Genomic DNA, 137,114 nt, shown 5'->3' with positions numbered 1-137,114 from the left:
GTATAAGCTTATTTTACGAAAAAAAGTGACTCACAATTTTTTTATGTTTGTTTTACAAAAATAATTTAATTAATGAAAATGATTTACTGTCAACAAAAATAAGTTTTTTCTTATAAAATGACTTATCATTTTAAAAGACGTAAATCATTCTATTCAAAAGAGCTCCGTAGTTTTATTTTTATATAAAATTAACTTAAATTTATTATTATATTGATAATAAATTTTATTTTATTTTTTAAAATATTTAAAATTATTAATATATTAATATAAAATATTATATTTTTTAATATTTTTTTGAACAATAATCTCATTATAGGTTTTTATCATATCTGCTCTTTTTGATATAATGCCTAACTACCCATAGCTCCTCCCCAGGATAATGAGCTTCAACGCACTCAAACTCATGTTTTTCTGCACTGGCAATAATATCTATGTCAATTAAGTAAGATTCAATCAGTTATTTTTCAATATTATTAAACATAAATATTTAATTATTTATATTTAATCATATAATAAATTATTTAATATTATAGTTTATTTTAATAATAGATTTTAAAAACAATAATTTTAAATAATATTCTTCACATATTATTGAAAATATCCAATATCAATATTTTAATAATAAATATTTATTACAGTTATAAAAGTATTAATAATAAATGTTTGTAGTATAAAGGTTAAAACATATCATAAGTCTATATACTCTTCACAAATTTAAAATTTAGTCTGTACATTTATTTTCAAAAATTTAGTTCCTCTACTTTTCATATTTGAAAATCAAATTCAATTATTAACATTGTTAGTTAATTTTGTTGATGTCACGTTTTAAATAAAAAATACTCACTTATTAGTCATATAACTAAAAAATGATGTTGTAATGTCACCTGACCTGGCCAAAAATCCACCCGAAAAATGGGAGAATTTGAGTAAAAACATAGGGTTGAAAAATGGGCTTGGGCACTACCTTAACATTATTTAAGTATAAAGATTTTTTAAAATTTATCTTCAATTTGTTAAGAAACATTTATTTAATATTTTTAGTGCAATTGATGTATTATATTTTTTTTATAAAAAAGTAAAATAAAAAATTAATACGAACAAGCGGAACCGAACCCAAATTTTAGCATTTTTATCCGAATCGGGTCAAACCTAAACCTATCAATCGGACCTAAAATTTTGTTAAAGCCGAACCCGACTCATGTACACCTCCAACATCAACCACTCCTCATTTCATAATTCATAATTTCAAATGTGTTTTATTCATTTATTTTAAATTATAAGTTTCAAATTCAAATTAAATAAACTTGTTCACAATCATAGTGTATTGCTCGTAAATAACTAAAATATATTATTCATCAAAAAGAAAATAATTGAATACAAATAATAATAATAATATTTACATTATAAATAAACTAAAATGTTAAACTAATTTTAAACAGATGAACTTATTTATGAACATTAATAACTGAACAAATTTTGTTCTTTTATTTAACTTCATAAAAGATAAAACATTGAACCATCCTTTCTACTCATTTACTGCACCACAAAAACGTAGAGATTTTCTAGCAAAAAAGTAGTTATATTTTCTAGCAAAGGCAATTAAGGCAAGGCTCCGGTTGAGTCATTTGAGAAAATTGGACAAAGGGATCAAAAAATGACTATGCCTAACTAGTCGAAAAGACATGATTTCAACATATAATAGTTTTCCATGAACTAACCACGTAAATTTTAAATGAAAAACAAAAGAGTAGCATACTTAAAGAAACACCGAGCAGTTGCAGAGAATCGCAACAACTTCGAAAGAAAATAATCTTTGTTTGTTCACAATCATGAACTCATTAAATGACAAAAAAAACTCAACACACATCTACAAAGGAAACCATCCTCTGATTTGCTTAATCCTTGCTGCTGAACAACTTCAACAGCCTCGTGTTGCTCACCATAATCATGCACCAACAAGATTATAAAACTCAGACAAACGTACTAACATACTATACATGGCTATATACACATATTGTTCAAGTAAAACAGAATGTACTTCCATCCATATGCTTCCATACCTTGACAACTACACAAGAACAGCCAACTACCTTCCTTGCCTTCCCCTCGAATCGATCGTTACACAACAGCATCCAGAGATGAAGCACAATTGGCATATAGAACGAATGTAATCTCATTTAATTTGGTGGCATAAGTTTGTAGTAATATTCAATGAACAAGATGAAAGTGGTCCCTTTGAGACCATAAAAGAGAGAAATAACTTGTGTTCAATAAATAAGGAATGAAATTTTACTTACACCAGCCCATTCGCCCAGAGTTTTTGCACTTGGTGCACGTGGCACTTTAACATTCTAATCAGCACAGGGTGCCTTGACCAGTTTAACATAATCTGGCTGGTCACAATCATCAGCTAAAACACAAAGATGTGCATTGTGCTGTTCAATTGCCTTGGCAGCTTCGTGTAAACCACGTGCAAGCCCACCATGAACTTTGGGCTTCCCAATCACAAGAGGCAAGGCTGTGTTGATGTCCATTGGCTCACCAATGGCAGCAGCAACCTCAGTTAGGGCAACTACAACTTCCTCTCTGTGAATACAACAGGCAAGAAAAGAGCATAAATACATGCAGAAAGAACAAAAAGAAAAGGAAAGAAAGAAAGAAACCTAATAGTGATAAAAATGAAACATTTCAAAGAAAAAAAAAAAGAAGACAGAAATCCTTTTCTTATCTTACTCGGACTTGAGCATCAGATGCAGGTATACATACGACATGGGTATGGTTAAATTTTCTATGTTTGGGTATGGTTAAATTTTCTATGTTTTTCTACGTATTTGGATGATCATTGGAGGTCATATCCTGATATCCATATGTCAAACAAAGGAGTCCAAGCAACACAAATCCTATTTAGACTTAAATACAACATGGGAAAAATTGGAAATACTGCATCCAACTCCTATGAATGCAGCCATAAATACCCAGTGCAACCTAAGATATCACTCAATTTTCAACAAAAAAGGAAGAACACAAGCAACAATTACACTCCTCAAAAAGGTTGGAAGCATAGTGGCAGTTTTTGAAAAATATTTGGTAGCAAACTGACAGGGTAGACAGCATAAGAATTTTCCGTCCAAAACCATCAATTTAAGGACTAAACACAAATATTTGACAACATTGTTCCATTAAAGAAAGAATTCATCTAACTTGATATACTAAACAAGAATAGTGAAAATTCATGTGAAGGCTGGTCCTGATTTTATCTCAAAACCTCTTCTCTTTTCCATGATTTGAAAAGCTACAGATGATTCAATTTTACTTCATCTATTTTGTAACTCAACTAAAAGATGTTATTTATTGGGACAACTTTAAATTCAGTAACAACACAATTTAAAGATAACACCAAAGCGAGTATTAGAACATATTAATAGCAATTCACTATTTAAATTAGATATTTATTGGTTTTCTAGGTTAAACAAGTACAATTCATGAACAAAGAAAAATACCAAACAGATCACCTTTAACAAGGTACAAATGACAACATCAGTATTGACCAGGCCAGACTTGATCCACCAACTTCGTCAAACTAAATATTGAAGCAGAAATCTCCTCCGCATCCTTAGCTGGGGTCACATGATCTGCAGCTCTAAACTTCTTCACCACAGTATTACTCAATCTCATCCGATCAATTTAAACCAAGTGGGAGTGATCTACATGTAAAAGTTTCCTTAAGATCCGACTTCTTTGAAGAAGTAAATATGGAAGCATAAACTTCTTTTGTTGCATTAGCCAGTGCCACATCCACGGCTCGAAACTTCTTCACCCCACCATTATTCGATTTCTTCCCATTCTCAAGCTTTTCATTCCCTTCCAATTTACCACAATCTTTTTTCCCGTCCACAACATCGGTTCCCCTCTTCTTCTCCTTCACCGTTTTCGATTTCTCTTCCTCCATCCTCTCCCTCAAGGCTGCCACCTCCTCCTCACTTCCATTAATCACCATCTTATCAGACTCCACAAACTCCTTATGACAAACCAAACAAGCAGATGATTTAACCTCTTTCAAAGCCTTAGCACTAACAACATGCCCACAATTCCTCAACGCAAAAAACTTATACTTCCCATTGAATTCGAGCCCGGTTAAGGGGCACTGAAACATAGCACCATCAGCAGCATCTGATTGCTTCCCGGGAATCATCAACAACTTAATATTAATCATATCTTTCAAACCCTTTATATGTCTAAACTCTTTGGGCAATTTCTTACCCAACAAAGCTTCAACAAGAGCTCCCTTATTGAAAATATTCCCTAATTTTTCAATCACGCAAGGTTCTCTTAAAGGTTCATAAGAGAAGGCACAATTGAGCCACTTACCGAGCCTTTTCTCTTTGGGGTCAACTTTATCAGGCTTTTTGACAGCATACATCTTGAGATAACAGTCGCGGGACTCAGCTCCAGTGGCGCCACCATCGCCTCCGCCACCGGAGATGCGGGGGAGGTGAGAAAGGGTGGAAAGATGGGAAATTTGGGGATTTGGGAGAAGGGTGGAATCAGAGAGGGGTTTTCCATTGAGGGTAAAGTAGAAGGAGGAGGACGATAGTGGGTCTGGAAGGAGGGAGGATTTAACGTGGCGAAGGGTGTTATTAGCTGAAAAACTAGTAGAAAGGAAGTTTGTGGAATTTCAAGAAAAACAGGGAGTTTTGGGGGGAGTTTTAAGTTTAATTGAAGCGGGGAGTTTTGGAGAGATTAGCTATACTATGCGTTTTAGTTACAACATATTTGACCGTGTCATTTTGTTAGTTTTTCCTTAAATTGCATGCACTGCATGAGGTAGCAGTTATCAAATGAAAAGTAAACATTTCAGTACTCTCTATTTCTCTCTATTTTTCTCTTTTTTTCTTTTTCAATTATCTTTTTTTCTTCTCTCAGATTTTTGGTTCGTATCAAAGGTATCAGAGCCGTCAAGATTCCTAAATGGCTGGCGATGGTGTGTCGACACGGTTGCAGAAGAAGGTCGAGAGTTTGCAACAGGACATTTCAAAAATCCAAGAAGAAATGACCCGTTTGGAGACTAAAATAGAGACTCGATTGCAAGAGTTTAAGACTGAGTTTCGGGAAGATCTACAAGCATTGCTGGGTCAATATTTCGGACCGCCACCGACGGGTTCATCTGCAAATGCTGTGGCAGATAAAGGTAAAGGGGTTTTGGGAGCTCCTCCTGGTTTCTTATCTAAGGAAACCAACTTACCCCATGGTCAAACAGAACTAATTGTTACGGAAAGGGTAGTGCACGCTTGAGGGATCACTCTTATGTGACGGGAGCTGCTGTTAATCGTAGCAGGTTGAACTGTCCGAAGTTTGATGGTACCGATTTTAAGGGGTGGTGGACCAAACTGAAGCAGTATTTTAAGGCAGAAGGTACAGTAGAGGCTAGTAAGGTCCGCCTTGTGATGCTGAACTTAGAGGGCCGAGCGCTAGAGTGGCACTATTTTTATTCTCAGAGGAATGGAAGCTTGCAAATGCTGTCCTAGCCAAAGTACATTAAGAGCCTTGAAGATCGTTTTGGGTGTAGGCAGTTTAGAAATCCGATGAGGGAATTAGTTAACCTGCAACAACAGGGTACTGTTGAACAGTATCAAGATTTATTTGTGGGGTTACTAAATCAGTTGCATCTACTGGAGTCCTATGCTCTCAGTATTTTTTTCAGCAACTTGAAGGCTGAAATAGGTCACTACTTGGATCTGTTTGAACCATCGACACTGTTGGAAGCTTTCCAGTTAGCTAGAAAGATCGAAGTACTCATTTCCTATTCAGGGAAGGGGCCTACAATATGGGGGTTAGCTCACCCCGACCTTTGTCCAACACGTCGGTCAATTCCAGGTATTCCTATTCTCCTACAAAGACGATAATGAGTTCTCAATCTGTTAATAATGCATCATCAAACAAGTCTGGGTCTAAATCTATATCCCCGGCATTGATGGCTGAAAGGAAACAAAAGGGCTTCTGTTTTTGGTGTGGGGCTAAATACCATGCGGGGCATAAGTGCATGAAGTCTCAATTATATCAGTTTTTGCTTGAACCTCTTTCGGATAGTGAGACTGAAGAATTTCAGGAGTGTTCAGAAAATTTAGAAGAAACTGGTATTGATGAAGGGGGCCTTAAGTCGCCTATAATTTCGTTGCATGCTCTTATTGGCCTATAGGGGGATAATACTATGAGGGTGGCCGCTCGAGTGGGAGCATTTTGGGCTATTATCCTAGTCGACTCAGGGAGTACGCATAATTTATTGACACAAGGTTGGTCAATCGGTTGTCTTTACCAGTGTGGCATCAAGAGCAACTAAGGGTCTCAGTAGCAAATGGCAGTTGTCTGTTTACTAGGGGGCTTTGTAAAGGGGTTACATGGGAGGTACAAGATCACAAATTTGAGATCGATTTCATGGTCTTGTCGTTGAAAGGCTGTGATATGGTGTTAGGAGTACATTGGTTATTAGCACTAGGAACATCATTTGGAATTTTAATTCTCTGATCATGCAGTTCAATTTAGCAGGGAAGTCATGCGTTATTCAAGGTATTACTCCTGGTTCACTAGCAGTTGAAAGTGGAGAGCTAAATCTGAAATTTTTTGTAGCAATAGGGCAGTCGATGAGACCTTTTACTGCAGTTTTAGCTTAATCGAGCAAGTGACGCTGTCATCCGAGAAAAATAAGGATTCTGGGGACCAACTTCAAGCACTGTTGATGGAGTTTGAGGACATTTTTCAGGTTCCAAAAGGATTACCACCTCGTAGGATGCATGATCATAGAATTCCACTAAGGGGTGAAGGGGCAGTGATCAAAATACGACCCTATCGATATCCGGTAATTCAAAAGAATGAAATGGAAAGGTTCATTCAAGAAATGCTTTAGGCTGGAATCATACACTACAACACAAGTTCGTTTGCTTCTCCTATTGTCATGGTTAAGAAGAAGGATGGAAGCTGGAGGTTATGTGTAGACTATAGGCAATTAAACCAATACACAATTAAGGATAAATTTCCTATTCCAGTAATTGAGGAGTTATTGGGTAAGCTTGGAGAAGCTAGAGTCTTTTCTAAATTGAATCTAAGGTCTGGATATCACCAAATTCGTATGTGGGAATCAGACGTGCACAAAACGGCACTTTAGACTCACGAGGGGCATTATGAATTTCTCGTAATGCCCTTTGGCCTCACTAATGCTCCCTCTAGTTTTCAGGCTCTCATGAACTCAATCTTCAATCCGCTGTTGCGTAAATTTGTGTTAGTCTTCTTCGACGACATACTCGTGTATTCAACCTCGTAGGAGGAGTATATGCACCATTTGAGATCTGTTCTTCTTATCTTAAGAGAACATCAGTTATATGCTAAAAAGTCAAAATGTTGTTTTGGTTCCTCTCGCATTCAATATTTGGGACATGTTTTACATGATGGCACAATTTCTATGGACACGACTAAGATTGATTGTGTATTATCATGGTCGATTCCTCAATCAGTAAGGGAGTTGAACAGCTTCCTTGGCCTCACAGGCTACTATAGGAGATTTATATAGAACTATGGTGTGATTGCTCGCCCTTTGACTAATTTGCTGAAAAAGAATGGGTGGGAATGGTCTGACCAGGCTACTGAGGCTTTTCAGGCATTGAAACAGGCCGTGTGCACAGCTCCTATATTTGAGCTTCCTAATTTTCAGCTAAAGTTTACAGTGGACACAAATGCTAGCGGGTTTGGCATTATGGTTGTTTTGCAGCAACAAGGTAGACCGGTGGCCTTCTATAGCAAGGCTATTGGAGTGCGCCATCAAGCCTTATCGATTTATGAGAAAGATATGCTAGCAGTTCTATTGGCGGTTCAAAAGTGGCATACCTACTTGGTGGGTCGACACTTCAAAATTCGAACAAATCATCAGAGTTTGCAGTTTTTATCGGATCAAGTGGCTGTTACCCCATTTCAGCAATGTTGGATAGCCAAAATGTTAGGCTATGATTTTGAAGTCTCTTATAGGAGAGGCATTAATAACAAGGTTGCTGATGCTCTCTCTCGTCAACCACAGTTGGAACAGTGTCTGTACTATCAGCTGTCAGCTAGTTCAGTGATTTCAGATCTCTTAGAACGAGTGAAAAACTCCTATATTTTAGACGGTTGACTACAGAAAATTATTCAAATATTTTGCAGTCACAAACTCATGATCAAAAGTATTTGTGGGATGGTCAATTTTTGTTTCGAAAAGGAAAGATCGTGGTGGGGAAGAATTCACAGCTGCGTCACGAATTGTTCCTTCATTTTCACGCGAGTGCCACTGGTGGTCATTCAGAGGTACATGTCACCAGGAAGCGACTGTCGAGCCTACTGTATTGGAAGGGACTTACTTCAGATGTTAAGACATGGGTCAGAGAATGTATAGTGGCTTCCCTTGGTCTTCTACAGCCTTTGCCGATACCTAACTGAGCATGGTCTGTAATCAGTATAGATTTCATTGAAGGGTTGCCATTTTCAGACAAGAAAAATTCAATTCTAGTAGTGGTAGACCACCTCACTAAATATGGTCATTTTTTGGCCCTGACTCATCCATACACAGCTAAAAAGGTGGCCCAGGAGTATTTGACTCATGTCTACAAACTTCATGGCATGCCGGACTCCATTATCTCGGACCGTGATAAAATCTTTGTTAGTGGTTTTTGGTATGAGCTATTCCAGAAATCAAGTACTAAGCTTCTTTTATCCACAGCTTACCACCCTCAAACGGATGGCCAGACTGAGGTCCTAAATAGGTGCCTTGAGAGTTATTTGAGGTGTATGACAGGGGAGACACCTACACACTGGTTTAAATGGTTACCCATTGCTGAATGGTGGTATAATTCTTCATTTCATTCCTCTATTCAACTTACCCCGTACGAGGCCTTGTATGGGCAGCCCCCACCCACGCATATGCCATATTTGGCTGGTGTTTCTTCTGTAGCAGTGGTGGACCGAAGCTTACGAGCTAGGGAGGTTGCCAGTAAGTTATTACAGTTCTGTCTTAAGAAAGCACAGAGTTGAATGAAGCAGTTAGTAGACAAGCACCGCTTAGAGAGTAGTTTTCAGGTTGGTGATCTGGTCTATTTGCGGTTGCAATCTTACAGGCAGCAATCAATTCGAAAACTTGCCAACCAGAAATCATCTCCAAAGTATTATGGGCATTTTCCGGTGATACAGAAAGTAGTACAAGTGGCTTACACTCTTCAACTACCATAACACTCCCGGATTCATCCCACATTCCATGTTTCCCAATTGAAAAGGCACATTGGGTCAGCTCCTACTCAGGCGCAATTACCATTGGTGGATGCTCATGGTGTTTTGCCAAATGAATCAATTCGCATTCTGGACAGAAGAATAGTTAAGAAAGGGAATCAAGCTTTGACTGAAGTTTTAATCGAATGGGCTGGTTCTTTCCCTGAAGATGCAACATGGGAGTCCCTCACTGCGATTCAATCTAAATTTCCTTATTTTCATCATTGAGGCCAATGATTTTTTTTCTGGAAGGGAGTATTGTTATGACCTGAAAAACTAGTAGAAAGGAAGTTTGTGGAATTTTAAGAAAAACGGAGAGTTTTGAGGGGAGTTTTAAGTTTAATTGAAATAGGGAGTTTTAGAGAGATTAGCTATACGATGCGTTTTAGTTGCAACAGATTTGACCACGTCATTTTGTTAGTTTTTCCTTAAATTTCATACAATGCATGAGGTAGCAGTTATCGAATGAAAATTAAACATTTCAGTACTCTCTATTTCTCTCTATTTTTCTCTTATTTCCTTCTCCGATTATCTTCTTTTCTTCTCTCAGATTTCTGGTTCGTATCAAAGGGTTAGAGATTGGGTGGATTCTAGGATTACAGTCAAGGTTTGGTGAGATGGAGATCGGACAAAATATTGAGGCAACTGCAACTTCCTCTCTGTGAATACATAGGCAAGAAAACAGCATAGATACATGCAGGAAAAAAAAAAGAAAAAGAAACCTAATAGTGATACAAATGAAACATTTCAAAGAAACAAAAAAAAATAACACATAAATCCTACTCTATCTTACTCAGACACAAGCATCAGATGCAAGTATACATCTGGCATGGGTATGGTTAAATTTTCTATGTTTTTCTATATATTTGGATGATCATTGGAGGTCATATCTTGATATCCATATGTCAAACACAAGAGTATGAGCAACACAAAACCTAATTAAACTTAATTACAAGATGGGAAAAATTGGAAATCCTGCATCCAACTCCTATGAATGCAACCATAAATACCTGGTGCAACCTAAGATATCACTCAATTTTCATCAAAGAAGGAAGAACACAAGCAACAATTGAAACATCTAGCCAGATCATCTAAAATAAAACACACTGCACCCTTTACAAACACATGATAAGTACCATAGCAAATTATTCCACACTAAAGCAAACTTGAAGTAGCATGGTGTATGGAGATATTAAAACAAACCCAACACATAGACTCACTCAAGAAAATAGATAATTCAACAGATATCACGCCGTTGTCGGGGAAAGAACCCGGGTCTCCCGGGTGACTGGCGGGAATACTCACCACTATACTACGACAAGTTGTTAACGATGTCATAAATTTAAGGGAATATACTTGATTGACTAACGTAAAGATACGTAGTAATAATATAATAAGAAAGTTGCCAGGATATTTTAACCTCTCTATCTATGAAACCAACATTTTTAAGGCTCGAAAAGATAAGATATAAATTGACACTTAGGGTCTATTTGATTGCCAGTAGAATGTTTTCCGTAAAATGATTTCTGGAAAATGTTTTACTTTTCTGTAAAATGATTCTTGGAAAATATTTTACGGTGTTTGATTGAATCTGTAAAATATTTTCTCATTGTTTGATGATTTCCTAAAATATTTTCCGGAAAAGTTGTTTTACATATATTAATATATATTAATAAATTTTATATTTTAAATTGTTTTTACATGTATTACAATGATTTATTTATAATAATACTAAATTATTAAACTACAATATTAATCGTTATGAATTGAAAAAATTGTTTTCTTATTAGTTGGAAAAAAGTGAAGAGAAATGGCAAAAAATACCTTTTTATTTTATTATTTATTAAATGGGAAGTAAACTTCATACAATACAGCATTCTTGAGCAATAATTAAATTCCCAATAAACTAAACTTGTGATTAATTTGGTCAAAATCAATCAAAGCTTAGGAGTTTGACACAATTAATTCAACCTTTCTCTATAAAATGAAGTATAAGCTTTATGGTAATCGAACATCTCTCTTAAGATCATCAAATGTTTTGTGAGAGTCAAAATTTCTAATGGTTAACCATTTACAAATGATGAAGTATTGTTGTCTAAGAGAGAGTAGTGATATATGTATACCATATAAACATACACTACTTTTCTAAATGTCTTTAGATATTAACAAACTTTAATACAACAATACAACTACATGTTGTTGTCTAAGAGAGAGAGTAGTGATATATGTATACCATATAAACATACACTACTTTTTCTAAATGTCTGTGCATATTAACAAACTTTTATACAACAATACAACTACATGCATGGTATTGATCCTTTACCTCCTTTTATGTATGTATATGTACTAGCTGATGTAGAATTTTAAGGGCAAGACTGGCTTGAAGATTCTTCTTAAGTCGGGTCCTTCCTTCATGGGGAAAAAAAATACAGAACGAAGCTTGAATGAAGAAGAAGTCTCAACAACTTCAAGCTGCGTCATGATGATTGAGAAATTCTATTATACAATGATACACTAGATCTACGGCCTGCATCAAAAGGAAGTGTAAATATTTAGGAGAAGCAATGTTCCAATTGGAATAACAGGAACATTTAGGACCTGTGCAGGGTCTGCCTACTCACCGAAGAGAAATAACATCAGATTATTGTCAATATATATACAAGCAGATAATAACACTTCACAGAGAAACAATGCTTAAGCAATTTCACTTCAATAACACTTGCCAGGGGTAAAAGCAGTTTGAGTGATGATCTAGAAGACATATGGTCCAATGATAATGCCAACGTAGTGACTGCCGCCAATCCAGAACATTTCCTTCATAACCTTATAAAAACAAGACATTTTAGCACTCCTATATATTGTTCAAGATACAAAGTCAAAGTAAGATGAAAAGTTTACTTATAAAACTATTCCATCAAGTAGCCTACCGAGACATATAGAGCTCTTTTGGACTTATACAACAACGATTTTGATTCCATCTAAGGGCCTTAAAGAGTTCAAAATTAATTGGCTCTACTCATAAAGGACTCAAAATCATCCTGGTTGACATGCTTTAGCTGTGATAATTAAAATGCAACAGTTTGAACTCTTAGATCAGCCTCAATAAGCAAAATAAAAGGTTCAAGCATCAGATAGTTGAACCAAGCGTAGCATTTTCTTTTGTGAGTTTAACCAATATTATCAGTACCTAGATCAACATAATTTGTGCACAAAGTTTTCCATTCTTTTATCTATAAATAAATTGCTGTTAAAATGTTTAACTGGTCTAAGAAGTGATTATAAACTGTTTACAAGTCTATTTTAGTCGGTGCTGTGTCCAAAGGAAATGAAACTCAAGTTGGTCACAGCTACAAAATGCTAAATAAATTCTAATCATAATAGAACAGAGAAATTAAACATGCAGTTATGTGCTAATATAACAAACTATTTTGCAATACCAAAAAGGTAATAGCCAAAAGGATATGCAGTAATAGGTTTTACATAGGTCATAAATGTAGATGAACAAGCAAGTTTTTACAGAATCTTACCACATTGTGATAACATCGCATATAGAAAGATACTGCCCATAGAATGACCAATTGCAAGTAACTTGCCATCCTTTGGTTCATTCTTATCCTTTATGTATTCCATCTAAGATAAAAATTTTAGTTTAACAATACTCAAGTTAGTTGTCATGGCTTACGAATTGTCAGCTGGTGTACGCATCGCATAAGGGAGGCACCTCACCGCAGCAGAGACATCTTCTTCTAGGTAGTTGTCAAAGTCCCAATCATACTTGGAAATAAGATCAAGTTGTTTCTGCATATCTTTTAGTGCTGTAGAAATGCTGTTTTGCATATCAAAAGCACGTACTGGAGATGATCTTTCAGCTTCTTCAATTATATTTACAAGCTTTTCAATTAAATCCGTAATTTGACTGGAAAAAGCATATCTTTTTTCTGTTTCTGAAAACCTCTTATAATCTGTACCCTTACTATAAAAATCCTTCCTCTGAGAAATAGAATCTAAAGGGTCTATATATTGTCCAAAATCCATTCCTTGTGTACTCAATCCAGCACCTCTAAGTTCAAGAATCCAGGTATCATATCCTTGACCGCACATGAAGCGTGCGAACGAGGACTGAACATGAATTTGCATCATCAATAGACTTAAAAACAAGAACCCCAAGAAAGCTAAAAGCCTAGAAATGACAATCCAATAGAAGAAACTCTATAAACAGAACAAGCGTAACCCCACAAAGCCATAAGCTACGAACCACAATCCAATGGAAGAAAAGTTAAGAACACCGAGAAATACAATTAAAAGCTAAAAAATTAATAACAAAAAGAAACCCATAAAAGCTATGAGGTTTAGAAAATTACAAACCCATCACGTAGAAGCCTGGAAATTGCATTAATTCACCAACAGAAATAATTCAATGAGAATGAAGAATGGATTGAAATTCGGGTACAGGGTTGGAGCGGGGAGGATTGAGGGAATCGAAATGAAGAATGGATTGGAATGGGAGAAGCCACAGAAAATGAGTAGAAATGAAAGTGGAAATAGAAAACATACCTTTCCAAAGAAAGTCTGCAAAGAAAATTTTGAAGCTGAGACGATGAGAGTGTAGAGAAGGGAATGGAAAATGTCATACGGAAGGAAAATCGGTAAGACGTTTTCCAAAACTAAGGAAGTGATTGTGGAATTCATTTTCCTCCAATCAAACACTGGAAAATAGGGAAAATCAATTCTAAAAAATATTTTTCCCTATCAAACAGACCTTAAACTAATTATATGAAAATATATAATAAATTAGTTGCCAAAAACAGATTAACTGGACTACTTTTTGAGCTTCTTGGATCATGCACACAACGTTCCATAGAAAAAAAAAAGTGCTTACAAGTTATCTAGTACATGTTAAAGCAGCTTCATCACATGGGATGGATGGGTTACCATTATAATATTACCACCAATTTAGCTGCCCCCACCAAAGCCGAAAGGCTCCTGCTGAAGGTGACCTGGGAACTAACTATTACACCGTCACTGCCATCCATCATCATCATCCTTGCTGAAAATAAAGCAATAATCTGATGATGAAACTAATACAAAAGCTCCCACAGTCCCACCCACCCGAATCGTACTCCACTTTTTTCTGCCTCTATTGCTTGTTAACTACTAAAGGCGCCTGCTTTGCTGTAGCCTATAGGCTATAGGTGAAGAAACCCAATCATAGATCCCCAAAACACAGAAAATAAAAGATACAGTTTTCCACTGCCAAATTCTAATTGAAACTTAAAAAAGAAAAGAAAACTAACTATAACCCCCTTTTCCCCATCTTTCTCTAACTTGACCACTCAGCTATTTCTTTGGGCCTCGGTGGCCTCCAATTTTTTTTTCTATTTTTTCTTTTTATTTCTCAAAACTAACCTCCCAAAAAGAATGGCACAACACCAAAAAGAAAGCCCTGCTCCTGCAATCATCAACCCTCTACGTCTCCAGGTAAAAAAAAAGGAAAAAAAGAATTTTTTTTTTCGTTATCTCAATCAGTATCATTGTTTTTCTAAATAAACCCAATGATGTAAGAAATTTTAAAAAATTTTCTTGTCTAAGATTTCCCTCAATCTTTTTTTTTTTTTTTGCATTCCCATTTTTTTGATAAGTTTTATATGCAAGAATTACAGGAAAAAGAGGAAGACAAAGAAGTGGACCTTAGATCTTACGAACCTGACACCCCATTGCCCTTAACTGTCACTTCCCGGGTAAAAACATGACAAGTCTTTTTTTTTTGGTTGTTAGAAAGCCTAAATATTTCTTCTTTTTTTGAGCAATGTGAAACTGGGGAGTCCAAGAAAAAAAACATGATAATAATAAAAATGAAATGCAGGTATTGTATATGTTGGGAGATATAACAGCTGGTCCGGCGTATCGGTTCAGCCAATGGTTGGAACTGGTTCGTAAACGGAGCGGGAAAAACCGATCCTCTGGCTTCCCTAACCGTCCCAACAGGCTCGTCAACATGCCTTCTTGGTACGTCATTTCATAGTTCAATTAGTTGTCACTAGAAATAATTTGGTACTAATTTTTGAATTTATGAACTTTGTTTTGTTTAGCATTAGCATTGCCCTCGTAATCATGGAGTAATAATGGAATATCACTTTTCTGTATCTTTAAATTTTATTTCTATTACATTACCATGTTTTGGCATATATTTTATCCTCCAGAGGTAATCAGAAGCCACTGGAGGACTATTTCATTGGTTATAACCAATGATTAACCATCCCACAATTGAATATCATTAGTTTGTATAATAAGGAAATTGATGCGTCAAATTATCATGGATGAGATTTTTTCCTTGTTACTTCTCACTGTTATTATTGTTCAGTGCAGAAGAATCATCCACTGATTCACAGTCCCTTCCCTCCGCTGAGCAACCTTCCGAAATAAGTTTGTGGGATAGACTAGGTAAAGCAGCCATTTTGGACATCGAGTCAATCTCTTTTTCCTGGGACATGCTATCTTCACTTCACCATACTGAGCATAGCAGTAGCGCTGAACAATCCGAGGATGAACAGAATAAAGCCCTTGAGGTGTGTGATACATCATAACCATTATAGCTGGAATGACAACTTTCTTCAACTTTGTGTTAGCATTTGAATATTTGGTGTCCTATTCTTTATTTGCTTATCAGGTCTTCTTTATACATGGGATTTGGATGCATCTCACTTTAAATGGATTCATTTATTCAGTAGTATAGATAGTTTTCAGATGCCAAAAAGGGTAAATATACATAAATAATGAAGGTTTTGAACTGCTAGAGTTTGTGTTATAATTTCCATATACATTTTATGTGCTCAAAACTCTGGAGTTCACATACCAAGGATGAAGACTTTGCTTGACTCATAGATAAATCACTTCCTAATTAGTTATATTCTCATCTTCCACTTCATTTTATCTTTGGTCGTCTGCTTTTAGGTTACTGTAAATTCTGGAGGAGTTGTTTTCTTTGCATTATTCAACCAGCCTATATTTGATGATAATTCTCCAAAGGAAGCAGCAGCTGTTATAAAGTTTTCATCTTCAAGGATGGCCACGCAATCAGAACGCCTAGGTTATGAGTTTGCAAAGTGGCTAGGGATTCGTACACCTCAGGTTGTACCTTTGTACTCAGGTGTTCTGCGGTTCTACCATTTTGGCTATGAGTCCAACCTTCACAGACTGTCAGCATTTTGTTTTATCCCCCCCCCCCCCTTTTCTTTCTTTCTTTCTTTAAATCTTCCGTTGATGTCTTGATGAATACTTGTTCTTTTGGAACAGGCTCGAGTAGTTCATAATTGTAGCCCAGAGTGGCTCCAGATAAAGGAAGCCGCACAAAAAGCAAGAGTTACAGCAACCCAAGAAGGAGATGAAGTAGGTGAAGTCACATGTTCAGAGCTTCTGGAGGCACTAGAACTTAGCCGATGCCTTTTGCTGATGAGGTGAGAACAAAACTTAGTTTTATTAGACTTCAATGATCATCAAATTAGCTGATTGTGGTTATGGCCATATGGTTCCACTGATTGGTGCAAAACCCAGAGCCTTGGAATTCTGAAGTTTGGGCTCTGAAAATCCTTATATCAAGCAGTAGATTGTAGGTTGTCTCCGTGAAAGTAGCAATTTATTCTTGATTGCTGCAAATGTATGATGTTACTATTGCACAAAGTGGTCATATAATTCTTTATGCACAACGTAATTTAGATAAAGTTTGAGAGCAATTAGGGAAGAAAGCTAGACATCCAAGGAAAATAGTTGCATTGTTTTTGCATCATTTTGAACATAAAGAACCATGTCTTTTGCAGTTATGTTCATGGATTGCCTTTGTTGGAAAGCTCAAGTGCATTTGATTCAAAGGAGGCTGCAGAAAGAACTGCAGCAGCTTTGGGTAGGGTCTTGATGTTGGACCTTGTCATTAGAAATGAAGATAGACTTCCCTGCCGTCAACTAAGATGGCGTGGTAATCCTGCAAATTTGTTGTTAACAGACAAAACAAGTTCTGCAAATATTGGCTCCTTTGATGAAGCCTTTGACACTGCAATCAAACGATTCCGTCCAAGGGTGATTAGAGCTATTCAAAAGGAACGAAGGGCATCTTCAGTTGACTGCAGATTAAGCACTCATAGTCCAGGATTGACATCACAGAGCTCTGATCTTTCTGATATTATAGAATCACCAAGATCTAGTGACATGAGCCTAGTCGGTTCTTCATTCAGTGAGTCGTTCCATTCTGATTCCTACATTGTGGCTATAGACTCTGGTGTACCGCGTCGACCACCTATAGGAAAACGTTCAAATGATCAAGTAATGTATCCTAAATTGGTTGAGTTACTTCTCAATAGTTCTAGTTACTCCTCCAACTTGTTACATGATATTACATGTGGGAAATTAGGATCTGCCCCGCCAGAAGATACTGAAACAACTGATGTACAGGGGATGGAAGCGACCTCAGTTATTCAGGAATTTCGTAGTGGATTCCGTGCAGCTTTAAGGGATCTGCAGGGATTCCATATATTCCTGCTGACACTTCATCAAAAACTAGATAGCTTGTTACGCCAATTTTTGAGTATTATAAATAAGACAACATCAGGGGACTTTGACAAGGAGGATTATACAGTTCCCGAATCACCATATACTCCTTGCCTTGGAGGAGCTTCGTTCCCATTTACTCCAACTAAGGAGCGAATGCTTAGTGATAACCAAGCAGACAGTAGTGATTCAGAGTCACAGAGATCAGCTCCCAAAACATCATCTTCAGGGCACAGAGAAAGCCTGGACTCTAGTTCTCCTGTGTCACGAGATGGCTGGCATGGAAAGTTCTACAAAGGTAATGGAGAGCCACATAGGAGCTTACGTTTGACGGCCAAGCTTCGAGACTTCAATAAGTTTGCCAAGGTTAGTTATAGATGTAAAGTCATTTTAAAAGGAAAATTAGATATGTTAACGACTTATAGAGATTATTGAAAGGTGCATCTTTTTACCTTTGAAGTCTCTCCTTGACAAGAGTAAATGATGCATAGGTTGAGTCTTAAATACCAACTAGTCTTGTAGAAAATTCTGTAATGCATAGAACAATATCTTTGTTTCCTGCCACTAAACACTGCTTGGACTGGCTTAATGCTGATTCTATGTGCTTACGCATTTAACGATGACACCATGCATGTAGGAAGTAAATTCTTTTATAGCAGTGTTTGCAAGTTGCCACTTTGGGACGGTGCCATGTTAAATGTATTAATATTAACCTTTGACCGAGGTCAATCTTTTCTCTGTAATGCTCCATTATGAAATACTATTTTGCATTTAGGTTGATGCGGAATCAAGCAAAGAGTTGGAGCAATGGAATGAAATGCTTAAAAATGATGCTGTTAAACTCTGCCAGGATAACAATTTCAACACAGGATTTTTCGAGGGTAGTGATAATAACAGTGTCGTAGATGCTTATGAATTGAAGGTAATACCTTTATTCAGCTTCTTGGCTTTCTTGCTATGCATCTATTACTTCATTTTTTGAGGTAGCATTCTGCAGATGCTAATTGTCTCCTTTTGGCTATTATAACATACAGGTTAGGCTTGAGCATATTCTTGACAGGATAGCATTGATATCCGAGGCCGCTAACACAGAGAAACCATCTTTAATTACGAGTTGCTTGTTCATTGGTGGAGCACTGGCTGCGAGATCTGCTTACACACTGCAGCATTTTGGAATTACTCATATATTGTGTTTGTGCTCCAATGAAATTGGACAGGCAGATTCTCAATACCATGACCTATTCAAGTACAAAAACTTTTCCGTAAGTACCTTTTCTTCCCTTCTCATTTTTTGTCAGTTCCTTTCTAGTGAAGAAAGTTGCCTTGTTTGATGCATCTAGATGAAATCCGATTTTAGTTTTTGCTTATTTTCTCTGCTATGGACATCAAAAACTGAACTAACCAGGCTCAACTTCAAGTAGACCTGAACCACGATAATATTTGTGGTGGATATAACCACAGTGGGAATAGAAAGTGGTAACAACCATTTTATTTTTGTACACAAATCTTAGACTCGGCACTACGGAAGTGTTGAATGCAGAACCCTCTGATTTTGTGTCTCGGTTTTCTGCTACCTGCATGGAAATTTCTTCTATAACATATGCGATGTGCCGTATTGAAACAGATATATGACAATGAAGATTCAAACATCAGCAGTATCTTTGAAGAAGTTTGTGATTTTATTGATCACGTCGAACATACAGGTGGAAGAGTCTTAGTTCATTGCTTTGAAGGGAAAAGTCGGAGTGCCACAGTAGTGATCGCATACCTGATGCTACGGAAGTAAGTAGTATTTCATGCTATATACTTTTTACAGAACTTATACGTAGAAGGCTACATTGCTGCTAAAGTACCTCAAGTATCAGTAAACCTTAGGTTTCACTGGAATCTTTTTTTTCCAATCAAATCAAATATTATTGCTATTATGGGCAGGAACTTAACTTTATTAGAAGCATGGAACTCCCTCAAGCGAGCTCACCGTCGAGCCCAACCAAATGATGGGTTTGCAAGGATACTATTGGATCTTGATCGGAAACTGCATGGAAAGGTTTCAATGGAATGGCATCAGCGAAAACCAATGATGAAAGTATGTCCAATTTGCGGGAAGAATGCTGGTTTGAGCAGCAGCTCACTCAAGCTTCATTTGCAGAAAGCACACAAGAAGCTATCTTCAGGGAGTGTGGACAGTGCAATGACGATGGAGATACAAAAAGCTTTGGATGCACTCAAAATAAACCGTGGTGGGAGTGTAAGCCCCACACAGAGACAATCTCACTCGGTTATGGACCAGTAACGGTCGGTCTATATTTGGTCATTTTACTTGGAACCAAATCTCTGCAGTTATTAGTAGTAGTAATCTTGTTTTGTGGGATCACCATCTCAAATGGTGAAAGGGAGACAAGTTGGTTTTTTACAGAGTTATTTGCCTTGTTACTGCAAAGCAGATCAAGACTGGGTTTTAAGTTAAATGTTTTTAGAGTGCATTTCTGTATCATTGGCCATTGTCTTCTTTCAGCCAAAATAAATGAAAAGCCTTTTCTTTTTTGGCAACTAAGCTATAAACGGATGGATCATTAAAGAACAACCTCACAGTTTTGAGAATAAGATATTAGAAAAAAGACCCTAATCATGCTTTGAATGCATTTCAAACAAAAATTTCCATACATTTAATGATCAAGTGACTGCCAACCTAACAATTACCAGCTGTCTTTATTTAGAAATGCATCAATACCTACTCTTCTCCTTTCTATTCTGCTTTTTGAATTGTAATGCAAGTAATAAACACGGCTGTCTTTTTAGTACTTGATATTTCACCTTATTGCTATCCACATGCCAGATGCGTTCCACAACCATATGATAAATTTTGGTTTGAAATTTTCTCATCAAATCTCTACATGTTTACATCTTTACTACTTAAAACTTTTTTCATTTTGTATTGGTACTTAAACTATCTTCTGTTACTTGGTTTATTTTCATTCTTTTGTAATGGTATTTAAAAAACCTGGTTGACATGTAACACTAATTAGAATGTGTCATGTGGTATTATTTTTATTAAAATTAAAAATATTCAAAGAATAGAAAAAGTTTTTAAAGATTAAATACTTTTAAAAACACTTTGACTTTGACATACAGTTTACCAATGTTGACTGTGTTTTTTATCTTTTAAATATTTTCAAATTTTCATAAAATTTAAAAATATATACATTTTGTAATATTAAAAAAATTAAAATTTTTTCTAAAATTTATATATTTTGATTTTTTTAATTTTTAAAATTTAAGTTAAAATTTTTCAAAATTTCAATTTTTAGATATTAAGTATTTTTTCAAGTTAAACTTTTTATTTTTTGAATTTTTATTCATTATTTTGAATTTTTAGAGTTTAGAATTTTAAAAAAATTAAAATTTATTACAAATTTTCTACAATATATATTTTGAAAATTTTAAATTTATTTTAATTTCTAAAATTTAAATACTTTTTTCATTTTATAAAAATTCCAATTTTTATATATGATTATGACCTTTTAAATTTTAAATTTATATATTTTCTAAATTTATAAAAAATATTTAAAAACAAAATTTTGATTTTTTTTAAATTTTTATATATTATATGATTTTTTTAATCAATATAATATAGCCTATATTTTTATGAAGCCCAACACCATGTGCCTCAAGCTACAGTGTCTGCGTTCCATGGGCCTACTTTTTCACTGCTCTTGTTTTCCCCCCTTATTTGATCCGCGCTTTTCATAGTTCACAGTTCACGGTTCATACACCAAACGGAACAGAACTTCAAATGTTATTCAGAAAACAACAGGTCTTTAATTTATTTTTAGCAAATTCATTTTTCCTTTGTTTCTTTTCTTGTTTGGTTTTCCAGAATGCCATTTTCCCTTTTCCTCTTGATATCTGTTGGTCATGGTGGATTTTTTTTTAAATTGTTATTCTTGTTTTGAATTTTAGGATTGATTGATTCTCATCCGTTATAATCTTATCTTTTGGTTTTACTCGAGGTGTAAGTCAATAAAAATAACTGATAGCAATCTTTTTTAGCCTGAACAGGTTGCATGTTTTGAATGTAAATTCTTTTAGTAGAAAGAAATTTCTTTTTATCTTACGTAGGTAAATTAAGAATATATATTTGTTTTTTTAATCTGAAATCAGTAACCGGGTTACCTAACTAAGAAGCTGTAGATTTTAATTTTATGAATTTGGAAAAGATCATTTTTTCTCAGGTGATATTGAGTGGAGTATAGATTCCACAAAAAGATGTGGGTATAAATAGAGCATTCCTTAGTTATGTTACCTGAACTTGGGTGAGTTTGGATATGAGTACACACTCACACACATATATATATGGAGGATCTTACCAGTAGTGATGTCTGAATATGTGCCTGTCTTGAGTACTTACTGGAAAACGAAGAGTCCGTGTAATGTAGCTTCTTGGGAAAGTTTTGCGAAACATAGATTGGTTGCAAGGATGTGGTGGTTAATCTGAATGGATTGTGAATTACGGATCCTGCTGTGAATGAGATCATATATATTGCTTATTGTAATCCCTTTGGTGTTTTAGGTTCATAGTTTTCTCCGTCTTCCTTAAGTTATCATTTTTGCCTTGCCCCCCTTCAATGCTCTTGTCTACTGAGTGTTGTTCTAATGATTGAGATCAACTAAATGGAATCAATTTATTCAATCTTGACAGCCCTGTCCCTGAATAGAGAAGAGGTGAAGAAGTTTGTGAATAAATGTCTACCGCATATTACAATGATATTGCCATGCAGGCAAAACAAAATGATAAGCGTGACCAAGAGCAGCTTTCAGGTTTTATATTTATGTGCAATGCAAGAACAAAAACACAGTGCTACATGTACCGTGTTTTTGGTCTTCCTGCTGGAAAATTGGATGTTGTAGAGAAAATCAAGCCAGGCATGAAGCTGTTTCTGTTTGATTTCGAAATGAAGCTTCTTTATGGTACATATGAGGCAACCTCTGTTGGAACATTGCACCTGGAACAATCTGCTTTCAACGGGAGGTTTCCTGCCCAGGCAAGTAACATTATGCACTTAACTTAAAGATTTAGACATTTAAGATTTAAGCCTAAGATACATAACTGTAGATCATCTTCGTAGTTGGTATTTGAAATCCATGCTTAGATACCTCTTTGAAAGGTTTCTGGTAGCATTTTGCAGTCCCCCTGTGGCTTCTTTCTATCTCATAACTTGTCTTGTTTTTCCTTAGATGAAGGGATGCTATATCTGTTGCTTGTATAAGTCTCCATAAAGTTTGGACCGACATGGCATGGAATCTCTGTTCTAACTTTCTTGCTAGTTTCTGCTTTCTGTTTGACATGTAGAGACATCTAGGAGAACAAGGCTATGAGATGCTTATAGTGCCTTTTGGCCGCATTCTTTTTCGGTAGAACCTTGTTCCAGATTCTTGATGTGCAGTACCCTTGAGAAATAAAGAAAAAAACAAATTTATTTTTTGGCTGCATGGACATCAGTACTCTGGAATGGCATTACACCCGTTACTCATTGGAAATAAGCTTGTAGATTTAGTTCAATAACTCGTAGGAATATAATTTGGTGATTAGGCATTGATAGGTATTAGCATTGACCTTGCACAATATGGCATAACACCCATGGCTTATGGGAAACAGGCTCATAGGACTTAAGTACAATAACTATGGGAATGTATTCTGGCAATGAACCATTGATAGCTATTAGCATTGACCTTGAATGGTATGGCATAACACCCATGACTCATTGGAAATGGGCTTATAGGACTTAGTTCAATGAGCTAGGGAATAAATGTTGGCAATGAACATTAGTGGGCATTAGTATTGACCTCGCACTATGTGGCTTAGCACCCATGGCTCATGGGAAATAGGCTTGTAGGACTTGGTTCAATGACTTACAAGAATGACATTTGGTGATGAGCCATTGTTAGGTATTAGCATCAACATTGCAAAATATGGGATAAAACCCATGACTCATGGGAAATAGGCTTGTAGGACCTAGTTCAATGACTTAAAGGAATATAATTCGGCGATCAACCATTTTTAGGTATTAGCATCGATATAGCAAAATGCGGCATAACACCCAAGACTCATCAAGTGTTGGATTTTGTTCATTGACTTATAAGGATATAATTTGGCAATGAGCCATTGAAGAATATTAGCATTGACTTTGCAAAATATGGCATAACACCCATTACTCATCGGACATAGACTTGTAGGACTTAGTTAACAGGAATAAAATTTGGCAACAAACTATTGGTAGGTAATAGCATTAACCTTGTTCATATAAGGTTTTTAAGGTTTTGCTATTTCTATCTAGGAGTCCATATACACAAATGAATTCCATTGTAATGATGCTGGCATTTCTTTCTAATTGACTTGAAGCATAAGGCCCTACTTCATTCTAGTTAGATGATTTTCCCATTCTTTATTCCGTTTTTCATGCACATTCTGCAATTTTCAGGTGAGGTTTAAGATCTATAGTGCTTGTTTACCTTTGCATGAGAGTTCCTTTAGACGTGCCATTGAAAATAACTACCAGAAGGGTTTCAAGTTCAAGCAAGAACTCAACAAGCAGCAGGTGAGACGGATTCATGCGACATTTTCTTTTGCCTCTAATAATTTTCTTCATTCTCCATTTTGACTGAATATTGTTATACTATGGTGCAGGTGGGGAGTCTATTGTCAATGTTTCGGCCTTTGACAACACCAGTGCCTGGTTCTATGCAGCCTATGCTACTTCAACCTGTGGAAAATCAATTGAGGCTAACTTTTCCAAAGGATTCATTTCCACAAATCTTAGAGTCTCAAAAGTTTCAGCAGACCAGGCTTCAGCAAGGCATATGCCATCCAATGGATCCAAATGTAACTGGGTTGCAACTCAGTTATGTCCAACCAGTTTCAGAACCTTCTAATATTCAACATCATGTTCCTTTTCCAGAGCAGCATTATTTTGGATCCACTGAAAACATGGGCCATTCTCATCCAACTATGGTAAAACAAGTTTATTTGACACAAAATCATCAATATTATATGGCAGATGTTAAGCAGCCATATGCAGTTGGAAACCCTACCCAAACTATGCCAGACCAGTATAACAGGTGCCTTCCCTTTTTCATGGATGAGTTAGGATTTAGGAGTTGAATCTTCAGACTTGGAGACATTTATTTCTGGTTGGTTACTGTTAATGCAAAACCGTTTTGGCTACTTAAAAACAAGTCTGGGGCTTCTGAATCCCCTCCCCTCCTCGTATTTTCACCTGAAATTCATGGCTTTAATAAGCAATTTTCTCTACTCTGGAAGATTTTTGTTTTCTACAAAAAAAACCTTTATACCTAATGTTTCTTCCAAGCGTATTGAACTTCCTCTTTAATCTAATGCTTCTTATTTCACTGCAAATATAGCTATGGCACAATGGGAATTAATCAACAGCTCAGCATGGGGAATATTTATCAGTATGCATTAAAGCGAGAGGGGGAAACTGTTCAGCAGCAGGACAGTGCTATCCAGTACTATAATCCCAACACGTCACATGTAGTCACTCATGCAACTCCGTCAGTGATGTCATATATGCCAACAATGGGAGTACCCGAAGTGGCAAACCAGACTCTTCCCCTTGGTTTTTTACATCCCTTTCCAACTCGTCATTGACTTTGAAAGTGAGGTGATGTTGCCTCGAATCTGCAGAATGTTAGCATATGAAAATATTAGTGATTGTGCCAGGTATATCTTTGTTTGGCATGGCTTTAATTGTTCTACAATGTCTGAATTAGCATTAGGAATGTTGATAGTCTGTCGGTTTATTATGTTATGTAGTAAATACCAATGATGTCTAACATTCGTGTTCGATACATATTGTAGACATGGATAAGAGAATATGGCTCTCCAAAGGCCTTCAAAAATTCTTGGAAAAGACTTACAAAAAATTGAGCATATCATTGTAGTTGAATGTAGGACCACCTAGTGCAGGTTGATGTGACTAAACAGTAAACCCACCATTTTGATATAGGATTTCCTTGACAGAAGTATGAAATCTTTTTCCCTCGCTCTCTTTACTGTTCTAGTTTTGATTGCCATGCCGTGAAAGTCAAATTAGATTTATCATGATGATATGCAATCAGAACATGAAGTTAACTGTATTTGATTGTTTTTTTAGCAAATTAGGTGTTTTAGCTGAAGGATAAAAAGCAGATACTAGACCTTGTGTTTAGACACCATATGCATATCTCAAAATCATTTTAATGCAACAAAATACATAAATGATCTATTTGCATGTCTGCATCTACATCCACTCTCCCCCACCCCACCGTCCACCATCTCTACTTCTAGTGGTTGACATCCAGACCTTATTGCTTTGTTGACTTAATGACATTTATTGTTTATGGAAAATCAAACATGAGATATAATCTGTTTGGAAATGGCCACCATGTAAGGCCTCTTTTAGACTAAATGAAGGTACTAGTACTTGATTTCCACTACTCTTGGCTTGGATCTCTATGATTCGCTAAGAAGACAGCTCTTCGATTCCATAATTGTGCACCATAAAACTCCATGATGGGGTTTCCTTAATCTGTCTCTCATTGTCTTCACTTTCACAATATCCAAGACCTCTTTACATATGAGAGATATTAAACAGTATCAGTAGGTATTAAAAATCTATTTATAATATGCTATATGTAAAGTCACTGGGGTCATAAAAAAAATCATTTGTTTTGTTGTCCATTATCAATGCCTAGTTAATTTATGATTTGATATACCGTCCTGATGAACAGAAAAGAAAAGAGGCCTTTGCCAATTACATGGGTATGGGGTGTGGTCTACTAATTATGCTTTGCTTTTAGGAGTTTAGCGGTGAACAAAGCCGTAGACAGGTGACTAATTCTGCCTCTGTGGGGTCCGGCCATTGTCGACAATTCTTTCTGTTTCACGACTTGCCTGCCATGTATGAATTGTCCTTCTTTTCAGCTGCTCTTCAATAAGCTCTTTTTTCTGATCAGGAAACCGAGTTGAGTGTCTGATTAAAGATCGAATTATTCATCTGATTTGATAGGTTGAAATTAGCTGGGACTAGCTTAGAGGCCCGATTCGAATCCAACTTTTAATAATAAAATTTATATTTTTATGTAAATTAAAACATTGATCTGTAAATATTTTTAAGAGTAGTAAAATAGGCTCGGCGTAAGGAATTTAAGAATTTTTTGGATCACTACTTGACCCCTCACCATATATGATTCAACCTCTTTATTTAAACGGAAGTTGAGTTATTCTTGTAGATTTGATTAATCCGTCTGATTTGTTTAAAAATAAAAATATATTATTATGCTACGATTTAATAATTAAATTTTTACAAATAATATTTTGAGCCGAAAAGGATTTTGCTCAAAATTCAAAGAGATTATGGAAAACTTTTGGGTGAAGTGTGAAGTTTTATTTGTTTAGTTGCTTATCATGGTAATGTCTCCATTTCTTTAAATAAATAATTATTATTTTTATAAAACAAGTGGGGACCATTAAATTAAAAGAAAGAAGACATTATTATAATATTATTTTAAACTTTAAAAAATACACGTCCATCAAGTCACTAAAGTTAATTTGATTGTTTGTGTTTGTAATTATTTAAAATTTAATTTATTAGTAATTTAGGATTAAGCTATAAGTTGTTGTGTTTAGTTTAATATTTGGTGAGTTTACATATAAAGTTTATAAAAAATTAAAAATTATTTTATTAAAATTTTAATTATAAAAAATTAAAAATTATTTTATTAAAAGTTTAATTATAACTGGCTTTTTAATCATATGGTTGTTGTTAACTAATTTAATTTTTATATAATGTAACTTTTATATAATTAAATTTTATTTAATTTTGTATTTATTTAACAGTATTTATTTATTTTTGAAACAAATTAACTGAATTCATTTTTTGATTACAAAATTACAAACACAAAAATTTATAACATAATCCTAAATTACTAACAAATTAATTATAAAATAATTACAATATTCATACAAAAATTACAATATTACAATATATCCCGACATTACAACATTCATACAAATTACAATATTACAATATTCATACAAAATTATAATATTACAATATTCATACAAAATTACAATATTCATATAAAAATTACAATATTCATACAAAATACTAATGCAAAACTATAAATACAAATTTAATTATAAAGTAATTACAATATTCATATAAAATTACAATCTTCATTGGCGTTTCTCTATGAGGCACATTCATTGGCGCCTACCTGATAGGCGCCACCCGACCCGACCCGTTGACCGTATTTTGACTTGTATTTTTTTTATAAAAATTATTAAAAAATATAAAAAATATTTTATTCAAAAAGAATTTTATTATTATTTTTTTATTCATTAGCACTTATCTAATATGCTCCAATAAAAAAAGTAACCAATTTTAATAAATACTTTTTCTACACTCTATTTCAGTAGATTTTTTTTTTCACCTATTTGTGTAAAAAAACCCCAAAACGCGCCTTTAGCTAGTAGTAGAAAAAAAAAAGTAGTCAACAACTTGAAAGTTTTTTTTTTTTGGCCTGAACAACTTGAGAGCTCGATTTTAGTCTCCACTATTTCCATTTTTTTAATAAATATCGAAGACTCTGTTCTCTCTCTTTCTTTACTTCAATTTCTTTATAATTAATTTTTCCTTATTTTTTGAGCTCATGCATATATATTGTTTATGATTGGTCGAACTTGAGAAAACAGCTCGTGAATACAGTTATAGATGGGAAATTGCTGCTCCGACGTCGGCGGCAGGATGGCAGCTGTTGGTGGCACCGCCGCCATCACTGGCAACCAAAGCGACGCTGTCGACATGTACTTAAAATCTCGTGGCATCCACGGCATCCTCTCTCAGATCGAGGTTTTTTTTTTAGTGATACTGAGCAAATTGCCTGGTTTTAGCTTGTAATGAACGTTCGAATTTGCTTTGTTACCAAGCAGAGTTGATGATTCACTAATCTGTTTAACGCTGCTTCTTTTACGGCTTAATTTGACCATTTTTTCAAATTTAGAGAATAGAAATTTCTAGGTTTAAATTACTATTTAGATTTGGAGTCTCTGGTTTTGATCAGTGTTGACTAGATAAGCTGGCGTCTATTACGCTTTATCTATATTTGTGAAAATCCTTCTTTTTTCTTTGTTCTTTTGTTGCAAACTATTTGCCGTGGCATTGGCTCTTAAGTGTGATTTTTTTTTTTGGCAGTTATCATTTTCTGCTACAAATTTGCGAGACCGGGATGTATTCTCCAAGGTATGTTCGTGTATGAATATGCTGGAAAGATAGACCCCAGCTTATTCGCTCTACAAGCGATGTAGTCATCAAATTCAATGTTGTAATTTTCCAATACCATACTTATACTTTGCTGTTCAAATTGAATTATCGTGAACAATTGATTCAAGCATATGGAAGTTCTGCTCTTAAGGGGTAGCCTTTGTTTGCATTAGTTTCATAGCTGGCATTAGAGTTTGTGGAGGGTTTTCTGGTGTGGGGTGACTTAATGATGCCTTTAAACAAGTGGAATTGGGAAGTTAAAATTAGGGAGTTCAAGTTCAGAAGGCACTCTGTATGGAGAAAGCCTTTGTAAACCACTTTCTTTGAATTGAAACTTAGATGCCATATAGATAAGTTAATATTTGCATTTAATACAATCAATAAAGAGATGCTAGCTGATATTTGTTGAGAAGAAGTTCGATGCGTTCTTGCGTGATTGGTCATTACAGTAGTAGTTTTACCAAAGTTATAATTAAAGCCATGCTTCAAGGAAGAAATATTTGAGGCACTCACATGATGCAAAGTACTTAAAGAACTCTTTAACTAATCCCATATCCAAATTGATCAAGAAATGTCTCTTAAAATCCTTGGGATATGATCTTAATGAATACAAAAATCATCTCACTAGCTCTAGGATTACTACCATCACTTTGATTGCCCCTTTTGTTCATATGATGATATTTCAAGAAAAATTTCTGAGATAGGGACTGATTTGAAAATCTATAATAAATGAAAAGTAAGCTTATGCTCAGCTTTAGATTGAACGCTCAGTCGGCTCTTACAACATTTCAATTGCAGTTGTTGTATCAGTTAATCATTTTAGGTACTTTGCTGCCATGCTTAACTTGTTAGTCTTAAGAACCGTCTTTTTGTTTCAGAAATCTTAGCCTGATACATAAGATTTGTTTGCTTTAGAGTGATCCGATGCTGGTGGTTTATATTAAAGAAAGAGATGGAGCAGTTATAGAAGTATTCCGTACTGAAGTAGTTCTCAATTCATTGAATCCTACATGGATCAAAAAGTACACAATTGCTTATCATTTTGAGGTTGTCCAAACCTTACTGTAAGTTCTATAGTTCCTATCCATTTTTTTTGGTCTGCGAAATGATGGTTTCATTTGTTTCATTGAAATTTACTTTGTTGGATCACACTTGATCACAGGTTTCATGTCTTTGATGTTGACACTCAGTTTCTCAATATTGAAGTAAAGGTATATTCGAGTAATGCTGCCTTTTCTTGTTCCTCCTCTCCAATCTTCCTCCCATTTTAAATAGTTAAGTTTACACACTGATAAACTCGGAGAAAATATGTATACTGTGTTTGTGATATACATTTTAAGTTTACACACTGAAAAACTTGGAGGAAATATGTATACTATTTTTGTGATATATATTAGTCTTTGTTTTAGTTGTTTAGGATTTGTTTTCTCAGAAGTCATATTTTATTAGCATGCTTGTTTCCACTTCTGTTATTGGAAATATACATAAGTTCTTCCTCAAATCATTCACGTGATATAACATATAAGCATGAAATATTTTATATGTACTCAATTCTGTGCAGATGCTTAAGCTGGAGGAGCAGCAATCTCTTGGTGAGGCAAGTTGTGCATTATCAGAGGTATAGCATTAGTATCTTCTAATTATATCTTTCCTTTTCTAGTTCCTGTCCTTGTTAACTATTTCAATGCAAGGATGTATTATATTGTAGTTGAGCTAGAATGCTTAGTTTAATTGCAAAACACATTGTTTTAAAATAAAACCTAGGGGTTGCCACTTGCTGTTTTGCTTTACTTCGTTTTGTTAAATTTCTAAGTTTTTACTCATCAAAAAATTGTTTTTATGTCTTCAGATTGTAACCAAACCAAACAGGTCTTTAACCTTGGATCTTGTACGTAGAGTTGAATCCGTCTCATCAACCCATTCCCAACACCATGGAAAACTTACTGTGCATGCTGAGGAATGCTTTAGCTCAAGGACTACAGCGGAGATGATGTTAAGTTGTTTAGATTTGGAATCTAAGGATCTCTTCTCAAAATGCGTATGCACCGCTGATTTCAAGTTTACTTTCTTTTTGTTATATTTTATCAGGAATATTAGTTATCATTTGGTGCACTTCTGGACTTATTTTGCAGGACCCCTTCTTGGTAATATCAAAACTTGTGGAGAGTGGGATTTCGATTCCTGTATGTAAAACTGAAGTCTTAAAGAATGATCATAACCCAACATGGAAGCCAGTATTTTTGAATATTCAACAAGTAGGAAGCAAGGTATGGAAAGTTTTTGTAGTACTTTTTGACAAAAACTACTATATCTGTACTTTGTTACATGCCGCTGCTAATATGGTCTAATCTTGGCCTTTTCAGGCCTTGTGAGAGATCAACGATTTTCCTTTCAATCAGTTTGTTCATTTAGTTCTTTTATAGTTGAATTTGGTTATTTCTACTGGGCTGTCTTTCAATTCAATCAGCTATATAAACATTCATGTGTCATGAGCAGATGTTTTCAAGTTTGATGTTGAGCATCTATTAATATGTTAGCCTATTTGTTGTTGTTTCTTGCTCGTCTTATGAATTTTGTTTTCTAATAAACATGCAGGATAGTCCATTAGTGATAGAGTGCTTTAACTTCAATAGCAATGGGAAGCATGATCTGATTGGGTAATTGTAGATCTTATTTTCCTTTTTCCTTATCCTGTTGGAAACTTGCTGATTTATCTTCCTTTCTTGGGTTTAATCAGAAAAGTCCAGAAGTCACTAGCAGATTTGGAAAAGATTCATTCTGGAAGGGAAGGAGAAAATTTATTTTTGCCAACTCTGGTTGGGCATGATTGCGAGAACAAGGTATAACTATATTAACTGGAATTAATTGAATAATGCAATTTTCATTTACTAGGCTTTATTTTGGTATTTGCCAACCTTTTTGCAGATATTAAAAAGCAAGCTTTTCGTGGAAAATTTCTCTGAGACTATCCAACATACCTTCCTGGATTACCTGGCTGGGGGAGTTGAACTTAACTTTATGGTGGCTATTGATTTTACGGGTACTATCCGGTTTACTTGTACCATAGACAAAATTTTCTTATGGACCTTGTTACTTTCTTTCAATTAACTTTTAGGAGGTCAAAGCATCAAGTCAGGTAGTCAGCTATGTCATATATGGTATTCTTTTTGTTTGTGCCGGTCTTATTTCTTATTTGCATTTGAGTTATATGTCAATATTTTATGCTAAAAGATTAAGTCTGCTTGGAGGCACAAAGCATAATCATTATTTCCCCTTTAGTCATCTTGGGTACATCAAGATGCCATGCACTTGGATACTCCCTTTTCATTTCATAGCATCTTGCAACATGGATATTTTCACCATATTTATATTCAGAATTTCAAAAGCTCTTATTTATGGCTTTTCCATTGTGTTTTGTGTATTTATTGCAAGTTTTTGTATTACTGTTCGGTTGGAAAAGTGACATGCGTGTTCTTACTTTAGAAATGTCCATTTAAATTTTTATTAGTGGTCTTTGTACCTTTAGCAAATGTGCAACCCAAAATCAGCATTATCATGATCAAAGGTCCCTATACACCATATATTGCTTGATTAGTCCCTTAACACCAAATTTACAATTGGGCTCGCAGTTAAACTCCTCTGATAATATTCTCTGCTTTGCTGGGAAGACAAATTGATTTCCTTAAAATTTTAACCAATATAGAACAGGTTATGAAAAATTGTGAACTTAAGGAAGATATTCAGTACAGCAAATAGTAACGCAAGTAAGCCAGTATGAATGTAAATCTGGCCTATGGTGAACTTTTTGGTTTAAAAATATAGTTGTGAATCAAACAAACAATTTTTAAGAGCACGAAGATCATTACTGCTATCATCTCTTCTTGTTTCTCGATGTTCCCTTTTCCCTGTACTTTTAAAAGATTTTTAGGATGAATACCTAAAATATGGCCATAGGATTTGGTTTTATAAATTTGAAACTGTTAGTTATATGGATATATGTTGAAGATATCATGCTGCACATGCTGCTTCCCAAAAGTGCCATAGGTTATGCACATTTCAACTTTTAATTCTGGTCTATCAGCTTCAAATGGAAATCCCCGTCTTCCTGATTCCTTGCATTACATTGATCCATCTGGACGGCAGAATGCATACCAGAAAGTAAGAATTGAAAGTTCTCCATAATTTTTTCCTTTTTCCTTTTTTGGGGACCCAACAATATGTGAGTGCATCTCTTCAACCAGGCAATCTATGAGGTTGGAGAAGTATTGCAGTTCTATGATACAGATAAGTGTTTTCCTGCATGGGGATTTGGAGCACGGCCCATTGATGGTCCAGTTTCTCATTGTTTCAACTTGAATGGAAGCAATAACTACTGTAAGGTAAGTAGTTGCAGTCACAAATATATTTTCAGTGCATTTTTTGCTCTTATCTTTTACTCTGTGTCCTAAATATTAACCAATTATTCATTCTATCTCAGGTTGAAGGAATCCGAGGCATTATGATGGCCTATACAAGCGCCCTTTTCAATGTTTCGCTTGCAGGACCAACACTATTTGGGCATGTGATTAACAAAGCTGCACTAATTGCCAGCCAATCTCTTGCCAATGAAGCTCAAAAATACTTTGTTTTGTTGATTATCACGGTAAGATGTAGGGAAGAAAGGGATTTCTTTTGGGAACTTGTATGAAAACGGTATCCGTAGCTGACATTCATTCTTTATTAGAAACTGGTTGCTAAATTTTCCACTGCGTCTCATACTTGTTAATGCTGTCTAGGATGGAGTTGTGACCGATCTCCAAGAAACCAAAGATGCACTGGTAAAAGCATCAGATCTCCCACTGTCGATCCTCATTGTTGGAGTTGGAGGAGCAGACTTCAAAGAAATGGAGGTACTTACTACTTAAAAGATTTTTATATCCATTTGAGTGAGAAGGATTGCTTCATTAATGGCGGGTACTTGACTAGAAGACTCAATTGAGTTATCAAATTACTAAACCTATTTTACAGATTTTAGATGCAGACAAAGGGGAAAGACTTGAAAGCTCGACCGGACGTGTTGCTTCACGTGATATTGTTCAATTTGTTCCATTTAGGGATGTACAAGGTTAGTCGTCTACTCATTCCAATGGTACTATGCAAAAAAAGAAAAAGAAAAAAAGAATTAAAATGCTTGGGAAATGATTTGTAGTTAGGTTATAACTATCGTTTTCCATTGCAGGTGGTGAAGTATCTATTGTTCAAGCGCTTTTGGCTGAATTACCGACACAATTTTTAACCTATATGCGAAGCAGAGATATTAAACCCAGGATTTGATTTTGTAAAAGCATTGTACATATCAGAATCCATTTTTTCTGTTTTCGTTTTCATACCTGAGTTTGTCTCTTATCAATTGTCATAATGTTTCAGTTTTTTGAGGCATGTTGTATCAAAGTCAAGCAATCATGCTTCTTGAGAGGCAACGAAAGATGAATAGATATATTCATTACCACGTTGCATTGAAGATTGATCAGGTCAACAAAAGCTTCACCTTGATTCCTAGTTATTGGAACTAAGGGTTCAACACTCTACCAACAGATCATACGGCTACTGAAAACACCTAGCTTTTGCTACTCGGCTGACAGGACATTCTTGTCTCACATCCTGTGTCCTTGATTGGTTGTAGGGAGAGATTTAATAGATTACGTAAGGTTTAAGAAATGTTTTTGTTGTTGAAAAGCTACCAATTATCTTAAAGGAAGAACTTTACTATTGAAATCTAGTAGAATTTTACCGTCTTTTATTTTGGCAAGATAATGAACAGATAAATAAAGTCAAATTTAAATTGGATTATACCGACAGCTCCAACCAACAACCACTCAAACTTCACTTAGGGTCTGTTTGATTGGCAGTAAAATGTTTTCCGTAAAATGATTTCTGGAAAATATTTTACTTTTCTGTAAAATGACTTATTGGAAAATATTTTCTGGTGTTTGATTGAATCTGTGTAAAATATTTTCTGCTGTTTGACAGATTTTTTGAAAATATTTTCCGGAAAAGTTGTTTTTTACATATATTAATCTATATTAATAAATTTTTATATTTTAAATTGTTTTTACATATATTGCAATGATTTATTTATAATAATACTAAAAATAAGCTACAATATTGATCGTTATAAATTGAAAAATATTATCCACAATGAGTACTAGTAAGAATATTGAATAATTATAAATTGCTTGAAACCATAATGAGTACTAGAAATAATATTATCCAAATACATAATTAGTAGTATACCACATAGTAACAACATTGTCCAAGTACATAATATTACACCACATAAAAGTATCAATATCTTCAACCCCGAGAAAATTTTTGAAGCCAAATTTTTCTATGCTTCTTACTTTTAACTAAAAACATTTTGGCCTCTGATTCATGACTCCCTAGATAATCACACACAGAACACAAGAAGTCATCATCAAATCCTTCTTCCTCCATCGACATCACTTGTTCGTAAAGCTGTGGTGTCTTGTCGGCAGTAAATTGTTTCAAAGCATTAGCAATTTCGCCAAGTTGCTCACCCACAAATTTAATTTGTTCATCAACGAGACTTTCTTGACCACTTTTTCTTTTACGTTTGGATGTGCCAGATGAAGATACATTTGTTCTTACCTCTTCAGCCTCTTCATTGTCGCAGTCTACAGGCATTGAATCTTCATTACCATCATCCAAATCTATGTCAGCAAATGTTCTGGCAAAACTCCCTGTTGCCATATCTTTGCCAACAACCACAGCCATTTCATCATAATGATCAATGCTTTTATTCAAAATGGTTCATACTTACGTATGCTGTTGGATATTATACACAATTAGAATAACAAGTAAAAAACAATTGAAATATACTTAACATATATATACATATATTACCATCACTGTTGCATCGTATGTCGCTCTATCACATGTGATCATTTTCATGTTATCATCCCATCCAAAACTACTTTCACCTCGAATTTTGCATATAATCTGCCACTGATTTTTTACTGTCCTCAAATGATTTTCCACGTGCTTCGTATCGCATTGGACTTGGAATCTAGAAGAAATGGTGTCGGCAACTCGATTAATAGAAACTGATTTGAAAGTATTAGAAGGCTTATTTCCTTTTCGAGCCTCCTCTGCTAGAATTTCAAGGAAAACATGTTCCATCGGTTTTGTCCACCTGAATTGCTTGGAGGTCCCTTCTTTGTTGCCCTTACCCATTCTACATGATAATACTCATTGTCAATAATTTCAATATCCAACAAGCTTAAAACATAATAATCAATTCAATATCCAACAATGTTAAAACATAATCAATATCTAACAAATTCAAGACATATATCAAAATCCAACAATCTAAAATTTGACAATGTTATTATCCAACCAACATTTACAAAAAAAAAAAAAACAACATCAGTCTAAAACATACATAACATAGAAATAATAACCCTAAGCCCTAAATACTATTAATATTTCTAGCCATATAATCAGTCCACATAGTTTCTGCAATCTCATCTCTCTTAGCAGACCATTCTCTTGCTTCTTGTCTTTCTTCTCGCTCCGTGAGAGTTTGTATTATCGAATCAAACTCAGACTCCTCGTATAATCCTTGATTAAGTAAATCACTAGGATCAACTCCAATTATATGATTATGAATGATACAACAAGCCAAAACTATATCTACTTGAGTTTGAAAATTCCAAAATGGTTCAGCATCTAATACACGAAACCGTTTCTTCAAAATCCCAAAAACACGTTCAACAGTGATCCGTAATGATGAATGTCGAAGATTAAAGAGTTCCTTTGCATTTTCAGGCCCTTCAGCACCAAACTCTTTTAAATGATATCGGACACCACGATATGGGGTAATACATCCAATTCGGATGCCATATCCAAGATCGAAGAAGATAATATTTACCTACAATTTTACAATACGTAATTAATCTTGATAAACTATGAGCTTATTGGAACTATTTGTGATAAATATTACCTTCTGGAATTCTTAATCCTCTTGGGCGTGAAAGTGCATCACTTAAAATACGAGAATCATGTGCACTACCTTCCTAACCACTAGAACATAGGCAAATTTCAAATCAAATGTAATGGCGACCAATACATTTTGTGTCGTCCCCATTTACTGCTACGAAATCTTCCTTGCATGCTAAGTGGAACGGATGCACGAATATGAGTTCCATCTAATGCTCCAATACAATCTTTAAAATAAGGATAAAACATTGGATTGTTTCTAATTTCACTAGGAGTTGACTCATCAGGTAATCTAATAACTAGTCTATACAATTTCAAAATAGCTCTCAATACAACCCTAAAGTAATGGTGAACTGTCTGAATTGATCTATAATATCTAGATCCAATCACTCGAAACCTTACATTATGACCAATTATATGTAAAAATATAACTACTTGCTCCCTAATATCGATGATTTAGACGATTGTAACAAATTATTCGTACTAAGAATATCACATAAATTAAAAAAGCGATCAGTCTCATCCTTATTATATCAATGCAATGCTGGTCACCACTATATAAAATACTATTAATATAGTTTTCTCTTTCATAATCTCGATTCACACGAGGCGAGAAGCAATTTCCTTCCTAGTTTCTAATTTTTAATCCAAAGAGCCCCAAAAGCTAAAACTGAAGCCACAACTCCAAAGAATTGCCATTTGATGTTGATTACGATCCATCTACACAAAATAATGCCACACAAATATATGATCACTACTACAAAAGATGCAAGATTTTCATAAGATCACATAAAGTTACCATGACTAGAAAAGTGCATACATACATATCAAGCTAATTATAATTGCCCAATAATAATTTTTTAAAGTAGCACTTAAATATTGATCATAGTTAATACAATACTTCAATTGGTGCAAGAGTTTGTTATATATTATTAGGTTATCTTTCATGTAAAAATATAAAATATTTTTATTATTTAAGTTACCAATACATACATATATTGATCATGTATTTATAAAGAGTTTTAAATTATAATATGTTTCATGTATTTAAAGAGTTTTAAATATATTGATCATGTATTAAAGTTACCATGACTTAAAATATCTTTCATGTATTTGTTATATATTGATCATAGTTAATAATATGTATTTGTTATATATTGATCATAGTTAATAATATGTTTTATAAAGTTACCATGACTTAAAATATATTGATCATGTTTTTATAAAGTTACCATGACTTAAAATATATTGCCCAAAAGCTATAAATGTTGATGCCTCTTTTTTAAAATATAAAAGAGTTTTAAATACTTCAATTGCTATCAAGTGTGTTTTCTTTTTTATTTCAATATAAACAAAAAATTTGACAATTTTATAAATTTTTTATTTCTATTTTTATAATTTTTAAATTATAAATTGATTACTTTTATAAAAATAAATAATGTTTAAGTGCATTTGCTACAATTGCTATATATACGATTAAAATTTCGGACATAATTAACAAAAATATCAGTCTTATCATAAATATAATGACTCATCACTACCATTTCCCAACAAATTACAGAAAAAATGTAAATCAATAATAAACCATACCCAAACACATCCAACAACCATTTAATTCACTTGAACCGAATTATAACAACCACAAATACATATTAGAAGGCTTATCATAAATCAAGCACACCACAAACCTCTTATGAAAATATCGACCAAGGCCACCAACACGCCTACGAATGCTGAGGTAGAGGCTAGGACAGCAAGAAATATACAGCTGGAGGTCAAGCATACAAAGAAATTAGAACCGTTAGGAGCAATAAAAAATAGAAGCTAAGACAATATCAGTCTTGCCATCATCAATAAACATAATCAAAATCCAAATCAATAAACATACAAAAATTGGGTCATCTTCAACAGTTTATTTTAACACAATTACATCCAACTTGTATAAATTAAGGACAACATCACATGTTTTTATCTTTTCAATTCTATAATAATTAAAAACTCCAACATTTCATCCATAATTCACGATATAATATTTAATCATCCTCAACAACTCTCATTACAATATTAACAATAATCAAGAATTATGAGCTAAAAACATGTGAACTTCGCTCGTGTGAATGGAAGTAAAAGAAAAATACTTATTCATAATTTATGATTAGTTTCTTTAAAAAGAATTAACTTATTTTTAAAGGCAATTATTATATAAAATATCCAAAAGCCGTAAGCAGTATCTACATATAATTCAAACATACTAACCCAATGGAGGAAAAATACATAAAAAATGAAACTCTAATATATTTATAATTTAGTTTTTCGAAAACAACCTTTATTCATTTATTTTTCTTTAATTCCCACCTTTATTTCATGTTTCTTTAACCAAAATTCGATGTTTTTAATTCAGTTGATTATGCAGAGGAGAAGAGTTCAAAGAAGCACCAAATTTACAGCAAGGAATTCCAGGCTATGTTAGATGCTTTAGATGAAGAAGACAGCTTAGAAGAAGGTGGTCAAGCAACAGAGAAGAAAAGGCGTTTATCTATGCATCAAGTTAAGGCTTTAGAGAAGAATTTCGATGTGGGAAACAAGTTAGAACCAGAGAGAAAAGTGAAGTTAGCTGAAGAATTGGGGTTACAGCCAAGGCAAGTGGCTATTTGGTTCCAAAACCGACGTGCTCGTTGGAAGACCAAGGTGTTGGAGAAAGATTATGCAATGCTTAAAGCTAATAGAGAGAAGGAACCTCCTAGAAATTGTTCAGATTGCTTGCATAGCCCCTCAGACAATAGACAATTAAGTGGCGATGACTGTCCCTTGGTACCACCAAAATCCTCACCTGAAATGACTGTAAATGGATCTTAAGTTATTTGGGAGAATCATCATGCGCAGAGTCACTTGTTAAATGTGTTTGTTGTATTCAACTGAAGCATGTGCTTGGTGACTGAAGGGTCTCAGTATGGGCTACCAAAGAACTGGATTCAGAGAAAAATCAAGAAGCTGATGAGAAGAAAATTCGGATTGTTTGTCGGAGGGAGGGGACGGATGATCACCATATAAATTGGAAGTGAAGGGTGGGAAAATTATCTTGAATTATATATGCAAAAGCCAAGTCTACTGTGCCTTTCGATGCATTGAGTGAGCTTTGGACTTTCGCTTTTAGCCTCACCACCAAACTGTTGCTTTTTAGAACATTACCTGTTTTTGTCAAAATTTTCACCTTTTCTTTTCTTTAAGAAAAAAATCAAATATTGTTCTAAATAGCTTTGTGAACCAAATTACGAATGGGCGAAAAATTGGGTATCGTTAGTGTCCCTTTGTTCGATTTTGTGGTGGGTGTGGTCATTATAGAGAGAAACAAGAGGGAGGGTTTAGGGGATGAAATATAATATTTGATTGTGGGTAGAAGGGGCCAAATTCTCTTTGATTGTAGGGTGAAGAGTGAGTGAAGACCTCATTTATAGACACTGTGAAACAACATACCGTTAAAACAACAATTATAAGGTGAGAAAATACTTGGAGCAGCAAGATTCACTAAGCATAACAGTATGAGAAATCCAGTCTAGTTGTACTAGCATTCTAAGCATTGAAAACTTCTATTCCACTAAAACCAACGGTTCAGAAAATAGAATCTAGCCTTTAACATGTAGAACTAGAGAAACTAGAAATGACTTTGGGAACAATTTCAGAGCAAAACATACAAATATATGGTTTTATCAGCACACAACAGAGAATCATAAAAACCATGCAGATTAATTTTTGTCTAGACAAAACCGTACACATGGCAACCTCATCCCCCAAACCCCAAAAGAAAGAGGGGAAAAAAAAAGGAAAAAAAGTTATCCTCTATTCAAATTTGCTTTGGTTAGCAACCATTTAACCAGCCACCTGATCATGTGGAGGCTAAAGATACATGCAGGAACCCATATGAAGAAAGAAAAAGGGGAAAACACACAAATCAAATAATGTCTTACCTGAAATTTGCCACAGATCTGACAGAAATGGTGGTTGGAGAGAACGTATTGTGGGGGAAAATCAGTCGACAGATCTTGTGGGGGTGTGGAAATGGAAGGAAATGAAGGAATGAAGGTAGGAGAGAAAACGGAAAATGTCTTACCGAAATGAAGGGCGTAAGACATTTTCCCCAATTTTGTAATAGGTTTTTCCGTGTCTTGGAATTAGTTTTACAAAAGGAAAATATTTTCCTGCTATCAAACACTAGAAAACATGTACCCCTATAAAACACAGCCTTAATTACAAATCTGAGAGACGAGGAGGATAATCAAAGAAGTAAAATTGAGAAGACTTTGGTCGGTTCTTCTAAGAAAAGACTAGAGGGACACGCGTCGCTAACCCAACATCCGCCATTCACTCTCTTCACTTCACCACTTTATTTCTCTCTCTCCACCGAAACTGCAGAGCCCAAAACTCCTCCTTTTTATCTGATAAAAACAAACCAATGGCGGATATACAGCCATCAGATGCCCAGTTAAATGGCGTCGTAGCACCCCTAGTCGTGGCTTCATCTGACACCGTTGGACCCAAACGCCAGAGACGTCCCAGCGTACGTTTAGGCGATATTGGCGGTGACCAACCCCACGATTCTCATCTCCGAAGGCCCTCCTCCTCTTCCGCCGTCACCAAGCCATGGAAACACCAACCCCACTCCGCCGCCGCTGTCACTTCTAAGTCATCCAAGACTCGCGCCCTAACCAATCTCACCACTGACGATGATGAAACTGAAGCTGACCACAATAACACCAATTTGGATGGTGCCGCAATTGCTAGCTGGAGGGTCAAAGATTTCAACAAACGGGGCTCCGCCACTAAACGGGTCCGCTCGAATTGGGTCCCCAAACTCGACGATTTCAGCGGCGGAAACGTCATAATCAACGGCAACAGTACCAACACTACTAACAACAACAATTTGGAAACAGATGATAGATATAGTGGTGATCAAGATAATGATGATTTCGACATGGAGAACTCGGAAAGTCCCATGAAAGAGCATAGTCCAGTTCATTCTTTGGATAACATGGCCAATGAAAGGGAACTTCTTTATCAAAGGAGGCCAATTCGTACAAGGGTTTCGGATCGGGCGGACTTATCCGATTCCGACATAAGGCCGACTGAGGAAGATGGGGTTAGGATATGGTTAAACAGTTTGGGTTTAGGAAGGTACGCCCCTGTTTTCGAGATCCATGAAGTGGATGATGAGGTTTTGCCATTGTTGACATTGGAAGATTTGAAAGATATGGGAATAAATGCAGTTGGTTCAAGAAGGAAAATATTTTGCGCAATCCAGAAGCTTGGTGAAGGTTTTCCCTAACATATTTGAAAAGGGTTTTTTGGAAGGAGAATTTGATCAGCCATGGCAATGTAAGAGCTTCAGCCTTATGTTCAACTTCCTTTTTTTTGTTGTAGAAAAATAGGTGAATCAAATCAGTAGGTAGTTTTTGTGCTTTTGTTAAGGTAGTACTAAGCTAACTGTTGTTGATTGAGAACTTAAATGGAAAACAGTGAAAGAATATAAGCTTTTGTTTTGGTTATAAGGAAAGTGATTAACAATATCAGACAATTTCAACCATTTTGCTTATGGTTTTCTCATTCTTCTTGATTAATGAAATGGAATGTGTTTTTACAATTAGATACTAGAATGCTCTTTCTATGTTGATTATCATCGCAGATTCTTATTCGAGCTCGAAATCAAACAAGGAAGCACTCGAGGGATGTTTGTCTGGATTTAAGTAGTTTTTTCCTGTTTTTATTATGAATTTACTATGGACTGGCTATAGACATCTTCGCACTTCATTTCTCCACTTCTGTGCTCCTTCGGCATTTCCTTACTACTTTATATGCATTTTATATCTCAAGTACACTTTAAATTACTCAGATTCGGGGGTGAATGTTCGGTACGGGTATGTATCCGACATGAGTATGCTCAATTTTCTTTTCTATGTTTTTCCATATAGTTGGAGAACCATACCTTCCATAACAATGTCCGAATATGTGCTCAATACAGGTGTCCACACGGAAAATGAGGAGTTGGAGCATATACCTAGTCCTCTAGAACTTTCCTCTTACCATGCAAATTGTGTTTTAGGATGAAAAAAAAAACCATGTTTGAATTTCTGTTTGCCTTAATTGCACTTTCTCATCATGGTTATGTAAATATTTAGTTGGCAAGTAAACAAATACTGCTACTCACCTGAAGCGCGGTTCCCATTGTTGAAAATTTCTTGTATGTTAAGCTGTTATCATTCAGTTCCTTGTGTTGAATATGCATAAGATATTAGAGTTTTCTATGGCCTAAAATCCCGTAAGCCATCCGCTTAAGGTGTCAGTAAGTTTCTGTGCCCTAATATCGACCCGCACTGATTGAATCAGAGGAGAGAGGCCACACATCAGTAAGTTTCTTATTGCAGATAGGGTTTTGCCATTCTATTTTAACCTAAAAAAGGTGCATGAGTGCTTTAAGTAGTTTGTGCACCTGAAACTCGATAGCTTTTTCAATGGTGGATAGGTACATTTAAGATCTTTTATGCAAGGAAGAGATGTTGGTCAAGTGTGAAAGATAAGAGGCAGTCAGGATAGCCAAAGGTGACTGCCCACTAAGCATTAGGACTATAATGACGTGCAAGTGAAGTGGGAGTCTCAAGAGAGATGAAACTGACCTTCCTTCTCCACAAAATCCTTGTTTGGATATAGGCAAGTCATCCTTGGCTACCCAACAAGACTCTCTAATCTCTATACAAGACCCCTCTTCCTCAAACTTACAAATAAGCATCGAGAAAGGCTAAATTTATAGCCATTGACAAAAAGAAAAAAAGATTCCAGGTGCCTGCAAAACTAGCAGTTTCACGCCTACAGTGATTATGGTTTTATAAGCAAGGCCAACTGTTCCACATGGGCATGGTGGTGACAGAATATATTCCAGTAGTGTATTTAAAAGGACCATACCCACGATTGTATCGGTCAATTTGCTATATCTGCTGTTTCCCTTGCAACAAATCAAACAAATATGGAATAAAACTAAAGGGAAAAGGTTAGCCATCTTGCAATGTCGAGGGACATGTTGGTTAAGCAACTTGCAATGAATCAAGTTGAAATGATGTTAATTAAGTAACGTTTTAACGTAGTAAACCAATCCAATTTGGCTTTTGTTTCTTTCTATTAAACTTAATATTACCTAAAATCTAAATATTCTTATAACCAGCTTTTATTCTCGAATGACAAGCCTCGCATAAAAACTAAAATTTTCTACTTTTGCTCTTGGTTAAAAAAGTACTTTTGTAAAATATTTTTTGTCCCAAAAACACTTTGAAAAACTTAAAAAGTATTTTGCTTAGCGATACTTTTTGTCGCAAAAGTGCGTTTTAGAAACAATGCTAAACTTGACACAAAATGCCTCTACATTGTTGCATCTTCCATTCATATTTTAACATTTGGCTCCATTCCCCTGCAAATTCTAAACTTGTCAAACAAATTTTAATAATTTTTTCTATCGGCTAACCATTGTAAGTAAGAAATTAAACAATTTTACTATTCTGAGCTCTCGATGTGTGCTTTAATATATAAATTGTTTTCTACAACTTACATACATAATCAAGATGACCTTGACTCTAGAAGCCCATCAACTGGTTTATGTAGATCTCGTGGTCCAACTCTTCAAGTAAAAATGCATTCTTCACATCCATTTGCAAGAGGTTGTAATCTTTGCTAGCGGTCAATGGTAGTAAGATTCACATTATGTGACCTCCAGGAGATGTATCTGACTTTGATATCGAAAACAAAATGTCACATTACTCTTAATCTCACAAGAAAATGTTGCAAAATAGATAAGAAAGGAAATATTACTAAAAAGCTCGGGAAGAAAGAAGAGTTGAAAATACCTTATTTGGCGAAAGTTACTACATTTTTACATGCATAAAAGGTTGAGTATTTAGATTTGAGTTTTATTATGTAGTATTTCATGTAAAAATTTTAGTTTGATGAGTTAATTTTAATTTTTATTGTTTTTAATATTTCTGTACTTTTATTTTATTTTACAATTACTTGAACATATATATATTTATAAGATCAGTATTATATTTATAGGAGTTCAGAGAGAAGAAGAAAAACAAAGTTTGAAATGGTGATGTATGGTTAAAAGATGTTTGTTAATAATTAAAAAAATTGTTGTTGTTTTTACTTATTAAGTTTGAAATATGATGAGTCCATCTAATATATATACATAGATGGTATATGCAAAATTGATTTGGGCTGCATGTTCTATCATTGCCTAATCATTGTAGCTCTGCATTGCCGACAAAATCTGACTGCTTATAATACTACTTTTTCAATTTCATATTTGGTTTGGTGACAAATGACAGCCAATGCCCTCACCCTACTTGTAAATATATTACATTTACACCAATGCCGCTTTTATTTTTTTAATTACTTTTTATCTCAGATGTTATTATTTATTTTATATGTTATATTAATAAATAATTTTAAAAATAAGATAAATAATATGAATTATATGTATATTGTGGTTATGTTTAAAATTTTTATGTTTTAACCGGGAATTTTTTAAGTAGTTGATAATTAAAATTAAAATTTGTAATTTAACTCTTTATAAAAGAAAAAAAGACTAAATTTAACAAAATGTAAATATTAAATACTAAATTTAGTCTGTTGTTAACGTTTACAGCTGAACTTCCATTTCTCTTACTCCTTTTCACATTCATGATAATTTCATAAATCTAAAATTCCTCCATCACATTTAATTATGTTCCATTAAATGTCAACTTAGTGGGATCTGCATTTAATTTCTTCTTTAAGGTTGTTTCAAATTTAATCAACATTGTCACCATCATGTTTAGTTTACAATGATGTCATAGTTTCATTTCATTTATGTATTCCTAATTGCTGAATCATTTCATAAAAAATTTATTGGTTTTGTAGTATAAGTATGCAAAAGTCTTTAAATTTTTATAAAAAATATTTAAATCCGTATTTAAAATTTTAAAATGCATCAAAAATCCTCAAACATTTTTAAAAAGGTAATTAAGCTCTGCTTTTGTTTTTCCAATCAAATGGGTGCTTGAACTTTCAAAATACATAAAACACCCTCAAATTTTTTCAAGAAAAACAATTAAACCCCTACTTTTATTAAAAATTAGATTAAAAATTATAACAATTACATAATAATTAATTTCACCTAAATTTGGATAGTTTTAGTAATGTTTGTTTTGTTTTATAACATGATATATTTTACTATTTTGTCCTAGTTCAATTCAAGCATAGTAATAACTCACATTTGTTCACCCTATTCTTCCCTTCAATAATTAAAATTTCATTCACAATAATTTTCGTTAACTTAAAAAGAAGTGGCATTAAAAAAATCTCACTATATATCTACTTTTACTATGCATGCTTAATTTAAAGTTGCATAAAAGTCAAGGATAGCAATAAATAGTAGAAATATAGAAATCACACATCTAGAACATAAAAGTATGTTTAAAACAATAAATAACGAAAAACGTATGGTTTGAAATAAATTAATCATAATAACAAACAAAGTATTTATGATATTAAAATAAAAGATGAGATTAAATTGCAAGTATAATAAATTTAAACATATAAATACATCAAATTAACAATACTAAATGTTATACAATTGTTTATCATGGTATTGTCATGAATTGTGAGTTAATTTCGAGTTGACTTGTAATAACAACTTATCGAGAACTTGAATAATAGTATAAATATACAACTGATGAAGATAATAAATTATACATATTAATATATATATATATATAGTAAAATAAAACTTTAATTAAATAATAAATTTAAAATTTTACTAATTCAATTAACATATTTACCAAAAATATTTAAAATCCAAATCAGATAAAAACATTTAAGTTATAAAATAGAAACCTTACAACCCTACATTTCGATTTTTTACTAACCATTCATATAATATCAGCCACATGAAGCCCCAAAATATAATTTAATAAAAAATTAAGCAAATTAGACCAAGATGGTATATTCTAGTAAAAAGAAATTAAAAAAAAAGAGTAAATATTATCCGGTTATTCCGAAATTGGAAAAGTCAAATGATCGTGAATTGCACGCTCCATAGTTGCGTGTGGTAGTCAAACAACACCAGCCTTCTCTCACAGTATATCTCGGCAATCCCAGCTAATACACACTGCTTGCTGGTGTGCTTGTTTTCGTCGTTTCCCAACACTCTTTCACTCTCTTTTACAGATTCATAAGATTCTAATTCTAAACCCTAAATTATTCTTAGTTTCCCCTTTCACCCCTTTTGGTTTTCTCTCTGTTCACTGCACAAGAAAACTTTGGGTAGCGAAGCAAATAATCTGTCCGCTCCCGCCATGAAAGTACTCGAAAACGACGACCCAATGTCTCTTTCGAATCGTCTTTTGGCTTCTCTTTTGGAGCAAATCCAAAGCATCAACAATTTCAAAGGCAAATGGGCTTTGATCAAATCCAAACTTTCTGGTCTCGGTGCTCAACTGGCCGAGTTTTCCGAGTTTCCCGCTTCTTTGTCTAACCCACTCGCCGTCGACCTTCTTCGTTCCATTTCTCAAACCTTGAATGAGGCTTCATCGCTTTCTCGGAAATGTCAAAGCGCCGATTTGGCCGAGGGAAAACTCAGGACCCAGAGCGATATCGATGCGGTATTGGCTAAATTAGATCGACATATCAAAGATAGCGAGATTTTGATTCGGAGTGGAGTCCTTCAAGACGGTGGGGTCACGGTTTCTTCAAAGAAAGAAGCTGTACGAGTTGAGTCGAGGAACTTGATAACTCGGTTGCAAATCGGAACCACCGAGTCAAAGAACTCAGCCATGGACTCGCTTCTAGGCTTACTCCAAGAGGACGATAAAAACGTGATGATAGCCGTGGCGCAGGGTGTGGTTCCCGTGTTAGTCCGTTTACTAGATTCGAGCTCATTAGAAATAAAAGAGAAAACAGTTGCCGTCATTTCACGGGTATCATCAGTGGAATCAAGTAAACATGTATTGATCGCTGAAGGCCTATTGCTTTTGAACCACCTGCTTCGAGTTCTTGAATCGGGAAGCTGTTTCGCCAAAGAAAAAGCCTGCATTGCTTTACAAGCTTTAAGTTTCTCAAAGGAAAACGCTAGAGCAATCGGTTCCAGGGGTGGGATTTCGTCACTTTTAGAGATTTGCCAAGCTGGTACTCCGGGTTCTCAAGCTTTTGCATCTGGGGTTTTGAAAATTTTAGCTTCTTTCGATGAAATTAAAGAGAATTTCATCGAAGAAAACGCGGTTTTTGTTTTAATCGGCCTTGCTGCTTCTGGGACTGCCCTGGCACAAGAAAATTCCATTGGTTGTTTATGTAATTTAGTTTCTGATGATGAAAATTTGAAGCTTTTGATTGTTAAGGAAGGTGGGATTGAATGTTTGAAGAATTTTTGGGATTCATCTCCCAATCCCAAAAGTCTTGAAGTCGCTGTGGATTTCGTTAGGCAATTAGCTTCTTCTCCACACATTGCAGATGCTCTAATTGCTGAAGATTTCATTCCCCGCCTCGAGTCTGCTCTAAACTGTCGGGTTTTAGCTGTAAGAATTGCAGCTGCTAGAGCTGTTTACGTGCTCGGGTTTAACTCGAAAACAAGGAAAGAAATGGGTGAATGTGGATGTACAATAGCATTGATCAAAATGCTAGATGGGAAAGCTGTTGAAGAAAAAGAAGCAGCTGCAATGGCCTTGTCGTCGCTCCTATTGTACACCGGAAACCGAAAGGTTTTCCGAAACGAAGAGAGAGGGATCGTAAACGCGGTGCAGTTATTGGATCCTTGGATTCAAAATTTGGATAAAAAATACCTTGTTTCCATCTTATCAGAGCTTGTAAGTTCAAAAAATTGCAGGAAGCAAATGGTTGCAGCTGGTGCTTGTGTTTACTTGCAGAAACTTGTGGAAATGAATGTTGAAGGAGCTAAAAAGCTATTGGAGAGCCTTGGTCGTGGTAAAATTTGGGGCGTTTTTGCCAGACCATAGCAATGGAAGATATCTGCAAAATTGGTACATTGAACTGTATGTACAAAACTCGTGTTTTACTTTAAAATTTCTTGTTCATGGTGAATGTTGATTTGCTTAGATTTAGAGTGTAACTGGTAATGAAAAGGAGTTTCTTCATAGGCCTCATAATCTTGGTTTGGTCACCTAATTCAATGAGTTTACATCTATACATGAATCAAGTTGTATGATATTGAATCTGCTGGTCTTATAATTTCTTGAGTTCTTATTGACTTTCAGAAAGGGGTTGTTGTTGATGACTAAGTCTTAACTATATTGAACCTGCTAGTCCTAGATAACTTCTCTTGGTTCTTGGAAATTTCACAAAGACTAAGTCCTTATATTGATTTCTTTTATAATAGCTTCATGTTTGCCTATCAATCTTTGTGGGTCACTTCCTGTATGTAACAAGGTGTGGATGTGAAGCATGTGAACATGTTCTTTCACCATGTGCTTTTCTTCTGTTGTTATTGCCCTCTCTTAACAATAGTTTCCACATTGACTTTGCTTTTTTTATTTTATAAAAACCAAAAAATGGGACCCGACTCCACAGCTTAGTCGGCACCTACACTCTCATAAATCTTATTGTTTAGGATTTAAATTTTGCTATTTGACCCTATATTTTGCGTAAATTATGAATTTAGTACTTATACTATAATTTGATCAATTTTAGTCTCTGTACTTTTTAAATTTTGAAATTTTAGTCCTGATGCAATGGTAACGGTTAAATTACGTTATTAGTCCTGCATTATGCGTAAAGTTATAAGTTTAGTCCACGTTCACCAATAGTCATTAAATCTATTAACTGATTTTTTTTATGCTAATATGTGAAAATAACAAGATTACACATGTGATAATATGTTTGATACTTTAAATTTAAAAATAAGAAAACCTAACTTAATGAATTTGGTTAGGATTAAAATTTTCAAATTCTAAAATATAGGGATTGAAAATGACCAAATTTAAGTATAAGTACTAAATTCACAATTTATACGAAGTATAAAGTTTTATGGCAGAATTTTACCTTTAAATTTCATCGGTATAATTTGGTTATTCCAAAAACAAAGGATTCGAAATTTAAAGCTCTTAAAATTTTACATTTAGCAAGTTTAGATTCTCTTATTTCGGATGCGGAAGGCGTGTTTGAAGGGATAGAAGTTGGTGATCCATGTCGTGTGTTTTCGCGGAGGATCCCATTCTGTTGAAAAAATGCGGCAGCAGCTGAATACCGACTTTGAGGAAAGGAAGAATAAACAAATGCACAACCGTGCTTAAGCTGTTCGTTCTATTAAACTTAGACACCAAGGATGGAGCAATTTATTATTATTATCGGATTATAGGCGTCCGATTGCAAAACGCTACACCATGTGCCTGTGTTGAAGGGAGCTTTTCTTACATTACATTTAGGATTTAGCTTTTCAACTAATTGAGAGCTCATAACAATGTTTTTCTTTTCTTCTATAAGTTAAAAGTTCTATTCAAAATAATTTTTTCTTACAAGTACTGAATTAAATAATTAATGCAGCTACTATAACTAGAATATATTTATTTAAGGTGGGTCTTGTTAATACTGAGTACAACAAGGGAGGATGACAAGAAGGAGATCACAGTTATATGATGGAAGTTGGTTCATCTAAAGAGGTCAAGAGCTAGAGCTGTGACAAGAGGACAGACTGATTGAAAATATGTTTGCACAGAGTAACTTTAGGGTATTTAGAGTTTGATACTTTCTCCATCTTTCTTCAAGGTATTTATAGGAGAGGTCCTCTTGCCAATTGGTATAACGTGTCAGGATATACATTTAGCTCCACAAAATGCGTAAAGAATAATCATGTTCGTATATAATGGGGCTCTATCAGTACGAGGTAGTTATGCCTAAATAGACTCATTATATTGGAAGTATATTCACACTAGGGTAGTGTTCACACTTGAACTAGGGTGGATGGCTCCTCTGAGATAGAATGAATGTCAAACTTAAAGGTATTGAGGTTGGGGTGGCTTGTTGGGATAAAAAAGTCAACACAGAAGTCAACAATGTGTTTGGTGTAGCACTTGTTTGAGTGGTGGAGGGATATAATAATAGCCTCCCCTCCCTCACCGAATCAAACAGGAGGTTATAAAGTGGCTTTTTGTGATATATGATATGAATTTAGATTAAGGTTTGTCCTTTAGGAGAAGATGAAAGAATATCATATTATAGAAGGATAAACATAAATGCGAAGCTTTGGGAAATAGTAACCATGAAGGAGTATTTGACATTGTATAGGTGGTCTAATGTTATTGATCATGGCTCTCGTAACCAAAACAGTGCATTTATGAAGGAAGGTTGAAAAAGCCTATAAATTTAAGTTCTCGTCTTCCTTAAACCATTTTGTTGTCTTTTAATTATTACACCTTTTTCGATTGCGATTTCTTCTCCGTAGTTATAGTTAGGGATTTTCTTTATTTATTTTTTGTTGCTTTCATGATTTTTTTGAAAAATTGTCAAACTCGCAAGGAAAGGTGGAAGAACTAGTTGGGCTTTGTCGCAAAGGGGTGGAGGTAGGTCTTCTACAGTCGATAATAGGGTGGCGATGGCTAATAAGGTGGCCATGGTCAATCCGAAAAGACCTTTGGCAATTGAGAACAAAAAGGGAAAAAAATCCTTAAACACTTAAGAGATTACAATAAACCAGTGTAATGCAACAGAACAGGAAATGCGAAAGGCGTTAAGATGAAAGGGTCTCTTCACAAAACATCTTAAGTATGAGTTTAGTATTTTAGAAGGGAATCATAGCTTGAGCTTTGGTTTGGGCCGCATTATGGTGGGGAAGACAAGATTTTACCTATCGTTATACTTGTTGAAAGTAGGGTTTCATTTGCCACCTTACCAATTAGTCGTGGATTTGTTAAATTCCTACTATTTGGCACCTGGACAACTAGTGGGGAGCTCATGGTGGTTGATAATTGAATTCATAATCAAATGTGGACAAAAGGGTACATGGCCTAACGTGGCATTGTTTTAGTAAATATGATCGGGAAGGAGGGAACAGAGCAGCTTATCTATGGAGGGTGGTGAGCTTGAAACCAGATCCCAAGAAGTATATCATTGCAGAGTTGAAGTTGGAGGAGTCCTTCGAATTCTCTATTGAGTGGAAAAGGCTTATGTTTTCCCGTTATTTGTATCGTCCGAAGCTAGAAGACGTTCATGAGGGAGAGAATGTTCACACCTTCTTTAATCGTAATGGCATCTCAATCATTCCTCATGACATCTCCCTTCTCAGGGGTGTTTCACTATTGTCTTCGTGACAAAGGAGCGAGCTCACTTGGCTCTCCTTCAAACACTTGGACTTGGAAAAGCATACCCGGGGAATGGGGTACACCCTTTCAGATTTGGGAGATGGTTTTAAGAATATTAGGCGGTGGAAGTGATGTGAGTAGTTTTAGCCATACGACTTGAGAGATGCTATTGCCAAATACCTATGGAATTTGTGTCTGGAACCTTTGAATTTTCTTTTAAATTATGCAAGTTTCCCGGTTCATAAATGATAAATTCCTCCCGAATCTTCACATGTAGCCTCAATTTTTTTTTTTTATATCTAGATGGGATTCAAATTTGGAACCTCAAAATCTCCCCCTACTAAATAATACTTCTAAATATTACACTTTAAATAAATAGTGGATTTAACTCTTAAGTAAAAATAAAAAATAAAATTAATCTGGACTCGATCCATAGAGAAGAGTGATAACAACTTACTATGGTTGGACTTGAAGCTAATAAAACCAACAGTGGACTGAAATCGACACTTTTGGACTTAAAATTTGCTTAATTTTGCTCCAGAAACCCAGCCCGCTTACATCCCATACCCACAAAATAGTCCTCAGAACCCGACTTTAATTGGTATGAACGACAATATCTGTCGCTCTTATTCTTGCACGCTTAAGGCTAATAGATACCAACCCACTAATGATGAAAGTTCAGTAATTTCATCATCACCCACCAAAACTATGAGTCATCATCCTCACCCCATCTTCTCCAAATTTATATCCCGTTTTAGATTTGTCTAGACTTGCCGGCCGACATGACGGTAAGCACCAGCAAGCAAACCACTGCAACATACGACAGTGCCATTGAAACGGTCACCTTGTCGCAGAATTTCTCGAAACGGTCGCAGATTTTAATCCAACCAGTGTGGCCGTTACCGTCACGTGCTACCATTCCGATCGCCGTCCCTGCCGCCAAACCGGAAAGAACCAGAGACATCATCATCTGCAATGTCCCAAACCCCGCCGGATTATCAAAAAAGAAAAAAGAAAAAAGCGTGACATATCACATATTTATATTAAAACCATCACTATATACCAAATCGTGTAGGAAGAAGAAGAAGTAGATAGTAGCAGTCAAGGCATGGCGGGCAAAGAACATAAAGAACAACGACATCAAACTGAAACCGAAAGCAATGGCATTTGCATAGGCAAAGAACCTGAAAAAAAAGAGAGCAAAAAATGGAGGATATTATTTAACACTATATGAGCTCTGGAATATATCACATAATAAAACAGCTCGAGTTGTTTTACTTGAAAGCAGGTGAATAGCTATATCGAGCATCAAAAGACATGCCGAGAACTTCAACAGTTTGGTTTGCAGTGAAAATCACCCATGCGGCGGCCATTGCTGTCGCAGTCGCCGCAATTCTCAAACAGATTTGTGTAGCTAAGACAAACTTGTCTGTTTTGTTAGGTGCCTTTGCTCGAACGTTGGCTTCCTTGATTTCCATCGTAAACAGTGAAGAGAAACTGCAGAATAGCTGAGGGGTTAAGTTCACGTGGAGGTTATTTATAGAAGAATAAACAAATCGTAAAAAATAATGACTCGAATTTCAAAAAAGAATGTACTCCACACTCCACTTAATTTCAAAAAAGTGTATCGTGATGTTAGGTAATGAGACAAAATTAATAATTTATTATTATTTAAGATTTGCACACCCAATCGAATCAAATGGGTTTTATATTATTTTATTTTGTAGAGGCCGATGAATGGGCATGAAAAGCAAAGCACAGATGAATTAAAGGATTTCCAACATGGTATTCGCAATAAAAACGTGAAGAAAAAAAAATGTTTGATTTTTTGCCAAAGAAGCAGAGATATGGTAAACCGTACGTAATGTAAATGTAAAGTTTAGTTTAGTTTTCCAAGTACCAAACAGACCTTTGCTCTACTCCTTGACGTAAGTGGTCTCCGATGCAACCTTTTCCCGTATGAGAAGGGCAAACCAATCCCAACCTACGATATGTGTTTTAATTAGATGCGTATGCTCAATTTTATATAAATTTATTTATATACAAAGGGTTGGGAATTAAAACTAAAAATTAAAACCAAAAGCTAAAAAGGTTGTATGTTTTAATTTTGTGAAGAGACTAAAAACCAAATTTCTCATTTAGTTAAAAAGGGGCAAAACTCTTATTTGCCCTTACTTACGACCCTATTCCATATCCGTATAGGATTTTTCTTTTCCTATAAAAGGAAGAGGAAACTTGGCTCGAAATTATGAAATTTTGACTTTCCAACGCCATAAATGGAACATGTTAGAACCTGCTATGTGTAGCTAGCTCTACATTCATCCTATGATATCATATGTAGGGAGTGTAATTGGTTTACTCTAAACATTTTTTTTAACAAAAAATTGATTGATTTTATTTAAAAAATTAATTAAACGATTTTGATTCGGTTTTTTATTAATTAATTTTGAGATATTGACTTGGGTTTATACAGTTAAATTTTTATTATTTATTATAAATATATAAATAATTTAAAAATAATTCAAAAACTGCTAACCAATTAAATTAATTGGTTTTTTCTTTTTCTTTTATAGTAAAGCGGATGTACTTCTAAACTTTGGTATAAGAGTTTGAAACATCCATCCTCCTAATTTGTGAGATGAAAACACTCAAAATATTTAATTGAAAATCTTATATCCAAACCTTTTCAAATTTGTAGTACCATCTTTCCACGTTTGGTGTATCAACAGTCATTATTGTGGATTAGGGTAGATGAAGCCGGATTTGAAATTCTTATTCAAAATTTGATGTGTATGAAGTATGAGTCAATGTCTTAAATGAATCAAGAACAGAAATTAATAAAATTTAAGCTATCAATTACCAAAAACAGGTAGGAGTAATCAACACTTTACAAATTTTGATATTTAACACTAGAATTTATAACGAAAATGTAAAACCTAACAAAATAAAGGAAACAGATCAACAAGAATGGCCAGCCTGCACCTAGCTTTAGCCTGTTAGCTGGTTGGTGTTTTGCATGTGTTTCATAGCTTCCTGTGTTCTTTCATCCGGAGACCTTGAGTGGTCTCATCTTTAACAGCAACTTTCACCATAGTCAAATCCATTTCCATCAACTTCAAAACCCCAAACAATCTTCCACTTTCCCTTCATCCCTCAACGTCTCTGCTTCTTCCCTTGCTCTTTCCCCGCTTTTGCCAACCCAAACTCTCTCCCCATCAACCCTACCAGCTTTTCCAAAAAATCCATTATCACCTACTCTCTCCAAGTTAATCTCCTTGGTCCTCCTCCATCACACCTCGAGATTCGGTGGTTCCGGTTTCGGACGATTTCCGATCCTCTTCGTTTCAGCTTTCGGTGCTTATGGAGATTGGAGATGCATGGGAAGTGCAGTTGATGGGGAAATGTAATGTTTTTGGTTGATAAAATAAATTTATAGTAACCAAAACAAGAACGTCTATATGAGTAGTAAAGGTGTACCATTTATACGTAATTTTCATGATAACTAGCCTTCTCTTCACCAAATATTATGATGATTTGATTTAACTCTGCTAATTTAATTTTAATATTAAATCATAATTCTTATTTTATTTAAAAATTTAATCAAATAGCACTCATATTTAAAAGGGATTTATTAACTTTAATCTTTTCATATTATAATCATTAGACTTTAAATCATATTGTCAAATTAATTAAAAAATCTTATTTTTTAACCGTGAATTTGCTATATTAGTATGCTTTCAAATTATACTATGGAATATTCAACTTATCTTTAGAATATACTATAATTAAAGAAAATATGGAATTATGATATTAAATTTTGGATTGCATTATAAGATGTTAATTTTAGAAAAGAAATATAAAGTATGAATCGGACATTAATTCTGGCATTAATTTAGCGACGTTTGACTTTGATTTATATTGACCGAAAATCAAAAGATTGGCATAAATCACGCATATGCCATATATTCTAATCTCTTAAAAATATTAAAATTAGAGTTTTCATTTATAATCAACCACAAACAATTAATTGATGTATTTTAAAAATAATTAAAGTTTATCAAATCTAGTTCAACCGCTACTTAAAAGTCTTAATCCAGCTTTCTTTTTGGCCATCATTTTCACAACTTAAAACATATTTTATAAAACAAGACATTCATTATCAAAGTTCAGATGGCAAGTAATTATTATGAAGGGAAATGTTACAAATATGTTTGCTGGTAACTACCCATTAACATCAACTTTTTTTTTAAAATTAAAATATTTGAAAATTTTAAAAGAGGACTATTTTTTTAGTGCAAAAGAAAATTAAAAGGGAAAAAGCATTATTATAATATATGTACGTTCGACACGAATCAACGGATCGTCGTCTACGCAATTTTCGTACGTGGCAATTCCGTAGTTTTGGTGGAGTCAGCGCCTACTTTTAAAAACCAAAAGTAAACAAATAAAACAGGACTCTCCCACTCAGTGTCTCTGTTAAGCTATGCTACCTTCGTCTCCTTCGCGGGGATTTCTCTTTTTATTTCTTTTTATTTTTCTCTTTTAGATTAGAACCTGCTTCAAGTTTGAGACCTCCATTGGTTTTCTAACTCCTTTGAAGCCCGCCGTTTAACCTTCAGTCTTTTTTCGTTTAACTCTTAATACTTTTTCCGTTTCATGCATTATTGGCCGCCATGCATTTGCCTTGATATTATGGGTTGCATCATCAGAAAGCAATCAAAATCACTTCCATCGGATCGCCCCACCTCAACTCCACGTCGTCTTCGTACTCGTCGTCGCCAGAGATCTAACGAGCCATCCACGGTAGTTTCAGTAACTGACGCCGTTGACGGCGTCGTCGATGTCAAACAGAAAGGGAGGCGGAGGCAACACCAGCAAAAAGAGAATCACACCGGAGATTTCCCGGTTATACTTCCGCCTCCGGAGAGACGGAGAACGCCACAGGACGCGAACCAACAAGAGTGGCCTTCTTGGCTAATAGACGTCATTGGGGAAGCCATCAATGACTGGACCCCGAGACACGCCAGCACCTTCGAGAAGCTTGACAAGGTATCAAACTTTTAGTTTCCTTTTTTCTATCATCATTTTAATCCTAACAACTTGGTTTTTTCTTTTTTTCTACTTTTAAAGATTGGACAAGGAACTTATAGCAATGTGTACAAAGCCAGGGATCTATTAACAGGGAAAATAGTGGCATTAAAGAAGGTTAGGTTTGACAATTTAGACCCACAAAGTGTGAAGTTTATGGCTAGAGAGATTCTTGTATTAAGAAAGCTGAACCATCCCAATGTAATCAAGCTTGAAGGTTTAGTTACTTCAAGAATGTCTTCTAGTCTTTATTTGGTTTTCGATTACATGGAGCACGATCTCGCCGGCCTCACTGCCTCGCCAGGGGTTAAGTTCACTGAGCCTCAGGTACTACCATTCTTTCTTCAAATGGCTCCATATCTTGCTCTTGCGTGTCTATATGAGATTTTGGGACCTATGGCGATATGATCCTCTCAGGACCCTCCAAATATATGAAAACGCTTAGAAGAATTGAACTTTCCTGTCTTAGAGAAACACCCCTCCGAGTGACAAAGTTTGGAACTACATGGTTCTTGTACTTTTTTGTGTTTTGCTTCTTGTGGACTTTTGAAGGTACTCAGGCATATCTGTAGCTACTTGGGTCCCATTTTATCTTTTGAGCTTGTTAAATATCTTTATATTTGTACTATTTTTGGGCATGCAACTTCATGGAAATTTCCTTCTTGTCAAATTCCGGAATTAGATTTCCATTTTCTTTTGAACTATAACTTTAATTGGATAGTTTCTAGATGGAGTGAATGAGAAATAACAAGATAAGAAAAGAGGCTACTTTTTAAAAATAATTGGCTAACAGCATGTAGCTGTTAATCTATCTTTTGGTTTCTGGGAACAGAACAAGCTGATAAATAGAACTGATGAACCATTAACAGCTTACTTATCTCATCACGGTGATTTCTCACCTTTCTTTTTTAAGTTAAATTCCTTTGAAACAATATTTATGTTTTGTGAAATTTTGAAGCATATAAACTTGTAACAATCAATTGCTTGCATCAGAATTTCGATTCATTTCCGAATTTTGATATTTGTTGCATGAATTGGAGAAGTGCTTCGAAATGGTGGTAGTTTGTACATATGTTGCTGTATATGAAGATATTTCCAGTAGTAAATTGGAAATGGTTAAGCCTACCTCAAATTAAATGCTTAATTTCAAGATAGAATCGGGTTTTATCAGCATCTTGCAGAAATATATATTGAAATTCCCCTGCAAGGCTCGTTATGGCTTCTGGAATTATGCACTTGAAATTTTCAGTTTTCGGGTGGTAAGTTTTATGTGGCTGAAGATGTCAAAATTAGATGATCGATTTCTTTTGATGAATCTTCCCTCTGGCAGGTTAAATGCTTTATGAAGCAGTTACTTTCAGGGCTAGAGCATTGCCACAAACAAGGCGTTTTGCATCGTGATATCAAATGTTCCAATCTGCTTATTAACAATGAAGGGATTTTAAAAATTGCTGATTTCGGACTCGCTACCTTTTACGAACAGAAGCAGCCCTTGACTAATCGAGTAATCACTCTCTGGTACCGTCCACCTGAACTACTTCTCGGTACAACTTATTATGGTGTTGGGGTTGACCTCTGGAGTGCAGGCTGTATTTTGGCAGAGCTCTTTTATGGTAAGCCAATAATGCCAGCAAGAACAGAGGTATTCATTTTCTGTTTTTTTTTTATCCCTATAGGATCTTTGATTTTTTGTGAATCTGATGGAATGTGAGTTAATGGTGGTGCAAGCCATCATGTAGTCATGCTTAGAAATATTTCTTCTTACATGTTGCTTACCATAATAGATTTCCATGTATGGTATACTATTGCATATAGTCAGCTCAGCCTTAGAATAGTTTTTGATACGGCCATTGGTAATTGAACATTGTAGCAGCTCTTAATAAGCTCGTTTCTGAATGTTCTGGGTTTGTGATTTCTTAACTAGTGCCGATTGACAACAAAAATAATGCTTTGTTAAACATTGTTGCAAACTGCTTGTCAAGTCAAATGAATATGTATATTTTATCATATACCAATGAACTGTGTGTTACTCTTGGAAAGTCTTGAAATCTAATTAGTTTGGTATTTGTGTTGTAACCACTAATGCTTCTGGTTTGTTTGATTTGGTACTGTATTGTTTTCTATATGTTGATAAAATTCTTCCCCTTTTCTCTTTTCGGCTAACACTGGATTTATATCGTGCTTAGGTTGAACAACTGCATAAGATATTCAAGTTGTGTGGATCCCCTTCTAAGGAATATTGGAAGAAATCCAAATTACCGAATGCTACACTCTTTAAGCTACAGCATCCATACAAACGCTGTATAGCGGAAACCTTCAAGGACTTCCCATCTTCTTCTTTACCTCTAATTGAAACTCTTCTTTCAATAGACCCCGAAGAACGAAGTACTGCTATTGCAGCTCTTAAAAGTGAAGTGAGTGATATTAGCTTATTAATGCATCTTTCAAGCAAGTCAATATTTGTGTTGTACTTGTATCTATATTCGCATATAGAAAGACAGTTCTATTGATTTACATTGCTAGAGCTAGATAACAAAAACAAGAGCATTTCATGCATTCCTGGGACTTGAATGATGTATATCCTTTGCTACAAACGATTTTGTGAACTATTTGCTTTTCTGTATGCAGTTCTTTACCACTGAACCATACGCTTGTGAGCCATCCAGTTTGCCAAAGTTTCCTCCCTGTAAAGACATGGATGTAAAATTGAGAGCTGAAGAAGCGAGAAGGTTAGCGGACTTACTTTTATCACCTTTCGTTTTCTTTGGTAAGTTCCGCTATATAGAGATAGCTGAGATATATCTTTCTTGTATATAGGTTAAGAGGTCTAGACAGCAAAGTTAATGCAGTAGATGGCACCAGGAGAATTAGAGTTGGTGAACGTGCTAGTCGGGCAATTCCAGCCCCCGAAGCAAATACAGAGATTCAAGCAAAATTAGATGTGAGTAGGAGACTTTGCTCACATTCTCATCTTTTAAGAAATTGAACACAGTCGTACAGGATGCATACTTGTACTCAACTTACACCCGTGTCCAAGTAACATAATTTAGGTTGAAGACCAAATACGAGCATACCTTCCTCTTATAATTTAGCATGTTTAATGTGTTTTTGTTCCCAAGGTTATCTTATGAGATTCAGCCACGTTCTTTGTTTGCTGGTTTCCAGAAAAGGAGAGTAATGACACAAACAAATGGGAAGAGCAGGAGTGAGAAATTCCCACCACCTCATCAAGATGGAGCTGTTGGGCATTCACTAGACGCAGATGCATCGCTTAAGGGCTCTATCACATCTTTTGGTGTGAACAACACTCCCTTCAGCTCATCGGTTTTGAACACGTCATCGGGATTTGCCACCGGCCCTCCCATACAAAGGAAAACCAACAAAGACCCTCGGCGAGCTACATCTAGGGAGTTTGTCCACAGTTACAAACCGACCTCAATAGGTCTATCCTTGGATTTAGGGTGTAAACCCGAGGTGTTGGGTTGCCAGAATTAGATTACAAGTTTGTATAAGTCATATTGGTTTTGGAACTTCAAAATAAAGACGGCCATTTCCTATTTATTTGTGATTTGGTGATTAATCTGCCTGTGCAGATCCTTTTTGTTTATAAACTCATAGTTGGGATACTTTGTCAAAAAAAGAAGGGTGTTTATTTAGCTCCCGGTTATGGAATTTTAAAAGTCATTTCTTTTTCTTTGTTAGGGACTTTAAAAAAATTGTTAGCTGAATATTTTTTTTTATATTTTTACTTGTAACTTCTCACTATCCTCAAGATTTTACTTAAGTATTTTGTTACTTTATTTATAAATTAAAAATGCAATATTTTTATCTCTTCAATCAATAAAATTAAATTGATTAAAATAGAATTTAAAAGACTCTTGAACGCAATAATTAATAAAAGTGTAAAGTAAAAAGATAAGTAAAATAAACTCAATGAATTTTTGATATTTTTGACAAATGTTGAATTGCAATGTATGAATTTTAATTAGACTTATTCTAATTATTAGTCCGCTCATATTTTATATGGTAAAAATTTTATAGAGAGTATTGTATTAGAAATTTAATTATATATGTTAAATTAAAGAGAAAATTATCATTTTTCTTATGTTAATGTAGGAGGACTAATTTTAATAGTAGAGGTAAATGAAATTTCTAATGAAAATATCAATTTACTCTTTAATTTAAGTATAATATTTTTTGGTAAATAGAATAAAATGTAATTCGACTCTTATTATGGGGGCTTCATGGTTATTTTACCATTTTATATTGGTTTGATTTTATTTATTTTATAAATGTTTTGTGGCGCTTGTTTTTATATGTTTATAAATTCTGCCGGAAAAGGCATTCTTGCTTCACTTCACTAGTTGTTTTTCAAAATAGTCGAGGGAATGGAACCCGATCCTTTTGCTTGGATACTCGAGGAATGCCGATACTCCTCCCCCTCTGACATAACCACCGTAGAATACGGTCCGTATTTTGGGCTCTCCGACTCCGACTCCGACTCCGACTGCGACATCAACTCCGATGCTGCCTTCCAAAATCCGGTCAACTCCACCGACGTCGTGATATTACCTGCTCTTGACATTTCTGAAGATGAAGAAGTCTTCCACACCCCTCCTGAGTCCAGGTCGACTAACGCCTCCTCTGATAACTGCAACAACAACGATGATCCAGTGATCGTTGATTGTGAAGCTGTGGCGAACAGCGGCAGGAAGAGTAAGAGGGTTACGGAAGAAGAAGAGAATGGAGTTTCGAAAAGATTGAAAGCAAAGGCTATTGAAGCTACGGCTATGAGCGACACCGACACCGAGGAATTGCTGGAGTGGTTCAAGAACTCTGATCCATCTCCTGAAGGTACGCCGGAAATAGAGATTCAAAATCTGCAAAATCATGGATCTAATTTTGAAGTTGGGGAAGGAAGCGTTAGGGTTAGGGTTAGCAGCCATGAAGGAAGGAATCTGGGGAAACGTGTACTCCCTTCATGGGCCAATCCGAGGGTGAAGGGTGATGAGGAAGCGGAGATTAAGGAAACCAATTTGCCTCCATCAGTGAAGGGGAGCGTTGGCGATGGTGAAAGAGTTGAGCAAGAACCGGTCCATCCTAGTACGGCTTCTGGTCCTTCAAGAGAGAATCATGATGGAGTTAATGATGTTGACGTGTTGCTCCAAGTGGGAAAGGATGGTGATGATGAGGAAGAAGAGAAGCTAATCTGTGTTAGTATTTTGGAAGTTGCAGAGAAGAAATGGGGTCCGTTTTGATGATTGATAGGGTTGCTGTTGCAGGCAGGATTTTATGGGTCTTTTTGAGTAAACTTTAGGAAACAAATGGAAGACAGCAGGCATTCTGTATGAAGGTGTTTTTTGTGGTACACATGGCCAGGTAAATCGGAACTAAGGAACTGGCCACAGGGTAGATATTTTGTAGTTGATGTTCATGCTTTAATATGGTATGTATAGCTGTCTATGAAATGTGGAAATACTTTTGGTTTCTGGCTTTGATGCCAATTTATGTTTATGATGCTTGTTGCTGCTCTAGATTTAGAATGTATAAACTATATTTTAAATATTTAAATATAATTATTAAATATTTGTAATTAGCATTTTAAAAAATATTTTTTATTTTTAATTAATGATTTTAATATATTTGTAATTAAGCATAAAGAAAGAAAAAGGAAAGTATTATGTTATTGGAGGGGTAAAAAAGTAATTAAGTATCAAAAGTATTTTTAGGAGAAGAAAAGTTAAAATTTTTAGCTTTTCTTTTTCAGAAGTGCTTTTGAAAAGCTCTTCTGAAAAGTTAAAAAATTAAGAAAGAATAATTTGTTCTTCACAGTTTTTCTTTTAAAAGTAGTTTTAGAATCAGAAGTAATTTTTTTAAGTACTGAAGAACTGGTCGTTACTGTTTGTGATAATATGCGTTGAATTGGTGGTGGTGTAGTAAAGTGTAGGATTTGAAGCATGCTTGAAGGTTTAAACCCAATATCATGGTGACTTGCACTTCAATTCATCGTATCCATATCCAATAGCCTCCAAAATGGCACCTCAAAGCTTCCTTTTTCCTCAAATATGATGATATAAGCAATTGAATAAAAAGAAATTAGTGCATGCTTACACTACTAGAAGCAACATCGGATGTTTTACAAGAGCTACCTTTGGATTCGAATTTCTTTGATTGAAATATATGAAAGGGCTTATTACTTTTCAATACTTAAAGCATCACTTGATTAATCCTTACCTTTACAAGAATCAATATGAATTTATGTTCATCTCTGAAAAGAATGGTTTTCATATAAGGCCAAAATCTTTTGGGATCACCACTAAAATGCTCTCATGACTCATATGGCATTGTAGAAGGCAGATGAAACCCACAACTGTTCAAAGATATTTCAGCAAAACCTAATTCAAAATGAATAACACTACACAATGGAACCATTCATTGCTATGCGCAGCTAAAATTTTATATCCAAAGATTTTCATGAAATTTTTTTTTTCAAGTCTAGCCCACAAGAAGTCCTCAGCTATGTTCTAAATTTTAAATTACTAGTTACTACCAAAAACTTTAAAAAGATTCTTCAAAAACTACTTTCATCAATCTATCCATTAAATTATATATTAATTTAAACTATCCATTATATTAGACATTAAAAGTTAGCTCAAACCTAATACGGACTATCACATAGATCAATGTACTCACAATTCAATCTAGAGTAATGGTAGGACTTGATTTATACATTTCGATTCATGTGTTTTAATACAACCAATAACTTCAACTGGTATTCGAATATTTTATCAAATTTGACTTCCAATATTATTTATAATATATTGATTATAATATACACAATAAGTGTATCTAATATAAATCTTTAAATTGAGTAAATTTCTTCTTTCTTGCATATCATTACCAACTCAAAAATAAAAAATTTCTAAATTAGTAACATGTAACTTTTCACATCAACTCAATTACCCTTATTATATAATAATACCAAAACAAATTTTTTGTACATTAGACATTTCAAAAAAATTAATGCAAAATATATCAAAAATTATATAAATATGAAAATCTCAAAATACACTTATCCAAATAAAAAAAAAGCAAAATACAATCATAAATATTTTTTAAAAAATTGCAAAATGTGGAAAGAGTCCCACGAGGCCCACAGTTTGTAACAGTGGCCCAAACATTGTTCATGTTCTTATATAGCCCCCCTAGTTGCTTTGTTCTTTGTAGGGTTTTCCTCCGCCGTTTAGATTTTTAATTACGGAAGCTTGGAAGAAGAAGGTTCAAAAAATGGTAATTCTAAAACCTCATTTCGGTTCTTCTCTTTCTTTTTGTTGTTCCCTTTTCAAATTGTCACCACAAATGTTCTTTTAGTTTCCTCTTTCTGATGAACTTCATTAAATTATTTCTGCTACTATGTTATGGGATTAACACTTTGTTTGGTTCATATTTTTTAAGTTTCTAGGAAAAAAAATGATATTTTTATCAGAAATGAGCAGATCCATGGAAGCTATTGTTGTAATGTAGTGATCAGTGATAACACTGAAAGATTCGCTTAATTATTAGTTTAGCTAAAAGATGTAATTTTTGTGTTGTGTTCTTTGCTGGAAATTGTCCTGGTAGATCTCAAGTTCCCTTAAATAGAACTAAAACAAGTGAATCTTATCTCTTGTTCATAAATTTAAATGGTCTAAAGTTAGTTATGGATTGATCGGCTTGTTTGAAAGGATTCATCATTGTGTTTTTTATATACTTTGTTGTTGAGTGGCAGGGCCCTAAGAGAGGTGGAAAGGTTGTGGCTCTTGCCAAGAAGAAACAGCCGGTACTTACTACCATTAAATTATTGCCTAAACTTCTCCGTTAATTTGAATGTGGTCTCACTATCTGTCTGTCATTTTGATTTTGAATATTAGGAGAAGGATGTTAATCCATTGTTCGAGAAGCGTCCCAAACAGTTCGGTATCGGAGGAGCTTTACCTCCGAAGAAGGATCTGCATCGATTTGTGAAGTGGCCGAAGGTTGTTCGAATCCAAAGGAAGAAGAGGATCCTTAAGCAGAGGTTGAAGGTCCCACCAGCGTTGAACCAGTTTACCAAGACTCTTGATAAGAACCTTGGTATGCATTAGAATTTGTTCATACTCTTTAGTTCCACAAATTTTAATTTGAGTGAATTATGAATTTCTAAATAGTTATTTTCATTGCCCTCTGATTACTTCTATGTTTTCGGGTTAGTTGTTATATTGGGGGAGAATGGATTTTATCAAAGCTTTTTTTTTCCCATTTTATTGTTTATTCTTTTTAAGAGCATGGTGTTTATATTAGTAACTTGTTAAACCTATCAATTGAGCCATAATTCAATTGGCAGCGTTGCTATTGCCACATTTAAAACTTGAGTTCAAATGTGCTTAAACCTTAATGGTTTAAAAGGTCATGGATAGTTATAATAATTGGTTGTGGAAGATGCTAATCTGAACCGATAATTTAAGATTGGTTTTCTTTAAAATACCTTTTTTTTATTACAATAATTGGGGGTTAAACATAGATTATATTTTTTCCTTTTTGCAGCAACAAGTTTGTTCAAGTTGCTTCTCAAGTACAGGCCAGAGGACAAGGCAGCCAAGAAGGAACGTCTGTTGAAAAAAGCACAGGCTGAAGCCGAAGGAAAATCTGCCGAGTCTAAGAAACCCATTGTCGTTAAATACGGTCTTAACCATGTTACCTACCTTATTGAGCAGGTTGCCCTCTAAATTCATCAGTTTATCCATTGTGTTATACACTTCAAAGTAAGAAAAGCAATGGTTTTCATTGTTCTGGCTTGTGCAGAACAAGGCTCAATTGGTAGTTATTGCTCATGATGTGGATCCCATAGAGTTGGTAGTGTGGCTCCCTGCATTATGCAGAAAGATGGAGGTCCCTTACTGCATTGTCAAGGGGAAATCTCGTTTGGGATCGGTATTGTTTTTCCTTTCAGTTTCTTTTTTGCAGATCATCGAGTTTGCCGAGTTGGTTTTACTTATTTGTGTTTAATGCCTAATACCGCAGACTGTTCACAAGAAAACTGCTGCCGTTTTGTGCTTGACCACAGTTAAGAATGAGGATAAGTTGGAGTTCAGCAGAGTCCTTGAGGCCATCAAGGTACGATTACACCTGCTGTATTTTCTAACTAAATTTTATAAATTATGGAAGATCTCATTGAGTATGATTGCATGTGTGATAGCGTCTACCACACTGTCAACTTGATTGCAATAGCTGAGGATACCCCTTGATTGCATCGAGTTTGAATTAATAGGATCAAAGAGTATTCCATGGAAATGAGTTTTGGTTTATTGCAAAATAAATGTTAGCATAGTATTGAAATGAAATGGTGGTTAACATGGTGTAAACATGAATGGGAACAGGCAAACTTCAATGACAAATATGAGGAGAATAGGAAGAAGTGGGGAGGTGGTGTTATGGGCTCCAAATCACAGGCCAAAACCAAGGCAAAGGAGAAGCTTCTTGCCAAGGAAGCTGCTCAGAGGATGACTTAGAAATGTTCATTTTTTTTCCTATCACCATTAATGGTGTTTTATTTTTCTTTTTTGATAATGCTCCTTTGCTGTCAGTTGCATTTGACTCTCTTTTTATGGTTTTTTTTTTTGGCAGAGGAATAATTATTATCATTCTAGTGAAAACTTTCAAAGCTACCTTAGTAAATTAAGTTTATAATTTAAGCTTTAATATGCTTTTCAAATGATAATCATTAATGAGGATTGCTTTTAATGAAACCCAAAACTCGAATGAAAAATTCGTGAGAAGTTGTGGTTGCAGCTTATGAATGGTACCTTCAGTATTGTATTGGCTGTGAGTAATTTTGATGCGGAAATTTCGGATCTAGACACAAGAGAAAAACAAATTAAAAATAAAATGAGAATAAATAAAATTAGTTAAATAATAATAATAATAATTAAAAAAAAGATAGATTTGTCTTATGGAACCCTTGGTTAACTTGTAATCAAAAACGCCAATGATTGAGCGGCTCCTTACGAAACGCCTAGAAGAACCTCTAGAAACACTGATGAACGGGAAAAAAATTGAATATTTGTAACTTCGAAATACCCTCGAAAGCAATAAACTCCAAATTAAATAGTAAGAGAAGAATCACTCTACTCTCAAAAATTTGCCTCACACAAATTTGGAAGAAAACAAAATACTTTCTTTTTTTTATTCCCTCCAATGTGTAGGAAGCAAGCCTATTTATAGGCAAATTATAAGAGTAATTGAATCTTAATAAAACTCTTTCAAAAGTAATTGAATCATAATAAAAACTCTTTAAAATTATTTAAGAAAATAAATAAATAATAACCTAACCAATAAAATTACTTAACTCATAAGTGATATGTCCCAACCAATGAGAATTAAGTAAATAATAATAATAATAAGATACATAAAATATTAATCCACCAATTTATGGGCATTCACTATCCAAGATTGATCCAGTGAATTGCATTCTCGTATTTGTCAACGTCACGAACATGATGACTTAAATTTGTAGCAACAAAGTCTTGGACAAAAGCATTCATCTTTGATTTTAATTGTCGTGCCTTGCTTCGAGTGATTGAACCACTAGGAAAAACAACTCCTTGAGTGTCACCTCCTTAGCTCGTATCAAATTTAAAGAGACAAAAATTGGGTTAGTCCATTAACAAAATGGGTTAACTTCTTGGTGGGTACTTCATTGTGGGAATTACAAGGCATTAATAGGAAGCCAATCCACCGATCCATGATGCCAAGGCAAAACACCTTCCACAGTTTGGTCCACTCGTATCAACGGCAGGCCCCCTTCTACTATTGCCTTCCCACACTCACAGGCTGATTCCAATGGCATTACACTGATTTCAACCTGCCACACCACCATTTTATTTATATCCTTTCTAAACTTTAATAGCATAAAATCACTTCCTAGGACACTTTATTCAAAAAGTAAATTAATTCATATAGAAAAAATGCATAAAAAAGAATAGCATACGGTATTTTGCAACTTCTTTGATGGCTTCAACACTATCGAGAAGAAGATGAAGTAAAAAAAACTTAGGCGCAAAAAAATAACATTAACTTACGTCACGCATTTTAGGATCAAGTTGGATATGAATTTTCCATCAGCCATCTCTGTCTGATCAGTCCGGAGTCACTATTCTGATTCCAATTTCACCCCAAATTCATACCTCAATGTCTCGTAAAAGCTTATCACTGCTGCTTTGCTTGCCTAATTAACCCCAAAATTGCTCAAATTTTAATCTACATGAAAAGAATACGCAAGTGGATGAGATTTCTTACACTGTAGAAGCTCAATCTTGGTGCAAACAACCATCCAGTGCTGGATGCTATGACTATGATCTTCCCTTTGCTCTTCTTTAAGTGCCCATATGCATAATATGTGTTGTATACTGATCCCCAAAAGCTTATTTCCTGCTGCAAAATAGGCAAACACCCACAGTAACTTTTTTCATTCATTTTTACTCTTACATAATCATCTAATTTCCATGTTTTCATTCCCCCCTTAATTTACTATCAATATATTTACTTTTCATTATAAAAAAATTGTGTAAAAATATAGTTGTTAAAAATGATGTAAAAACAAATACAGCTTAGATTGAAGACCATGTTAACTTTGTTTTAAAGCTCACCCACCATGCGAGGATATTTTTCTAAATTTATTCTGGTTTTCAATTGTTTTTTTTTTAATAATTTTTATAGATTTCAAATATCCAAAAGCAATATTTATAAAAATATAACAGGTACCTTAATTAAAAAACATCTAGTATAGATAGCCCCGCAGTGAATAAAAAACAAAATTGAAAATGGTGGAATACCATAGCAGGCAAAGCTTTGGTTATATCATCATAATCTTGAAACATGAAGGGAAGCTATGGCTATGCAATATGAATAAAACCATATGTGAATGGGTTCAGATGGGGCCTAGTAGTTAGGGGTAGGGGAAAATAAACACTAGCAGAAAAATAAAAAAAAGTTGATGCTCTCTCGGTGTTGCATTTCACATTTGAATTTCAGAGCAGAGAGACCCCTATCAAAACATTTTCAAAACTCTTTTCAGAAAGTAGTTATAAAAGAAATCAAATAAGCCCCCACAGTTAAATATCACTTGCTATAGTGAAATTTCTCCACGACTTAAAAGATAAAAGAAGGAAAGTTGAGATGCAAGTACTTAATAGTGGTTAAAAGATACGCCTAATTTGCAATTTAAGCAGTATAAGGAGTAGGGCCGATCCCTCAGAGGCTGAGTTTACTGCAAATTATTTTTCTTTCTTTACTAGATTTTTGTCGGGACAGTTGTCGTGCCCAAGAAATTTGGGGGAGGATAAAATTGAAAACCTGGAATCTGAAATAAACAGGAAAAATAAAACGTGAAAAGTAAAACCTGGAAATAAAATAATGAAAACTGTTAAATAAATCTGAAGAAAAATTAATTAAAATAAGCTCAGCTTTAGGCACGGGTTTTTCTCGTCTTTGAACCAATCCTCGAAATTAGATGAACTCCTCTTTTCCAATAAGCTAGTTATAGCTACCAAGGACGCCTCGGACACCAACTCTTCCTTGTGTAAATCAGTTATGGAACGTCCAATAACTAACCCTTACCGATCGAACAAATTGAATATAATAAATTTGCCCATTTATGTGTTTTTGGACTAAATTAAATGGAATAATATTTAAACTAGTTTATTTTGAATATATGTAGATCAAGAACAAAAGAAATCAGAGCCGGATCGAGAAAAAACCAAAATCGTCGATTAATCACCTTATTCCGATTATCACCGTCCGAGGTAAGTCTATTAGCAAATAAACTTTATAAAAATTAGTATTTACATATAAGTTTTATAAGTTGAATATAATTGAATGAGCTGTAGGTATATAAGAGCCGAATATAGATGTATTTGAATTCTATTAAGTTAAAACTAAAAGTATGAGTTATATATATATATATATATATATATATATGTGTGTGTTTAGCCAAGTTATGTTTTGAGTACTATAAGTTGAAATGAATTTTATAAACTATATATATATTCTTTAGCCGAATATATGTTTGAGATTTATATGTTGAATGTAATTATGTGAATTATATATATTTATGTTAGCCGAAAGTATATTTGCTACGAAGATTTGTGTATGAATTCGATTTTGTTGAGATACGATAAATGAGAAGTTTTATACGAAACTTAAAGAACATTTAGAAATTGCTTATAATGTATTATGTGAAAGATCAACTTTGTATCCAATATATTCAGGCTCTGTGTGCCTAGCAGGCTTAATGCCGGTGAAATATTTCAGACTTTATGTCTAGCAGGCTTTAAGCCTAGCAGGCTTTGTGCCGGTGTATCATTTCAAGATATGTGCTTGGTGAATTTTATGACAATGTGATATCAAATAGAATTGTAAAGTTACAATGACCAGGTATGTGTTATATCATATCTTAATCGATGACTAGGTAAGTACATTGATTAATTATATAAAATAAAAGATATTTATGTGTGTGTAAGTGTATAATAAGTAAATTCGGCCTTATGCTATTGACATGTATAAGTTTGAAAGATTATTAAATAATTATAACTAAAATGTCTTGAGATTATTGAATGTTTAGTAATTGTTGTATAATGTTCATTCGGCTTCGTAAAATTATCAAAGGAATTATATGATTCACATTTTTTTTTATATTATGCTAAAACTTACTAAGCTAACTTAGCTTACTTTGTATTTTTATTTATCTTTGTTTTATAGATTTTTGAAGGTTGTTACGAGCTCGAGGATTCGTCAGTAAAGCTCATCACACTATCAAATAACTATAGTATCTTATAAGTTGAAATTTATTTTGGGATTATGGCATGTATAGACTAACTTTGAAGTTTGCTTAAATTCGAATGTGTATATATTTAAGCCATGCAAAAATGGTTGAATTAGCTTGTTGTGTTCGATTTTGGGTGAATGATGGGTTATGCATATTTTGATTCGGGTTTGGCATTTGTTTGTGTATTGATTTGGATTTGTGGTTTGGATATGAAATTTGAAAATGGTATGTTTAAATGTGGGAGTTGGATTTAAATGGAAGTTTATATGAATATGTTGTTAAATTAATGGGTTTGCCGTTGGATATAAATTTGATATTTGTTTATATCATATAATATCATGGTATGTATTAAGTGATTTATATACATAAACGGAACATGAAATGCTTAGTTTGTATGGTAATGAAATGAAATATGAACTTGGAAGTGATTTAATTATGAGCATGTATGTGCATGCATAAAATGATTAATTCAATTATAATTAGTTTTAAACAGGTTCATGATAAGTTGTATATGCATTGGAATTTGATAGATAATTTGGTTAGTAAGGTTAGTTTTATTTCAAGTAGATAATGCAATTTGAATTGGTAATAGTTGGACCACATTGATTCGATTATTTAGTAGATTAAATTTGGCTATGCTTGGGTGAGCATTCGGTTATAAGAAGGATAAATTGGTTTGGTCATCTAATTTTATTATAAGCATATTTATATACGATTTATTTTACAAATGAAACCATTAAATATATGTCTATATATTATTATTGAATGTGAACGGATCATTTTTAAATTATAGTAAATTGTATCATTTCTTTTATGAAATAAGTTTGTTCATAATATGAAATGGTTAATGATGCATTCATCTAAAAATATCGAACCATGTTTAAACATGAATATATATATATATATACACAAGTATGTCTTGCTTGAACATTAAAATTTGCACTTATGCTTGGTAATACCTTTTGACCCCAATCCGGCAATGGACACAGGTTAGGGGTGTTACACTACAAATTCCTAAGATTCAAACGAGACTCGGTAATCGTCGGATATGCGATCGGTATTTATACATGGCAATTATACAAATCACATACATATAATTCAATTTAAAACATATAAATATACAATTTAATTACACAAACTTACCTCGACGAGTGTACGTAGATACGGAGACGACTAATCCAATATTTTCTCTTTATCTTGATCTAACTCTGTACGAGGTCTGATAGGATCTATACGAATAAATTTAACTCATTTCAATATAATTCTCATTCAATTTAATCCAACATGGAATTTTGGAAAAATTACCATTTTGCCCTATACTTTTAATTCCTTTGTAATTTAGTCCTTAAGTTCAAAAAAAATGAAATTCATGCAATTTAATCCTTACTCAAGCCTAGACAATTTTTATACATATTAAAATTTATCACCTTTTTCAATTTAGCCTCTAGTTGACAATTTTACCAAAAATCTCTTTACAAAAATTATATATCTAATAGCAACCATTCATTTTCTATCATCAAACTTCAAAATTCAAGCATGTTCATCAATGAAAAACTCTAATACTTTAATAGTTTTGCAAATTAATCCCCGAGCTAGCTAGATTAAGCTACTACGATCTCGAAAAATAAAAAATCATCAAAAACGGGACAAAAATTTACATCTAATTGAGCAAAATAAGCTTGCTGAAATTTCAAGCTTCCATGGCTAAGTTTTCTTTTTAATTTTTGGTGGAAGATGATGATAATGAATGATAATAGTTTATTTTATTTTATTTATCATTTAATACCTATTTACTAATTTAACCTTAAAAATAAATCAAAATTTCAATAATAACAACCCATACTTATCCACTAACAACTTTAATGGCTAATTACTATATAAGGAAATCCACTTTAAAATTCTATAGCTATTTAATACATTTAGCTATTAAAACATAACATTTGTACTTTACGCAATTTAGTTCTTTTTATCAAATTAAGCATGTAAACGGTAAAATTTCTTAACTAAATTTTTATATGGTATTTCTATCATACTGTAGACCATATAATAATAAAATAATTTTTTTACTTCGGATTTGTGGTCCCAAAATTACTGTTCTGATTTCACTGAAAACGGACTGTTACAAAATAAATATATCAAAATTATCCAAACTCAAGTGTCAAATTCAAATAAAAATCGGAAATGATTCGTATCAATATACTGAATGACCCAAACTTGAAAAGTTAATCCTACTTATACTAAACTATATTCGATTAATATAGTTTAATCATAAAATTAACCATTCAAGTCAGAAATAACAATAACACAAAATGATTAGAAAGTAGCTTTTGTAAATAAATTTCAAATTTTCAGTGAACTAGACTTTGAGCAAACATATGTGATACGACATGATTGACAATCATCTCTAAATAATATTTGATTTTAAATGGACTGTTTCCAAGTACCACAGAGTTGTGTGGATTATCCAGCTCCATTCATTTAAATAATTTTAAGAATATTTTGAAAAATTAATTAAAATGGTATAAATATCAAATATAATTTATATTTTAAACATTAAAATAAACTATTTAACTTTAACTTAAAATTTTTAAATTAACAAATAATTAGACGAAATAAAAGTAAATATTTTTTCCACAACATTTGAATTAAGTAGAGATCAACTCTCGTATTGTAAGATGGGTGAAAACACTTGATGATTTATACCAAAAAAATAATCACCCAATTCCATGGGTGGGCTGACATAGTTAAATAAACACACAATCGTATGTAGATTTTATATTATATTTAAATTATGTAAAAACTATCGGATCGAGTGCACGTCCACAAAGGATGAATAAAATGCAAAAATGGTAAGGGGAGAGGAATGGGATCACGTGGGCTCAGCCCCGTTAATACTATGGACCCATCACGTGGGACCCACGCACCAACCCAACTTGTTCAAGCTTTGGATGGATCAATTTTTTTTAAAAATTATTATATTGTCATAACTTTGTTTTTAGTATTTAATATTTAATTTATGTGATTAATTTTAAAATATATAATATTGGATATATTATTGTAAAAATATTTCATTTGTATTACATTATTAAGTATCACCAGTAAAAAAAAAAAGCAAAAAACAAAAATTGCATGAAAATGCGTAACAAAAGCTTTTTACATGCAACCACCACCACACCTCCACCGTTGCTGAGATTGTGCCCACTTTTTAATAAAAGGATTTCTTTTCTCGTCAGATGAATTTATTGGACCCTATATCAGTTTTAGAAAATCGCCAAAAAAATAAAATAAAATAAAATTAGTAATTTGCTTTTAAGAATTTTATTGATTCTTTAAAAAAAAACCTTTGTTTTATACTAAAAAACCAGCTAAACCATAAACCTAATAAAAATAACATTCCAAAAAGAAAACGCCCCTAGTTTTTGATAGAGAGGAGAATATTTATTTATTAATATAGAATTGTCACTAATTACTTAATCATATTTACACAGATTTATAAAACTGCTGTCACACAGTGTTCCAGCAGTAAGATTTTAATTAGCTTAATTGCATTTTGAATTAATTATTTTATTACAAGGAATAATTGGCCTTTGGGAACTGAGATTTTACTGCTTCAAAGGATTTAAACAATGTCGAGCCCCATCACCATGGCCTTTTTTTTCTTTACTCTTAATCTTGCTTAATTAATTATATTTGGATTCCAACAGCATTACATGACAACAACAGTTGCATCTTGTTTTGTTCGATATTTACAAGTGTTAAATATAAGGAATTTCAATGTTTAATAAAGCAATTTTATTTTGCTTTACTGCTAATAAAAAATAATAATCATAATTGTTGAATCTCAATAAATGCCAAAAAGAGAAGTTAGCTCTGTGCTTTAAGAAAAGCCAGTCAAAAATACTAATTAAAAAAAAGTTGAAGGAAAATCATCACTTTTTTCCCGTTCTTTTAAATTCACATGCTTAAGGCAAAAGAGTCAACTTAAGTCATAAGTGGACCTCCTTTATAATTCATGTATTTATATTTTCCTATCGTAATCGAAAATAGTGGAATGTCATGCAAAATGAGTGATCAAACGTTGTTGAAGAGGTTAGGAGAGACTCAAGGCATGGCAATGGCATGACAATTATTTAAATGGATAAAATAATGAACTTGCATTTTATTTTCATTTTTAATTTTCTAAAGCAATCACCTTAGTTAACCATTAAATTTGGGGTTGTTCTTTCCTTGAATTATTAACATACTTTTGTCTATCAAATCAATCAAGCTTTCTCTTTGTTTATATAAATAAACAGAAAAATAATGATTACATTGTAGAAATAGGATACCCGTTTGGTCGTTGGAATCCGTCTTCTCCACACCATACCTCTCACTTCCAATATATTAATGAACTTGTCGGACTTTATCATTAAAATAAATGAATTTTAAATATAATAAAAGAATTTATTTATATAAAATGCAGATTTAAATCTCCGGTGATACCATAAATAAAATAAGATTGCATGTTCAAAAATAATTTAAGTATTAGAAAAGAAGAGTTTTCCATCAAGATCTCAGATGCAAAATCCATAAATTCCATATTATATTATTATTTTTCCATTTATTACGATTTTGTACTTTATCTGAAATTATTCTAATGAAAACAATCATCTTCTCTTGTCTCGTAACGTAGAAAACAACATTTTCATGCAGAATAACTATTTAAAATAAAGTATAAATGTCTTGAAATTAATGCCTTATTATTTATATATATTTTTATAAATACTTCAAAAATAAAAATTTAAAAGTACAAAAAGCTTTGCAAAATTCTACAGTTTCATCTGGCAGATTATAGGTTCGGAGATTCTACAAGGGGGCACATGAATAGCAAGACCCAATACTTTCAATTCCAATAATGCCCCTAAACCTTGGAGTTTTTTACATTACAGTGCAAGCATTAGGGTTCTCATCGCTGAACATTTGTGGAGGGTATGCGTAAAACTCAGTGGCATACCTTGGCGGGTAATAATAATATTCATTTTTCTTCAGCTCCACCGCCACTTTGGTCTCTTCCGTAGCGTCTTCAGCCGCCGGAGCTGCGTCGGCGGCGGGGGCTTCTTTGTTGTCACCTTCTTGTTTCTTGTCTTTACCGTCGTCTTTTTCTTCTCCACCGGCTTCTTTCTTGTCTTTTTCGCCACTTTCTTCACTTTTTTTCTCGTCCTTGTTGGCATCTTTGGCTTTTTCTTCTTCCGTCTTCGGTGTCTCCGCCTCTTGTTTCACTATCACCGCAGTCTTCCCGGTTCTTCTGTAGACGTACTCCACCAGTTTTGGCGGTTCAAACACTCCTTTCACTGTCACCTCTGAGCTCTTTAGATCCGGTTCAGCTGATTCCACCCCTACAAAACATTGTTTTTGTTTAATTGAGTTCGGGTAAACGGTTGGTGAGATTTGATTCAAAATCATTAGTATTTTAATGAATAAATCAATAAATTATAAGAGGGGAAAAAAAGAAGAAGAAGAAGAACCTTTCATTCTTTGAATACGTTTCCTGATTTCCATTGCACAAGCTTCACAATGCATGTAAACCTTCAACACTACCGTGACAACCGCCGCCGGAGGCTGCAAAAAATTCAGTCCCAGATAGAAAAATCCAAACCTTATCAAACCAAGAAATGTTGAAAAAAAATGAAACTTTTAAGTGATTAAAGCAAGCAACCTCTTCTTTCTTGTCTTCAGGCTTAGACTTCTCTTTATCCTCTGTTTTCTCTTCCTCCGGTGCCGGAGGCTTAGGTATCGGCGAGAGAAGTTCAACTTTCCGGTGACTCTTCCTTTGAACCCTTTCAAGAACTTTCAAAGGATCCGCTTTCTCCCCTTTCACCACCACTTTGTGAGTCCTGCAATCCGTCATTACATCTTCAACCCCTACAAAATCCCATTAAAAGAAATCATCTCATTCATTCATTCCATTCCATTCCTTCAAAACAAAAAAAAGTTGGGTGTTTTTTAAAAACCTGGAAATCCACTGAGACATCTACGGACTTTACGAGCACAGCCTTCGCAATGCATGTAAACCTTCAAAACAATCTCTTGGGGAACAACAGGAGATTCTTCTTTCGTTTCTTCAGCTTTCTTTTCTTCTTTCTTCTCCTCTGTTGCTGCCTTTTCCTCCCCCTTCTTTTCGTCTTCAACCTTTTTCTCTTCCATTTCCTTCTTCTCTACTGTTTTCTTCTCTTCCTGCAAATCAAACAAAAAATAACCCCGATGAACAAATTATAAACAAATTAGGAAAAATAATAGTTTTTTAAGTAATTAAATGATAAAATCACCTCCCCCATTGGATTAGTGAAACTGGGTTTCAAAGAATGGAGATTTTTTTTTTTTTTGGATGCTTCGGTTTTTTGTTAGGAAAGCATTAAGATCTGAAGCTAATGAAGAAGAGGAAGCGGGGATTTTATCGCCATCATCATCATTCATTAGTCATGATAACATGACGTGGCATTTTGTAAGGGGGCACGTGCTTGGGAGAAGGGGGATGAGATTCAGACAAATAGTGGCTGACTGGTTCGTACAGGCTTGCTGATAGTGGCACTTTGGGGAAATCATTATTTACGACTTTCATGATAAATTTATTAAAATAAGGTTGTGCAGATTTAAGTTTGTTTTTTCTTTTTAATTATGAAAATACTTACTGTTTTTTTTTTTTGTTTTCTCGTATTTTAATTTTTATATTAAAAATAAAAACTCAATGTTATATTAATTATAACTTTTTTTAAATATCACTAATTAATTAAAATCTGATTGGTAGGTGAGTCAGATAGCAGTGTGGTCATTTTTTAAGTTTCTTGATCATTAATCATAAAATAATTCAAAACACAGATTAAACCAACTTTTTTGGTAGAAAATAGAACTCGAAATACTATTCCAAAGACAAGTTTATTGAACCTAGCTGTTAGCGTGCACCTTACCTTATAGGATTAGGATTATCTTATTGGTACTTGTTGTTTAACGCTACAATTAATTAGATTTTAAAGCCCATAAATGCAAGCCAACCCTATCCCTAACCTGGGATTAAGATTTACCAAACTGTAATTATCTATTTTCTCACAATAGCCGTTAGATTGAGCTGTCTTTGCATTCCGTGGCACCCATGCAATATGCCAGATCACTTATATTGGTCCAACACCAATAAACACACGCTACACTAACAAGAGGTTATTAATTCAGTTTTGACTTGAAAAAAATGGTCAAATCTTGTTGTAAATGGCCTTAAATTTTTAACTTGCATTCATGACCACAAAGCTATTTGCAACTTTGTGTTTCTGTCATTTTATTTAAAAAAAATCATAAATTTTTTTTTAAAATTTTCATTTAATTTATTGAATTATTTAAAATTTTAATTTAAATTACTGAAATGTTAAATCTTTACTTAGTTAATGAATTCTAAGCAATAATTTGACAACTGGAGAAGAATATTGTTTAAATTTAATTTGTAAATTCATAACATTTAAATTTATTTCATTAAAAAATTAAACTATATGAGAATTTTTAATTGGCATGGGCAATGTGAATAAATAAGTCATATTAAATCGAGTGACTTAAATGAAAATATTTAAATTGTTCAGTGACTATTTTATAACATATTAAAATTGAATACCTTTTATTTTGATTTATTTTTTACATTTAGATATATTTCAATTATTTGAAATGATTTAATTTTTGTTATAATTATTTAAATATTTCATCAAATATAGGAAAAAATTAATAAAATTTATGTCAACTCAGTCGGTAAAAGTACAACAAAATCAATAAAATAAGCATAAGTAGGTATTTTATTTTTTAAAATGTATTACTTTTAAAAACTTGAGATTTTTTATTTTTCCTTTTTCTTTCTAAAACAATTCTACTGTTCATTTTAATTCATGAATATACCTAATCATCATAAAGAGAATCCTTCAATAGACAATAAGCTTAATAATTTTGTAGAAAAACTTATAGAAAATATTTTAATATTTTATATTATTTTAAATAATATTATGATAAATATACAAATTGCTGAAGCCATTCGTTGGCAAAAAACAGTCAAATATTTGTATTGTTAATGAATTATATTATAGTGTAAACAAATAAATGTTAGGGTAGATTAGGAATCAGAATAATTTAGTGGACCGAATTCAAGGTTGATTTTTTCTAAATTTAAATCACCAGTCAACAACAAATTACTTATAAGATTAGTATATTATTTATAACTAAATTTTGGCATGTAATAAGTTACAGTTAGAAAATATTAATTAAAACCTATTTTCCTTTTTTTTTTTTTTTTTTTAAAGGGCTTAATAAAGTTAGTATAATTAGTGAGGGAAAATAATAAAAATGTTTGGTGAAAAAAAGATACCTTAAATTGTGGCCCTTACTTTCATGATTAGTAGACACATTTTACGTAGTATGTTTCTGTTTTCGGCTTTCCTAAGTTTCTAACCAACATCATTCAATTTATTTTTGATAAATTCCACCAACAGTTACTCAATTTTAATTAAAATGACAAAACAGTCACTTAACTTTTAAAAAACAACAAATCAATCCTATTAATCATTTTACATTACAGACGTAATGGGTAAAGTGGCTTGGCATTTAGCTGACCACCACATTGGAGTCCTTCCTGTCTTTTAACCATGGCTTCCTCATTGTCATTACCCCAAAATACCATTTTTGACATCCTCAATTAGACCTCAACTTTCGTCGTCAACTATCTCCGTCGTTCTTCTTCTAATCCATCTCTCATCTTTGCTACAATACCCAATCCAATTTTGACTTTGGGATCTTGCTAATCATTGACCCAACCCAAAATTTCACTTGTCGGCATTTGGTTGTCTCTTTAGAAGAACCGCTTCCTTTTTCCCGAAAATCATGGGTTCAATTGATTGTTTGGTTTGCTTGGATGTTCCCATTGTTTTGCTTTTGATTTTATTTTATGCAACTTCATATGTTGGCTATGGAGTTAGTGTTGTTTAGCTTAATCAATTACCCTTTTGTTTATATCGTCATATCCCATGAAGATCTCGACAAATCCGAGTCATTTTGGTTCTTGAATTACTTGAATGTTCCTTTGGAGGATTTTCTCCTCACAGGTTTGGTTGTGGGTACTGATAGTTTGACTCCAAATTGTCTTCAATCCCATTTCAATCTGGTTTTTTTAGAGTTAATGGCTTTGGGCAGTAACAAAAGACAGTTGGATCCCAATTGTGGTGGCTCCTTTATTGGGGGGTTGAAAAAGAAAAAAATGATAGGGTGGTGATTTGGAAGTCAACACTGGTGATGCCAAAGATGATTGTGGCGGAGGCGGGGACAACAAGATTGTTGGGATGGAGAAAAAGATGTAACACCCCTTACCCGAGACCGTTTCCGGAGTCGAGTACGAGGCATTACTTAGCTTATCTTACTAATTCGAAGCATAAAAACTTGTTTTGAAAATTAATTTCACTATTTACAGCAATCTATCTAATCGCGCAGCAGTTACTAAATTAATTATAAATCGAGTTACGGGACTCGAAATTTAATTCCGAAAATTTTCCCTGAAACTAGACTCATATATCTTCCTACTATAAAATTTTCAGAATTTTTGGTTTAGCCCATTAGTACAGTTTATTAGTTAAAGTCTCCCATATTTTACCACTTGACTGTCCTGACCTCTTGTCACTAAAAATAAATTTTCTCACTATAGGATTTTCATATGAAGTTATTACTCGTTTCTACAGAAAATATACTCAATAAGGAATCTATAGATATAAACTACAACTCATAACCATTTTTGTGCAATTTATAATGATTTTCTAAACTTAGAACAGAGGACTCCAAAAACAGTTTTGACTCTGTCTCACTAAAGTTCTCATATCTCAAAATATAAAATTTATTTTGTTAAACCGTTATTTTTCCGTGAAAATAGACTCAACAAGCTTTAATTCCATATATCATTCACCCTCTAATTAATTTTATACTATCCTAGGTGATTTTTCAAAGTCACATCACTGTAGCTGCTTGAAATCTGTTTCTTTACAAATTTTTACTCTTTCATGATTTCCATGCATGATTTATCATCTAAACATACATATTACCAAACATATTCATACTTAACCATTTTAAAAGCCAAACATTATCACATACTCACACATCTTCCTTTAGCAATATCATAGATACAAACATTCAAATTGACTAATCCCTATACATCACTTAGGTATAAACATTACTTAGGTACATGCCACGTTACCAAAAGAAAAATACATTGCTAAATTTCTCTGAGGTCGGGATTACTCTGGATGCTGGACCGAACACCGGTTTTCTACTAACTCATGCACGAAACAACAACAGACGCTGAGTATGGGAATACTCAGTGGTATTACCATAATTCAAATTAATAACTTTAATCGATAATTTATATACATTTAATTTATGTCTACAATTATTCGTTAATTGCCTCATACTTTAAATCAACTTGATCATTAATAACAATAAGCAATATTTCAATCTTATATTTAATTGTATTCATACCTTGTTTCACTATCTAAATTTTATTGGATTTTCAACATCTCATTCTAATAACTCATTCCAATCCATACAAACTCAATCATTTCATCAACTCATTCATTCTCATTTCTATTTATATTCAATTTTACACTTATAATCTTTTAACACTCAATTTACACATTAAATCCATAAATAAAATTCAATAACTTGTATTCAATTAAATTCACATATTATTTCACTATTTCAAATCATTTTATTTTCACTTGTCATTTTACATCATTTCATATTACCAAAACTATTTCATAAAATTTATCATTATTTGTTTCTTGAACCATAATTCTCACATTCCATTTTCACATCTGAATTCAATGTCTTATTTCAAATCAATTTACTTCAATTCAAATTGCTTTTAATTTCCAATCCATATACCTTCAAATATTCACATAATTCATAATTCAATATCATTTCTTACTTCAATTCTTTTATTTTCCCCCTATTAACATGACTCGGACTTTGGCGGATACACGGATCCAACCAAACACACTAGTACGGCACCCAGTGCCTCATCGGATAGTTCGAAGCCATAGTTGACACCCAGTGTCTCATCGGCAAAGCCGAAGTAAGTTGGTATCCAGTACCTCATCGAATCTATCCGAAGTAATAAGATGACACCCAGTGTCTCATCGACTCAAGGTCAAGTATCCTGAACACTTCCAATCCTATGGCATGCCAACTATATCCGACTCAGCCGACTAGTTAATAGGGTTTCGAATCACATTTCAATTCAATCACTTTCTCATACTTTCAATTCAAATCATTATACAATTTAATCACCATTTGATTCAATATATTTTCTATTTCAAATTCACTTCCCACTTTCAAATCAATATACAATTCAGACCAATACATATTTCACAAATCATACCTCGATTTGAATCAAACCACTTTTCAGTCAATACTCAATTCACGTATTCACACTTATTCATAATTTAATTCACTTTTATTCAATTCATATTTTTAATTCATTCAATTAAATATCGATATTCTCCTTATTTTATTTACTTAACATATTATTCAAAATTCAACAATTACTATCAATAAATTCAATATCAATATGTATATATATATATATATTTCATTCGATTCAATCATGATACTCACCTCAATTTTCTTATCATGTATATTAATTTAAATTTTAACAATTAATAATTAAATTGAATTATGGTAATACTAACCGTAAATTTTCTCGAGTCACTCCTTGATCACCTTCCCTTTCCTTTCTCGGCAATGACTCTTGCACGACATTAGCTACGTAATTAAACAATTAAAATTATTAAAACACAATTTCATCAAAATATTTCCATTTATACCTAAGCTTTACCTAAATTCTAATTTAATCCCTTATCAATACTAATTTTATTTTCCCAATCTAACTCCATATTCTCTCTTAATTCTTACTAAAACTCATTTTAACTCTTCATTTTCACCATAAATCCCTAATTTCGGGATTCTTTCAATTTAGTCCCTACTATTCAAAACTTACACTTTATTTTACAATTAAATCCTTTACTAACTTCTAACTTGAAATTCAATCAATTTAACCCTAATTCTTTCATTTATTCAACATAATCAATGTCTAGAAATATAACATCTTCCCAAATTTCAACATAAACCATGAAATATTTTGTTCTAGAACTCCAAAACTCAAAATTATAAGAAAATAACTTAATTTGACTTACCAATTGAGCTTGAAACCTTGAAACCCCAAATTTTCTTTCTTTCCTTCCCTTTTCTTTTCTTTCCTTTCTCCCTGTTTTCGTTTGCCTGTTCTGTTTCCATTTCTCTTTTCTATCTTTTATTTCTTTTATTAAATTAGTTTAATATAATAACAATAATATAATAATATAATATTTCTTACTTAAATAATAAGTAAATATGTAATCATTACTAATATATGTACTTCATTTTTCCACATGTCATCATATGCACCATACATTTGTCAACAATTTTGTTTATTTAAAATATAATAATATAATATAATAAATATAATTTACAATATAATAAAATAATAATATACTTTTAAAAAATCTCAGATTTTATCATGCATATGCCGCCTCATTTATGGGACTTGGCATATTTACCTATTTAGTCATTTTAACTTTTCTTTAATCTATAATTAAACTTTTACCCTGTTGCAATTTAATCCTTTTAATCAATTAACCATCGAACATTAAAATTTCTTAACGAAACTTTAATACTACCTTAATGACACTCCGTAAATATTTATAAAAATATTTACAACTCAGTTTATAGTATCGAGGTCTCGATACCTCGCTTTTGACCCAATTTGCCTAATAATTTCTTTTAAATCACAAAATTCACTAATTTAAAAATATTTCTAAAATCACACTGAACTTATAATTATTAATTAATAAATTTTTCTAACTTTTTCATCAAATTTAGTGATCTTAAATCATTATTCTGACACTACTGAAAATTGGGCTGTTACAAAAGAAGTATAAACATATATTCCATGCAATTTTGGCAATCAATCGTTTCTCCTTTTTCCCCCCTTAATCCCAACCCATCTTTTATTTTCTTTTCTCTAAACCCGTCCAAACCTTAGACCCTTTGGCTCTTCATACAACGTGGCAAGTTAACTGGTCACGTTACCTGTCCCGCTAGGCCTGTAACGGAAAATGTTAATGGATGACTGATTTGTTACTTTTCGATAACGTTAGTGATTGATTTATTATTTTTTAAAAGTTGAGTGACTGTTGGTATAATTTACCTATCTTTTTAAAGAGTAAGTAAATTATTAGAAGAATTAATTTTAACAAGTTACAAAATAATTATAAAATTTCATTTAAGTCACTAAACTATTATACAATTGTATCTGTTTTATCTTAATTTTGAACCCTTCAGGTAAATAAACTATAAGATATATATATATATTCCATGTAAAGAATTCGAGATGATTTCAAATTGCATCATTATGATTGTTTAGAAGTAATTATATGTATATAATTGAAACAACAGAAAGCAATAACACCTAATTCCCATAAATCCTTTTGCTTTATAAACCACTTGTTTCCTAATTACAACTTTGGCTAATATTTTATTCATATCAACCCAAACAATTATATTCTTAAAAATATCTAATTTTTGTATTATATCGCACCTCAATTACATTTATATAAATATAAATATGAAATACAATCACAAAAATCACTTTTAAGCGAGCTATGCAATATTTAATAACATTACATGAGCTATCTAGAAAAATAAAAATAAAACCTTGTATTAGCCTCATTAGGCGCTAGAAGGCATTCATATTTCTTTTCAAACATGGTACCTGAAATCAAACCACATCACTAGGATAGAGGATGTAAATAACATATCTTTTCTACCCTAAGAAAGAGAGATGAATTTTGGCATTAAGATTTTGGGATGCTATTAAAATTTTTCAAAATGTTAGGAGGATTTAATAAAGTTGTTTAAAATTTTAGTAAGTTTAATTAAAAATTTCAAAAGTAAAAATCAATTAAAAATGGAGAGATTTATTTAAAATTTTAATATATATAAAACCAACCCAATGAAAAATAGTTACATTGATCTAAATATTAACCATGTGAACAAATCAACAATGTAATTATGACGAAACATATAAATCCAAAGTGTGAATCATGGTAAAATTATTTGATTGGGTAGAATCGAATCTTACTGCTACCCACTCCATCAATTGAAGGATATCTATGCTACCTATTTGAACTTGTAAATTAAGCATGAAACTTGAAGTTATTTTTCACGCCAAATATCAAACTAGTTCAACCAATTTGGTATCTAAATCCAATTAAAATTAAAATTTAAGCCTCGAACAACTTAAGCCGAATTGGATTAAGTTAGAAGCTACTCCAGCAAGTTTTTTTATTTATTAAAAGTCAATCTCTAGTCACACCATAATACCATTTCTCATTGCACCTCATACATACACCATTTGAACTTTTAAATTTTAAGTTCGAGTTTTTAGTTAGACTTTGAATTGACACTGATGGCTGAAAATTGAACTGTAACTTTATATAATAAGGCTGATTTTCCTCTATTAGTATACAAAACGGTCTTTTCAGACCTTCGAAATAAGCAATTATTTGTTTATTTTTTTACAGCAAAAACATAAAACGAAATTAAGGGAAGCCTAAAAACTAAAAGAGCTGTCTACCTCCAATTGTTGCTGCCCAGGATCGAACTGGGGACCTTTAGTGTGTAAGACTAACGTGATAACCACTACACCACAGCAACCCGTGATGCCCAACTTGTTGAAATAATTTTATTGAAATAAAAAGAGTTTGGAGCTTTCCTTGAAGCTATTGTTTGCAAATTTGCAGGCGGAGGTCTCATTCTTTATGGGCCCATGATAAGACACCAACCATGGCAAAGCCTTTAAAAACAAGCTTCCAATGTTGCCCAAAGCCTTACATAGTTCACCATGCAACTGTACAAACTAATTGCCGAATATGAATGTAAATAATAATAATAATGATCCAAAGTGATGGAGCAACAAACTTCAGGACCCTCCTTCACCATCCATTCATGCCCCCCACCAAACAATGCTCAAAATACTTACGATTAATTCACCTCACCTTTTGTTATTTAAAATGCATACTAAATTTAATCTGTTCACTCAATTTTAAATTCGGTTGACATTATTTAATAATCATTTAAGAAAAACTTGAATTATAATTTTTTTTTTAATACCGAATCATTAAAAAGGTATATTCTTGTTCAAATTCGATACCAACAAATCAAACCATGCCTAAACTTGATAAAGATTCATGCAAAATGATAGAACACCAAACCTTACTGCAATGTGGCACTAAGGTCCTCAGCAATTAGGTGACTTTGCTGACATCTCATAATAATAAAGCAAAAGCTCAACACTTGAAACCAAAGCAATTAATCACCCCATTTCTTCTTCTTCAATCAAATATAACATCAAATTTTTTTATATACATTTACCCTTAAGAAAGATGGTTATAGTGTAATCCCTGTAAGGTGCTGGCAATGAAAAAACAATATCTCACTTTATTTAGGGTTTAGGATTTAGAGTTAAAAAGGATGAAATTCCCTTGTAAAAAACTATTACCGCTGCTTATTTTCATCCTCTCTTGCCTTTCCGTTCTCAGACTCCTTAAACTCGCAATTACTTCTTCAGATCCTTCGTCTCAAGCTGCTGCTTTGTCATCGTCGCTTCAACGGGAGTGTTCGTCACCTTCCGAATGCAGTAAGATTCAATCAAATGCAGCCAATGCGACCCTTCTTTCCCCAAAGGAATTCATGCTTCTTTCTGATCTTGTTACACGGAAAACACCTTGTAATCTCCTTGTTTTTGGTTTTCAACCGCAGTATCTCGACCTCTCGTCAATAAACGCCGGAGGGATCACTCTTTTTCTCGAGGACAATCGTTACAAGATAAGCAATATCGAAGCCAGTTCGAATCAGACTCAAATTTATAAGGTCAAGTACGGAGTACCTGCGAAAAAGGCATACAAGCTACTCAAACATGCTAGGGGAAACCCTACTTGTTCCCCAAGCATAAATCTACTCCAACAATCAACTTGCAAATTGGCATTGAGGGATTTGCCACAACAAGTGTATGAGCTTAAATGGGATGTCATTGTGGTTGATGGCCCGATCGGGGACTCACCCGAAGCACCGGGCAGGATGTCGACTATCTACACTGCTAGCATGTTAGCGAGAGCCACAGCCAGGAATATGACTGATGTCATGGTGCACGACGTTCATCGGACAATCGAGAAATGGTTTTCTTGGGAGTTCTTGTGCGAAGAGAATTTGGTTTCTGCCAAAGGAAAATTATGGAACTTTAGGATCTCCTCCGATCAATCCAATTCTACTAGGTTTTGCTCTTCCGAGACTGTTCATATACAGTAATATCCTTATTTTGTTCTGCGGCAAAAGAACAAAAACATTCCCTTCATCGTTAATGTTGGAAATTAGGGCTTTAGCAAAGGCATATGACATCTTAATTGTCAACCCTAGAGAGTGCCATGTAACTAAACTTGTCCATACAGGTAGAGTCGGATTGCAATTTTATTTTATTTTGTCATAATAAATTTTTGGAACTCTAGTTCCTTTTTAAAAATGTTAGCCCTCCACTAAATTTACGTTTTTTTTTAGTTTTTGAATTTGTTGTTTTTATCGTATCACCTCAAAATAAATGAAAATTTTGAAAATTTGTTAACTTTGTTAACGTGACATACACGTGGATAACATATCAATATTTAATTAATTTTTAAAATTTATACTTTAATAAATATTAATAATTTTGCTTTTTAAAAATGTTTTTGTAATTTTTTTTAATTTTTAAAATTTAAAAACTAATTAAATGTTGACATATCATCCATATGGCAATCCACAGTATAGCACATCAATAAAATTAAAAAATATTAACTTTTCATCGAATTTAACAAAAAAAACAAATTTAAGATCTAAAAAGGCAATTAAATGGAAACCTAATTTTTTTTTTAAATTGAAAGGCTCCTCTTATTTTTGAGAAGGATTTTTTTTTTTTTTACTTTTCTAACACACTATTCATTTAGTATTAAAAAATAAAAAAATAAAAGAATTCTTTTATCAATATGTATAATTATTTTTAATTAATGTCTCAAAACATAATGTTGAAATTTTATGAATAAAGTTTGAATTTTGAATCAAAACTTCATTTTTATCAAACACAAACTTTTAACCCTATTTATAGAATTATATAACATAGACGCATCGTGTTTATGTTGATAATTGTGATTGTATGTGATTATTATAAATTAATGTCAAATTGTTTGATTAAATTACTTCAAACAGTCTGAGTTGTTTCGGCAACATAATGTGACATTACGCATTTAGATTGAACAACTGGATCGAATATGGAGTGTTATATTTAGTGAGTTTTATCCAATTTTATTTTTAAAATTAAAGGTCAAATCAATATTAAAATTAAAGCGCTTGAGCTAGTTCGATTAAGCTTGTTTACCTAATAAAAAATAAACTCAATTTTCATATTCATCTTCAAACTTGATTGGTTGTGCTTGAGTTCACGTTGGAGTTTTTATTTATTTATTTTTCTTTTTGATAAAAAAAACTTGATTAACCTCGTAAGCTACTCCAATAAAATATTAATAGAGATGAACAAAAATTAGTTATAACAAACTTAATTGATACATTGAATTTTGTTAGGGTTCCTTTGGATGGGCATTTACTTCAGTGTGGCCCGTTTATTTTTTTTATCTCACGCTATAGTATCGCTATAATATCTAATATCACCGTCATTATTGTTTTTATATTAACCGCAGGTAAATGCACAGTTGTTTTCACACTAATCTCGATTAGAATAGTTAAATCCGTGAGTTTTCAATTTTAAAATTCATAACCAAACCAACCAACCAATTTAATATATATAGTATTTTTATTTTATTTAAATATATTTATAATATATGATAAATATAGTGTTTTAACATCATATTATAATAATATATTATTATTTAGATATAATATATAATATTTTAATTTAAAAAAAAACAACATAACGTATCAAAATTAAGTGGGTTTGATTAGACGGTTTGGGATTAAAATACTCAATTATTATAAGAGATTGGTGGATTAAATTGATTATATACGAAATTATCCTCTTAAGTATTAAAAAAATTGAATTTGACTCGCACAGTAAGCTTTCAATCACAATCACTAAATGAGGTACATGAATTTTTTTTTGGGGGGTATGATTAGTTGAAATCTTCCTTGCAGATGGGCAAGTCCAGTGTTTGATGTAATGTCTCAACGAAATAAAACACTACGAAGGTTTGCAATCTGTTTGATTCTCTTTAATTTTATGATAGAGTTGAAGTTTCTTTTTATCTTGAGGATCATTGGGGTAACCCCAATTTTTCCATCTTTCGAATTTGATGGGGAATTAGATTCACGCTTGCACATGTTTCAACTATGATTTTTGAGTCCCACCAAAAACACTCAATTTTTCTTAAATTTTAAAAGCAAAGATTTTTTTTTCCCTTTGTTCCTCTCAACAATGGTTAAATTTCAATACACATATTACAACACAAAAACAATGGATGTTAGATAATGGTACAGTTTACACTGTAAGAGGTATAGAGAGTCGTAATCTTTGAAGAGATAAGAAAAGGAAGGCCGGTCATGAGCTCCATCTGCTGAGTTTAGGTGTTGTGGTGAGGAGGGGTGTGCCAATTTAGTAAACAAGTAGAATACACTTAAACAGACCAGACGAGAAAGTTGCTGAATGTTACAGATTGATGGGTGTATTTAGCTATGGATTATGATTAAGACTATACATTCGTCTACTTCTACTACGGAGTTTGTTATGGTAAGAGTCGGATTATATTGTTTTCCTCACTAAAAAAATGAGCAAATTAGTTCCTATACATTAAATCGAAGAGTAAATTGGACATTCTCTTAAAAGTTCCATCTATTTCTACATTAAAAAGTGGTTTTTGTATGTCAACATAGTATGCCATGTGTCGCTGTCAAATTATTCCTGTAGGCAATCAATTTTTAACAATACAAATAGATAATTTTTTTAACCCAAAAAAAAAACTAATTTGCTATTTGATGTTATGTAAAAAGATTAATTATTTTATAAAATGGGGAAATTTAAATAAAAATTTCGTCTAAGCTTTTAAGAAACAAAACAGTATGACTTCATGATATACAAATATGTGTGGACAAATGTGAGAAGACAAATGTTAAGGTTTTTGTCATAATAACTTGTTTGATTGTCTGCTTGCCCATGCCCTACATCTGCATACTGCACCTTCAACTTTATGGACTGTTGCATTTCTATGCTTGTAACCAAATAAACAAATACAAAGCAAGGAATCTATATTTCAACTGCTCATATCTATGTTGCTCGGATTTAAGATAAGTAACAAATAAGAGTAGATGTTTAACAGGGCGCAAATGAAACTAAATTCCATTGACATTTGACACTAATTCACTATTTAGGTCCTCTGACAGATGCTCATTCAATCCTATCAATAAAATGTCTGGTTTTTTGTGTTGGATCCCAGACATGTGTAGTGGGGTGGTTTGGTTTCTGATATATATATATATATATATAGTTAAAACAAGTTGAATCCAACTGGTATTTCCTGTCTTCTTCAAATTACTTACCCCTCATTCTTTTATTTCTTTTCTATCAAAATCAAGTTTCTCAATTTCACTCGTTAAGGTATTCAAGTGAAGTGTCAGAATATGACGCAATTGATTAACTTTTTATTTTATTTTATCATGAATTCGATTAAAGATAATATCCTCTTATACATCAAATTCGAGGTTTTGACAGCAATTACAAGCATATCTGCTTGCCTTGGCTCCCAGACCCTCTAAAATCTTGCTTCAAAAATGCCATTATTTCGATCTTGAATTACTTAAAATACCAAAACTTAATAATACCGAATCATTATTTCCTGGGAAAATTTTTCTCATCCCTAAACAAAATCATCCAAATGAGTTAAAAAATAGATTTGAGTACGAAATAAAACTCGGATACATTCAACGTACATACACATTCAAAAGTAACATATGATTAAGGCTTGAACCTTTGCCTACAAGATTGGCAAGTGATCTCCATGCACGTAGAATCTATCTGCAACGTTGCTCTTTCCTTCATTTTCTCAGCTTTTTCAACATCTTCCCTTGCTCTTTTCCAAACATGTTTAGCTCTCGCGAAATCGGACCGAGCCATCTCCATTTCCCTCTTTGTGAGCTCCCGAACTCGCTCCGCGTAAGCCTTCTCGATGGCCGCCAACCGGATTTGCTCCGCCGTCCGTTGTTTCAATGACTCAACGCGATCGAAATCGTTACGGTTTGATGGATGTTGATGGACTGGCTTCAGACTGATTGATAGCTGCAAGTCAAGTGATGATGACGGCCCTACGAATTGATCGCTCATCATCGTCGTCGACCGGTATGTTAGCGATGAAGAATGAGATAACGTAGGGGATGGTGAAGCAATGGTGAGAGAAGTGGGGAGTAATTGCAGCTCTTTTTCGTCTTGCTCTTCCATAGATAAGGAGCTTTTAAGTAGAGTTGTAACTTGTAAGTAGATAGCGGGGAATGAAAGAAATTACTTATATAAACCAACTCACCACCTGCCCCCTAATTACCTTACTACCCAGTTTATTTTTAATCAATTCATACAATCATTTTAAAATATAATAATAATATTTCAATTATATTCAAAATTATAAATTTTTTGTTTTATTCACTAAAATGTAATATTTGAGTCATAATATTTCAGTTACTTTACCTTACATAAATATGTGTTATTGTTTTCAAATTGTTTTTGTTTCTAATTGAAATTTATATTTGACAATAATTTTCCAAGCAGGTTTTAAAAGGTTAAATAATTTCTAGGAACGCAAAGAAATGAAACCGAAACGGTGCCGTTTCTATTTTACTTTAAAATACACAAAGTAAACCCGCAAAAAACATGAGTGTTTCTCAACTCGGGTCAAATTTGGCGGCAGCCGACGAGATGTCGAACTCAACGGAGCAAACCCTAGACGGCGAACCTCGACCGTCCGATCGGAGCCCTAAAAATCAGCTCCGAGAAGATCAACAGCAAGCCCAAGAATGGGAGACCCTGGCTCGAGCCTGGGTAGGTGCTTTTCCAGAAGCAAAAGCCGTGACGGAGAGCCAAGTCGAAGTCTGGATCGATTCCAACTTCGGCTCATTACCAGCCGATCTCCAATCGATGCCACGATCTGAGCTCATCGAAAGACTCCTCTCAATCCAAAATTACCTGAGATTTCCCTCCCAGACCCAGGTTTTTTTCCTGCATTTATTGCAGTGGGTTTTTTTAGTAAAAATATTTAATTTAAATATCCTGGTCTCTGTATTAATTGCTTGAATATTCCTAGCCACTGATTAAAAAATGGAGAAAGAAACGTTTCCAGAAATTAATGAATAAAGAAATTATTCTGGATTTTGTTTTTGGAATTCTTGTAATGTAATTTTATCAAGTAGAGAGTTCACAACATGGGGAAAGAATCAATGCTTGTAAGTTAAAAGAAATGGCTTGTTTTCTTCAACTCTGTTCGTAAATTTTCTGTATTTTTGTTTATTATGGACTGTTTACGTTATGTTGAGACTGAAATTTTGGCTTCTTTGTGCTTATCCTCGTATGTTTTTCTCGTCTCATTTGGTAGGAAAGAGAACCAGGTCAGCATGATCTTCCACCGGCTCGGTTTCAGCGCACCGATCAGTGGATACCGGTCTATTCATGGTTAGAATCTTTGGATACCGATGAAGTGGTCAAATCGAAAGATATTTTGGATTGGTTGAACGATAACCCACAAGTCAAGGACCAATTGTGCTCTAGGCATTCGCGGTACCATTTGATGCACTACATAAAAAAGTGCCATTTAAAGATATTAAAGAGGAGGGAAAAGAAGGTAATGATTCTTCGGTATTTGGTCTTTCAAATTCTGGTATTTTAATGTTCTGTTTAACCGGTATGTATCCTAGTAAAAAAATCTTTGCTTTGTGTCACTCGTCGTATTTGTGGCCTTAAATACTCTTTTCATGGCATTGAGCTCGCTAAGAATCAGCTTTCTATGAACTCGACGAAGAATCAGCTTCAGCTGTTTCACTTTGTTTTTTATCCTTCAAATTCAATATCTACAAACCTGTTAATTGCTAATTTCACTTACTTGAGCAGGTTGGATCGCAGCCCTTGAATAAAGAAAGTGTTTTGAAAGTTCGGAAGGATGTGGTGGCAAAAAAACCAGCACCAGTGCCAAGTATGTCTCAAATTTCTGTTAATTTTATATAATGTTTAGGGCAGGTTTGATGTTCGATGCGAAAAGAGGATTCTTTTGCTTCCCTGAGAGGAGAGGAGAGATAATCATTGTCGAGACACATTGCATGTAGGAAATTTGTAATGGTAATTTACTTAAGTAGATGTTTACAAATCTAGAAATTAATTCAAATCAAACACGAATGGTTTGTATTCATACCATTATAACTATTAAATAAATTTAGTGGGATATTTCTAGTGTCTCTCAATGGCTTCATTTTGGGTGCCAACTTGCAGCTGTAAGTTGTTTGGTGATCATCTCGTTTTTGTTTCCCTCTTTTCACAGATTCCATGTTGTTCTCTGTGATAACAAGACTTACTGGCTACGTTAATGCTTAGATACAAACTTATGAGCTTTGCCTATGATTGTGTTATCTATAAAATGCACGATTTTGAAGGTTTTTTTGGCCTGTTTGCTGCTTTTACACTCGTCCTTTGTGATTTCTCAAATTTTTGAAAAAGAAATAAAATCATATTTCATGATAAATGAGCAAACAGCCAGAGTATGTTTGCTTTTATGCAACATGTAATAGAATATGAACAATGAATCAACATATAATCTTCAGCATGTCATAGAACAGTTGTTCTAATGTACTTTCTTTATCTGTTTCTTCTATCTAGACAATCCTTTGAACAATATACCTAAAGATAGCGACCTCTACATAGCTAAACGGAACGAGGCTTTGCGCAAATACGAGATGTGAGTCATTTATTTAATTTTTCCAATCTTTTTAGTTGAACCTTTATGATAAAAATAATTGTTGTATTGAAAATTTCAGCTTATTGGAGTTGGAGAAGAAGCTTTCACCCGTGTTCTCGAGGAAAAAATGAATGGATCTGAAATTGACATGGATACAACTACTCCATGCAGTACTTGTAACCCCTTTTTTTTCTTTTCTTTTTCAGCATTAGGTATTGATTTTGCATGTGATTAAAACATGGTGATACTCATTCATGCAAAAATATTACAGCTTAGGAATCTTATGCAATGATCTTTGTTCCACACCTGTTGTTGCTTTACTTCATTATGTGCTCACTGTGTAGCAATTGTCATTCTTTTATAGTTTTTACCGTAGGTCGTATCCATGTTGGTTCGGATATAAGAGTTGGACAGCATAGAATGAAAATACTTTTGGGTGCCATAATGAAGCTGATATGTTTAAGACACTAATGGCAAAACATTACTTACTGAGCAAAAGGAATATTGGTTCCTGAAAACAATAATTGAATGCCTTAAATATACATATTGTCTTATAAATTAGGTTAAATAATGCCATAGTTTCCTATACCCTTTGGAAATTTGAGATTTAGTCATTCTACTTTGATTTCTAGTCCTATTTTTGGATCTTAAAATTTAGGCTTAACAATTAATTTTCAGATTTTAAAATTTGTTCAATTATTCACACAATTAAAATTACTTTGTTAATTTAGGTTTATTATAATGCCTTTTTAGTTACCTTGTTATTGATTTTTTTAATTTTAAACCGTCACACCAATAAATTTAATAAAATAATTAAGAGGGCTAATAATTTGACTTGGGATTAGATTTTAAATTTGTGAAATGTATAAGGATTTATGGTTGTCTAGGTTTCAATTTTTTGGGAGAGTGTAACAACTATTACATATTTTAATTTACTGATGTTTTTACATGAAAATGGAAACAGACAAATCAACATTTAATTAAAAGGTTAATTTTTTTAATTTAGCCTAATTCTAACTTAAAAGGAATAATAGACCAAATAAATTAATTTTGATTTAATTGGTTCAAATCCTAACTTATATGAGTTTATTTCATTTTAAAATTGAATAAACCAAACCCTTCCGAGAATCGTTCTCGAACTTTATATTATTTCTAGATTTTTTGTTCTCGATTCCGTTTGGCTTCAAACTATAATTATTCTTCCTTCTTATAATTTTGCCCTTCAACAAGAGGAAATCCATTATTCTTGGCTTTGAAATCAATTTGGTTTTATTATTTTCCAATTCAATCTCTATTGTTTAGAAAAAATTATATACTTCTTTTAAAAACAAACCATCATACAATACCGTAACTATTTCTACCCATAAATCTCAATCCTTGAATACCTTCTAAATGAGATTATATCACCATTTAAATTATATTTATAAAATTTAAACACTCCAATATAGTTTATAATAAAATAATTAACGCTCGATTAATTCAATTAATTTGATGGATTTTTCAATATAAATTTAGTTTAGTATTAAGATAATCAATGCGAAATGAGCATAGCTTTATATAGAAACCAAGAATCTCCAAACTTTTAAGTCTTAAGCACCCCATTGTGAAGTAAACAAAAATGTTCTCATTAAAGAGACAACAAAAAGAAAATTGTAAAAGCTTCCGACTAACAATCCATCACTCAGCAGTTTAAGCTGAAGCACCCTTTGATTTCCTCGGAGCCAACTGAGTCTCCGGCTGCAAATAACAATCAAATGTTATGCAATGCAATGTCTCATTACGATCTATATCTATAACAATGATCTTGAGAATGAACCTTAACATTTACCTCTTTTTTGACGGCTTCCTCTTTCTCAGACAGGATCAGTTCAATGTGACACGGTGAAGACATGTAGGCTGCAGAAGGAAAATACAGACAGCTCTGAAAATTAAAACCACATTCCAAATGTAGAGGAAGGAAGGTAAAAGAAATTACTCACGGTTAATTCTTCCATGTGCACGATATGTTCGGCGCCTTTGCTTCTGTGCTTGGTTTACTTGGATGTGAGATACGATAAGTGAATCTACATCCAAGCCTTTCACCTAAGAAAAAAAATGGGAAGACAATGGCAAAAGTTTTAATATGTAGGAATTTGGCCAGAATAGAGTAAAAAGTTGATTTGTTGATAGATACCTCAGCATTGCTCTCGGCATTCTTGAGCAAATCGAGAATGAATTTTGCTGATTTCACGGGCCAACGGCCTTGTCCATTAGAATGGCGATTCTTAGCCTGTGCGGTTCGCCCAACTCCACCACAGAAGCGCCTGAATGGAATTGCTTGCTTGTGGGCAATAACATCTTCCAAGTACCTTTTTGCCTTCGTCAAAGGTAGCTTTCGGATTGCAAAGGCAGTTTCTCGTGTATTCTATTAAAAAAAAAAAGAGTATAATCACTACCAATGCTCATATACTTGGCCTAGTAACAGAGGCGATGCTAGGGGGGGCTGGCAGAGGCCCCGGCACCCCCCGCCCCTTTAAAATGAAAAATTATTATTTAGGCCCTTTAAAAATTTTTAAAATTTTAAATTGATAAAGGTAAAATTGCACTTTGCCCCCTACAATTATAAAAATTCGATTTAATCATTTAAAAATGATAAATATATAGACTATAAAAAATTAAATTTGCATTCACCCCCTAAAAAGTTGTTCTGGCTTCACCCCTGCCTAATAAAAGGGTGTTGACATTGCTATTAGCATAATATGACCATAGCCTGAAACTAAGCATCTCCCATTGACATAATACGCAACAAGTAGAACCATAGCTCGAAACGAAGCAAAAGTACGAATCCTAGTAATCTACATTTAAATTGTTTGTACAATTAATGTAATACTATGAAAACAATACTACTCGGACTTGAATGTTAGGGACCCGGGTGCATTGAGTATTTTTCGAAATTTTCATGTATTTGACTGATTTCCAAAACATAAGTGTCGGGCATGAATACTTAAAAAAATAAACGATTCACATAACGATGCAACATTTCATATCCACAGATAATCGATGAAAAGAAATCAGCATACCTTAAAATGAACACGAAGGTCAGAACCCCTAGCTTTGCAAGCTGAAACGGAAGTCAACAAAATAAACCAACAATCAAGTTCCATTTTTTTCAATGAATTAAAGCGAATTCTAAAGCCATTACAATCCAACTGAATATTGCATTTCAGTTTCCTACATTTTTTTTCCCAGCTACCAAACAGAAGATGGGACTTGATCTTAAGTGATTGTGATAAAAGCAAAATTAAAAGCTTACATTTAGTAGGGTTGTCCGGTTCTCTTGAGTACTTCACCTATAAGAGAGAGAGAGAGAGAAAACAAATCAAACCAATAAAAAAATAATGAAAACGAAAATAATTTGGAATGAAACTTGAATATTTCTCTAAGAAAAAAATGGAAAGATGTTTCCGAAAGGAGGAAGATTGTCGAACCATGGCTGCTGCTGCTGCTGTGTGGTAACAGTTGGTTCCCTACCGCTGCAAGAGACGAGGTGCGTAGCTAGGGTTTCTTTAGCAAATAAAAGGGATGGTTTTTTAGGGTTTACGATTTTCTATTGGGCTTTCTTATTTTCCCGCCCAATATTTTTTTGGGTTTATTGGGCAATTTTCAATTAGGCCTCACCTCAGTGGCCGTTATTTATTTTCTAGATTTATTCACTCTCGATTTTCAAACAGAAGTTTGTTGGTATTTACTATCACACTTTACATCTTCATAAAAAAATTTAAAAAAATTACAAATCTATAAAACTTCTTTTAAAAACTATCCACAATAACAATGAAATACATGTAAACTATTATAAGAATTGTCATACCAAACACTTCAATTACCTTCTCTTTTCAAAAACAATTTAACTAAAAATCTAAACATGAACATCAAAGTGATAAAAATAAAGCTAAAATAACAACTTAAATTTATCCAAAAGCCTAAAAGAACCTACAATATAAATTATAAATTTATTTTAATTTTATAAATTATGAATTTTGATTCACATTTTAGTCTGATTTTTATTCATTACAATTTAGGGAAAATTACGTGGCTTAAACCCAAAGTTTTAGGTACCAAAATAGGAGCTATTACCATTTTCTAACATATGATTAATTTAAATTTTTGGATTGTTAATAAAAATGGTAATATATTCTATTATTTGGAATGAAATATATAATTATTTTTGTATATTTATGCTTTTATATATCTATTTTATTATAAATTTTTCATTGAGTAAATATAATGAATTAACTGAATACCAACTCAATTGAAATATATATATTTATTTTTAAATGGCAATTAATATTATTATAATTGTACTTCTATATAATTTTTAAATAAAACACCCAACATGTTATCCAATTACACGAATACTACCCGAAAATCAGTGATAAAATTTCGATAATGCTCGCGCTGATCACCTACATAGATATATAAAAGCATCTACACATTTACACATCCACCTATTCCCTTTTTAGGCCACATCCATCGCCTACGACAGCCGAAGCATCGATCCAACTACTCGGCTGATTCATTTACACATTTCAAGCGTGCGATCAGCTCATCCTGCACGGTTCAACACATCATTAGATCTAGAACAAATCATTAACAAGCTAAGCGTATTCGATCATGCAAGTAGGTAGCCTTATCATCCAAAACAAGTAGATAATCTTGACAAATGTAGTTGTATTGCACCTAAAATGAACTACGACGCCAAACACTGCTCTTGGACCACTATAATCAATCACGGTACTTAAAAATTAAAAGCATCGAAGAAAGGTTTCTCAAGAACATGCCTTCTTTCCTTTGGGTGAAAGTCCTCTTTCCTTAAGACGAGCGCGAAGTCTCTCTACAGTAAAACTATGGTAGTCCTTCTCGGCTACACTACTGCTTGATCCCTCTGCAAGTTTTTAAGTTGTTAGGGGAAACCCGAGATAATAATTCTCAGTAGAATGAAACCAAACATTTCATAAATCCAACTTAGTCTGATTACGGATAAGCAACACAACAAGTGAAAGAGACCGACTTCTAACAGATGATCAATATCATAGAAGAAAAATCAAGCGCATGGTGGACAATGGATGGGCCAAGGCTGACATTTAATACATAAAACAAAACGCATCAGTATTATTTATTATTCTGTAGGGAAATTGTTATTCTCGTTTTAGTTCATCAAATATATATATGACCTAAGTGACATTCTTGTTTCATGACAATATTGACCCAATAAATTGAACCATGGATGCAAATACATATGTAGTACTAGGACAGAACATCTATTGACTGACCCGATTGAGAATTATTTTTTGTATTGGCTTTCTTTGGTGAACCGCTGCTATCCATGACTTTTTCAGCAGCCCTGAGGGAAAAAATTGGCAGGGTCAAAACAATCTAGCCTAGACATCAAGTCTGACCACATGCAATAAGATGCCTTTTGCTCTAGATATTACTGGAATGCAAATATAACATGATGCGATCCATGAATGAAGCTACAAAAGGATGTTCAGATCCCTATCCTGAAATGAGGATTAAAGAGAGTGATAAGACAGTTAACTCAAATGTATACAATGAATCGTGACAAGCTAAGTTAAATATAATACAAAATCAATACCTCTTTCTAGGACCCTCAGCAGCAGCTTTCACATCCTTTGAACTGGAACCACCCTTATTGTTATTAAGCATGAGCGACCTAATGAGTATGTTTTGTTGGTCTGTCTTTATGTGCTGGCTCTCTGGATATACATGGAAGAGTAAAATTGTCTAGCTTGTGAATAAGAACAACTCTCGAAGCAGTTTTCTTGCATTCTTCTTATTATCTTGGGGAATCCACAAGATAACAAGCAGATAATTGCATGCATGTACAAATTATAAAATAAGAGGCAACAAACAAAGCTATTGGATGTTTACTTTCTTACATTTATGCATAAACCATAAATCAATAACATATAACATTAAAATCAAATTATAATTGCAATTTAATCACTATTAAACGCTGATACGTTAAAAAGTGCATTATCAATTCAAGACATAAGTAAAGAATATGTTTCCCTCAAGACATATTGAAAGTCCAAGATAAGTTGAAGTTTACAGTTACCTGGAGGAGAAGTATTGTGCTCACAAATATAAACTCGCATCCCCCCCTGCAAAACTTTGCAAATAAGCAAAACAATTTTGATCCAACGGAGAAGTATAGGTAATTGCAGTAATTCATGATTATTTTTGCAATATATGCAAAATATTGCAGCACTGTAGATGATTGCAATAATTCAAGCTACACAGTCACCCAACAAGTTTCCCTCTAGATGCCTAACCAAGCTGATTCGCTGTTTAACCAAATAAGAAACTCTTCTTAGCTTGTTTCGATAGGCATATTATATTATATGAATGGAATTGGAAAATAGGTTATATTTTTCTATATGTTTCAGGAAGATTCTTTGAGAGAAATAGCATGAAATACTTAAAGAGATCCAATGATAGATGGAAACAAAAGCAGGGCAATAAAAGAAGCTAAGTGGGTAGGGGGCTCCACTGTCTTACTATCTTCCAGGATCCTGATGTGCGATGCTTTTGTATGGCAAGATAGAGTTAAGGTAATTGTTGAAGAAAACAAATACAGAGAGATAATACAAAAAGCTATCCTTTGAGAAGTATCTAAACTCCATTGACACACAGAACACATGGGGAAATTGATGTAGGCTGAAGAGAGGAGCACAGGACATTCTAAAGAAAGACCATAACATGTCCAAAATCCAAACATAAAGGATAAGACCTCCAGTGCCAGACCAGCAATTTCCTAACCCTTCATTACTTAACAGATGAAAGGAACAATCATAAAGCATGCTTACAAGAGAATGCTAAAGAGGCAAACATGACACTGTATTTAATTTGTACATTCAAGTGTTTGGTACCCAAAACTCACGGGAAACTATCCCAAACCGAAACTAAGAATTTTACTGAAGACAACTGATAATAGCAACTCCAAGATATCATACTTTAAACAAGACTTTATATACAAATCCTAACACTGTCTTGAAATAACGTATTTCACTCTTAAAGAATTTTCAATAGGTCAAATACATACTTGACCTCTACTTTCCAAGTCAAATGTTAAACTGCAAAACCCTGGCTAACATGCTTGGAAGAGAATGCGCAACAAGCAAACATGATATTGTATTCAGTTGTTGCATCCAAGTGTTTGGTACCCAAAACTGACAGGAAATTGTCCTAAGCTGAACTAAGGCCTCCAAAAATAATTTACTAAAGACAACCGAAAATGGCAATTTGGAAGATATCATACTTTAGAACACATCTCTATATACAAACGCTTGACAGTAACTCGGTCTCAAAACATATTACATAAGAAAGTATGCGATTTCCTTATGAGGTTTATATGGATCTATGCTCTCAAACCTCAACAGCTAGCTTTTGGTGTGGTTCTCCAAAGATCCATATTAGATTTTCATTAGCTCAAGTAACCAATTGCTCTCCATCGTCAAACCCTAGCAGCCATTAATCAAACATAATTTTCACCACATTTGTAGTATCATCAAGAAACAAACTAATTCAAGATAGCCTAAAACCTCAATTCAGAACCCTAAACCAATTTATTCCGCTGCTAAAACCATTGGATCCTACTTTAAGATTATCTTCTTGAGCTAACCATAACCCATGTTTTAAGCTGAATTCAGTAAAACTACTCACTTTATCACACTTATCAATCTTCACATTTTCTCAGCAACCAAAGCTCAAAAATTAAGAATCAACAATAACACTCGGGATTAAAGATGAAATTGAAAGTAAAAAGGAAAAAAGAAGAAGGCAAAACCAGATTTGAGGAGATGATGGTAGAAGAGAGGTGGCCGCGAGAGGGAAGGTCTGAGAGGAACTTGGATGCGCCAGGAGCCGTTTGATCATGATCGAAGGGCTGAGAAGACGAGTCCTCCATTGGCCTTTGAAATATAAAAATATAAAAATAAAACACTTCAAAAATTTTCAACTTTCTTTAAAAAAATGAATTGTAGTAATTTTTTATATAACAAAAAAAAAACAGCATTTGGGAATGGAGGTTTTTTGAAGTTTTAAAATCATTTTTATATCTGTTTTTTTTAAATCATTTAAATTTTGATATTTTGTGATAATTTTAAAATCAATCAATGTTATACCAAAGACACCAAGAAATTTAAAGAATGTATGTTAAAATTGAATTTGTATGGTCACTTTTTTCATAGGAGTAAAGTTTACTTTATATAATAATCAATAAGAGAAATATTGCTCGACAGTATGTAGAGTGTAAGATGGTCAATTTTCTTCATTTGATGTGGAATTTCTTTCTCTAAATCATTGCGTTTTTTTGATAGGAATTGTTTTGCACCACCCAAGCCATTTAAATATATTAATTTATATTTTCAGATAACAGTTATGAGTTTATAGAAGGTAATTATATATATAAACATTTTCAGTTAAATATTATTTGCTATAGTGAAATTTCTCCACGAGTTAAAGATAAAAGAAGGGTTAAAAGATATTGCCACCTTGGTTCCCAAATGCATTACTAGGATAATTGTTAGTAGGCTCACCACACATATTCTACACATTATTTGTTGCTTTTGTGAAAGGGAGAAGCATTACAGTTTATAGACAATATAACGCTTGCTCAATAGTTGATTAAGGGGTATGATAGATCAACGTTTGTTGCCAACATGTGCTCTAAAGATTGGCTCACAGAAGGAATTTTATTCCTGAGCTGGGATTCCTTGTTTTTACTCCAAACGAATTTATCTTATGGATAAAAAAATTTCATACTGGTAAATGGTAGTTTAATTGGATATTTTGAAAGAGTTTGAAACATAAAACACAGAAATCTTATTTCCCTTTTTATTTTTATCGTATTCTCAATAAACGCGTTGTTCAAATTATTAAACAAAACAACTCTATATATAGTTTACTTAAATTTCATCCAATTCTCACATTTTACTTTTGTTCATTATTGATTATTGCTAAGGGGACAATGGAGTTCAACGCATGCTACAATAATTTTATTAATTTCTGGTTTGAATTTCTTTGAAGAGTGAAGTTTTTTTTAGTTGGTTTGACCAATATAGGGTTCTAGGAGATATAACAAGTGACTGGATTTTTAATTCACAAGTTTCTCATTTGATATTTAAATGTTCTTTTATTCATCAGAGACTAATTAAAATAGATTACTTATCATTAAATGTGAATGCAAAAATAGTATTAATTTTAAGGGAAGGAAAGAACGCTGAATAGGTAGAGTCTTAACTTATTTATGTTACTCCTTTTCATGTGCAAAATTTTCGAAGTAAATAAATAAAAGACTAAGAAATTTTTTAAATTTTTATGAATATGTGGATTGCGACTACAATATTAACAAAATTTTAACAGTCCAACTGTTATTTGAAAATAGAGAGCAAGTAGGTAAAGTCTAGTAAATAAATAAAGGGCTCTTCAATTTAGAGGTGAGGCCTAATTGAAAATTGCCCAATAAACCCCATAAAACTTTCGGCGAGAAAATAAGGATGCCCAATATTAAACCCTAAAATGCCATGAGATTTGAAATATATAATTAATATGTATTTTTTTTAGAAAAATTCAAAAGAAAAAGAAATCTATTTCAAAGCGAAGGATAAAAGATTACCACGAGTTGAAGCACAAAATTATGTTGAATTCGTGTTAATTTTATAATAGTACACCATAATATTTTATGTAAAAATTTGTAAATTTTATTTAATGATTAGCGGAGTGGTAAATAATTTGTGTTTAAATTTATTAAATATGTGTTGAATTATTAAATTTGTTGTTTTTAATTGCTTTATTTAAGATTCGTATAAAAGTATGATCATAATAACATTGATTATGGGTAAATAAGTTTTTTTAAGCGAAATGGTATTCAATTAATCGGTTATATTATCTCAAGAAAAAATTATAATAAAAATAGACATATGAAAAAAATTAAATTTTATAATAAAATTTCAATCAAAATTTATAATTTATAAATTAAAACAAAGTTATAATTTATGAAGCCGATTAAGCCTTAGCTCGATTGGCATGAGCATTGTTGCTAATACTCGATAATTATAGGCATTGTGTCAAAAGAAGAGATATGGTCAAAATCTATAATGATATTGTTAAAAAATTTATAGTTTATGTTTTAGGTTTTTTAGTCATAACACAAAATTTAGTTTTAACGGTTAATTATTTTAGTATTACACATTTGATTTTTTATTATTTTGGTTCTCAATTCAATTTCTAGAATAAAAAATATATTAAAATATTAAAATTTTAATGGTACTGATATAATTAACTCTTATGGTAATTTATTTGTATTTCATTGTTAATTTAATTTTTTTTATGAAAATGTGAATAATACCAATAAAATCAAGAGTGTGCATGTAAAATTGAAAATTAGTAAACAAATAAAAGGCCACTTCAATTTAACGGTGAGGCCTAATTGAAAATTGCCCAATAAACCCAAAAACGACCCTTGACAGGAAAATAAGGAAGCCCAATAGAAAATCGTTCACCCTAAAAACCATCCCTTTTATTTGCTCCTCTTCTCTGTTACACACAGCAGCAGCAACCATGGTTCGTCAATTTCCTCACTTCGAAGTTCTCTTTCCATATTTTTCTTCGAGAAACATTCAAGTTTAATTCTAATTTATTTTCTTTTTCATTATTTTTGTTGGTATTCTTTTTCTTAGGTGAAGTATTCAAGAGAACCGGACAACCATACTAAATGTAAGTTTTTAATTTTGCTTTTTATTATCATTATCACTTAAGATCAAGTCTTGTCTTCTGCTTGGTATATGGGAAAAATGTAGGAAACTCAAATGCATACTCATTTGGATTTTCAGGGCTCTTTTTTAACTGTGTATTACTGTTTGCTTTAATTCATTGAAAAAAATAATGGAACTTGATTGTTAGTTTATTTTATTGCTTTCTTTTTCAGCTTGCAAAGCTAGGGGTTCTGACCTTCGTGTTCATTTTAAGGTATGCTGATCTCTTTTCATCGACAATTGTGTTTAGGAAAATAATTGAATGCATGAAAATTTTGAAAAACATTCAACGCACCCGAGTCCCTCGTACTCAAGTCCGAGCGTTATAGTTTTCGTGGTATTAAGTTGATCATATGAACAATTTACATGTAGATTACTAGGATTCATACTTTCTCTTTGTTTTGAGCTATTGTTCTACTGGTTGCGTATTATGTTAGTGGCATGATATGCTTAGTTTCGAGCTATGGTCTTGTGTGCAAATGTGGTAGCCTTGTGCTCTGGACTTGGGAGATGGCTAATAACAATGACAGCACCGGATTATTAGGTTAAGTATATGAGCATTGGTAATGATTATATTTTTATCTTCAACAGAATACACGAGAAACTGCCTTTGCCATCCGAAAGCTACCTTTGACAAAGGCAAAGAGATACTTGGAGGATGTTATTGCCCACAAGCAAGCAATTCCGTTTCGGCGCTTCTGTGGTGGAGTTGGGCGAACCGCACAGGCTAAGAATCGCCATTCTAATGGACAAGGTCGCTGGCCTGTGAAATCTGCAAAATTCATTCTCGATTTGCTCAAGAACGCTGAGAGCAATGCCGAGGTATCTATCAACGAGTTGACATTTTACTCTATTCTGTCCATAATGTTAAAACTTTTGCCATTGTATTTCCTCATTTTTTTCGTAGGTGAAAGGTTTGGATGTAGACTCACTTATCATTTCTCACGTCCAAGTGAACCAAGCACAGAAGCAAAGGCGCCGAACATATCGTGCACATGGAAGGATTAACCGTGAGTAATTTCTTTTACCTTCCTTACTCTACATTCGGGTTGTGGTTCTAATTTTCCGAGCTGTGTCTGTTTTTTCCTTTTGCAGCCTACATGTCTTCACCGTGTCACATTGAACTGATACTGTCAGAGAAAGAGGAACCTGTGAAAAAAGAGGTAAATGTTAATATTCATTCTCAAGATCAGTAGTATTTCTAGAAAATCTTGATTAGCGTAATGAGACATTGCATTGCATAATATTCGATTATTTTTGCAGCCTGAGACTCAGTTGGCTCCGAGGAAATCGAAGGGTGCTTCATCTTAATTTGTTGAGGGTGGATTTTAACTCGGAAACTATTACATTTTTCTTTAGTTGTCTCTGTAATGAGAACATTTTTGTTTCCCTTCACAATGAGGTGTTTAAGACTCAAAGTTTGTCTATGAAGATTCTTGGTTCTATGGTGATTTTGCTTGTAATACTAAAGTAGCTCGTAAACCTGATTAAGTTCTATATTTGTGTTCTTATTTTTATCGATTTTTTAAAATATTCAAACTTAAGCTTGAAATCTGTTTTAAATAAATAATTCTTTGTATTCTTTCAACGTCATTTTTATTTATTTATTTATAATTTTGTAAAAATATATTTTCAGTTAAATTGGGTTTTTGGGTCAATTATTTGGGTTATTGTACAGTACTACCTAGTTTAAAATTTTCTAATATTATATATGTATTTTTAATTTAAGGTAGGTTTAAAATGTTGAATATCAAAGTCTTGTAATATTTAAATCTATATTTTGTTATGAAAGCGAACATTTTTGTCAACAATGATTTTTATTTTTATTTTTATATTATTTAAGCTTATTATTATATTTTTGAAAATATTTATGTATTTTTCTATAATTTTTGAATTTTTGGAATTAAGATCAAATTGAGATTATTTGTAAATTGATATAATATGCAAAATTGCAAGTTAGAATTTTTATTATACTAATTTTTAACAGTCATGACTAAAATGATCGAAATTGTAAATCTTTTACTCTGGTTGTTTAAAATCTTTTATAAATTTGTACTAATGGAATTAAAATTTTCGAGGTGGATCATATAAGTGAAATGTTATATAAAAATTATTTATTTATAAATTCATCAAATGGAGTAGGTAATTAATAGAAATTATGATATATAGTGAAAGTTATTAAATATTATTTAAAGGATGATATAATTCCTTAAATGTTGTAAAAGAAATACAATGAGGGCGATAAGGAAATATATGATCTCATTCTTTTTAAAGCAATAATAAAGATTGGGGGAAATAATCTAAAGTTTGAGCATGATTATTAATGAAATGGCGATTTTTCAAATAAACGCCTCAAAATGAATCGATTTGTAAACCCTAATAAAAGCTGGGGAATATTTGGGAAGTATTGTAAAAGACCAAGGGTCCAAAAAGCAAAGTTAAAGCTTAGAACAAGCTGGAAAAAGACCGCTGCTTGAATTTCAAGCATCGGTGGCTCCGAACTCCGAAGTCTCTTGGTACCAACCAAAACCAAATTAAAATAATCCTTAAATAACCTAACTTAAATCTCAATCAACTCTTAAAAACCCAGAAATTCCCTCCCAAAAAAGTAAAAAAGAGATCGGAAATGGCGACCAATTCAATGAACTTGGAAGATATACCGTCTGAATCACTGATGAGTGAGCTTCTTCGCCGTATGAAATGCGCCTCCAAACCAGATAAGCGTCTCATCCTCATTGGTACTCTCTGTTTTTTGCTTTGAACACTAATTGTTTTGGATTTGAGGGGTTTTTTTTTTTCATATGGAAAGTTTGGGGATTTATTTTGTTTGAATTTGTAGATCCGAGATTATATATTTTGAATTTGCTTTACGTTAGGGTTGTTTATTCTTGTAGAGATACCCATGGAAACATGGTTCGAGTTTTTAAAGCTCCAAATTCGATATAAAATCTTGAACTTTTTATTACTTCCCGTATAATTTAAATGCACAAAAATTGTGAATAGGCAAAGTGGGGGGCATTGGTTATTGGGGGTAGGGTTGGTGAAACCCGACCCGTCTTACAGATTTTGCACCGGTCTGCTCCGAATGGGCGGTTTTTTTCCTTAGAAGATGGATCTGCACCGTTCCGCTCCAAGAAATCCCTAATTTGGAGGGATTTGCAATGATTAATTGCAATTCTATACTAGGTTGGGTGAATTGATTGACAGTCTTTTTTTCTCTGTAAAGGGGAGTGTTGGGAAATTTTGATCTTTAGAAAGTAATGGTTTTTAGCTTTAGAAATTATATATATATGCCCTTTATTTACATATAGAGGGAAAAACAGGGTCTTTCCTTTGGCAAACATTAGATCAATGAACAGTGGATTACTGTATTTTGGGTTCATGCTATTACTTTTTGTAAGGACCATAGATTTATTCTTATGTGTTTCAAATTTGCATGGTTTTTGCTATAAGGTCTAGTCCATAACTTACTTTTTGATAAAATGAAATCAATTGTCATGTTGGTTTTGTATTTATATATTCGTTCTGATTTTCCCGTTTTGCTGTGCGGGAGAATTAATAGATCTTGGAAGACTAAACTATCAATGCCCCTTGTTTATGACCTACTAAAAAATAAGCATGTCTTTAGTGGTAGAGTTCCTGGCTTCAATGGGTAAGAAAATCATTTAATGCAAATTAGAGTCGTGCACGTGTTTTAAACCTATGTTACTCAAGACTCGGGTGTGATTATCAGTTACCGGCATATGTTTGACATAGTTATGTTTTAAAATTTTAAAGTTTCTCTATGTATTTTGAGTGTTCATGGAGAGTCATATCCTTTTATGCCTGTTAGACATGGATACATCAAGAAAAATGAAGAGGCGAAGCAACATAGTTTCAAACAAACTAACTTGCTGACCTAAATTCGGGATGGAATTTGGGCTGCTTGAGTGAATAGGGTGATATTAAGGTTTGGTTTTCATATTTTATTTTGTACTCGAGTTTCAAGCATTGTGGACTTTGTATCATGGGGAAACTGCACAACTAATAACAGCAACTCGAAAACATTCTGCAATCTGCGACTATCGACATTTGTGTATTGTTTAGCATTTCATAGAATGATGGCTTGTTTCTAATTATTGTGAAATCTTATGAGTGGCAGGTCCACCGGGATCGGGAAAAGGTACTCAATCTCCAATAATTAAGGATGAGTACTGCCTGTGTCACTTGGCCACTGGTGATATGCTGAGAGCTGCTGTTGCTGCTAAAACCCCTCTCGGTATCAAGGCCAAGGAGGCTATGGATAAGGTCAAAAGTTTTTCCACCAACCTCTCGGGATTTTTTAATGGTTCTTAGTATGTTTATAATGACTAATGAGATGTTTTGCAAATCTTGCTTAGGGTGAACTTGTTTCCGATGACTTAGTTGTTGGCATTATTGATGAAGCAATGAAGAAACCTTCATGTAAAAAAGGTTTCATTCTCGATGGATTTCCGAGGACTGTAGGCCAAGCACAGAAGGTGTTGCTTCTTTTGAATCTTTATGCACCCTTGGTTTTTAAAATTTTTATACCCACATCCCTTATTACGTGTTCTTGATCTTCGGTATACAGCTTGATGACATGCTTGGAAAGCAAGGAGTCAAAATCGATAAGGTGCTTGATTTTGCGATTGATGATGCAGTCTTGGAGGAGCGGATTACTGGTCGTTGGATCCACCCTGCTAGTGGTAGGACCTATCATACGAAATTTGCACCTCCTAAAGTTCCCGGCCTTGATGATGTAAGTCAAACAATTGTACTTCAGTTTTCGCATAAAGTTGACTAGTCGAGTGGTAAATTAAGCAATTTATGTGAGGCACTTCGTATGACCTAATTTAATGCAAATTTGATGGTGCTTTGTCTACATGTCATTCTGTTAACCTTTATATAAGCTTCCTTAGCATTTTTTTTCAAAAGTGTCGCCATTATGTTAAGGACCTCACATCCATGTTTATGTTCTCTTCAAGGTGACCGGGGAACCTTTGGTGCAGCGAAAAGATGATACTGCAGCAGTTCTCAAGTCAAGGCTTGATGCATTTCACAAGCAAACCCAACCGGTATGCTTTCTGCTTTCGAAGTGTTTAAATTGTGAAAGATTTAATAATCTTTTTGGTATTGATTTTTCCAAGTTGGATCCTATAGTTACCATAATAGGTGCAAGGCATTTTACTGAAGGGTCAGTTAAATGGGTTATATATATGGTGGTGAAACGAGCCAAGTCAAGCTCAAGTTTCAAGTTGTAAGAAACTTGAGCTCAACTTGAAATTTTCTTAATAGTAAAAAAAAGACTTGCACGCTACTCGAGCTTTGACATGACAATAACCAATCAGAATTAGAGTTTCTTTTAGCCAATCTCGAGTGTCTTATGGACGCCATTTGGTGGTTCTTATTTGAATCTAAAAAGGGAACATATTGATGTTTCATATTTTTATGAACTCCATGATGTTCAAATACTTTCTGAATTGTCATTAATATTCTTAATGGTGTTATTTGAAATATCTACAGGTGATTGATTATTATTCCGAGAAGGGAATAGTCGCAAAGCTTCACGCGGAAAAGCCTCAGAAAGAGGTTACGGATGAAGTTAAGAAAGTACTTTCATGACGAAACTCTCGTTACGGATGAGATTCGTATAAGGTGATTTACACATGAACATTGGTTCTTTTGCAAACAGGGACCCCCCCAAAAATTGAGAAATTTCATGGATTTTTACTCGTGTTTCGAGTACACATTCGGATTCATCGTTATGCCATTGCTTTTTTTGGCCCAAATATCAGGTGTTGTTTGTTCAAGTATTGGTGATGATTATGATACTTGAAATAATGATATACTTATAGATTGACAACAACTGACTTATACTTTGTGTATTATCACTGAAATTGCATCCAGGGAGATTTTTTATTTTTCAAATACATGAATTTAAAAAAAATTGAATATGCTTGTTGAAGTGTTAGAATATGATTAGCATTTGGCTAAAAACTATTAGGAAATACATGAAAAACTTAGAACTCAGTTATGTGTTTTAATCATACTAAAAATGTATTAAATATTCACACTCAAGAATGACAAGTTCTTGGAAGAAGGCCGTCTCATATGATTACTTTAAAATTGTATTTTATATAATTTTTCATGGAAAACCTATTATTATCTAATTATTATTAACGACAACCAGTTCATCCGTAGAAGTCGGGTTAAAAAAATAATTGAACCAAATATATCATCTAGATTGAGATTAATGTCTATTTCTTTTATTAAAATAACGGTAAATTATATTTAAGGTTATTAAACTATTAATAAATTTTATTTTATCACTTAATTTTATAAGTTATAAATCATTATTGAACGATTTGAAAATTTTCATTAAAGTTCATTAAAATAGTTGTTACATGGTTTCTTTTTATAATTTATTTTTTCATAAAATAACTTTGAATGTTAGAATCCACGAGCTAAAAATCTGAATAAATTTCTTCTTTGATCTTCATCACTATCTGTCAGATTAACTTAGATTTAAGGTATATTCTTTTATTCGACAATGAGTATCGATCTACCGTACCGATCATCGTTTAGTGCTCATTGAATTTTTTTAAATAATTTAATAGCTAGTAATTTAAAAACGTTCAAATAATATAATGATTATTTCGTAACTTTTTTAAGCTAAATGTCAAAATATCAATTTACTAATTAAACCTTGGTATGGTTTACGAAAAAAAATACTTCAAAATATCCTAACAAAATTCATTGTTAAAAAATTTAAGGATTATACTCACTAAACCAAGTGTCAAAATCCAATAAAACTCTACTTTAGACTCCATTCTACAGGATCAAAGCTCCTAAGCAGAAGTCAGTCAGTCGGTCAAACAATCAAATTCCTCTTCAGCTTTAGCTTCCACTTCCACCTAACATTTCCATCTTCCCAATCTTTCCTCCTCCATCGGCCCGTGGTCTTTGACTTGTCCGGCTACGCCGTTTACAAAGGTACTCTCCTTGAATTCACTTCTTCTTTATCTCCCTACACACACCATCATCGTCATCATCATCACCATCTTCTCGCTCGCCATCTTATCTTAGCTGATTCACTGATGTTCTTAGCTGATTTGTGATTTTCTCCTTGATCCAATTCTATTAGTATGCTACTTCTTTTTTCAATTCTTTTTCATTGGGTTTCATTTAAAGATAGATTCTTTACCGCTTTCTATGTAACTTGTCATGATGAGTAGCCTTTTTTTTAACTAAGTTCCTCTATGCTGACGCGGGTAGGATTAGGGATTTTAGCTACAAATCAAAATTGGGGGAGATATATTTATTGAACAAAAAGTGTTCCGCTCGTCTTTTCAGTTTTACATGTATTTATATATTTATCGATTGCTGAGATTTGATCATATTATAAAAAGCCAAGGTATTTGCTTTTAGTTCTAGCAAAAGCTGTGTTTTTCAAAGACTATTTTTTTTGAAGTACTCGAAACTTGTACCCAAAACATATCTAGACATGGGCATAGGAAATGATGTTCTCTCTCTCTCTCTCTCTCTCTCTCTCTCTCTCTCTATATATATATATATATATGTAAAAATTAGAAAATTTGAACATATCCATATCTGACATTCACTCTCGAGTTCTAGTAACATAGACTAAAACAAGTATTTATTTTCTAGCATTCCAACTCATGTACTAGCCTACCAGGTTAAGAAATTTGAGTTCGATGGTGAAAGCAATTTTGATATTATGTCAAGACCATTCATGCCAAAAGTATAGCTATCATTTTTGGGGTTTATGATTAGGTTTTATTCATATCTGATAGTTACGACTACTGCATCGGTTAATGGCTTAGAACTTGAGCTTGTGTGTAGCATCTTTCAACCAAGGAGAGTCTTGAATTACTTGTAGAGTCTGACTCGTAAGATGATAAATAATACACGAGAGGTGGCATAAGTGGGGTTGAATTAGAACTTGGGCATGATTTTTGGTTTTGCCCGAGAATAGTTTGAAATTTTGGCCTAGCTTCTATAACTATACATTTGGCAGTACTTTCAGATGATCTATATAGCTTTCTATTTCTGTAGCTGAATTTATTTTAGTATTTGAAATTTGATGATTTATAATAATATTTTGTATTCAACAATCGCAGAGCTACATTCAGCAATATTTGTAACAGATGGCTTCTTCCTTCCGAGCATTCCTAAACAGTCCAGTTGGCCCAAAAACAACTCACTTTTGGGGGCCTGTTGCAAATTGGGGTTTTGTTCTCGCTGTATGTTCAACTACCATCATTTTAAGATAGCATTTTAACATATTCAGCTGTTCATCCTAGAACAAAGTCATGCCAGATCTGAGAAACGTGCAACTTTTGCTTTATCACTTGTATCTGAACACTGTTTATGAACATGTCAGGGATTGGTGGACATGAATAAGCCCCCAGAAATGATTTCTGGCAACATGACATCAGGTAAAAAAAGAAAATACAGTTCAAAGAAGCTTTGGATTTTTTTGGTATTTATTGCCTGCCCCAGTTTCTAATTATTCTCCTCTATTCTGGTGTGCAGCGATGTGTGTCTATTCTGCATTGTTCATGAGGTTTGCATGGATGGTACAACCACGAAACTATCTACTGTTGGCGTGCCATGCTTCAAATGAGACAGTACAGCTCTACCAACTCTCCCGTTGGGCAAGAGCTCAAGGGTAAGCATGATCTTTCTGGTTTATATTTAGCATATGTTAATTGGACTCAAGGGTGAGTGTTGGATATGGGTATATGTCGGACAGATATACTCCAGTGGGAACAATATAGCATTGAGTCAATTTCTATGCAATTGTGATTTAGTTTGCGATCCTTGTTTCCACCTATGCATTATTACCCTTTCCCTGTTTAATGCTGACTTATGCTTACAATCTTTCGATCACGTTCTGGTATAGAGATCTCATGTGTAATTTGAACAAATATTTAATGTCATGACTGAATCCAGGGGCGAATTTAAAGAGGGCAGGCACCGCCCCCCCCCCAAAAAAATGGAAGAATTGCTATGTAGGCTCCTTAAAAATTGTTTAAATTATAAATTAATACATTATATTTTGACCTCTCAAAAATTTATAATTCAATTCTGACCTACACTAAAAAGATTTCTGGATTCGCCCCTGACTGAATCATAGAAAAGTTGTACTTTCAGGTGCCCTAGTGACTAGAATTGATTCAGATTGGTACTGTCGAAGTTAAATTTCAATATGAAATGATGTTCGTGACCACGTTCTCTTAAAATTTTTGCAATGATCAAATACTTGGGATAACAATGGATGCATCTGCTTTGTTACATGTAAATTTGCAATTATAGAGGAAAGAAAAACTTGGATATTATATTCTTGATTTCATAAAGAACATTTGGTTGTTGCCTTATTAGGTGTAGGAATTTATTAAAGCATGGTGAGTTCATAGATCGGATAATTAAAATTTCAATATTTGGAGTTGCTTTCAGTTACATATTTGGTTGTCACGTTTTTTCCGCTTGATCTAACTAACATACTATCATCCTAATGTTGTTTAGGTATTTGTCGGAGAAGAAAGACAAAGCTACATTGCAGTAAAGCAGCTTCAGTTGGAGCCAGCTGCTTTTCGTTTCTTTCCATTCCAAGTGTCTGTGAGTTTTACTGTGATCTGTGAAGATTGTAGTATTCTGAACTTACTATTAAAGCATTCATTTTGACTGCTAAACCAATAATGATTGTTGGAGTGCATCTTGATTGACCCTATAATGTGTTCTGAATCTTGATTTTACCTGTTAAAAAGGTAAAATTAGCTTAGAGTTACAGTCACTGTTGATTTGGGCATCAAGTCATGTTTTTAATAAATTTGGAATCGATTTAGCAGATCACAGAATGTATCATTTTTAACTTTGTCCATCTCTTCTGAGTACTTAGCAGCTATCTTGTTTCCATTTTTCATTTTTTTTATCCATACACCACCTTTATTCCGACCCCTAAGTGGCATTTCTAAATTTTTAATAATTAGTAAACTGCAAAGAAACTGGCAGTAAATCAGACCTAAAAAGAAAGAAGTAAACAAAATTCCAATACATCCACGTTTTTATGAAGTTAACAGTTGTCACTGGTTCTTAAAATTTTCAGTTACATTCATACAATTGAAACATCACACCTATTGGATCCCGATCGAACAGGCATGTTTGGTCCAGTTTTTTCATCATTGGTATATTTTCTATCAAAACAGCCATAGACCAACACATCCTTTGTTAAAGTTTTAAACCATCTTCCCCATGCTCCTTCACCATGCCATCCGTATCATAGTGTATATATTTGAGTTCTGAAACCTCAGCATTTCAGTGCAAGTAAATAATTTTATCTATGCATCATCAGCTGCAGCAATGTCATGTTCTTGATTTTTGCTTCTTTTCTTGGATTTCAACTTCTTTATTCCCTCCTTTTCTTTAGATGACTTCTTTTTCTTTTTGCCCTCTTTATTTTCTTTAGATGATGACTTCTTCCTTTTCATAGCCGGTTTTTCAGATTCATCTGCGGTTTCAATTTCACCTATGCTCTGTGCTTCATGCACTGCCAAATCGGCTGCAACGTGTTTAACTTCTGCATATATGACATATATGAGAATGGCGTTCAAAATAATAATAATATCTACAACAATACCAAGTACAGCAATACGTTTTCATCTAATAGTCTAAAGGACAAATCAAAAACTTCCGGAAATTATCCAACCCAACTCTTTTCTTTAAAAAAAATTTGAACCTAGATGCATATGAAACCGAATACGGCTTCTAAGTAAAGCAAAACGGTTTCACCTCTAAGTAAAGGTATGAATCATACAATTGCAATTCAATTGAGTTTGCAACTTATGATGATGATCCTACAATCCATAGTCTATCCATATCTAAAAGCTATGCTATTTTTAACAATAAAGATTCCAAGGAAATAACTGACCTTCGGTAAAATTAGTATCGAAAACAACTTTTGTAAGATGCTGCTTCAGGAAAACCTGCACCAGGAAAATTTTAGGCAGATATTTGCAGTGTATTTTTTTGCAACTTAACTACATGCAAGGACATTTTAACTCTGTTCTCTGAATAGACATACCGATGAGAGAAGTTGCCTTGTTCCGATGTCCCAAATGCGCAAATAACTGTCCAAGCCTGGAAAATATTGAAATTTGTCAGTTCTATAATACGTTGGGAAGCTAATAATTACAAGTTCACTCATTTTCAATCAGCCAAAATGGAACTATTTTAACTGGCATGGGCAGAGAACCGGTTGGACCTAGAGTCCCTCGTTCAACCATCCTGAAAAATTCATAAAATTAAAAAAAAAATGGAAAAAGAAGAAAGTCGGGAAAATTATATTAACAATAAACCATGGATGGAAAGAAACAACTCCGTTATTGTTTATTGTTTGCACCAATTAACCAAATTGGGTACAAATAGGTTAAAAGTTAGTTTAAAAGGACCAAAACATAATGAAAAAAAAATCAGATTTTTTGGTTAAAAGAAGTCCAAACTTAATTAAAAAAAAAAAAAAAAGAAGCAAAAGTCTGGTTTCTCTGGCTCCCGGTTTTTAAACAGTCTGGCCAGTTCATTAGCTTCCGTTCAATCTATATTGTTGAACCATTGGACTTATTGGTTCCAAGTTGAACCCGCTGGTCTGGCCTTTTACTCACTTCAGAATCATTTGAGACTCGTTAGAAATCCTTTTTCTTCCTTCCCTAGCTCTTCAAGCAACAAAATCATCTCCAAGACCTTAACTATTGTTCTCACATGAACACCTTGCTAATTATAGCTTCCCAATACAAAAGTGCAGAATGTGTATGCAAACACAGGTAACAGTGCTTAGCTTTACCAAACACTATGGCATATACTCACCGCAAGATGCTATCACAGGAAGTTCAGGGTGCCGGGCAATGGATCGGATGCTTCCAGAACACTTCCCCAAAAAGCATCCTAACAATTTACCTATAAGGAAATACATCCACCATTAACCGAAATATACGAAAACATACATCTCAAATCATAGAAGAAAGGTCACCAAAACGAGAATCAGAAATGGTCAATGGCATAAAGAATCGCAGAACAAGCACATGGAATCAAATCCCTTACCTGTGCGTATATCCACAGAAGCAAGGTCACCAGATCCATTCCCTATATAAACTGTATGACCATCTAGGTCTTCTGCAACTGCTTTTATAGGGGTCTCCCTGAAGTCAATTGATACAACTGGTCTTCGTTGGGCAGAAATATCATAGAGGCGAACCTGTAACAGAAATCGTGAAAGGAAAAAAGTTATACTGAATGAAAAGCATTACTATAACAAAAATTCAATCCCATATTCCTGAAATAGTCACAACTCCAAATAAAATTGATAAAAAACTCTTGTCCTTTAATTTTCTTTTGAATTCAGTAAGTTTTAGCACATGAATCACTTAAAGATAAAGCTACAACTATAGTCTAGAAACTGCATTTTCAAAAGTTTAACCAAAAATCAACTCGGGAATATTTTGAAACGGATGTGCCTTATTATTTCAAAATTAAAAATAATTCTAGAAACTGGCAATATGTGATCACGTATAAAAGTTCCTTGAGAAAAGAAAAGGAAAAATATAGAAAACACACACGTACACATATATGTTTTAAGGAGTGGCCGTGGCCGCAAACGATTACCTGATGGTTATTGGTACCAGCCACAACTTTACGATGATCATCTTTGCTAAGAAATGTTGCAGATGTAAACCAAGTAGGAGTAAAAATACCAAGGCTGTTTGCAGGAGGCTGTTCAATACGGGATGCATTAAGATAAATGAAAACAGAGAAGATACTAAAAAATAATTTATTTTAATAAATCAGAGGGGTTGAAAATGCTCACAGGCTTTGCAGTCCAAATCTTAGTACAGTTTTCAAGATCCCACATGTTAACTTCAACACCCTTCCTGAATGAGAAAAGGCTCAAATCTTATTTACCGAACTAATAACATTCCAGTTGAGCATGAAAATATCCTATCAGCAAATGCAGATAAAACTGACTACAAAACTTATTTAAAGAGTCATACAACACAAACACACTCACCCTCCGAATAAGGCATAGCTTTCACTCCCATCCACTTCAGAAAACAAGATATTACCAGAGCCACATACGTTCCATGTTTTTGGGGCACCAGAATCAGCTTGAGTATCAGCAAGATCAACAGTTTTTATGCTTGCATTTCCTTTTGTTTTACATGTGAGCAAAGTGCATGACCTGACAATAATCAACCATCTATTATTCATGCTAAATTACATAAATAAAAAAGCATAGGAATTCTATTAATTTTCTATGTTACCAAGACTCGTATGCATCCAGCATGAATATAATCAATTTTTCTAAGTTTTTCCATATATTCGAATGATCCTTTAAGGGTTATATCCCCATGCCCATGTCCAAAAAAATAACAATATGATTATACCTGGGGGTTAACTCCACTCTGTGTCTTCTGAACAAATGCAGCCCAGCAATAGCATCATCTTCTGGCCTAACACCAGCATTACTAACATCGGAAACCATACGGGAAAGTTCACCATTAAGGGGATTAAGTATCTCAATCTGCAGTACATAGATATTGAACAAGGAAATATTCAACAGAAATCCTACTAAAGCCAGTGTTCAACAAACAAGGGAAGAAGAAAAAGGTTACTCACCACACCATTTTTTCTTGCAACAGCTAATAACTGCAAAAGAGGGGAAAAAAACAAAATTTCAGCATAAAGAAAAAAATCTTCTCATTACCTATTGTTCTTTAAAAAAAAAAATAGAAACTCACGGGGTCGATTTTGCGGTCATTCATGGAAGCGGCAAGCACACATTTGGAAGCATCAGGATCTCCCCATCTCTCCACCACTTTGGCAACTCCTCTTTTCTCTGGAGCTTCGATTACTATTCAATTAATGACAGAATTAGTGTTCAATCTTTCGAATAAATTTATGGAAGTTGGATAAAGATTATATGAATAAAAGAAAAACCTTTGATGAGTCCAAGCGCATCGAAAGTCAAGGCTCGAAGTGGAGGACAGCCAGGGCAGTCGACGGTGGTCGTGCGAGGCATTGTTTTCTCCTTGTACGGCTGAGAGACTTTGTGAGAGTCACGGTGACAGAAAAACCCTTAAACAGGTTTATGACAATATTTTTGTTTTTTGGGCTTAATACTATTTTTGGTCCTATACTATTGAAATTTTCTCACTTCGACTATTTTACTATTTTTTTTCACTTTACCTCCCCTATTTTCATTATGATACTCAAGTTAGGGGAAATCCAGTGTGGCCATTTAAACCATTAAATCCGTACACGTGAATAATTAATCCCATTCATTTGACGTTGTGGAATTTCCTTCTCTTTTTCATGATAATAAAGCACTTCCTCCTTTTTTTTCTTTATTCGTTTCTCTTCCTTTCCTTAAAAAATGAGTTAATAGCATTGGACATCCCCAAACTATGTCCTTCATTTTAAATTGGTCTCAAACTTTGCTTTGGAAGCTGAAACGGAAACGGAAACGGAAGTCAACAAAATAAACCAACAATCAAGTTCCATCTTTTTCAATGAATTAAAGCCAATTCTAAAGCCATTACAATCCAACTGAATATTACATTTATTTTAAATTGGTCTCAAACTTTAAAATAATCTAATTACATCCTCATACTATTAATGTTATATCAATCAGCTCCTTTTACTATTAAAATTGTTAATTTAATCATTAAATGACTAGTCAAATCTCTATAGGTAAATTTAAAATGAAAAAATTAAAGAAATAGAATGTTATTGCATAGTTTTTAAAGTAAAAATGAAAAAGTTTTGTAAAAGTTTTGCCCAAAAAAATATTTTTAAAATATCTATTTTTACAATATTCACTTTAAATCATGTCACATAAGATCTGATATATCATTTGACGTTTAAATTAACGATTTTAGTAATGAAATGGCCTAATTGATATAATCTTGATAGTTTAGGAATGTGATTAGAATGATTTGAAGTTTAAGGAACAAATAAGAATTAGAATCTTTGTTTGGTGCGATTAACTCTAAACCATTTTTACTTTTTTTCAACCAAAGTGAAAACTTAGGCGTTGCAAGAATGGCTTTTCGCCGCTCACCCCGTCAACGTTCCTCAAACCAATCCCACAATGTCGTCAAAACATTTCTATATATGGTAATGAATAATGAAATGTTTCCAGATTTGGAAATGTTGAGCATCTAGCAATGTATTGTTCATCGCTAATTTGAAAATAACACAGATTTTTGAGAAACTTTTGAGAGAGACAGAAGTTCCTAAGACCCCAAAAAATGGCTACTCTATTTAGGGGACAACAATCGGTTTAACCAGTTAATCCAATTGTTTTTTAAATCGATTTAATCAAATTTAAATGAGAAAATTGATCTGACCGATTTAATTGAGAAAATCGACTAAACCAGATCGACTTTAATTCAGTTTTCGTCATTTTTCAATTAACTAGTATTGAGTTATTGGGTTGGGCATATATGGTTATATATCTATGATATATTATAAAATACAAATATATATATATATATGTTGGTGAATAAATATAAATATATTTTAAACAATTTAAAATTAATATAAAATTTTTCATTGAATCCGAAATTGAAATAATTGAATAGGTCGATTTTTTTATTTTTTGATTAAAATCGAAAATTGCTCTAGTTGCACTTATGGTTAACATATTGGATTGGTCTAAGATTCTTAAAGTAGAGCACAAGGAAAATGATGGTGATGAAGATTATGGTGGCCGAAAAGTGGCATTAACGGTGCCAGAGCAACGAACAACGACGAATTAGAGATTTTAGTGTCGGGCTTTCAATGAACCTTCAACGTTTTTGGGGAAAACAAAGTTGACAAATTGAATGAGAAAAAAAAGGGAGCCTGGGTGGCCTTTGATTAGAGCTCCGACACCCGAATATGATGGTGGGAGTAAGAACAAAGTGAGGTGGCTAGGGTTTTACTCGGGATTTGAGATAAGTTGATAAATAATAAGAAAAGGGAGAAAGATGATGTTGTGAGCTTGGCCATACAACGACAGTGGTGAACGGTAACGTCGACAACGTTGGTGCAGCACCTAAAATTTCACTTTGGCTAGAAAAAGTTGGATTTTAAAATTCACATTGGCAAATAACTTGGATTAATTGTTCACGATTATGGATTTAATTGGTTTAAATGGCTACATTGGGTTTTTTTGAACGGAAATGATTAGGGGCTAACTTAGTCACTGGAATGATCGAAAAAAAATATTAAAAAGGGGCCAAAGTGAAAATTTTCCTATGATACAAGGGTTAAAACAGGATTAAACCTTAAAAAATTACAATTGTTTTCAATTAGTTAAAAAAAACTTACCATCGTTAATATCAAAATTAAAATAAAATTTATAAAAACTATTTAAAATAAAAAGATTAGAATGAATTTTAATTAAAGGTCTAAAATTATAAAATTTATAAAAACTATTGCAAATAAAAATACAATATTTAATTAAAGGCCTAAAATCAAATGCACCACAAGTTAGATTTTAAAATTTATTAAAACTGTATAATTTGTTTCAAAAATTAAAATGAATTTTAAATCAATTTAAAGAATTATTAGATTAAAACGAGAGCCCTAAAATAACTAGGTTAAATTTAACAACATAATTAAAAATATTTTAAAATTATTAACTTTTTAAAACATAATAAATAAATGAAAATTATCTTAAAATAAGGTTAAGACTATAAACTTTTAAAAAATTATACTTTATTCGTATAATATTTTAAAATTTTAAAATGTACATTATTAGAATTATATTTATATATGTAAAAATATTATTTAAAAGTTAAAAATAATTAAAAAAACTTGTTTAAATTGATTTTTCACATTATTAATTAATTTTCTAAATTACGAAATAAATTTACCGGAATTTTAGTTATGTACCATTTTTGTTTTAAGGGAGTTATTTAAGTATGTTACAGAATTTAGAGCAAAAAAAGTCATTTCCGATCGGTAGAAAAAAGTATCCAAAATTAATCGATCAACGCCGCTGGGATGTCCAACTTTTTCTCCAAGGCGGAGGTGACAAGCAGCGGCCGCCCTGTCCTCCTCCGCAACGAAGTCGAATGCCACCTTCTCTCCGCCGTCGACCTCGAACCTGAAGACCACCGTCACTTCTCCCTCTTAAAATCGGGTCTCCTCATCCTCACCACCCACCGCCTCATCTGGCTACCTTCTTCTTCCGCCTCCACCCCTACTTGCGCCTCAGCCATCCCTCTTGCTGCCATTTCCCACATCTTCTCTTCCAAAAAATCTCTCAAGTCCGTCTTCCACTCCCCTAGGATCCGCTTCCAAGTCCTCGTCTCGTCCACTGTTCGGGTCTTCGATCCAGGATCCGGGTCTGGTTCCAGTTCAGGTTCGGGCTCGAGATCAGTCGTAGTAACGGCAGTGATTAGAGGGAAGGGGGACTGTGATGGGTTTTTGGTGAAGTTTTGGGACAGTTGGCGGGCGAGAGCTTGGGAGACTACTGAGACTTCAGGTTCTGGCTCAGCTTCGGCTTCGGGTTCAGGGGCAGCTACAGGAACCGGTGGAGGGTTGTACTCGAGTGATGGGTCGGTGAGGATGGTTGGGGTGGCGGGTATTTTAAGGAAGGAGCAAGAAATGTGGGAGAGTACTGATAAGAATTTGCAGGATGCTTTTCAGGACTTAAATGCTCTCATGGTAATGCAGATAATTTGTTCAATTCTGACTATTTGGATTTAGTTTTTATGTAAATTTTGTATCATAAATACTTTTAATTTCCTAGTAGTTAACAAATTGCATTGAAGAATATAGCAGCTACTTGGTTTAGTTCCTGCTATGATTGACATTGGTGAATGCAAGTGGACATATCATGATTTAGGATATAAGAAAATTAAACTTTTGTGTCAATGCCATGTATAAAATGATTTGATTAGGCTTAGTTTAGTTCAGTCGTTTTATCGCAAAGATAGGTTCCGAGCTGTAGTTAATGAATATGATGTTAGTAGTCTCTCTCTTTTGCTTGTTTTCTTACATTCCAATCATTCAAGTTTTAGAATGCTTTCGGGTTTTCAGAGTAAAGCTAAAGAGATGGTGACGCTAGCAGAAAAAATGAGACTAAAGCTTTTGTCCGGAACGAGTTCTCAAACAAGTGGAACAAATGATGAGGATATGGGTTCAAAGGAAGAGATGCAAGATTGGTTGTTGAGTGTTGGCATAATATCCCCAGTCACTAAAGAGTCTGCAGGTGCCCTGTACCATCAACAATTGTCCCGTCAGGTTCTCGTCTCTCCTCTTTTCCCCCTTGTTAGTTTTAATTTATTCGCTTAATAAATTTTCTCAATAGAGTTTAGTTAATCATTTTGTTAATACAATCAATGTTTATAAAATTCAGGAATTCTTTTATGGTTTATTTGGCTCTAAAGAAATCCTTAGAGTAAGACGGTTTTGTAGTTCGGGATTAGTTTATTACAGTTTAGTGATTCAAGACTTTGATGACAAAATACTCCCAGAAGATATTTTACTTTTTATTTTGCTTTATGCTTGCATATCCCATGGATTCTTCAATGAAAATATAAAATTAGTCATCCAAAATTTTATTATTGAGTTGGTAAATGACTTGCTATGTATAGTAGATTGGCTTTTGGCTTTTACTTGACTTTCTTTTGAGAGCTAGTTTTGATTTTATTTCTTGGCACCTCAGCTGGCAGATTTTGTGAGAGTTCCACTGGAGAGAGCAGGTGGAATGATCAACCTTATAGATGCCTATTGTCTCTTCAATCGTGCTCGTGGCACAGGTTTGGTTTAACGCTAACTTCATCTCTTGTGGTCTTTGTATTTAGGTTTGTTTAGTTACATTGTGAACTTGAAATTTCTTAATCTAATTTTTGTTGTTGAAAATATTATGACCTACAAAATAAGTGTTACATAGTTCTCCTTTCTTTTTCAAAGGAAAAAGGAAACTTTCAAAAACATTGTAATAGATCTTTATGTAATTAACATCTAAAGCTACAACATTTAATGGAGGCTTGAAAGTAGTTAGAGTTGTTTGAAGTTCTCTTTATATTTCACGGATGCTAAATTTTTTTTATATCTTTTCCACATAAATCAGACCGAAACTTTGGATTTCCAGCGGCCAACAATGTTTAATTCTTTCGAAGTTGCGGTAAAGAGAAGATGTATTATCTCCATTAACTTATTCTTCTTCTTCATCATCAGTCCCAGATTGTGGCATATCTCCATCAATATACTTTTAATAACTGCGAGCATTTTCAACTTTGCTTAATTAAGCCTTCCTTTTGTTGTTCTAAATTCATGTTGCACGCATAACTCAATTGTGAAGATTTCTTTGACCTCACAATCTTATCTTGTGGTTGACGCTAAACATTCCTTTCTAGAACTGGCTAAAGCCTGTTCTTTTGAGTCCTGTAACATTGATTTTTCTTTATTATGATTTTTTTATGCTTTTTGTAAGCAAAGAGGACATTCAAATTAATGAAGTTATTATTCTGGTGTAAAATAATTTAAATGTTTCTGTCCCTGAATGTATTATTATTCTGGTGTAAAATAATTTAAATGGTTCTGTCCCTGAATGTATTATTATTCTGGTGTAAAATAATTTAATTGTTTCTGCCCCTGAATGTATTTTATCCCACTCAGAACCAGTTCTTTTCTTTTTTCTAATTCTCTTAAATTTCCGAAGTATGCTTTTGTTTCATGTACTTGCAGTATTTTGAAAGCTTTATGAAAATCACTGGCTTCTGGCTTCTTTGTATGTCTTTTTTGTTCTCAGAATTGATCTCTCCAGATGATATGTTGCAAGCGTGTTCTTTGTGGGAGAAATTTGATGTGTATGTATGATACTATTATCGTTTTCTTAAGTTTACATAATGATATTAAGAAGTCATATTTGGCGTTCAAACTCTTTGATCATATTATGCGTTGTTTAACAGTCCAGTGATGCTTAGGAAGTTTGATAGCGGAGTTATGGTGATCCAAAACAAGTCCCATAGTGATGAGGAGGTAATCCATTTCAATTTCTGTCTTGATAAAATTCTTTTTCAGTTTTATATTAAAGAATTTTCCTTTCCTTTTTTCTATTAGCCCTCTTTTCCCTAATTGAAACGAATTCAATGCTTTTGAAAGCTGTTTGCTAAAGAAAGAACTTACCTGTCTTTTTCGTAATAGCTTCCTTGAATCTTTCTGAAGGGGAGAATCTTGTATGGAACTTGAACAATGCTAAATCACTTTATTGTAAAAATATGATAGCCTGAAAGGTGATAGATTACTGCTGTGTTTGTCTCCAACAAGACACACCAATTATTAGAAGTTTAAACTTTCAACTTGAAGGTGTAAGGTTGAAATCTGTAGGAGTCACAGTTGATGGGATGGGAGAGGTCTATCATATTGATGTTGGGCCATTCTGTCATTTGCAAATAGATTTTAAGTTAAACACATATATGCATGATTGATATACTTTGCTGGAAAAAGGTAGAAGCATATTTTGTTCACTACTTTAACTTTAACCTGAAACATAACTTGTCCGTTCATCCGTAGGTTTTTGCTAGAATCAAAAGCCTTGTGACTAAGCCTGAAGCGCTTCGAACTGGTATAAGCCCAACTGATACTGCAATGACATTAGGGATTGCTCCGGCCATGGCCAAGGAGCATCTTCTAACTGCAGAGAGCAAAGGTACAACTCTGCTTTGCTTTCTCTTTAAATATGTCTAAGTAGCAAATATTTATAATTTACTTGTGTATTGGCAGGTTTGCTATGCAGGGATATAAGCCCCGATGGCTTTCGGTTTTATATTAACCTGTTTCCTGAAATTGACCCATGTAATATGTATTTGTAAGTCTTATGCTTCTAATTAATTTAAAGACCTCCCTTTATTGTATGTAATTCCCATATTTATATCAGAATTGGTGTTTTTTACTAAAAGATGTTTTTTTACTTTTTATCATAAACAGGGTAAAAGTACCATGGAGGTTCTTGTACTAGGAGTCCAATTGCATTTTGCCCCCTACTAAAGAAAATGGCAAATTAGTCATTGTACGTTAGGTCAAAGAGCAAACTGGTTCTTCTGTTAAAAAATTCATCCATTTTTACTGTTAAAAACTAGTCCGAGTACATCAGTATGAGGTACATATGGTTATTTTATCAGCCACTCCAGTTTTTAAGAGTTGAAATGGATTAAATTTTTATTAGAAAGGATCAGTTTTCTCTTTGATCTAACGTATTGGGACTAGTTTGCCCATTTTTGACTAGAGGGTAAAATGCAATATGACTCCTAATACAGGGGCCTCTATGGTACTTTTACCTCATAAACAGTGAAAATTAAATTCACCCATCGTATGTACATGGCTTTTAAATTTTGTAGTGTGAAGGGTTATGGGATCTGCAGTACTTGGATCAAAGCAGTTTCTACTACCGGTAAGAATGCCTTTCTAAATCAATTCATATCGATATTTACAGATTGAAGTATTTAGGCAGTTCTTATACTATAGTCAAAAGTAGCATAAAACTGAGTAATTTAATCTTTAATAGAAATTCATTTGCGCCCCAGATGTACAAGGATTAAATTACTTGGTTCTATAATACAATGTTAAATTGTACTTTTGCCTATAGTACAAAGACTATCTTAGATACTCCGGTCATGCATGACTTTGTGCTGCTGGTATCGTTAAAAAACTCAGCTCTTACCTTGTTTCTACTCGATGCTTTCTTCTTTTTTATCTTTTAGGTTGAGATAAATGCATAAGGGCCGAAATAAGGGTTTTTTTTTTTAATTTATTTAAAAAACACACTAAATGAATGCATTTCAAACATAATGTACTAAAATAATGTAAAATAATAAAATTAGAAAATAATATTTTTTAAAGTAATAAACTCCGGAAAAAATACGAACAAAAGACCAAATAAGGGTTTTTTAAATTTATTTAAAAACACAATAAATTAATACATTTCAAGCATAATGTACTAAAATAATGTAAAATAATAAAATACGAAAATAATATATATTTATTGAAAATAATAAAATCCGAAAAAAATACGAATAAAGGATTGAAATAAGGGTTTTTTAATTTATTTAAAAATACACTAAATTAATACATTTCAAACATAATATACTAAAATAATCTAAAATAATAAAATTAGAAAATAGTATATTTTTTAAAAGTAATAAAATCTGAAGAAAAAAAATATGAACAAAGGACTGAAATACGAACAATTGGTGCTGCCTCTGGCACAAGCACCATTGACTGCATAGAATTAGTAAAATAAATGCTTTGTTTTCTTTTCGGGCAAGCAAAATAGATTTCCTTACAACAAATGTGAAACAAGATTTTTTTTTTGGTTACATGTAACAGACATTAAAAGCATCCATCAACATCATCCATCCACTTGCGCAAGCAATTGAAACAAGGCTAAGTGATTGAATTCATTGACCCTATTTCATTTTATAATCTATGAATTGAGTCTGACTCAAACTTACCTCTTTTTTTTTTGAGTTATATCCTTCATTCGATTTTTATTTTTTATTTATTTTGCGATATAAAAATAAATATTTTATATTTAAAATAGTGAAATTGAAAATTATTGTATTTTAGAGATATTTATAAAAATAAATTGTCAAATAATATTCAAAAATCATAAAATAAAATTTATTTTATTAAAATTTAAAATAAAAATTAATATGAAAAAATCGAGATGTGTCCTTTACTCTTTGTCTCGGTACCTTACCTTTCAATATTTTCACTTTTACCTGTATCTTTTACTTAAATCTAATATTATCTTCTAATTTCTCCTTTTTAAATTTAAAATACTATTTCTACATTTATATGTGCCCGAACCCGATGGCTTGGCTATTGGCTTCAACGCATATCTATATTTTTAAAATTTAAAAAATAAAATAATTAAAACATTTTACAAAAAAAAAATCACACTCTTTAAAATTGTTAAATTAAAATATTATTTTTATAATTGGCGAAAAGGATTGAGGTTGCTTGAGATTAAATCGAAACTCTTATATCTACAATATAATTTTTTGTCGCTCAAGTAAAAATTGTTGGCATAAAAATTTATATTAAATCTTCAATTAACATAATTTCTAAATTCAATTATTAAGTAACTCCTATCTTTTCCTTGTTCTTCATATATGTAAAAATAATTACCATATATGTAATAACTTTTCGAGACGTTTTCATAATGATATATTCGAAATGAGATCACGATATTTAGATTTCGTCGAACCATTCGTAATATTACATTACAACTTCCTCATTGACTAATCTGGACAAAATCTAAATTTTAAAATAAAATTACCCTCTCTTTTTTTTTCATTTTCTTTGATATTTTCATATATTTTTCGTTTTTAGGGTTGACTTGATTTTCGTCGATTTTTTTTCTTCACTGGATCTCGTGTTAAAATGTGGCCTTAATTACATGGGCCTAAGATTGATTCTTTCTGCTGTGATCTTTAGGCTAATATTTCTACCATTTGCCTATGTGCCATATTTTGCTTTAGAAACTCACCATTTCATCATTAAAAAAATGAAAATAATATATGGCCTATGCTGTCTAGATATGATGAAGATGCATTTATAATCCAAGTAGGAGAATTTCGAAGATAGGTTAACAAAAATTTTGTGAGACTGTGTCTTGGTTGCTTCTTTTTTTTTTTTTTAATTTAATTTATTTTTATATTTAGTGGTTTAATTAACTAAGAGCAAAGAGAACAAAGGAAAGAAAAATTACTTTATATATTTTAAATTCATATGCTTTAATTTCTTTTCTTACTGTGAATCAAATACCCGTAATCACTAATCAATATAAAATTCGGCCCAGCAAACCCGTACTTCATGTTATCTTCACAAATGACAAAAGCAATATAAAAAAAGAAATAAATAGTGATGCAGTGACGACAACATATATGCATTACATCGAATTAAATTTGAGAAGGAGAAATAGAGAAAGAGCAGAGAAAGAAGAAGAGAAAAGGAGGAGGAAGGAAACTGATTTTCATTCAACAAAATTCATAACTGTTTTCCCCACACACTCATGCTTAAAAAGAAAATAATAAGAATCAGACGTGGCCAATTCTGTTATACAAATCTCATCGCTTCACTAAAATGCTACGCCTCGTTTTATTTTAGACTCCTTCAGTTTTTTTCTATGTAATTTTCTAGCCCGTATGAACGTTCAAAAGTCAAAACCTATTGAGGAAGAAGAAGAACAGAGGAAGGAGAAAATTCTGATATTTTTCTATCCTTGTGATGTTTGATTTCTAATGTACTCCTGGACTTGACGAAGAGATTCGGTGATCTCACCGAGAGTTTGTTTTATCTCTGTCATATCACTTTTGAGCTCCTCCCTCAACTCCTTGAGCTGATCTCTAGCCCAAATATCACCTTGGAGAGGGTTAGTGGGAAGGATATTATCCTCTATTGCGGGAAGGATATGTGATTCAATGGCCTCATCAGTCTCCAACCATATACGATATGTCTATTTTGATTTACTCTCTTTCCTGAACTTGCCATTGCCACCGGGAGTGAGTTTCCCGTTCAAGCCTACGTCAACAAAAATTCTCGCCTCCTTTTTCCAAAAACCCTTTTTTTCTAGTTCGTCCAACACCTCAGCTCTGATCTTACCACCTGGTGGTTCATCCTTCAAAATTTGCAACAACCCTTCCTCAATTGTCAGCGGTTCGGCAACTTCTGTAGTCGGCGCTTCTGCGGCGGCTTCTGCATGGTCCGTTTGCGCTTCTGTGGTCGGAGCTGTGGCAGTTTCTTCAACATCAACATTATTTCCCTTCAGGGAAAGTAACCCTACTGCTGCTACATTTTTACCGGTTTTTACCATTTTGAAAAGCAGAAGAGAAAATCAAGAGTATATATAGAGTTGGGGGGGTCTCTCTGCTCTGAAATACAAAGGTGAAATACTGAAATGCATTGCACGAGAATCCTATTTCATTTTTCTTAGTGGACGGGGATTGGATTGTGGGCTGGATTTTGGAATAAAATATTATATTTTAATAGTAATCATATGAATTAAAAGTTGTCCAAAAGTGAGATTTTTCTTCTGTCCGAGTTTATATTGGGCCGTGGATGGACGCAATATAAATATTTTTTATTTGAAAAATCAACATTTATACTAATATTTTTTACTTTTTAAGTGAAACAAAATAAAACTTTTACAATAATAATAATAATGTGTAGGACAAAATATACAGATCACCTTATCCAACATTAGGAAACTTCTGCTTTTCAAAATGGTGAAAACCGGTGAAAATGTAGCAGCGGCAGGGTTGCTTTCCCTGAAGGGAAATAATGTTGATGTTGAAGAAACTGCCACAGCTCCGACCACAGAAGCGCAAATGGACCATGCAGAAGCCGCCGCAGAAGCGCTGACTGCAGAAGTTGCCGAACCGCTGACAATTGAGGAAGGTTGTTGCAAATTTTGAAGGATGAACCACCAGGTGGTAAGATCAGAGCTGAAGTGTTGGACGAACTAGAAAAAAAAAGGTTTTTGAAAAAAGGAGGCGAGAATTTTTGTTGACGTAGGCTTGAATGGGAAACTCGCTCCCGGTGGCAATGGCAAGTTCAGGAAAGAGAGTAAATCAAAATAGACATATCGTATATGGTTGGAGACTGATGAGGCCGTTGAATCACATATCCCTCCCGCAATGGAGGATAATATCCCTCCCGCTAACCCTCTCCAAGGTGATACTTGGGCTAGAGATCAGCTCAAGGAGTTGAGGGAGGAGCTCAAAAGTGATATGACGGAGATAAAACAAACTCTCGGTGAGATCACCGAATCTCTTCGTCAAGTCCAGGAGTACATTAGAAATCAAACATCACAAGGATAGAAAATATCAAAATTTTCTCCTTCCTCTGTTCTTCTTCTTCCTCAATAGGTTTTGACTTTTGAACGTTCATACGGGCTAGAAAATTACATAGAAAAAAACTGAAGGAGTCTAAAATAAAACGGGGCGTAGCATTTTAGTGAAGCGATGAGATTTGTATAACAGAATTGGCCACGTCTGATTCTTGTTATTTTCTTTTTAAGCATGAGTGTGGGGAAAACAGTTATGAATTTTGTTGAATGAAAATCAGTTTCCTTCCTCCTCCTTTTCTCTTCTTCTTTCTCTGTTTCTCCTTCTCAAATTTAATTCGATGTAATGCATATATGTTGTCGTCACTGCATCACTATTTATTTCTTTTTTTATATTGCTTTTGTCATTTGTGAAGATAACATGAAGTACGGGTTTACTTACCTAAAAACGAAAAATATATGAAAATATCAAAGAAAATGAAAAAAAGAGGGTAATTTTATTTTAAAATTTAGATTCATCCAGATTAGTCAATGAGGAAGTTGTAATGTAATATTACGAATGGTTCGATTTAAATCTAAATATCGTGATCTTATTTCGAATATATCATTATGAAAACGTCTCCGAAAAGTTATTACATATATGGTAATTATTTTTTACATATATGAAGAACAAGGAAAAGATAGAAGTTACTTAATAATTGAATTTAGAGATTATTATGTTAATTGAAGATTTAATATAAATTTTTATGCCAACAATTTTTAGTTGAGCGACAAAAAATTATATTGTAGATATAAGAGTTTCGATTTAATCTCAAGCAACCTCAATCCTTTTCGCCAATTATAAAAATAATATTTTAATTTAATAATATTAAAGAGTGTGATTTTTTTTTTGTAAAATGTTTTTAATTATTTTATTTTTTTAATTTTAAAAATATAGATATGCGTTGAAGCCAATAGCCAAGCCATCGGGTTCAGGCACATAAATGTAGAAATAGTATTTTAAATTTAAAAAGGAGAAATTAGAAGATAATATTGGATTTAAGTAAAAGATACGGGTAAAAGTGAAAATATTGAAAGATAATATTGGTTACAGGCATGCGGTTGAGACCATGGGTGAATCAGAAGGGATTGGGAACTCAGGACAGATCGATACAGAAATGACAGCATCGGAGGGTTCATGTGCACCTAAAAGGAAATGTATTGGTTTGAATGCTGATAGTTACAATAATTTTGGTGTCCCCATGCAAGCATTGCTGTTGTCAAAGATGTCACAATCTGAGAGAAAGAATTTGGAGTTGAGATTAAAAATGGAGCTTGAACAGGTTCGGTTGTTACAGAAGAAAGTTGCTAGTTTGGGCTTGAGGTTAGATTTTTTATCTGCATCTACGGGAGTTGCAGTGATGGGAAGAAGATGCCTTTGCTCAATAATTTTAATCGGTCTGGAGCATGGTATTCATAAGGTAAGAAACGACCTCTTGGAGGACATAATGGAGTCCACTCAAAGAAGAGCACATCGGGACGATTTGAACCGAAGCTGGCCGTTGCAGTGAGTAATTCGAATGCTTACTTGATGAAGCAATGCGAGGCTTTGCTCAACCATTTGATGCAAGATAATTTCGGTTGGGTTTTCAATAGCCCTGTTGATGTGGTGAAGTTGAACATTCCGGATTATTTCACTGTCATTAAGCATCCTATGGATTTCGGCACTGTGAAGAAGAAGATAACTTCTGAACAGTATGCTAGTCCATTGGACTTTGCTGCTGATGTTCGCCTTACACTCTCAAATGCAATGACATATAACCCACCCGGAAATGATGTCCACATTATGGCCGAGACGCTAAGTAAATATTTTGAAGCAAGATGGAAAGCTATAGAAAAGAAGCTTCCTATAACCATGAATGTCGTTGATGCTATGCGTTCAATAGCAGCGGAGCACCCTATAGAAGTTGAAAGGAATAGTGACATTTTGCTAAGAAAAAAATAACCCCAAAAGAAAGTATTCTCAAGTCAGAGCCCGTTAGACAGATGATGACCGATCAGGAAAAGCCGCAGTTGAGCTCAGAATTAGAGTCTTTGTTGGGCGAGTTGCCTGAAAACATTATTGATTTCCTTAAAGAACATAGTTCTACTGAAGGTCAAATGGGCGAGGAGGAGATTGAAATTGACATCGATGCTCTGAGTGATGAAACCTTGTTTCAATTGCGAAAACTTTTGGATGGTTATTTGCTCGGGAAGCAAAAAAGCCAGGCAAAAGGTGAACCTTGTGAAATGGAGGTATATTCCTAAGTCTCTATGCCAATACCTTGCTGATTTTCTATCCAGTATGCAAGATTCGAATTGATGATATTGGTTCGTCTTTTTCCCCATTGTAGCTTCCTAATGAGTCAGGATTTAGCAATTCGTCAATGCAGCCTTGTAAAGGTAATTTACTGCACAAGTTGCTGGCCGTGATCCATCCACTTCTAGCTACCCTCCTGTAGAAATAGAGAAGGAATTAAACCATACAAACAGTAAATGCAGTAGTTCCAGTAGCTCAAGCAGTGAATCAGGTTCTTATTCTAGTGGTTGGTACTGTATTGGGTCGTAAATGATACACTTGTAATTGCCAGATACTCAGATTCGAATTTTTTAATTCGAATTTGATTTAGTAATTATCAACCCGAGCTCGAACTCAAGTAACTTGAGCGAGTCGAATCGAGCATCTTAATACCCGATTCAAACAATCTCACAAGCTTAATCAAGCCTTTTATTTTTAATATATATTTTAAATAATTAGAAATTGTTTGCGTAAAAGCTTAATTCATGCTAGAGCTCGAGTATGGGGATCAAATAAAATAGTTTAATTGAGCTGAGCTCAAGTGAACTTAGTTTGTCTTGATTTTAGAGTAGAGTGAGATCTTGCAGTGTGTTTGAACTTGTTGGGGCATCATATATCAGATTAATGAAAGAACTGGGAATAGCTTTTGCGTAACAAGGCCATCTTTGTATAATATGAGGTCATGATGTTCACTGTGTGATTGACTGTTGAACTCTTACCATTAAGTTGCTACAACTATTTATTTTTCATGAAGTGTATTGGTGTTTGGCACAGGTGGCAGACACATTGTCGGACATGGGTACAAGGATATGATCTTCCAAATAGATTGAAAAACACAGAGAAAATATGGAAATACCCATTTTAGGCACATAACCGTATCTGATACTTGCACTTGAGTCCAAGTAACAGATTATTTTAGGTCTTCATAGGAGTACACACCAATATATGAAAAAACTTAGAAAAATTTAACCATCTCACACCCGAGTCCAAGTAACATAGCTTAAAGTTCAATAAAATTTATATAATTGGTTTGCCTACTTTTTAATTCCCTAATTCTGTGTTGGCATCAGTATGTTGGAAAAGACTTCCTAGCCTTTTGGTATGTATTATCTTGACTGCAAATTGAAAGCAATTGTAAACTTGTATCAGTTCTTTCAAATATCTTCCTTTTTCATTTGATATTTATCTTTTCAGATTCTGATTCTGGTAGTGAGTCAGATGCTGCTAAAGCTTCAGTTTCTGTTAGGTCTACGAAGGTATCTCTATATCTTTGATAATTTGGGAATCAAAGTAGGTGTGTTTTGAGACATAATGTATCACAGTTCTAAGGATTATCTTTCCCCTCCCTTTGTCATAGGAAAATATGGATTCGGGAAAAAATTTGGACTTAAACAACAGTAGTGTCGCAGTTCCCAATGGTGCAAATCGTAAGTTTCTCATCCTTGTACACGCTCACTATGCAGGTAAAAATACTATAGAGACTCTTGTATTGGGCATTTTACCCCTTTTACTCAAAAATTGGGCAAATTAGTCCTTATTTGTCATTTCAAAAAGCAAATTGGTCCTTTCTATTAAAAACTAACGTTGTTGACAAAATAATCAAACAATTACATGTCCACATGTACCTCATGCCGACATATAGAAACCAAATTTTTAACAGAAAAATGGATGAAATTTTGATTAGAAGGACTAGTTTGCTCCTAGATCTGATATGCTTGAATTAATTTGCCCATTTTTTTAGTAGAGGGGGCAAAATGCAACTCGACTCCTAGTACAAGGGCTTTCATGATACTTTTACCCACTATGCATGCCTCATGAAAAATCTATCCCGGGTTTGTCTTAAAAATATAAACTATTCGTCTTGTACTTGTACAGAATCATTAAATGAGTTTGGTCAAGTTGAGTTCTCAGATGATAAACCTAGTGCTGTTGAGGTAGAGGGCCAACAATAGGGTAAGCATAATTATTAAGAAGGCTGTACTGTTACTGTTGGGGCTCATCTCATCCATAATGCTGTAATATTATAGAGGAGAGTGCTCCATCTGAGAGGCAAGTCTCCCCCGAAAAGCTCTATCGTGCAGCTTTATTGAGGAATCGTTTTGCTGACACCGTACTTAAAGCTCGAGAAAAGGCACTTGAAAAGGTCAGTTCAGTAGTCTAATGCTGTTATTCAGAATGTTAGTATGTAGATGCAATATGGTCAATGGCTCAATATTAATGTATATATCACGTGATTGAGAACAGGGTGAGAAAGGTGATCCGGTGAAACTGCGAATGGAGAGGGAGGAACTTGAAAGGCAGCAAAGAGAAGGTTTAGACTTCATATTATTGTTTTTTTTTCTGGATTAGTGTTCATTTGGTTTCCCTGAATGATCCCTTTTACTCTGTTATCAGAAAAAGCACGGTTGCAAGCAGAAGCCAAAGCTGCAGAAGAGGCAAGGAGAAAAGCTGAAGCTGAAGCTGCTGTTGAAGCCAAAAGGAAGAGGGAGCTGGAGAGAGAAGCAGCACGTCAGGCTCTTTTAAAGGTAAATCAGGATACCATTATTATGCAGCTAGAGTGGTGCAGTGTCGGATGTGTGTGTGTATACGACATGGGTATATTCAGTTAGTTCCATGAAAAAATTCCTTATATTTGGAGAGTCCTTGGAAAGTTGTATCCATGTATGGATGTGTCGGTCGTAGGTGTCAAACACGGTTACCTTAATAACACGATGAAGAGTCCGAGCAACATAGGTTATACTGATGCGAAAAAGTTTATGCTCTATGCAGATGGAGAAGACAGTGGATATCAACGAGAACAGTCAATTTATGGAAGATCTAGAGATGCTTACTACGACCAATGATGAAACTTTGCCTAATTTCATGGAGGAGACTAGCCCAAGTCATTCTCAAAATGAGTTGGGAAGTTTCAAACTCCGGGGAGTAAGTAATCCCCTTGAACAACTAGGTTTATACATGAAGCCGGACGACAACGATGAAGATGAACCTCCTCAAAGTGCTCCAGAGCCAGTAAATGATGTCGAGGAAGGTGAAATTGATTGAATTGTTTTCTCCGTGTGCTTGTCGAGTCGAATCTAACTGCATTCCTGCGAAATTATGTCCTCGATAGAACATTTTTTGACATTTAAGCGAAAAATTGTCTATTCTATATACCAAAATACAGGAATTAGGATCCAAGCTGTTATTTGTTCAGTTAGTAATCTTTTTATTTGGGTTGAGTAGACTTTTCTTTTGTTTAGGGGTTAACTTGTGGGTTTATCATGAAGCTCTGCTTGTGTGTGTGTATATGTAGGGCTTATATTTTGTGATGCTTTCAGGTTAGGTTTGTATTTATTGGAATCTTTGTGCTAACAATAAATATTGTTTAGTTGTGTTTTGGGTTGTTTTATTTAATGCTTTGTTTTGGGGCATGAATTTCGTAATTTTCATAATTTGTAGAGCCATTTGTAATAAAGTACATAAATATATAATGATGGATGACAAACAAAATAAACAAATAGATGCCTAGTAAAAAAGAGAACAGTTTTAAATAAAAATAAAAAATAAAAAATAAAAAATAAAAAATAAAATAAAATAAAATAAATAAAACATAGGCTAACAAGTAAATACATAAGGAATTTAAAGGAATAAAGG

The 137,114-nt window shown here is 33.5% G+C and overlaps 24 protein-coding genes and 1 non-coding gene across 35 annotated transcripts; 15 read left to right on the top strand and 10 right to left on the bottom strand.

Annotated features, from left to right (window-relative positions):
• Positions 1-1,775: 1,775 nt before the first annotated feature.
• On the bottom strand, positions 1,776-4,675 carry LOC105797791 (uncharacterized; the record flags this gene model as incomplete). The annotated part of the gene is made up of 2 exons (XM_012627712.2): positions 1,776-2,586; positions 3,513-4,675. A coding segment is annotated over one exon (996 nt), but the record flags the coding sequence as incomplete, so codon positions are not given.
• LOC105797792 (40S ribosomal protein S12-2-like) lies at positions 2,352-3,675 on the bottom strand. Its single transcript, XM_012627713.1, has 2 exons — positions 3,572-3,675; positions 2,352-2,586 (listed from the first exon to the last, which is right to left on the bottom strand). Exons 1-2 carry the CDS (start codon positions 3,673-3,675, stop codon positions 2,352-2,354), a joined length of 339 nt encoding a protein of 112 aa, XP_012483167.1.
• Positions 4,676-11,385: 6,710 nt separating the features above from the next.
• On the bottom strand, positions 11,386-14,205 carry LOC105800847 (uncharacterized). Of its 3 annotated transcripts, none has more exons than XR_008188675.1 (4): positions 13,009-14,205; positions 12,810-12,912; positions 11,904-12,105; positions 11,386-11,809 (listed from the first exon to the last, which is right to left on the bottom strand). XR_008188675.1 is itself a non-coding variant. In XM_052620691.1 (4 exons), exons 1-4 carry the CDS (start codon positions 13,420-13,422, stop codon positions 11,803-11,805), a joined length of 624 nt encoding a protein of 207 aa, XP_052476651.1. In that variant the 5' UTR covers positions 13,423-14,202; the 3' UTR covers positions 11,386-11,802. The 3 variants fall into 3 exon arrangements, 2 of the variants coding, with proteins under 2 accessions (XP_052476651.1, XP_052476650.1); XM_052620691.1 differs by having other exon boundaries at positions 12,006-12,105; positions 13,009-14,202; XM_052620690.1 differs by lacking the exon at positions 11,386-11,809 and having other exon boundaries at positions 11,816-12,105.
• Positions 14,206-14,218: 13 nt separating this feature from the next.
• Positions 14,219-20,370, top strand: LOC105800846 (dual specificity protein phosphatase PHS1). 2 transcript variants are annotated; one of them, XM_012632200.2, is made up of 11 exons: positions 14,219-14,760; positions 14,943-15,020; positions 15,146-15,288; positions 15,644-15,848; positions 16,234-16,410; positions 16,576-16,736; positions 17,097-18,186; positions 18,596-18,742; positions 18,855-19,082; positions 19,445-19,602; positions 19,753-20,370. In XM_012632200.2, the coding sequence occupies exons 1-11, from the start codon at positions 14,701-14,703 to the stop codon at positions 20,111-20,113; spliced, it is 2,808 nt and encodes a 935-aa protein (XP_012487654.1). In that variant the 5' UTR covers positions 14,219-14,700; the 3' UTR covers positions 20,114-20,370. The 2 variants fall into 2 exon arrangements, with proteins under 2 accessions (XP_012487654.1, XP_012487655.1); XM_012632201.2 differs by lacking the exons at positions 14,219-14,760; positions 14,943-15,020 and having other exon boundaries at positions 15,149-15,288; positions 15,649-15,848.
• Positions 20,371-21,501: 1,131 nt separating this feature from the next.
• Positions 21,502-25,868, top strand: LOC105800832 (uncharacterized). The gene is made up of 5 exons (XM_012632179.2): positions 21,502-21,634; positions 22,520-22,862; positions 24,300-24,416; positions 24,506-24,936; positions 25,240-25,868. Exons 2-5 carry the CDS (start codon positions 22,563-22,565, stop codon positions 25,484-25,486), a joined length of 1,095 nt encoding a protein of 364 aa, XP_012487633.1. The 5' UTR covers positions 21,502-21,634; positions 22,520-22,562; the 3' UTR covers positions 25,487-25,868.
• A 2,516-nt stretch (positions 25,869-28,384) lies between these two features.
• LOC105800830 (protein BONZAI 2) lies at positions 28,385-34,915 on the top strand. Of its 4 annotated transcripts, none has more exons than XM_052620689.1 (17): positions 28,385-28,730; positions 29,073-29,120; positions 30,057-30,205; positions 30,304-30,352; positions 30,703-30,759; positions 30,991-31,179; positions 31,274-31,408; positions 31,737-31,798; positions 31,879-31,981; positions 32,067-32,181; positions 33,223-33,299; positions 33,383-33,520; positions 33,619-33,783; positions 33,917-34,030; positions 34,149-34,245; positions 34,360-34,458; positions 34,548-34,915. In XM_052620689.1, the coding sequence occupies exons 1-16, from the start codon at positions 28,593-28,595 to the stop codon at positions 34,452-34,454; spliced, it is 1,731 nt and encodes a 576-aa protein (XP_052476649.1). In that variant the 5' UTR covers positions 28,385-28,592; the 3' UTR covers positions 34,455-34,458; positions 34,548-34,915. The 4 variants fall into 4 exon arrangements, with proteins under 4 accessions (XP_052476649.1, XP_012487630.1, XP_012487629.1 ...); XM_012632176.2 differs by having other exon boundaries at positions 34,360-34,469; XM_012632175.2 differs by having other exon boundaries at positions 34,360-34,915.
• Positions 34,916-39,536: 4,621 nt separating this feature from the next.
• LOC105800844 (homeobox-leucine zipper protein ATHB-6) lies at positions 39,537-40,021 on the top strand (the record flags this gene model as incomplete). Its single annotated transcript, XM_052621459.1, has 1 exon — positions 39,537-40,021. A coding segment is annotated over one exon (459 nt), but the record flags the coding sequence as incomplete, so codon positions are not given.
• A 1,376-nt stretch (positions 40,022-41,397) lies between these two features.
• Positions 41,398-43,394, top strand: LOC105800834 (uncharacterized). Of its 3 annotated transcripts, XM_012632183.2 has the most exons (3): positions 41,398-42,509; positions 42,817-43,048; positions 43,153-43,394. In XM_012632183.2, exon 1 carries the CDS (start codon positions 41,590-41,592, stop codon positions 42,457-42,459), a length of 870 nt encoding a protein of 289 aa, XP_012487637.1. In that variant the 5' UTR covers positions 41,398-41,589; the 3' UTR covers positions 42,460-42,509; positions 42,817-43,048; positions 43,153-43,394. The 3 variants fall into 3 exon arrangements, with proteins under 3 accessions (XP_012487637.1, XP_012487636.1, XP_052476407.1); XM_012632182.2 differs by lacking the exon at positions 42,817-43,048; XM_052620447.1 differs by having other exon boundaries at positions 42,817-43,394.
• Positions 43,395-47,318: 3,924 nt separating this feature from the next.
• LOC105800831 (uncharacterized) lies at positions 47,319-49,374 on the top strand. The gene has a single exon (XM_012632178.2). The coding sequence runs from the start codon at positions 47,513-47,515 to the stop codon at positions 49,163-49,165; it is 1,653 nt and encodes a 550-aa protein (XP_012487632.2). The 5' UTR covers positions 47,319-47,512; the 3' UTR covers positions 49,166-49,374.
• Positions 49,375-52,969: 3,595 nt separating this feature from the next.
• On the bottom strand, positions 52,970-53,954 carry LOC105800838 (CASP-like protein 1F1). The gene is made up of 3 exons (XM_012632189.2): positions 53,741-53,954; positions 53,526-53,646; positions 52,970-53,432 (listed from the first exon to the last, which is right to left on the bottom strand). Exons 1-3 carry the CDS (start codon positions 53,938-53,940, stop codon positions 53,217-53,219), a joined length of 537 nt encoding a protein of 178 aa, XP_012487643.1. The 5' UTR covers positions 53,941-53,954; the 3' UTR covers positions 52,970-53,216.
• Positions 53,955-56,931: 2,977 nt separating this feature from the next.
• Positions 56,932-61,244, top strand: LOC105800829 (probable serine/threonine-protein kinase At1g54610). The gene is made up of 7 exons (XM_012632174.2): positions 56,932-57,511; positions 57,593-57,877; positions 58,881-59,192; positions 59,737-59,964; positions 60,179-60,279; positions 60,368-60,491; positions 60,716-61,244. The coding sequence occupies exons 1-7, from the start codon at positions 57,119-57,121 to the stop codon at positions 61,043-61,045; spliced, it is 1,773 nt and encodes a 590-aa protein (XP_012487628.1). The 5' UTR covers positions 56,932-57,118; the 3' UTR covers positions 61,046-61,244.
• Positions 61,245-64,735: 3,491 nt separating this feature from the next.
• Positions 64,736-67,267, top strand: LOC105800837 (60S ribosomal protein L7a-2). The gene is made up of 7 exons (XM_012632187.2): positions 64,736-64,840; positions 65,319-65,369; positions 65,461-65,662; positions 66,113-66,282; positions 66,371-66,499; positions 66,590-66,682; positions 66,946-67,267. The coding sequence occupies exons 1-7, from the start codon at positions 64,838-64,840 to the stop codon at positions 67,075-67,077; spliced, it is 780 nt and encodes a 259-aa protein (XP_012487641.1). The 5' UTR covers positions 64,736-64,837; the 3' UTR covers positions 67,078-67,267.
• Positions 67,268-76,112: 8,845 nt separating this feature from the next.
• On the bottom strand, positions 76,113-77,847 carry LOC105800833 (heavy metal-associated isoprenylated plant protein 7). The gene is made up of 5 exons (XM_012632181.2): positions 77,696-77,847; positions 77,381-77,603; positions 77,086-77,291; positions 76,895-76,988; positions 76,113-76,765 (listed from the first exon to the last, which is right to left on the bottom strand). Exons 1-5 carry the CDS (start codon positions 77,702-77,704, stop codon positions 76,308-76,310), a joined length of 990 nt encoding a protein of 329 aa, XP_012487635.1. The 5' UTR covers positions 77,705-77,847; the 3' UTR covers positions 76,113-76,307.
• An 8,266-nt stretch (positions 77,848-86,113) lies between these two features.
• Positions 86,114-86,186, bottom strand: TRNAV-UAC (transfer RNA valine (anticodon UAC)). Its single transcript has one exon. It is a non-coding gene; the product is annotated as a tRNA-Val (tRNA).
• An 838-nt stretch (positions 86,187-87,024) lies between these two features.
• On the top strand, positions 87,025-88,146 carry LOC105800835 (protein IRREGULAR XYLEM 15; the record flags this gene model as incomplete). The annotated part of the gene is made up of 2 exons (XM_052621316.1): positions 87,025-87,168; positions 87,291-88,146. Coding segments are annotated over 2 exons (690 nt in total), but the record flags the coding sequence as incomplete, so codon positions are not given.
• A 3,226-nt stretch (positions 88,147-91,372) lies between these two features.
• On the bottom strand, positions 91,373-92,035 carry LOC105800842 (zinc finger protein SHOOT GRAVITROPISM 5). The gene has a single exon (XM_012632195.2). It carries the CDS (start codon positions 91,993-91,995, stop codon positions 91,516-91,518), a length of 480 nt encoding a protein of 159 aa, XP_012487649.1. The 5' UTR covers positions 91,996-92,035; the 3' UTR covers positions 91,373-91,515.
• A 371-nt stretch (positions 92,036-92,406) lies between these two features.
• On the top strand, positions 92,407-94,792 carry LOC105800836 (uncharacterized). 2 transcript variants are annotated; one of them, XM_012632185.2, is made up of 5 exons: positions 92,407-92,757; positions 93,140-93,385; positions 93,652-93,733; positions 94,411-94,489; positions 94,569-94,792. In XM_012632185.2, exons 1-5 carry the CDS (start codon positions 92,422-92,424, stop codon positions 94,618-94,620), a joined length of 795 nt encoding a protein of 264 aa, XP_012487639.1. In that variant the 5' UTR covers positions 92,407-92,421; the 3' UTR covers positions 94,621-94,792. The 2 variants fall into 2 exon arrangements, with proteins under 2 accessions (XP_012487639.1, XP_052476497.1); XM_052620537.1 differs by lacking the exon at positions 92,407-92,757 and adding an exon at positions 92,839-92,990.
• A 1,232-nt stretch (positions 94,793-96,024) lies between these two features.
• LOC105800839 (60S ribosomal protein L17-1) lies at positions 96,025-98,073 on the bottom strand. Its single transcript, XM_012632190.2, has 7 exons — positions 97,957-98,073; positions 97,782-97,818; positions 97,549-97,589; positions 96,663-96,893; positions 96,469-96,571; positions 96,318-96,385; positions 96,025-96,226 (listed from the first exon to the last, which is right to left on the bottom strand). Exons 1-7 carry the CDS (start codon positions 97,957-97,959, stop codon positions 96,179-96,181), a joined length of 531 nt encoding a protein of 176 aa, XP_012487644.1. The 5' UTR covers positions 97,960-98,073; the 3' UTR covers positions 96,025-96,178.
• A 742-nt stretch (positions 98,074-98,815) lies between these two features.
• Positions 98,816-102,520, bottom strand: LOC105800841 (uncharacterized). Its single transcript, XM_012632193.2, has 6 exons — positions 102,336-102,520; positions 100,605-100,650; positions 100,122-100,242; positions 99,799-99,869; positions 99,307-99,410; positions 98,816-99,076 (listed from the first exon to the last, which is right to left on the bottom strand). The coding sequence occupies exons 1-6, from the start codon at positions 102,453-102,455 to the stop codon at positions 99,029-99,031; spliced, it is 510 nt and encodes a 169-aa protein (XP_012487647.1). The 5' UTR covers positions 102,456-102,520; the 3' UTR covers positions 98,816-99,028.
• A 2,491-nt stretch (positions 102,521-105,011) lies between these two features.
• On the top strand, positions 105,012-106,800 carry LOC105800840 (60S ribosomal protein L17-1). Its single transcript, XM_012632192.2, has 7 exons — positions 105,012-105,112; positions 105,229-105,265; positions 105,477-105,517; positions 105,895-106,125; positions 106,211-106,313; positions 106,399-106,466; positions 106,567-106,800. Exons 1-7 carry the CDS (start codon positions 105,110-105,112, stop codon positions 106,612-106,614), a joined length of 531 nt encoding a protein of 176 aa, XP_012487646.1. The 5' UTR covers positions 105,012-105,109; the 3' UTR covers positions 106,615-106,800.
• A 935-nt stretch (positions 106,801-107,735) lies between these two features.
• LOC105800828 (adenylate kinase 4) lies at positions 107,736-111,169 on the top strand. The gene is made up of 6 exons (XM_012632173.2): positions 107,736-108,041; positions 109,445-109,590; positions 109,683-109,802; positions 109,895-110,062; positions 110,289-110,378; positions 110,827-111,169. The coding sequence occupies exons 1-6, from the start codon at positions 107,930-107,932 to the stop codon at positions 110,923-110,925; spliced, it is 735 nt and encodes a 244-aa protein (XP_012487627.1). The 5' UTR covers positions 107,736-107,929; the 3' UTR covers positions 110,926-111,169.
• Positions 111,170-112,127: 958 nt separating this feature from the next.
• LOC105800826 (mitochondrial pyruvate carrier 1) lies at positions 112,128-115,207 on the top strand. The gene is made up of 5 exons (XM_012632172.2): positions 112,128-112,296; positions 113,445-113,567; positions 113,708-113,762; positions 113,860-113,995; positions 114,853-115,207. The coding sequence occupies exons 2-5, from the start codon at positions 113,472-113,474 to the stop codon at positions 114,890-114,892; spliced, it is 327 nt and encodes a 108-aa protein (XP_012487626.1). The 5' UTR covers positions 112,128-112,296; positions 113,445-113,471; the 3' UTR covers positions 114,893-115,207.
• A 148-nt stretch (positions 115,208-115,355) lies between these two features.
• LOC105800825 (uncharacterized) lies at positions 115,356-119,480 on the bottom strand. Its single transcript, XM_012632170.2, has 12 exons — positions 119,314-119,480; positions 119,115-119,227; positions 118,993-119,022; positions 118,761-118,897; positions 118,385-118,555; positions 118,184-118,247; positions 117,982-118,089; positions 117,421-117,574; positions 117,187-117,276; positions 116,408-116,463; positions 116,255-116,309; positions 115,356-115,903 (listed from the first exon to the last, which is right to left on the bottom strand). The coding sequence occupies exons 1-12, from the start codon at positions 119,393-119,395 to the stop codon at positions 115,665-115,667; spliced, it is 1,299 nt and encodes a 432-aa protein (XP_012487624.1). The 5' UTR covers positions 119,396-119,480; the 3' UTR covers positions 115,356-115,664.
• A 2,801-nt stretch (positions 119,481-122,281) lies between these two features.
• On the top strand, positions 122,282-128,271 carry LOC105800822 (vacuolar protein sorting-associated protein 36-like). 2 transcript variants are annotated; one of them, XM_052620742.1, is made up of 9 exons: positions 122,282-123,033; positions 123,409-123,612; positions 124,037-124,130; positions 125,126-125,183; positions 125,286-125,355; positions 125,890-126,025; positions 126,100-126,184; positions 126,714-126,766; positions 127,702-128,271. In XM_052620742.1, the coding sequence occupies exons 1-9, from the start codon at positions 122,368-122,370 to the stop codon at positions 127,749-127,751; spliced, it is 1,416 nt and encodes a 471-aa protein (XP_052476702.1). In that variant the 5' UTR covers positions 122,282-122,367; the 3' UTR covers positions 127,752-128,271. The 2 variants fall into 2 exon arrangements, with proteins under 2 accessions (XP_052476702.1, XP_052476703.1); XM_052620743.1 differs by lacking the exon at positions 127,702-128,271 and adding an exon at positions 127,077-127,234.
• Positions 128,272-130,741: 2,470 nt separating this feature from the next.
• On the top strand, positions 130,742-136,869 carry LOC128032483 (transcription factor GTE8). The gene is given in 11 exon segments (XM_052620740.1): positions 130,742-132,550; positions 132,553-133,125; positions 133,128-133,438; positions 133,537-133,585; positions 134,676-134,737; positions 134,839-134,908; positions 135,357-135,434; positions 135,509-135,624; positions 135,726-135,792; positions 135,876-136,006; positions 136,251-136,869. Coding segments are annotated over 11 exon segments (2,007 nt in total). The 5' UTR covers positions 130,742-132,273; the 3' UTR covers positions 136,524-136,869.
• Positions 136,870-137,114: the final 245 nt, after the last annotated feature.

The sequence above is a fragment of the Gossypium raimondii genome, chromosome 9 (genome assembly GCF_025698545.1).
Source record: "Gossypium raimondii isolate GPD5lz chromosome 9, ASM2569854v1, whole genome shotgun sequence".
Taxonomy (NCBI): Eukaryota; Viridiplantae; Streptophyta; class Magnoliopsida; order Malvales; family Malvaceae; genus Gossypium; species Gossypium raimondii.
This window is presented reverse-complemented; position numbering and strand designations above follow the sequence as displayed.

Bases quoted from the DNA above. Each gene is read 5' to 3' on its own strand.
- LOC105797792 (XM_012627713.1), bottom strand. From the start codon at position 3,675: ATGAGATTGAGTAATACTGTGGTGAAGAAGTTTAGAGCTGCAGATCAT. The intron at 2,587-3,571 runs GTTGGTGGATCA...TTGTATTCACAG, and splicing joins TCAATATTTAGTTTGACGAA to AGAGGAAGTTGTAGTTGCCC.
- LOC105800847 (XM_052620690.1), bottom strand. From the start codon at position 13,422: ATGATGCAAATTCATGTTCAGTCCTCGTTCGCACGCTTCATGTGCGGT. The intron at 12,913-13,008 runs GTGAGGTGCCTC...TTTTTATCTTAG, and splicing joins AAGAAGATGTCTCTGCTGCG to ATGGAATACATAAAGGATAA. The intron at 12,106-12,809 runs GTAAGATTCTGT...TGTTTTTATAAG, and splicing joins TGCGATGTTATCACAATGTG to GTTATGAAGGAAATGTTCTG.
- LOC105800846 (XM_012632200.2), top strand. From the start codon at position 14,701: ATGGCACAACACCAAAAAGAAAGCCCTGCTCCTGCAATCATCAACCCT. The intron at 15,849-16,233 runs GTGTGTGATACA...GTCTGCTTTTAG, and splicing joins AACAGAATAAAGCCCTTGAG to GTTACTGTAAATTCTGGAGG. The intron at 18,187-18,595 runs GTTAGTTATAGA...TTTTGCATTTAG, and splicing joins ACTTCAATAAGTTTGCCAAG to GTTGATGCGGAATCAAGCAA.
- LOC105800832 (XM_012632179.2), top strand. From the start codon at position 22,563: ATGTCTACCGCATATTACAATGATATTGCCATGCAGGCAAAACAAAAT. The intron at 22,863-24,299 runs GCAAGTAACATT...TGCAATTTTCAG, and splicing joins ACGGGAGGTTTCCTGCCCAG to GTGAGGTTTAAGATCTATAG. The intron at 24,937-25,239 runs GTGCCTTCCCTT...CTGCAAATATAG, and splicing joins ATGCCAGACCAGTATAACAG to CTATGGCACAATGGGAATTA.
- LOC105800830 (XM_052620689.1), top strand. From the start codon at position 28,593: ATGGGAAATTGCTGCTCCGACGTCGGCGGCAGGATGGCAGCTGTTGGT. The intron at 28,731-29,072 runs GTTTTTTTTTTA...TTTTTTTGGCAG, and splicing joins GCATCCTCTCTCAGATCGAG to TTATCATTTTCTGCTACAAA. The intron at 30,206-30,303 runs GTAAGTTCTATA...ACTTGATCACAG, and splicing joins GAGGTTGTCCAAACCTTACT to GTTTCATGTCTTTGATGTTG.
- LOC105800834 (XM_012632182.2), top strand. From the start codon at position 41,590: ATGGCGGATATACAGCCATCAGATGCCCAGTTAAATGGCGTCGTAGCA.
- LOC105800831 (XM_012632178.2), top strand. From the start codon at position 47,513: ATGAAAGTACTCGAAAACGACGACCCAATGTCTCTTTCGAATCGTCTT.
- LOC105800838 (XM_012632189.2), bottom strand. From the start codon at position 53,940: ATGGAAATCAAGGAAGCCAACGTTCGAGCAAAGGCACCTAACAAAACA. The intron at 53,647-53,740 runs GTAAAACAACTC...CTTTTTTTTCAG, and splicing joins AGCTATTCACCTGCTTTCAA to GTTCTTTGCCTATGCAAATG. The intron at 53,433-53,525 runs GTATATAGTGAT...GGGACATTGCAG, and splicing joins TCTTCTTCCTACACGATTTG to ATGATGATGTCTCTGGTTCT.
- LOC105800829 (XM_012632174.2), top strand. From the start codon at position 57,119: ATGCATTATTGGCCGCCATGCATTTGCCTTGATATTATGGGTTGCATC. The intron at 57,512-57,592 runs GTATCAAACTTT...CTACTTTTAAAG, and splicing joins CCTTCGAGAAGCTTGACAAG to ATTGGACAAGGAACTTATAG. The intron at 60,492-60,715 runs GTGAGTAGGAGA...GCTGGTTTCCAG, and splicing joins AGATTCAAGCAAAATTAGAT to AAAAGGAGAGTAATGACACA.
- LOC105800837 (XM_012632187.2), top strand. The intron at 65,370-65,460 runs GTACTTACTACC...TTTGAATATTAG, and splicing joins TTGCCAAGAAGAAACAGCCG to GAGAAGGATGTTAATCCATT. The intron at 66,500-66,589 runs GTATTGTTTTTC...CTAATACCGCAG, and splicing joins GGAAATCTCGTTTGGGATCG to ACTGTTCACAAGAAAACTGC.
- LOC105800833 (XM_012632181.2), bottom strand. The intron at 77,292-77,380 runs GTTTTTAAAAAA...GGGATTTTGTAG, and splicing joins ATGTCTCAGTGGATTTCCAG to GGGTTGAAGATGTAATGACG. The intron at 76,989-77,085 runs GTTGCTTGCTTT...AATTTTTTGCAG, and splicing joins CTGAAGACAAGAAAGAAGAG to CCTCCGGCGGCGGTTGTCAC.
- LOC105800842 (XM_012632195.2), bottom strand. From the start codon at position 91,995: ATGGAAGAGCAAGACGAAAAAGAGCTGCAATTACTCCCCACTTCTCTC.
- LOC105800836 (XM_012632185.2), top strand. From the start codon at position 92,422: ATGAGTGTTTCTCAACTCGGGTCAAATTTGGCGGCAGCCGACGAGATG. The intron at 93,386-93,651 runs GTAATGATTCTT...TTACTTGAGCAG, and splicing joins TAAAGAGGAGGGAAAAGAAG to GTTGGATCGCAGCCCTTGAA. The intron at 93,734-94,410 runs GTATGTCTCAAA...TCTTCTATCTAG, and splicing joins AAAACCAGCACCAGTGCCAA to ACAATCCTTTGAACAATATA.
- LOC105800839 (XM_012632190.2), bottom strand. The intron at 96,894-97,548 runs GTATGCTGATTT...TTTTTTTAATAG, and splicing joins ACCTTCGTGTTCATTTTAAG to AATACACGAGAAACTGCCTT. The intron at 96,386-96,468 runs GTGAGTAATTTC...TTCCTTCTGCAG, and splicing joins TGCACATGGAAGAATTAACC to CCTACATGTCTTCACCGTGT.
- LOC105800841 (XM_012632193.2), bottom strand. From the start codon at position 102,455: ATGGAGGACTCGTCTTCTCAGCCCTTCGATCATGATCAAACGGCTCCT. The intron at 100,651-102,335 runs GTTTTGCCTTCT...AAAGTTTTGCAG, and splicing joins CCATCATCTCCTCAAATCTG to GGGGGGATGCGAGTTTATAT. The intron at 99,870-100,121 runs GTATTGATTTTG...TTTTTCCCTCAG, and splicing joins GCTGAGGGTCCTAGAAAGAG to GGCTGCTGAAAAAGTCATGG.
- LOC105800840 (XM_012632192.2), top strand. The intron at 106,314-106,398 runs GTGAGTAATTTC...TTCCTTTTGCAG, and splicing joins TGCACATGGAAGGATTAACC to CCTACATGTCTTCACCGTGT. The intron at 106,467-106,566 runs GTAAATGTTAAT...TTATTTTTGCAG, and splicing joins AGGAACCTGTGAAAAAAGAG to CCTGAGACTCAGTTGGCTCC.
- LOC105800828 (XM_012632173.2), top strand. From the start codon at position 107,930: ATGGCGACCAATTCAATGAACTTGGAAGATATACCGTCTGAATCACTG. The intron at 109,803-109,894 runs GTGTTGCTTCTT...TTCGGTATACAG, and splicing joins CTGTAGGCCAAGCACAGAAG to CTTGATGACATGCTTGGAAA. The intron at 110,063-110,288 runs GTAAGTCAAACA...GTTCTCTTCAAG, and splicing joins AAGTTCCCGGCCTTGATGAT to GTGACCGGGGAACCTTTGGT.
- LOC105800826 (XM_012632172.2), top strand. From the start codon at position 113,472: ATGGCTTCTTCCTTCCGAGCATTCCTAAACAGTCCAGTTGGCCCAAAA. The intron at 113,568-113,707 runs GTATGTTCAACT...TGAACATGTCAG, and splicing joins ATTGGGGTTTTGTTCTCGCT to GGATTGGTGGACATGAATAA. The intron at 113,996-114,852 runs GTAAGCATGATC...AATGTTGTTTAG, and splicing joins CGTTGGGCAAGAGCTCAAGG to GTATTTGTCGGAGAAGAAAG.
- LOC105800825 (XM_012632170.2), bottom strand. From the start codon at position 119,395: ATGCCTCGCACGACCACCGTCGACTGCCCTGGCTGTCCTCCACTTCGA. The intron at 119,228-119,313 runs GTTTTTCTTTTA...TTAATTGAATAG, and splicing joins TGCGCTTGGACTCATCAAAG to TAATCGAAGCTCCAGAGAAA. The intron at 116,310-116,407 runs GTATGTCTATTC...TTCCTGGTGCAG, and splicing joins CAAGGCAACTTCTCTCATCG to GTTTTCCTGAAGCAGCATCT.
- LOC105800822 (XM_052620742.1), top strand. From the start codon at position 122,368: ATGTCCAACTTTTTCTCCAAGGCGGAGGTGACAAGCAGCGGCCGCCCT. The intron at 123,034-123,408 runs GTAATGCAGATA...TCGGGTTTTCAG, and splicing joins AGGACTTAAATGCTCTCATG to AGTAAAGCTAAAGAGATGGT. The intron at 126,767-127,701 runs GTAAGAATGCCT...TACATGTAACAG, and splicing joins CAAAGCAGTTTCTACTACCG to ACATTAAAAGCATCCATCAA.